Genomic DNA, 144,179 nt, shown 5'->3' with positions numbered 1-144,179 from the left:
AAGTCATTTACTACTAATGCACTTACATCACTTAATTGAGTTTCTTGGAGGAAACATATAAGTTAGTCATGCTTCTTCATCTTTCATTTTGCATGTTTAAATCATTTATATTGAACGTTTCAGATTACAAATGGGATTCAATTCTATTATTATGTTTAGTCTTTTTTCATTATTGTTTTCCTTTTATCACTGTGCTTTTCAATTGTTTAACCATTTATTGGAGATCCAAGATGGTGGACTAGAGGGAGGCTGTGTTCCTTTTCGTTCCATAACTTGGGTTTCAAGCAGAGGGTATCTCTCCATGAGGCAGTTTTTGCTGCTTATCAATCCCCTGCTGTTTACCCCATTTGTCTACTGTGAGCACCTGCAGTCTGCCAGCATATCGACTACTTTTTGAGTGCAGGTTGCTCACTGACTGGCACCTTTCATTTGCCATTTGCCTGCCCATCATCTGCCTTTCACCTACCCATCACCCACCATTTATTAGTACTCTAATTTACAGTATTTTTTACTGTGTCTCTTTTTCTTTCTTCTTTTGGGTGGAACTAGGCATCAGACCAAGGACTTCTTGCATGCTAAGGCAAGTACTCTCTGACTGAGCTAAATTCCTAGTTCCCTCATTGCATATACATATATACATATATATACATATATATATATATATATATATATATATATATTGCAGCTGGACACAGTAACTTTATTTTTATGTGGTGCTGGGAATCAAACCCAGTGCCTCACACATGCAAGGCAAATGTTCTACTACTGAGCCACAACCCCAGCCCTGCTAACTGCATATTTTTTAGTGATTAAAATATACATAACTTATTAGGTTACATGCAGTATTGTACTATTGAAATGAAATACTGACACTTGGCATCAACTTGGCTTACCTCTCATTATTATGTTGTATTTGTCTTATGTACTAGATCTACATAAATTGAGATATCTGTATACCTGTAGGGTGTTTTATTCTTTCAACGATCATTTATAAAGAATTCAAGTGCAGCTAGTTGTGGTGGTGCACGCCTGTAATCCCAGCTACTCAGGAGCCTGAGGCAGGATGGCAAGCTCAAAGTCAGCCTGGGCAATTTAGAGAGACAAAACAAAACAACAACAACAAACAAAGGATGAGGGGCTGGGGTACATCTCAGTGGTAGAGTGCCCCAAGTTCAATCCCCAATACTGCCCCCCAAAGACCTCAATTGTACAATACTATATTTATCCAGGTACCTATTTCTACAGCTTTTCCCTTCATACTTGATATTCCAAGTTGCATTTCTTAGGTGCATTCCTAACTATTTAAAGTAGGTCTTTAAGCAGCAACCTTGTCTTACTTCATCTGAGAATTTATTTCACTTTCATTACTAGGATACTTTTGCTTGATATAGCATTCTAGGTTGGTATTTCCTTTCAGTACTTGAAAAATGTTCTCACATTCTTCTTGGTATTTATAATTTCAGTTCTGAAATTGATGGAATTTTTCTACTGCAAGCATTCATGTTAGTTTTCTCAGTCTTTTTTCAAGGTTTTTTATTTTAGATTTCACTACATTTTTGAGGTTGGTTTTATTTAGATGTTTTGTTCACTGAACATCTTGCACCTATGTTGTTCACCAAATCTGAGAAAATTTTCTTTTTTCTGATATTGGAGATTGAAACCTGGGTGTCCTACCACTAAGTTATGTTCTCAGCACTTTTTTGGGTGATCTCATTTCACAAACATCATAAAGTATACTTACACAAACCTAGATGGCATGACCTATGAGAAACAGCCCAGATAGCATGTAGTCATATGTGATCTATTGTTGCCTATATTTGGTTGCTATGCTGCACAAGACTGTTTTTATTGCATAGCTTTCTATTCTTCTTTTGAGACTCAAAAGTCACTTAATTTGGTCTTTTGTTTGATAATTGTCACACAGCGCTCTGAGACTGTTGCTCATATGGTGAACAAATTGGGATTATACTGTGGATGTTTGGAATGTTATTAAGCTTTTGGTTTTTTAAAAAAAATCCTTTTGGGAATGTAGATATATCTATGACCAGGCAAATGATTCAGGTTAAGCAGGTAAATCTCAATAGGGATCCTGTGAGTTATTTCAATGTGAATTCTTTTGGTGTGGGGGTAGTACTGGGGATTGGGCCCAGGGCCTCACACATACTGGGCAAGTGCTCTTCCATGGAGCTACACTTTGAATTCTTTTCAAAGCTTTCTGTAGTGCAATTCGGGTCTGAAAGGCTGTTCTGCCTCAGTATAGTTCTCAAAGCATTTCCCTGCCACCACAGGATTGCCTGGAGAAAGTAGGCAAGTGAATGATGTTGACTGACACATAACAGGTGACTCCTGGGAGACCAAAATCAAATTCTGACAATGTTCAGAAGTGGAGATAGTAACCTCTCAAAGAGGTAGCAGCAACCTACTACTGTAATCTGAGAGCAAACTATCAGATTTTCCAATATGCACGGTGTACAGAGCTGTATGTTTTGGCTGACTTTATAACATGGGTCACAGGCTAAGCTGACTGCAAGCTTGGGCATACAATCAAACCCCAAATATCAAAGTAAGTAAAGCAAATGTGTGCAATTTGTGCCTGAGGAGCACCAGTGCACAGACATTGCTATAAAGAATGCTCTGGGGAATCTGAACTCATCTCTAGTGCACAGGGAGAAGTCCTCTTCAGTGGCGAGGTCTTCAGTGGGGCGATGTCTTCACCAGCAGCTTCCCAGGCAGGGTGATGTCTGGGCTGTGAATGCTCTACGGTTATTTGTTAATGATACTGTCACTGGGAGTCCAGACCCAAGGATGAGGTCAACCTGCAGGAGTGGCTTCACCCATCACCCACATGTGCAAATGTCAGTGAGATCCAGGGGGACCTACAGGTCTTATTTCAGACAGTTAGGATGGCCAATCCATGGGCCATAACAACCCACACAAGGCAGCCAAGACTGATGTGATCACCTTTAGTGTCACTGCCCACAGGAAATGGCAATAGCAGTTGGGTCTAACAGTTAACACTCATACCCACAAGAGAACCCACTTCTCACAAGAAACACATGGAACACGAGGGTGCATGTCTCTTCCATTCAGGATTACTGTTTAGCATGACTTGATTACCACTACACTGGCTAGATTAAGAGCCACAGAAAGGGCTACAGTCCTGATGGCAGCACATGACAGGACCCAAAGTTGCTCAAGCATAAGTAATATATAAAATTTGGATCACTCAGACTGAAACCTGGTTGAGTTGGTCTGTGAGTCTGTACCGAAAGGCCACATTCAGAGTCAGTGATGGCATCCAGCATAGAACACGATACCAGCCATGTTCAGAGTTTTTGTTGTTTTCATACTATATGAAAGGACAAATCCAGGTGTTATTGCCAGTCCAAGCTGTTGTTTGACTCAGGAATATATGATTGCTTTTCCAAATCATGGAGTGAATCTAGAAAGAAAAAGAAAATCTAGGTCTCTCTATCCCTCCCTAAGTTAAAGGAATTCCCATTCTCAGGTGCAATGGATCTGGCTCTTCTTCCACAGCCATGAAATTGGGGTCTCTCACACTACCAGGCTATTCACGCAACCTTTTCTCCACTCACCCCTTTTTATCTGAAAAAAATCAGGTGAGAGAGGTGCAAGATTATTTTAACAACATTGAGAACTATAGCATGGCCTAAACTTGGCGACTGTGAGTTACGACAGAGCATATTTAAGAGCTTGACAACCACAGAATCTTCAATGCTAAATAGGATTTGTGCTGTGGGTACAGCTCAGTGGTAGAATGTACCCTTAGAATGCATGAGACCCCAGGTTCAATCCCAGGAATGACAGACAAATAGTATGGGATACATTTGTTTCCCAAAGGCTCATTTTTGGCCAGATGCCACCTGGAAGGTGTAGCACCTTGACTGGAATGGTGTTGCTGTACAAGAAACACAGATATATTCCACCAGGAATGATTAAGGTAGACTCACAAATGTCCAAAATAAATGTGAAGAACCACTCAGAAGGCTACCTGTCAGCATACAAGATTTCAGGGGTGTGGATGCAATTTCCATATTCTAAACATCCAGTTTTTCTTGAATGTGAACCACTGTTTTTAAAGGCTAAAGGCTAATAAAAAATTATGACTGCATCCTTCCTTACCTTTATAATAAAGTTTTTCTCCACCGTGAGATCAAATGAACATCAAAGTATTTAACAGAATTACAACTTTTCACATATCATACATCGACAGTGTTTCCTCTCTACTGGAAGAGGCTAAATATTTAATAGGTCCCTGAGAAACAGGATTTTCATGTTTATTACATAATATGTCTCCAGGATGAGTTCTCATAATGCTGCATCGTGATCAGATTCCAATGGCTCTCACACATTCCTTAAATTCCTGGGGAGTCTTGAGAATAGAAAGCTTTCAAGTCTTTGAAATAAACTGGCATAATTGAGGGCTCCTCCACCTTCTTCACATTAATAAGGTTTTTCATCAGTAAAAATTCCAGTGTGATGATTAAGACGTGAAGAATTCCTAAAGGATTTTCGGCATTCCTTCCATTCAAAGGGTTTCTGTTCAGTTTGAGTTATTAAATGTTCTGTTAGCAAATAAAGCCTATTATAGGTGTTCCCACATTCCTGATATTTATAGGGCTTCTCCCTAGTGTGAATTCTTACATGATGATATAGGTTTGAAGATGTAGTGAAGGATTTCCCACATTCCTTACATTCATAGGGCTTCTCCCCTGTGTGAGTTCTTACATGTTCAGCTAGGCTTGAAGAAACAGTGAAGGCTTTCCCACAATACTTACATTTATACGGTTTTATTCCAGTATGAATTCGGACATGCTTATTAAGACATGAGGAATTTCCAAAAAATTTCCCACATACCTTACATTGAAAGGGCTTTTCCCCTGTGTGAGTTTTTACATGTTCAGTCAGTAGGTAACACCTTTTGTAGGCTTTCCCACATTCTTTACATTCGTAAGGTTTCTCTCCAGTGTGGGTTCTTATATGCACAATGAGACATGAGGAAGTTGTGAAGGCTTTCCCGCATTCCTTACATTCATAGGGCCTCTCTCCAGTGTGAGTTCTGACATGTTCAGCTAGGCTTGAGGAAACAGTGAAAGCTTTCCCACAGTATTTACATTTATAGGGTTTTACTCCAGTATGAATTCGAATGTGCTTATTACGGCAGGCAGAACTTCTAAAGGACTTTCCGCATAACTTACATTCAAAGGGCTTCTCCACCGTGTGAGTTTTTAAATGTTCAGTCAGCAAGTAACACCTTTTGTACGCTTTTCCACATTCCCTACACTGATAAGGTCTCTCTCCAGTGTGAGTTCTTACATGTTTCCGTAGGTATGAGGAAGCATGGAAGGCTTTTCCACACTTTTCACATTCATAGGGCTTCTCTCCAGTGTGAGTTCTTATATGTTTACGCAGGTAGGAAGAAGCATGGAAGGCTTTACCGCATTCCTCACATTGATAGGGTTTCTCTCCAGTATGAATTCTTAGGTGTTCGGTTAGGTTTGACGCGGCAGTGAAGGCTTTCCCACATGCCTTACATACATAGGGCTTCTCTCCAGTGTGTGTTTGTACATGTGTGGTAAGGCCTGAGCGTTTAGTGAAGGCTTTTCCACATTCTTTACATTTATAGGGTTTCTCTCCAGTATGAATTCTGAAATGTTCAGTTAGACTTGAAGAAGTAGTGAAGGACTTCCTACATTCCTTACATTCATAGAGTTTCTCCCCTGTGTGGGTTCGCATGTGACTGTTAAGATTTGAAGAATAACCAAATACTTTTCCACAAACCTTACATTCATAGGGTTTCTCCCCAGTGTGGGTTCGCATATGACTATTTAGATTTGAAGAATATCCAAATACTTTCCCACAAACTTTACATTCATAGGCTTTTATGGTATACATTTGAATAGGCACAGTTCCATTTGTGGGAAAAGTAAAATCTCCTGCATACTGCTTCAGTTCAAAGAGTTTTTCTCCATTGTGATTTCTCAAATGAGCCTGAAAGTATGGCTGACTAAGGAAGGCATAGTCATTGCATTCAAAAGATTTGTCTTGTGTGACGTTTCTCTGGTAAATGACATTTGGAGTCAGGCTAAAGGCTCTTTCACACTGACTCAATGCAGATAGTGTCTCTTCAGTAGAGGTTTTGTGAGGAGTAGGAAAATACCTTCCATACTGATTAGAGTCACAAGGGTTTCTTGAATTTTGAATTTTCATGTGTGTCTTGAAATATGAGTGTTCACTGAAGATTTCTCCATATTGCAGATAGTTATAGAGTTCGCCTGCACTGTGGTTTCCCACCTGTTGATAAGGGATGAAATACAGTTAAAGGATTTTTCAGACTTAATGGATTGAAAACAAAAACAAAAACAAACAATTATGATTCTTACTATTTTCATTACATGTATATAGTTCCTGCTCTATGAACTTCTCTCAAATTGAATGAAGGAGTATTGCAAGGATTCTGTACTATCCGTTCTAACCTTAGGATGATCCCTGTATGTTCTCATAAAATTCTTTTAAGAATTCCAGTACCCAACTATATATGTGGGAATGTGTACTTCTTGGAACTCTGAAGGTCCAGGTTTTGAGCTAGGATTAGAGTATCCTAAATTCATCACATTCAGGATCTCAGGACCCCTTCAGAGACATTTCCCCAGCTAGGGTCAATGATACTTCTCTCAAGCATCTCTTGGGCCAGGGATGCAGCTCAGTGGTAGAGTGCTTGACTAGCTCAAGGTCTTGGTTTGATCTCCAGCACCACCAATAAATAAATAAAAAATAAAAAATCTCATTGATACTGATTTTTGCTAAGAGAATTCCCCATCTTTTGCGAGTATGGTAAATGAAGGTTCACCAATACTGCAACCTCCTCACTGTTGACAAATGGTTAAACAATGATTAAAGAATATCTTTAGAGGGTAAATATAATTTTTACCATTTTCACTTTTTCATATAGTTATTGCCATGTGTATTCTATAGAACTCAATGAAGGAACAATAGGACTAAAGTTCTGTGATAGCTGTTCTAATGTTAAAAAAAATTAGGATTTTCATATAATTGCTTTAAAAATTCCATGTCCAGTTGCATATGTGAAACTGTGTATTTGTGGGACTCCTGAAGGAACTGGCTTCACACCAGTCTGGGATACCCCCAAATTCATATTATATTCAAAGTACTTCTCCTGACATATTGCTCCCACTCCCACTTGGGTGAATGTTACTATCTATAGCAGAATTCACATCTTCTCTGAGTGTGGAAAATAACAAACATCTTTTGTTGACCTTACCATTTTTATCCCACTGGAAATTTGTTCCCTCAAAATATTCTGCTGAAATGCTGACTCTTCAGTGCTAACTTGCATTTTCCATTCTAAATATAAACAGAAAGACAAATTTAAGATTTGGAGAAAGAAATGTAGATTGTAGAAGTTAAAAATGATAGACCTTCTGTGTATTTTTTTCCCCTTTCTTTCTTTCTTTCTGGATTGAACCCAGGGGCACTCAACCACTGAGTCACATTTCCAGTCCTTTTTATATTTTATTTAGAGACATGGTCTCACTGAGTTGCTTAGGGCCTCACTAAGTTGCTGAGGCTGGTTTTGAACTTGCAATCCTCCTGCCTATGCCACTACACCCAGCCTGTGTATTTATTTTCAAATTAAACATTGTATTAAAAAAAGTGGGCTGGTTTGTCAATCACCAGTATACTACTTGCCATGCATTCCTGGGTTCAACCTCCAGAGTCAAAAGAACAAAACAGAACAAAAACAAAAGATAAAAGAAAAAACATGGAAAAAAGAAAGCAAAGTTTGAGCATTTTAACTAGATAAAAAAATTTAGCAATGGTAAAGTTGTAGATCACAGTTTTAAACAGTTTATTACAAACTTTCTTTGAAAATTATAACTGATGATGAACAAGAATAATAATATCAGGCATGAAAAGAAGCAAAGATCTAGACAAAGAACAAACAACAAAATGATTATTAAAAAAGAAAAGACAACAGTTCACTTTGAAGATCACAAGAAAGTCTGAGTAGACAGAGTATAAGAAGCTGAGGATTTTCTACCTTCTCAGAGTAATGTCCCAAACCTTCTTAAATCAAGTACATCTTAAAAAGTTTCATTGTCCTTCCAAACTCAATAAACTTCTCTTTGATCAGAGTTGCCCTCCAGACTCACCTTGGAGACCTGTCTGCACATTCTCTTCTTGTTCCAACCATGAGATGAGACTGGGTTTGATGGGTTCACATCCTGTACATGGGGAAAGACATTCATGCAACAGATCATAAAGAGTATAATTCTAATTATACTGTTTCTAATGAAAGCAGGAAAATTATTTCAAAAGAGTAAAGTATACAGGTATCACCTCTTTCCATACCCCAAAATGGTCAGTTACCACTGAATCCTAAAACGCAAATTAATGCTTATTTACATAAAAACAAAACACTAACGCTGAATCAAATAGAAAGTAGAGTGAAACAAAAAGATTCTTGTTCTTCTGGGGAAAAACTACACCAGTGACTCACAAATTATAATGCATCAGATGCACCTGGGTAGCTTGCTTAAACTCACAGGACAGGGATCTATCTGGAGTTTCTGATTCAGTATGTCATAGGAAGAGACTGATAATTTACATTTCTAACAGGATGATGGTGATTTGTTCATCTTGGACCACATTTTGAAAACCACCACATTAGATCACGGTTTTGCTTTCCACACTTTTAGTTACCTACCATAAACTAGGGTCCAAAAATACTAAGTAGTAAATGCCAGAAATAATCCCCAAGTTTTAAATCACATAATGTTCTGAGTAGCTGATAAAAGCTCACAATGTTCTGTTCTGTCCTATTCATGGGATATGAATCATCCTTTTATCCATCACAAACACATGTTGTATGCTATCTGCCTGTAAGTCTTTTTTTTTTTTTTTGGCCATGGGGAGGGGTACCAGGGGTTGAACTCAGGGACACTTGACCACTGAGCCAGATCCCCAGCCCTGCTTTTTGTATTTTATTTAGACACAGGGTCTCACTGAGTTGCTTAGCACCTTGTTTTTTTTTTTTTTTTTCCTTTGTACTAGGGATTGAACTCAGAGATACTCAACCACTGAGCCATATCCCCAGCCCTATTTGGTATTTTATTTAGAGACAGGGTCTCACTGAGTTGCTTATCGCCTCATTCTTGCTGAGACTGGGTTTGAACTCAAGATCCTCCTGCCTCAGACCTCCAAAGTCACTGGGATTACAGGCATGCAACTACCACGCCCAACCTGTTAGTCTTTTAGTAGTCATCTCACTTATCAGGTTGACTGTCACAGTATTGCAAATAACCCTTGTTTTACCTAATAATAATAATGGACCCAAAGTAAACAGTAGTGATGATGACCATTTGAACATGCCAAAGAGAAGCCACAGTGCTCAATTTAAGTGAAAAGTTGAAGTTCTTGACTTAATAAGGAAAAGAAAAAACATCATATGCTAAGGTTGCTAATATCTACTATAAGAAGGAGTCTTCAATCTGTGAAATTGTGAAGTAGGAAAAAGAAATGCATGCTATTTTTGCTATTGCACCTTAAAATATTATTGAATTTGTATGAGGTCAGTTTCAGACCTCCAATGGGGCTCTGGAACATATCCCCCATGGATAAAGGGGAATCACTGTATTAGGGCAGTCTATGCTCCTATTATTCCCCAGTATTCAGAGTTGAGATCACTGATTGTGCAGTACTAAAAGTACAGAACATCCATCTCTTCCCCAAGCTACAAGGAACGATGGCACTCTTACCTAATGAGGCCAGGTTCTGGTAGTTCTCCAGCATCACATCTCTGTATAGGTCTCTCTGAGTTTGATCCAACAAAATCCACTCTTCTTGAGTGAAATCCACAGCCACATCCTCAAAGATCACCAAGTTCTAAATTGTTACACACATGGTAGCCTGAGTAATAAGTAACAATAGTAACATCTCTACCAAAGTTGACTACACATTGAGGAAGTGAGGCCAAGGATCTGAGGGTTTTCACTGTCTACTGAAAAGTTCAGTGGTCCCAGGAACTCTTCTCTCCACCCACATGCACTCACTGCCCATCTTCTGAATCATGGTTTTTATGGCCTACTGAAACATAAATTTATCTCACCACACTAGACTAGAAGCTCTTCTCTGTATACTCCTAAACACATTGCACATGCTTGATGAACATGACAAATGAATAGTCTTTTGTGGAAAAGGACACTTTTTTCTTCCTTAACATCTGGCAGAGTACGTGGCAAAATGCTAATCATACCTCTGTCACCATAAGTGTCATCATTATTTAGCAATTACTGAAATACTGGGATGATTTTCAGGTAGTACCTCATCGATAAGAAGCCATTCCATGGGTAAATTCAGTTGGGGACTCAGTCCTTGACTGAGGCTCTACTGCCTTTAAGTAGTTATGTAGATAAGTCTGTCTAGAAGAAAATGTGCCTACCTGGGGAAGACAAGCATGTTATTTGTCGGACAGTTTCTGCATACCTGATAACAGTTTGTCAGGCAGTCTGCCATCTTTCCTGCCTTTATCTTTTCTTCAAGTAGGCTGAATGCGTCCCTGGAAAGAAGAGCTCCTAGAAAAGAAAGAAGGCATGAAAACCTGGAACTGCCCTAATTCCTACATTTACATGCCTAGGAGCCATTCCACCCTAGCATGAAACTGCCATGTAATTCTGCACATTTGAAACACACACACACACACACTCACACTCACACACACACACACGCTCATATGTGCACTACTGCCATACAATGTCAGAGCAGTCCTGTCTCACCTAGAACTAGAAACAGGAATGGTGAACTGTGCTGCCCATTACAAAAACTATGACAGTCTCATTTTACAGGTAAGCAAACTTAAACTCAGAGAAATAGTCTTAATTTATTCATGGTGAAAAATCTCAAGAATATTGTGCAGCACATACACCAGGGGGCTGATATTATCTAGCCCACTTTGACATCTCCAAAAAGAACAGCTGGGTGGCATGACTGCTCAGGCCTGGTCACTGGGCTCTGTTACACAAGGAGGACGTATAGCGGAATCTCTGAATCTCTGTAAAAGAGCATTAACAGGACTGGTCATGGGTTAATCAATGGCTGTCATTCTGTGAGGCTGAAAGTGAAATTTGCTGGAATGCTCTTTTCTTAGATGCCAAGACCACTTTAGGCAGTTTAGAATCTTGGTGGATAATGGAACTCTCCATTCCTCCTTATACAGCAGTACTTCATCAGTCACCAGACATTGGCTTACTCTCCACAGATGATATAAGTAAAAGCCACTAAATACACTGTAGTCTGTTGACACAAATATTACTAACACCCACTGTCATTTACTGAGGACCAGAAAGTATAAATTTGCACTATAAGATTGGTATATACATAAAGTCACTTAGGTATCCTACCAACCATTCATAGTAGATCTCAGTATCTCTATTTAATGCTGGAAAAGAAAAAAAAAAAAAAAAAAAAACTGGATTCAAACTCTAAAAGGATTTGCTCCCTATCACTCATTTTGGAAGTGGTGAACCAGGGCCTGACTGCAGTTCAGTTGGTTCCTACACTGATCTCCTGAGGTTGATTCACAGTCCAGGATGACTAGAAGTTGGTCTAGACCTGCAATGTCTAAAGCACCACAATGTAGTGACTCACCATGTGTCAGTGATCATTTCATATGAAACCAGGATCATGGAAAATAATTTTTAAAATTTGATTTTTCCTTGCAGTGCTAGAAATGGAACCCAGGGCCTCACACATAGTAGGCAAGCACTCTATTGCCACTGAGCTAATCTCCAGTCCTAGGATTTTAATTTTTTTATTTTTACTTTATGTACTGGGGATTGAACCCAGGGGTGTTTAAACACTGAACCACATCCTCAGCTCTTTTTATTTTTTATTTTGAGACAGGATCTTTCTAAGTTGCTTAGGGTCTTGCTAAGTTGCTGAAGTTGGCCTCAAACTTGCAATCCTCCTGCCTCAGTGTGACTTTTTTTTTTTTTTTTTTTTTGGAAAGGAATAGGATTTATTCAACTGTGAAGATAGAAACAAAACTCTCACAGGGAAAAAGGGGACCCTGAGGAGGCTTACCCTGGGTATGACTTTTAATAGTTAAAGTAGCTAGATGACTAAAATTTGGACACAGTGATGACCTACAGTTAGTGAGGTTGACATGCCAGACCTCCCTGGCATAAGGTGACAGAAGGAATCCTAGAACCAGGAAAGTTCTACTGAATTTTTCATCTGATTTCCACACCCCTCCCATCCTTACCCTAACCTATATCGATGACCCAGAAGATAATACTCTTTTTATGGAGATAACAAAAAACTATGCCAGGTATTCATGTACTGATACCATCATTGAAATGAGTTCTCCAATTCCAGTGGCAAAAGCCAGAACCCAGAGCAGCAGTAATCAAGTGTATAGCACTTAATCTTTATCCACAAGGCCACATCAACCCTCTTCTTGTTACCACCACCCATGGGCTCACAAAATACTTTACCTACAGAGACAGCATTCACATGGCACTGATTCTTATCAAGAGAACCATTCCAGTGCAAATTAGTGCAACAATTAGAGTGTGTCCCTGCAATCAACTAGTCTTAGCACATACCCCATTACCGAGAAGTGGCTGATCTAAATGAGAGGTGGAATGCCTTCCTGAAAACTCAGTTGCAGGGTCAGTTGTGAGACAACTTTAAGAAAGGGTGGAATTCTGTCTCATAAGACACACTGCTTTGAATCAGAGTCTTATGTACTGTTCCCCCAAAACCAGACTACATGGACCCAGAGATGATGGGTAAGGGTAGAAATGGCTCTACTGACAGAAATTTTGCTTCCAATCCCAATAACTTAGATCACTTTGGGATCTCTGCCCCTATTTGGGCACAATTATAGTCCTAATACCTTTAAAGATTAGATAGCAACCTGGCCATTGGGGGCTTCTTATACCATAACACTAAGAGGAAAATTGGGGGTGGTAGTGGATAATCTATTGTCTAGACTGATAGATCTCAATTACCAAAGGGAAACTGGGGTAATGCTATACACTTGAGGCAGAGAATGAAGACTGGAACCTTAATATTTCCATGCTCCACAGACATGTTCATAAAGCTGGGTGTGGTGGCACATAACTGTACTCTCAGCTACTCCAGAGGCTGAGGCAGGAGCAATGTATGAGCCCATGAGTTCAAAGTCAACCTGGGCAACATAGTGAGACTCCATCTCTTTTTTAAAAAAGAAATAAAATGTTGATAAAATAACTTGGAAAAGGGAGGACATTGGAAGATTTATGTTATTTGCAAATAAAGGTTTAGCTCACTAAGCAGTACAGAACCCAGAAGTTTGGGCTGAGGGGCAGGGAAATACGGAACTGGTCACTGAAGAGGTATATTGACAACATACAGGACGTATACACTGATATATATTTGTAAGTTTGTTCATATGAAAGTGTTTATATAAACTAACCACTCACTTCTATTTCCACATTCTTATTTCATATGTAACTTATTAGGGGTTAAATTTACAATTTAGTTCTTAGGTAGCAGAATATTCAGTGAAAATGTTACTAAGATGAGGAGCTATTAATATGGCCTGTGATGGTGGACTGTATACTTTCTTAGTATGGAAAAGGTTGAGAACTTTTCCCTTTATATATTTAGGTAGACATATACAGTTGTTTTATTATTGTAAGTGAATTCACATGTGTGTGTGGGGATGTCTATGAATGTTGACTAGACAAAGCACAGTCTGTGCCTGTTATCCTTTTAGTCATCTCAGCTTCAGATTTAACTTCAATACCTGCTTTACAACAATGCACTGGATTCTTTAAATCTGCATCATTTACACTAAGCGTGTGAAGTTTAGTCAGTACACAGGGCACTCAAGGAACAAACAAAAAGAAAAAAATTTCTACTGCTGAATCCAGTTGTGCATGGTAGATCAGTGCTGCAGGGGTAAGGACATCCTCTGGTGCTCTGCCCATGCCATGTGGTCAGAACAGTTCCCAAAGGATCTCATCCACACATCAGGCACCACATTCCTGTAACTCTCTTAACATGGACACCTAAAATCTCAAAGGGCTCTTGCTAGAAGAGGAAACTCAACATATGTGTTACCTAACTTCATAGTTTACTTCCTGTGTCTGACAAGATATAGGACACTGAATTCCAGGATGTTTGCTGCACATTGGCCCAATCCGAAATAAGCCTGTCCCAGACCTTTGTTTCCCACAGCCCTCCAGATGTGGACACTGAGCATCCAAGGTCTCAAAATGTTTGTGGCACCCACATTCTGAGTACCTGCCCTCTAGATTCAGTTTGCAGGTGCCTTGAAGTTATACTGCCATACCTCTCAAAGAAACACTGCTTCAAAGCTTCCTGCTTCTAGTGGTGCCAACTCTGCCCACCAACTGTAGTACCTGCAGCTCTGAGCATCTGCTTTGAACATTGTGTGGCTGCTGATTATAGGCAAGTTCAGGCCTAGAGAAGCCCACTAAGGCTTTGTGTACTGGGTTACAACTACCATGGATCACATACATAAGACCCAGCGATCTCCACCTTCTGGTAGCCACCCTCTTGGATGATTCCCTTACCTTAAGTAACCTCTGACTTGTTTCTAACAGAAATGTGGTAAATATGTAGGGATTTTGTAAATGTAATTAAAGTCCCAAGTGAGTTAGGTTTATCAATGGGGAAAATGTCCTAGTGTACTTGACCTAATCATAGAGAAGTCTTTTTAATGAGTGTCTAGGCTCTGCAGTCCAGAAATGAAGAGTGGGCCATGTAGATGTGTAGGAAACACCAACCAACCCAAACTCAGTTTTTTCCACAACACTCACAACACAGATAACTTATGAAATCAGATGTGTTGGAATAGTCCTCATACATAGCAAATAATTCCTTCTGCTGCAGTACTCTAATTCTTTAATTCAGTTCTGACACTATCTACTTGGAGATAGTATTAGATCTCACAGGTTGAGGGCTCAGTACCCAAGACTGCTCCCCTTTATCTATTTACTAATTTATTATGGTACTGGGGATTGAACCCAGAGCCCTTTACTTGCCTGTGCTATGAGCCGAGGTTCCCATAAACCCCTCCTCAAGTTCAATTAATTTGCTTGAGCTTCTTACAGAACTCAGGGAAACACATTTACCAGTTTATTATAAAGGATATTTTATAAAGGATACAGAAGAGGTGTATAGGTGAGGTATACAGGAAGGGGTATGGAGTATCATGCCCTCGTAAATGTCCCATCCTTCAGAAAATTCACTTGTTCCGCTATCTGTGAATTCTCCAAACCCAGTCCATTTGGGTTTTTATGCAGCCTTGACTGCATCGACATGACAGGTAACAAACTGTGCAGAAGGGCCTGTCACTATTCTTCTTGGCCTCTCTTTGTGCAGCAGTCCTTCCTCCAGGTTATGGAGCAGAATCTGCATTTGGATTGCTTCTAATTTAGGGCTCTTATAATAATACTGGTATGAAAAGTATTTACTTTCATCCTGACATGTGCATGCACTGCTCTTGTGTTATACACCCTGCAAACACAAACATTTAGTAGATACTGTTAAGTTTTTAAAATTGTTTCTCTGATAAATTCCCAACCAACAATACTAGTGCATCTTCACAACATCTTCAGAACTCTAAAAAATTGTTTCACTATGTCCCAGGACTGCTAAGTGGCAATCAGAAGGTAACTAGGATATTAACAAGACACTTGGCTCCTTCAGAGCCTTCTGGCAGCCTACAGTGACAGAAGAATTATCTGGTCATGTACCTGTAGAGTGACTCTACCCCCAGATGTGTGTCTATGAGGAGACCCACTGAGGGAATTCAATAGTCATTTGTGGACTGCCGGACAAATGCTATTTCCCACAAGAACATTACAGAACAGCTATACACAAACAGAAGACACAAAGAAACATCAAAATTCAAACATTAGAGTCCTATGATGTGTTTGTCCTTAATATAAATCAAATCACTGTACTCCTGAAAATATAGTGGAGTATTCTTATTCAGGATCAAAGCAGACAAGGCACTGACTTTCTTTCTGAAAGTAAGTACCTGAAGTTAAAATCTGTTCCTTATTTTTCTCCAGAATAACTTTAAGGGGTGTGTGTGTATATATATATATATATATATATTTTTTTTGAGTTGGCAATGGACCTTTATTTTATTTATTTATTTATACGTGGTGCTGAGAATCGAACCCAGTGCCTTGCACGTGCTAGGCAAGTGCTCTGCCACTGAGTCGCAACCCCAGTCCAGTTTTTTTTTTTTTTAAGTTCACTTAGAAACTGTCAAATGGTATAAAGATTAAGGGAGGGGAAAATTTAATGTATGGCAAAATTAAATGAACATTTGTCTTTTGACCTAGACTTCAATCCTGAAAGTTTACCTTGAAAATAAACCTCCACAAATGGGAAGAAAAAAGAATTGTATTTGCTGCATTTTATTCATGGATTAGGAAGAAAGGTTGCTAAAGAATTAAAACATTCCTTTTTTTTAATAGACTTTTTAAAAATAGTATACGGACATGATATTTTTATTTATTTATTTATTTTTATGTGATACAGAGGATTGAACCCAGTGCCTCACAGGTGCTAGGCAAGCATTCTACCACTGAGTTACAACTCCAGTCCCAGAATTAAACATTCAGAGTGTCAAAGGTTCAAACCAGGGCTGGGGAGATAGCTCAGTCGGTAGAGTGCTTGCCTTGCAAGCACAAGGCCCTGGGTTTGATCCCCAGCATCGCAAAAAAAAAATTTAAAAAAAAAAAAAAAGGTTCAAACCACAAGTTACTTTCTTATTCAAATGGAAAAATCAATCTTTAAAACAGGTTACTACGATGGCTATTACCTTAAGCAAGTATCAAACTTCCCACCACTAACAGAAGGACAGTATAAATGTATGTGATCCTGATAAAATGCAATTGGAGCACAAAATATTACCTAAAAAATATTTGGCAAATGATTTTTTGAATTCTCTACACCAGGGGTATGGAGTATCATGCCCTCGTAAATGTCCCATCCTTCAAAATATTCTCTACACTTTTAAAGTTAAAGCCTGGTTTTTTGGTTTACTGAACAAAATCATGCTTGTTTACTAACCTATCTGGCTGCTTGACTACAAAACAGACATGGTCTGCAAAGCATCAAGTACTTACTACATGGCTCTTTTCACACACAGTTTTCCAACCTCTACTAGGGATCCAATCATCAATTACAGGAAACTGAAGAAATGGAGGGACCATTTAAACATGCCACGAGAAGACAATAATAAGTAACAGAATGTATGACTTTTTAAAAGGATGACTGGCTCTTCAAAAAGCCAATATAATGGATAAACAACAGGTGATGCTCAAAAGGACTAAAAGACATAAACAAATGTAATAAGAAACCTTGAGTGGATTTTAGATCCAAGAACATCCAAAAACATATTTTGGAACAATGTGAATAAATTAACATTTGCTTGAGTAGACATGAGACAAAACTATGTATATATGTTTTCTTTTTATGGGTTTGTGTGTGCTGGGGATTGAACTCAGGGCCTCCTGCATGCACTATACCAAAGTTCACTATTCATTTTCTTGAATAAAATAGTAGTATTGTGGATTTAATCCCTTTCTTTAGAAGATGCATCACCAAGTATTTAATGTTCAATATCCTGTTTACAATTTATTTTCAACAGGCTTGCTTTCAAATACAATAACGTGTACCTGGGGAAAGAGCAAACATAAAAAAAATGCTAAAAATTAGTGAACCTACTTGTTACGATTTAGATATGAGGTGTTCTCCAAAAGCTCATGTCTGAGACAATACAAGAAAATTTAGAAGTGAAAAGATGAGTTGTGAGAGTCTTGTCTTAATCAGTGCATTAATCCACTTGAATGGTGGTGCTTGGCAGGCAGGTAGGGGAGGCTGGAGGCTATAGGTTATTGGTGGCATATTGGGTCTATATTTTGTCTCTCACGGCAGAGCGCTCTCTCCGCTTTCTGATTGCCATGACCTGAGCTGCTTTCCTCCTCCATACCCTTCTGCTATGGTGCTCTGCCTACCTCATGCCAAAGCAACCAACCACCTATGGACTGAGACCTCTCAAACCATGAACACCAAATAAACTTTTACTCCTCTACATAGTTGCCAGATCTTTTGATCACAGCAGCGAAAAGCCGGCTAACACACTACTACAATGTGTACATGTCATATGTTATGTTCAAATGACCCGTTAGTAGCTTCAAATTTTTCCAAAGAAAAATGTGGGGAAAAAACATACTTCGTCTAACTAGCTTGTCAAAAGATAAACTCGCTTTTTCTACATCTAGTGCAATAACACCTCCATCCTTTACTAGAGGCCCGGCTTTTAAATTCTGTGGGGATGGATGTACAGCCCTAAGAAAGTCAAATGAAGAGAATGCCTGTAAATTCGAGGTTTTGTTTAGAAAAAGACTCGTGGTCTACAAAGGTTCGTTTTCACAATAAAAAATACGCACACCGTCGGCACCTAAGAAAGTACATTTGTCTTTCTAGCAGAAAATAATGTGTGAAAAGTAACTATATGACGCGCAAAGGAACGGCAGAATCTCACACGAAACACCGATTTGCCTAAGAAAAGGAGAAAGAGGTCCTCCTGAACCCTGCTCGCGTCGCCCGCGGAGCGCTGGGCTGGCACTCGGGGCAGGCGCTCCAGCCCAGCCCAGCCCAGCCCCACGCAGTTTCCTCGCAGTGCTCACCCGATCTCGCAGCAGTCGCCAGGTACTAGAGGCGGGAGGACACTGCGGCGTCAACACGACTCCAACGGCGGAAAGTCCTCTTCTTTCCAAAAAGAAAATTTACAAAGGGAGCTTTTGAACAGGGCAGCACAGGGGATGAACCCCCGAGGGTTTCAACGTCACTTCCCGGGCCCACGGTCCGACGGCGCTCTCGGACCCGCGGCCGCAGCCGCGACAGCGGATTGGCCAGTCTTTATACCGAGGTGCCTTCGCGGCCGGGCCAACACCCCTTCCGCCTCAAGGAGGCCCCTCCAGGCGGAACGCACCCGGACCTGGACGGTCCCCACCACTGGAGAAGCCAGGAGGGTCCGGGTCGCGCGGAGATTGCGTCAGGAAAAGTGAGTCGCGTCATGACGTCACCTCCGCCTCCCGCCGCAGACAACTGGATCTGAGAGAGCAGAGAAATCCTGGTTTATTCCCGCGTGGACCGGGAAGGACCCCCGGGGTGGGCTCGCCGTGGGACGTGAGGGCAGAAACACCAGAGCTGTAGGCGGTTAGAACGCGGCCTTGGGCGGGGCTACGGCGGGACCGGGCCTGCGCGGGTGTGGACGGCGGAATAGACCGGAATCCCGCCCCCCATGTTCCTGGAGCCCTTAAAACTATGTCACGTGTTGGTAAATCTGTCAATCAGTGGAATGATTGACATACACTTGGTCTAATCGTTAACTATTTCTTTATTTGGATACCCTACTAAACTCTACATGTCGATTGCTTTACGCTTACAAAGATATATATTTTTAGAAACCTCGAATTGTTTTTCTTCTTCATATATTTCTACTGTTCAGGTCTTAGGAGATGATTCAGGGCCTCCCATTTGGATAGTAAAATAGTGCTGATATCAGGCATTCTTCATTTATTCAGTACATGGAGTGGTATTTCTCCTGCCATACGACTTGGCTGTGGTTTTCTGTAGGTAGCATTTGTAGAGTTAACAAATATTTTTTTTCTTTTTCTTTTGTTTGTTGGTGCTGGGAATAGAACCTGGGACCTATGCATTCTAAGCACTAATTCCACCAATGAGCTATGTCCCCAGCCCCAATAAAGATTTATATTTTAAAATCATAGTTATACATAAATGTGGGGTTCATTTTGGCATGTTCATAAATGTATATGACATAATTTTGCTCCATTTCAGTCTCCAGTACTAAACCCTTCCCTGATCCCCTTCCTTTATTGATCTTCCCTCTGTGGTTTTTTAATTAGTACATTAGAGTTATGTATACATAAAAGTGGAACTCATTGTGATATATTCATACATGTCCATAACATAGTTTGTTCAATGTCATGCCACTCTTTTTCCCTTTTCCATCCCTCCTCTCTTCCTCTGGATAACCTATCTCTCCATTGTTCTCCCTTCTATTTTCTTGAAATTCCTCCCACCCCCTTTTTAAATTGCTTATGTTTCTCTAGTTTCTACATAAGAGAGAACATTCAATCCTTGACTTTCTGAATCTGGCTTATTTCACTCAGCATAATGTTCTCCAGTTTCATCTACTTACCAGCAAATGACATAATTTCATCATCTTTATGACTGAGTAAAATTCCATTGTGTGTGTGTATACCACATTTTTCTTTATTCAATTTCTACTGAGAGACACCTGGGCTGGTTTTATAAAGTGGCTATTGTGAATTGCAATGCTATAAACATTGGTATTAATATATCAATATAGTGTGCTGATTTTAGAGTTTTTTTGCTTTTGTTTTTGGTAAATACCTAGGAGTGGGATAGCTGAATCAAATGGTCTTTTAAAGAATCTCTATACTGTTTTGCAAAGTGGTTGCACTAATTTGCAGTCCCATCAACAATACATGAGTGTACCTTTTCCCCCACATCCTCACCAGCATTTATTGTTATTTATATTCTTTTTTTCTTTTCTTTTCTTTTTTTTGGTGCTGGGGATTGAACCCAGGGCCTTGTGCTTGCAAGGCAAGCACAATACCAACTGAGCTACATCCCCAGCCCTGTTATTTATATTCTTAATGGTGCCGTGCTAACTGGAATGAGATGAAATCCTAGCGTAGTTTTGCTTTGCGTGTCTCTGGTTATGGCAGATGTTGAACATTTTTCATATATTTGTTGTTTTCATATATTTACGTTTCTTCATTTGAGAGATGTTTAATTCATTTGTGCATTTATGGATTTGGTTATTGGGGGATGCTGAATTGTTTGAGTTCTTTATCTTTTCTGAATATTAATCTGCAGTTGGAAGATTACCTGGCAAAGATCTTCTCCCATTCCATGGGCTCTCTCTTTATGCTCGTTTCCTTTGCTGTGCAGAAGCTTTTTAATATGATGCTGTTCTATTTATTGGTTCTTGGTTTTATTTCCCAGCTTTAGGAGTCTTATTAAGGAAATCCACACCTGTCCCAATAGGCTGGAGTGTTGACCCTATGTTTTCTTCTAGCGGTTGCAGTGTTTCTGATCTAATTCCAAGGGCTTTGATCCACTTTCAGTTGATTTTTGTGCGGGATGAGAGATAATTTCATTTTTCTACATATGAATATCCAGTGTTCTCAGCAACATTTGTTAAAAATGCTCTTTTCTCCATTGTACAATTTTTGAGAAGAATCAAATGTATCTATGTGAATTTGTCTTTTTGTCTTCTATTCCATTGGTCTTCATGACTTTTATGCCAAAAACATGTTGTTTTTGTTACTATAACTCTGTAGCATAATTTGAGATCAGGTATTTTGATGCCACTGCATCACTCTTACTGCTCAGTATTGCTTTGGCTATTCTGGGTCCACAATAAAGGTATTTTTAAACACTGGTTTACTACCATTTTTATCAAGAATTCTGTGGCTAGGGCTGGGAATATAGTTCGGCCTTGTTTCACAAGGCCCTGGGTTCAATTCCCAGCACCACAGAAAAAAGAAAAAAAATTCTTGTGCTGGGGATGTGGCTCAGCAGTAAAGGACTTATTTGGCATTCCTGAAGCCCTGGGTTTAATCCCTAGCACCTCTTAAAACAATAAATATCAAGAATTCTTCAAGAATTGATGATTAGGGCTGGGATTGTGGCTCAGTGGTAGAGCACTTGCCTTACATGCGTGAGGCACTGGGTTCAATTCCCAGCACCACATATAAATAAATGAATAAAATAAAGGTCCATCAACAATTAAAAATATATATAAAAAAGGAATTGATGGTTATTTTGCTATGTAATATGCAACATTTGGGGGTGGGTACCAGGGATTGAACCCAGGGGTACATAACCCCTGAACCACGTCCCCAGCCCTTTTTTAGTTTTTATTTTTACAGACACATTTTGATTCATTGTACACAAATGGGGTACAACTTTTCATTTCTGTGGTTGTACACAATGTATATTCATGCCATTCAAGTAATCCATATATATATAGGGTAATACTGTCTGTTTCATTCTACTGTTTTTCCATCCCCACCCCCTCCCACCCCTTTTTCCTCGACACCATCCAAAGTTCCTTCATTCTTCATTCCCCCCCCACATCCTTATATATTGTCATGCACTTATCAGAGAAAACATTCGGCCTTTGGTTTTTTAGGCTTGGCCTATTTCACTTAGCATGATATTTTCCAACTTCATCCATTTACCAGCAAATGCCATAATTTTATTCTTCCTTATGGCAGAGTAATATTCCATTGTGTATATATACCACAGTTTCTTTATCCATTCGTAAATTGAAGGGCACCTAGGTTGGTTCCACAATGTAGCTCTTGTGAATTGAGTTGCTCTGAATGTTAATGTGGCTGCATCACTGTAGTGTGCTGATTTTAAGTCCTTTGGGTATAAACCGAGGAGTGGGATAGCTGGGTCAAATGGTGGGTCCATTCCAAGCTTTCTGAGGAATCTCCATACTGCTTTCCAGAGTGGCTGAACCAATTTGCAACTCCTCCAGCAATGTCTGAGTGTGATTTTCACCCACATCCACGCCAACAATTATTATTGCTTGTGTTCTTGATAATAGCCATTCTAATTGGAGTTAGATGAAATCTTAGGGTAGTTTTAATTTGCATTTCTCTAATTACTAGGGATGATGAGCTCTTTTTCATATATTTGTTGATCACCTGTATATCTTCTTCTGTGAAATGTCTGCCCTTTTTCTTAGCCCATTTATTGATTGGGATCTTTGTATTTTAGGTGTAAAGTTTTTTAAGTTCTTTATAAACTTTGGAGATGAGTGCTGTGTCTGAAGTGTGAGTGGAAAAGATTTTTCTCCCACTCTGTAGGCTCTCTTTTCACATTGTTGATTATTTCCTGTGCTGAGAAAAAACTTTTTAGTTTGAATCTATCCCATTTATTGACTCTTGCTTTTATTTCTCGCACTGTGGGGGTCTTGTTAAGGAAGTCTGGTCCTAAACCAACATGATGGAGATTTGGGCCTACTTTTTCTTCTATTTGGTGAAGGGTCTCAGGTCTAATTCCTACATCCTTGATCCATTTTGAGTTGAGTTTTATATGGGGTGAGAGAGAGGGGTTTAGTTTCATTTTACTGTATATGGATTTCCAGTTTTCCCAGCACCATTTGTTGAAGGAGGCTATCTTTTCTTCATTGTAAGTTTTTGGCACCCTTGTCTAATATGAGGTTACTGAACTTATGTGGGTATGTCTCCGTGTCCTCTATCCTGTACCATTGGTCTACCTGTCTATTTTGGTGTCAGTACCATGTTTTTGTTACTATTGCTGTATAGTAGAGTTTAAGGTCTGGTATAGTGATACCTCCTGCACCACTCTTCCTGCCCAGGATTGCTTTGGCTATTCTGGGTCTTTTATTCATGAATTTCATGATTGCTTTTTCTGTTTCTATGAGAAATGTCATAGGGAATTTAATTGGAATTGTGTTAAATCTGTATAGCACTTTTGGAAATATGACCATTTTGATAATATTAATTCTGCCTATCCAAGAACATGGGAGATCTTTCCATCTTCTAAGGTCATCCTCAATTTCTTTCTTCAATGTTTTGTAGTTTTCATTGTAGAGATCTTTTACCATTTGGTTAGATTGATTCCCAAGTATTTTATTTTTTTTGAGGCTATTGAAAATGGAGTTGTTTTCCTCATTTCCCTTTCAGATGTTGTGTATAAAAATGCTTTAGATTTACACGTGTTGATTTTATAACCTGCTATTTTGCTGAATTCATTTATGAGGTCTAGAAGTTTTCTGGAGAAGTTTTTTGGATCCTCTAAATATAGAATCATGTCATCAGCAAATAGTGACAGCTTACGTTCCTCTTTTCCTATTTGTATCACTTTAATTTCTTTAGTCTGTCTAATTGCTCTGGCTAGTATTTCAAGGACAATGTTGATAGAAGTGGTGAAAGAGGGCATCCCTGTCTTGTTCCCGTTTTTAAAGGGAATGCTTTCAGATTTTCTCCATTAAGAATGATGTTAAACATGGGGCCCCTACTGCAGAAAGATCCAAGAGATCCTCAGTCAAGTGCCCTTCAAACAAGGGCTGCTGGAATTTGTTGATATCACAGCCACCAGTGACATAAATGAGATTCAAGATTATTTGCAACAGCTCACAGGTGCAAGAACTATACCTCGGGTCTTCATTGGTACAGATTTTATAGGTGGATGCAGTGATCTAATAACTATGCAACAGAACGGGGAACTGCTGACGTGGCTGAAGCAGATCGGAGCTCTGCAGTAATTATAGTGGAGCAGACACCACGCAGATGTCCCCCTGGAGAGCTGAATGGAAGCACAGAAGATGACAGCATTTCCTGGTGGATGGGATTTTTGACCACAAATGGATTTTTCTTCTTTTGCCTCGGTATTAAAAAGTGGACCAACTTGTCCCTAACCATAGGGCCAAGAAGATTGATGGATCATCTTGGGTTTCTTCTGGATTGGTCCTTTGGGTTCCAGAAAACCATGACAAGTTTTGGTTTAGTATTCACTGATCCAAGAGATGTTTTTCTCTTTAGCGTGTGCTTCTTATTAACTGTTCTCTGTGTGCCAGCATGCCTCTAGCTCCAAGCCAGTGTTTCTCAACTGTACGTATCCAGATGCCCCAAGGATGAATCTACAGTTGGTTTTCTGCCATTTCCCATCAGCTGAAATTATTTTGCTGAACATGACTTTATGCAATTTGTATTATGAAATCAATGGGTATTTTGAGTGTGTTTTTTCAAACCTACCCCACCCTATCCCACTTTGAGGGTCACTGCTCTGAGCCACTGTTCTCACCTTGCCATTTCACAGATCTCATTGGAAACATTGCACAATTCTGAAAGGGCCTGAGGACCCAATTTGAGAACCTATGAGGAAAAGTTGAGCATCGGGTTGGTCTTCACCAGGGTCACATGAATAGAGGCAGCAGGGCAAAGAGGCAAATGTGGCAGCACTAGATAAGATGGTTCCAGATCATCCTGAATAACTGTGCAATCATTGGATTTAGATTCCAGCAAAATTAAAATATAAAATGTAAAACATTAGCATAGAGAACCTATATCCCAAGTTTGTCCCAAACAATCCCAAAAGCATATCTGAAAGGAGCCAAGTTTTGAAAAACACTGTCCTAAATAACTACCCCCCAACACACACACATTGGAAATTTAAGACTTCCTTAACTGAAGTTTGTCTGTTCTAGAATTGCAAGATTAAGTTAATTTACTTCTGTGGTATCTAGTGGGAATGGTTAATTTCTAATAAAGATGTACATACAAAAAAAAATGATGTTGGACATGGCCTTAGCATAAATAGCCTTTACAATGTTCAGGTATGTTCCTACTATCCTTATTTTTTTCTAGTACTTTGAGCATGAAGGGGTGTTGTATTTTGTTGAACACTTTTTCTGTTTCAATTGAAATAACCATATGATTCTTATTTGTAAGTCTATTGACCTGATGGATTACATTTATTGATTTATGGATGTTAAACCATCCTTGCATTCCTGGGATGAACCCCACTTGATCGTGGTGCACAATTTTCTTAACATGTTTTTGGATACTGTTTGCCAGTATTTTGTTAAGGATCTTTGCATCTATATTCATCAAGGATATTGGTCTAAAATTTTCTTTCCTTGATGTGTCTTTGCCTGGTTTGGGTATGAGGGTGATATTAACTTCATAGAATGAGTTTGGTAGGGTACACTCCTTTTCTATTTCCTGGAATACTTTGAGAAGTATTCCTGGAATACTTTCAGAAGTATTGGAATGAGTTCTTCATTGAAGGTCTTGTAGAACTTGGCTGAGAATCTGTCTGGTCCTGGGCTTTTCTTGGACGGCAGATTTTTAATGGCTTCTTCTATTTCATTGCTTGATATTGATTTGTTAAAATTGTGTATGTCCTCCTGGTTCAGTTTGGGAGGAGCATATGTCTCTAGGAATTCATCAATGTCTTCGGTAGTTTCTATTTTGTTGGAATACAGATTTTCAAAGTAGCTTCTCATTATGTTCTGTATCTCAGTGGTGTCTGTAGTGATGCTTCCTTTTTCATCACGAATTTTAGTAATTTGAGTTTCTCTCTCCTCTTTGTTAGTGTGGCTAAGAGTTTGTCTATTTTGTTTACTTTCTCAAAGAACCAACTTTTTGTTTTGTCAATATTTTGAATTGTTTCTTTTGTTTCAATTTCATTGATTTCAGCTCTGATTTTAATTATTTCCTGTCTTCTATTACTTTTGCTATTATTCTGTTCTTCTTTTTCTAGGGCTTCGAGCTGTAATGTTAGGTCATTTAGTTGTTGACTTTTTATTCTTTTCTGGAATGTGCTCCATGCAATGAATTTTCCTCTTACTACCGCTTTTATAGTGTCCCAGAGATTTTGATATGTTGTATCGTCATTCTCATTGACCTCTAAAAATTTTTTTATCTCCTCCCTGATGTTTTCTGTTATCCACATTTCATTCAATAGCATATTATTTAGTCTCCAGGTTTTGGAGTAATTTCTGTTTTTTATTTTGTCATTGGTTTCTAATTTCATTCCATTATGATCTGATAGAACACAAGGAGTATCTCTATTTTTTTGCATTTCCTAAGGGCTGCTTTGTGGCATAACATATGATTTATTTTTGAGAAGGTTCCATGTGCTGCTGAGAAGAATGTGAATTTGCTCATTGATGGATGGAATATTCTGTATATGTCTGTCAAGTCTAGGTTATTGATTGTGTTATTGAGTTCTGTGGTTTCTTTGTTTAGTTTTTGTTTGGAAGATCTATCCAGTGGTGACAGTGGTGTGTTAAAGTCACCCAGAATTATTGTGTTGTGGTGTATGTGATTCCTGGAATTGAGAAGGATCTGTCTGATGTACATGGATGCACCATTGTTTGGGGCATAAATATTTACGATTGTTATGTCTTCCTGATTTATTGTTCCCTTAAGCAGTATGAAATGTTCTTTTTTATCCCTTCTGACTAACTTTGACTTGAAGTCCACTTTATCTGAAATAAGGATGGAAACCCCTGCTTTTTTACTGAGTCCGTGTGCATGGTAGGCTTTTTCCCATCCTTTCACCTTTAGTCTTTGGATGTCCTTTTCTATGAGATTAGTCTCTTGCAGGCAGCATATTGTTGGGTCTTTCTTTTTAATCCATTCTGCCAGTCTATGTCTTTCGATTGATGAGGTTAGGCCATTAATGTTCAGGGTTATTATTGAGATATGATTTGTATTCCCAGTCATTTGGGCTTATTTTAGTTTCTCCTTTAGTGGATTTTTCTCTAAGGTAGTTCCTCCCTTTGCTGACCTACATTGTTGTTTTTCATTTCCTCCTCCTGGAATATTTTATTGAGAATATTCTGTAGCACAAGCTTTCTATTTGTAAATTCTTTTAACTTTTGTTTATCATGGAAGGATTTAATTTCATCTTCAAATCTGAAGGTTAGTTTTGCTGGGTATAGGATTCTTGGTTGGCAGTCATGTTCTTTCAGAGCTTGAAATATGTTGTTCCAGGCCCTTCTAGCTTTTAGAGTCTGGGCTGAGAAATCTGCTGATATCCATATTGGTTCCCCCCTATATGTAATCTGATGCTTTTCTCTCTTGGCCTTCAAAATCCTATCTTTATTTTGAATGTTAAGCATTTTCATTATAATGTGCCTTGGTGTGGATCTGTTGTGATTTTGTGCATTTGGTGTTCTGTAAGCCTCTTGTATTTGATTTTCCATTTCATTCTTCAGGTTGGGAAATTTTCTGATATTATTTCATTGAATAGGTTGTTCATTCCTTTGGTTTGTATCTCTGTGCCTTCCTCAATCCCAATAATTCTTAAATTTGGTCTTTTCGTGATGTCCCATAGTTCTTGGAGATTCTGTTCATGATTTCTTACCATCTTCTCTGTTTGGGCAACTTTATTTTCAAGATTAAATATTTTGTCTTCATTGTCTGAGGCTCTGTCTTCCAAGTGGTCTAGTCTTTTGGTGATGCTTTCCATTGAGTTTTTTATTTGGTTTATTGTTTCCTTCATTTCAAGGATTTCCGTTTGTCCGTTTGTTTTTTTTGAATCTCTATCTCTTTGTTGAAATGATCTTTTGCTTCCTGCAGTTGCTCTTTCAACTGCTTATTGGTATTTTCATTCATTGCCTGCATTTGCTCTCTTATCTCATCCTTTGCTTCACGAATCATATTAATCATGTATAATCTGAAGTCCTTTTCTGACATTTCTTCTAACATACTGTCATTGGATTCTATTAATATAGAATCTAGATTTGTTTGGATTATTTTCTTCCCTTGTTTTTTCATGTTGTTCATGAAAAAACATTCCCTGTAGCAGTGCGGATCTGGGGTATTTCAGTTCTCCCCCTATAGGCTTATAGTGACCCTATAGGTTACCAAAACCTTTTCTTTAAGGGGGAGATCAATATTAGCAGTGCCCATTTCAGACAGTATGCAATCCTCGACCAAATAGCCCCTATGAGGACATTAACAATATTGTCATAATAAAGAGAATGAATTCAATTATTATCTTTGGTGTAACAAACAGATTTGCAATAAGGTCTGCAGTTTCTAATGGAGGACAAAGAGGATGTGGAGCGGTGTAGGATGTAGCTGTTAATGGGATAAGAAAAGAATATATAGAAGTTCTAGGTAATAGAAAGGTTGAGAGTATAATCAAAAGAAGTTGGTTGTTAGCATGTGTAAAAGGGAGAAAGAGACTCTGAGGGAACAGGTAAACAAAAGGAAAAGAGAGCCAGAAAAGTAAAGAAATAAAAACTTAAAATTTTTCAATAAGGAGAAAAAAGAAAATCTATACTATAACAGTCATATAATATTCAAACCTCCCAGTCTTCAGTAGCCTGATGCATGAGAGGTACCTGACAATGTGCTTCAGTCTCCAGCAGGTGTCTCAGGATGGGATTTGCCCCACCTAAAGATGGGAGCTAGGGCTTCCAGGATTATCCAAGATGGCTGCTCTGGTTTCCAAATGTGTTGGCAAATGGGGAGCTGCAGCTCGGGGTGTGGGTGTGGTTGACTGGAGGACCTGGAGGCAGGGTGGGGTTGGTCAGGCAGGGGTCCTGGAGGTGGGGTGTGGTTGGTCTGGTTGAGGGATCCTGGAGGTGGGGTGCAATCAGTCATCTGGGGGTCCTTGTGATAGGGTTCAGTCACTTGGTCTTGGCGGTCCTAGTGGCAGGGTGCAGTCTATGTGAGGGCCCCAGAGGCAGGGAGTGATCTTTCGGGCTGAGGGATCCTGGAGACGGGGCTCGGTCAGTCCTGCCAGGGGTTCTACAGGTCCTGGCTGTTTTCTCAAAACGGCGGCAGCCACGTGTAACCAAACCTACAGGTACTGTGACAGTGAACTTCCAGGCAACAGAAGGCAGCTGGTGCTCCACTGGTAGTCTGGGGTCAGTTTGCTGACTGCTGTTGGATGATTGGGAGCTGAACCTTGGGTGGTGGATGATAGATAGGTGAAAGGCAGGCGATGGACAGGCAAAAGGCAGGCAAATGGTAGATGGTAGGCACCAGACAGTGAGCAGTCTGCACTCAAAAAGTAGTGGATATGCTGGCAGACTGCAGGTGATTGCACAGACTAATGGGGTAAACAGCAGGGGATCGATAAGCAGCAAAAACTGCCTCACCAAGAAACAGATATCCTCTGCTTGAAACCCAAATTTCTTTGGACCTCACTAGGTTGCTGAGCCTAGTTTTGAATTTACAATCCTGCCTCAGCCTCCTGAGCCACTGGGATTACAGGCTTGTGACACCATGTCCAGCATTATATGCAGCTGTTGATATATAAAATATTTACTTTTTACACAGTCCAAGAGATTGTTTTTCTATAATTTGAAAGTAATAACTTGCCATAAATCTTGTTACTGGGGATAAAATTCAGTGGTCAAGTGCCTGTGTGGTTTTGATCCCCAGCACCACACACACACAAAAATGTCCTATCAAATGGGATTATATACAGATTGCCAAATTTTCTTTTGATTTTTTTTTTTTTTCAGTACTGGAGATTGAACCCAGGGGAACTCTACCACTGAGCTATCTCTGAAACCCTTTTTATTTTGAATCAGGGTCTTGGCTAAGTTGCCCAGGCTGGCCTCAAACTTGTGATCTTCCTGCATCAACCTCCTAAGTAGTTGGAATTGCAGGTATGCACCCCTGCACCTGACCCAAATTTTCTTTTGAAATGTACAACTTTATGAGAGCTTTATATCTTGGGATTGGGGCTGTAGCTCAGTGATAGTGTTTGTCTGGCATACAAGAGGCCGTGGGTTTGATCTCCAACACTGCAAAAAAAAAAAAAAAAAAAAAATTAATATATTTTGGCATGTATCTTGGGATAGTGGGTCCAATATTTCTTCCTCTGAAAGGATGGCCAGTTATTGGAGTACTGCTTATTAAGAAACAGTCCCTGACCTACTGATTTGAAATTCTACCTTGAATGAACAATAATTCCTGTCCTACTTGTGTCAGTTTCTAGACCTATGTTAGTAATGTATTTATTTACTCATGTCAATATCAATATCATATTCTTTTTATTCCTTTTTTAAAAAATATTTTGTTTTAGTTGTAGGTGGACACAATTCCTTTACCACTGAGCCCTATTTTTTTTTTTTTTTTTTTTTTTTTTTTGGTGCTGGATACATGACCTCCTGAATGCTAAGCATGTACTTTACCACTGGCCCCAAAAGTTTTGTATCAAGTTCTAGTACACAGTGCTAAAAATATAATGGTAGCTAATGTTTGTTGCCTACTACTACTATACATGCTTCATAGACGTTAAATTCTTTATGGTCACAATTAGGTTGTGATTTTCCCTTTTATTCAATTTATAGAATATCATAAGTTATAATTTGCATACTATAAACAATGTACTTGAAAACTATATAATTTATTTTTTAGTATATTTGCAGAAATTTGCAGCCATCCCAAGTTTAGAATCGTTTCATCACCCCACATGAACTCTTTCTCTTATAGCCATTTTCTTATTCCATGAACAACCACAGAACTACACACTAATTATCACTTTTGTAGAAATTTCATGTAGTGAAATTTGCCAGTAGTTTCTTTCTCATAGCATTTCTTTCAGGGTTCATCTGGGATATAGCATATCTCATTCCTTTTTTTTTTTTTTTTTTTTTTCTGAATGACAGTCTGTTGTGTGGATATACATTTATTTATCTGTTCATCAGTTCATGGACATTTATTGATTTTTTTTTTTGTTTTTTTTTTTTTTTTTGGTGCTGGGGATTGAACCCAGGGCGTTGTGCTTAAGCACTCTACCAACTGAGCTATCTCCCCAGCCCCCATGGACATTTATTTGTACTTTTGGAACCTCATGAGTAATGCTGTTTTAAAAATTTACCAACATCTTGTGTATACAGAGCTTTTAGGGATATCCCAAGGAGTGGAATTGCTGTCTCAATTGGGAACTGTATGTTTTAAAAATTTGCAGAAGTATCAGGCCGTTTTCCAAAAGGGCTGAAGCATTTCCATCCCTGCAGGAAGTGTATGACGGCTCCAGTGTCTCCACATCCTTTCTAACACTTAGGTTTTCATTTTGGTCATCCTAGTGAAGTGACGTAATTTTAACTTACATTTCCCTCATGATTTCTGAGATTGAGCATCTTTTCATGTCATGGCCATCTGTAGGCATTCCTTGGAAAAATGTCCTTTCAAATCCTTTGTCACTTTGAAAATGAGATTGGTTATTTCTCTTTTTTAAAATTCTTTTTGTAGTTGTAGATGGACAGAATGCCTTTATTTATTTTTATGTGGTGCTAAGGATCGAACCCAGTGCCTCACATGTGCCAAGGCAAGCACTGTGACACTAAGCTACAGCCCCAGCCCAAGATTGTTTCATTCTTAAATTCCAAGTGATCATCATATATTCTCTATGGAAGTCCCTATCACAATTATGATTTGAAAAGAATTTCTTTGTTCCATGGATTATCTTTAACTCTTCTGCAGGGTGTGGTGCTGGGGTTGAACCTAGAGGCACTTTACCACTGAGTCACACCCTCAGCCCTTTTATTTTCCATTTTAAGAGAGGGTCTCACTAAATTGCTTAGGGCCTCACTATGTTGCTGAGGCTGGCCTGGAACTTGCAATCCTCCTGCCTTAGCCTCCTGAGTCACTGGGATTATAGGCATGTGTCACCGAACCTGGTTTCAACTCTTAATAGTATCCTTTGGAATACAAAAGGATTTGCCATTCATGAATGTTCTTTAAATACAAAAGTTTGATTTTTTTGTGTGGTACTGGGGGTTGAACCCATTTTTGTTCTTCCTTCTAATTCTGTGTGATGTTTAGGATTAGTTTGACTCTGCCAAAGCCAGCTGGGAGTATCAAAGTGATTATGCTTAATCTGTAGACCAATTTAGGGGAGTATTGCCATCTTAACAATGTTAAGTGTTCCAACTAATGATCATGATATGTCTTTCCATTTATTTAGGTCTTCATTAATTTTGTGCAAAGTGTAATGTATAAAGCCGCCCGCCTCTCCCCTTACAGGAATTTTCAGCCTCCCAACCACTTGTCAATCTGCGCTCTGCCGGCCTCTTCCATTACAGGAATTTCTGGCCTCCCCATCACCTGTCAATCCGCGTTCTGCCCGCCTCTTAGGTTACAGGAATTTCCAGCTTATGCTGTCACCATTTTCCTGCTTCCCACGTTATGTCCTAACATGCTATTGGTTCATCAGTCAGCTTGCAAGAATTCTCCTCCGCTCTTGGTTCCTTCCAGTCCGCCAGATTCCAATATCTGGGAGAAGCCACACGCCATCTTTCTCTTTTGCCCCTTCTTTTCGCCCTGAGCAGACGTGTTAATCGTCCGAATAAATACTCTTGCGTGAGACCTTGTATCTGCGGAGCATTTTTTTCTGGGAGCTATTGGTGAGCCAAAACTGAGCCAAGCGAGCGTTCAGCGGGATCACGCAGGGGCGGCTGCCTTACATCTCCGGAGTGCTGCAGTGGCGGCTACAATCGCCGCTGCGGATCTCAACCTGAGCTGCATTTTTTCCCCTTACTCAAAGTTTTATAGTTTTCAATATATGTTGCACATCTTTTGTTAAATTTATTCCTAAATATTTTATTGTTTAGTGCCATTGAAAATGGAATTTAGGACTGGGGCGGAAGCTCAGTGGCAAGCACTTGCCTAGCATGTGTGAGGCACTGGGTTTGATCCTTAGCACTGTATAAAAAAAAATAAAGGCATGCTGTCCATACACAACTACAAAAAAAAAAAACCGGAATTTGTTCTTTGTGTATGCATGCATGGTGCTGGGGATTAGAACCCAGGGCCTTGTAGAGGTAGAGGCAAGCACTCTACCAAATGAGATATATCCCCAGCCCTGGAATTTGTTCTTAATTACATTTTTTGATTGTGTAATGCTAGTAAATAGAAATATAATTGATCTTATTTTTCTTTGTTTTTTTTGTGATGTTGGGGATTGAACCCAGGGCTTCATGTATGCTAGGCAAGCATTCTGCCACTGAGCTATATCTCCATCCCCAGAATTAATTTTTATATACATCTTGTCAGACTTGGGAAACCTGATCAGAGGATGGAAACCAGAGAACAGACAGCCCAGATGTGAATCAAAAAGCAACTTTATTGCAGGTCAGCTCTGGGGAGAGGTTCACTGGTCCACCACGGTGCTGGGCCAGGGAAGTCGCACGTGGCCCCTATGAGGTTGAGTGTTTCTAATCCTGGGGTCGGGGAGGGGAAACTTGAGGACTCTGTGTCCTCCTGGAATTGGCTGGGGTCGTTTGTCAGCGCCTGATTGGTTGTTCCTTTGGACATGCGCAGGCTACATGTTTCTCTGTGCATGCCGGGCTGCTTCATGTCCTGCCCCCATCCAGTCACCCTGAACCACCCTAAAACGTGTAACCTTGCAGAATTCCTTTTACTTATAATAGTTTTTTTAGTGCATTTATTAGGATTTTCTCCATAGGAGATAGTGTTACTAACATAGATTTATAATCCCTTAAGTAAATTTTTGTATGAAGTTTGAAGTTTGGGTCTAGTTTTTCATTTTACCATTTACTGTATATACAGTGTAAAGTCTATATATATATATCTGAACTTTCTGTTTTATCCCATGGTAAATCTATTTAAAATTTTTTTTTAGTTGTAGATGGACATAATAACTTTATTTATTTATTTCTTATGTGGTGCTGAGGATGGAACCCAATGCCTAGGCAGCACTCTACCACTGAGCCACAACCCCAGCCGCACATGGTAAATCTTGAATCAGGATATCTAACTCCTCTGATTTAATTATTTTAAAAAATGACTTTGTGTACACATCCTTCACCATTCAAAGTTTTAGAATCAGCGCATCTCTACCTACCGAATTCCTGCTGAGTTTTCACTGAAATGATTTAATTTGTAGATCAAATTGGAGAGAATTAATATATTTACTAGGGTAAATCTTCCAAACCTAAAAATAACACACCCACATAATTGTTTAGGTATTCTAAACAATCATGTTTTAGGTATTTTAAATAATCATTAGGTATTCTAAACATCAATGTTCTCTGTTTTGTTTTTTTTTTTTTTTTTTTTTTTAACCTGGGGATTGAACCCAGGGGCACTTACCCACTGAGCCACATCCCCAGTACTTTTTTTGTATTTTAGAAACAGGGTCTCACAGAGTTGCTTAGGGCCTCACTAAGTTGCTGATACTGGCTTTGAACTTGCAATCCTTCTGCCTCAGCCTCCTGAGCAGCTGGGTTTATGGGTGTGCAACACTGTGCCCAGCAAATTTTTGAATTTCTTTTCAGTACTGGGGATTGAATCCAGGGCCTTGCATGTGCCAGGAAAGTGCTCTACCACTGAGCTCCATCCAACCCTTTTCTGTTTTGTTCTTAATTTCTAGTCTAATTTCATCGTAGTCAAATAATATACTTTGTTTTACAGTTCCTTTAATGTCCCAGGATATGTACAGTATTGGAGAATATTCCATGTACATGTGAAAATAATTACATTTAACTTTTGCGAGATCACATTTTATAAATGTCATTGTGATCCTTTTGGTAAATAATATTTATTCACTTTTTTTAAAACCCTGCTCATTCTGTTTGCTAGTTCTATTTATTACTGATGAAAAAGATTTTATTGTATATGGATTTGTCTACTTTTTTCCCCAGTGTCTCTTTTAGCTTCATGTATTATGAAGTTCTATTGTTAGGTGTCTGTACATTTAAGATACTTTTCAGTGAATTGATATTTTATTATATTATCAGCATTGTTATGTTCTGATCATTTTCTTTGCTCTGAAGTATATTTTGTGTAATGTTAAATGTAGACTCTCTAGCCAGACATGGTAATGTATGCCTATAATCCTACCTACTTGAGAGGCTAAGGCAGTAGAATTACAAATTCGAGGCCAACCTCAGCAACTTAGTGAGATGTTGTCTCAAAATTTTTAAAAGGGCTGGGCTGGGGATATAACTCAGTTGGTAGAGTACTTGCCTTGTAAACACACACCCCTGGGTTTAATTCCCAGCACCGCAAAAGAAAAAAAAAAAAAAGGTTTAGGGATGTAGCTTGATGATAGATCACTTGGCTTCAATTCCAGGATAAAAATAAAAGGCCCAAATGTAATGTCAAATCCAAACGCACAGAGGAAAATGAGTTCAGTTCCCAAGAGAACAGTGAAAGCATAACTATGTGAAACCTTAGAATATATCGGCATTAAATTAGTACTGCTGAAACTACATTGAGGATTTACAGTAAAATCTGAGAATTCCTTCTAATGTACATATGAATGGAATCATGAAAGATCTTTGTATTACCTGGTTTATGACCTTACAGACTTAATGAACTGAATGAAAACTGAATCTCCATTCCACACCCCCCATTCTTTATCTCTAAATATAAAAATCTGTTCTTATTTTCAAGGTAGAATTTTAAGTGTCCATATTTCTTAAGCCGCATTTGAGGAAGTCATGTCTTGGGTTTAGATGTTGTCTGTCCTCATCTTGTACATAAAACTTCAACAGATTTAATATTGTCATTCGTCATCTGTCAAATTCTTTACATTCTTCAAACCAAATTTTATAATTCTCAACATTTTCCTATATCAGAAAATAAGGTTTGGAGTAGTATATTTGATGGAGACCTGTTTCTTCCTTGTCAGACTGGACTTCTAGTTGCCATTTGGATTGGGTTTAGAAGATGGGGAAGCAGAGATGGTTCTTGGCCTGAGTCTCTTTAACAGTAGAGACAACAGAGCAAGACTGTGAAGAGACTGACTGTTGACTGCAGGGTCCTGCCACCTGTCTTGGTGGTGGAATTGGTAGCATTTGGGACAGCAGAGATATACTGAGAGGAGTTACTTGAAATTGTCACAATAGCTGTTTAATTTGAATAAGCCTGCATGGGTAGGAGCAGTGCCAGAAGCAGCAGCCTCAGCCTAGCATGGCCACTGTTGCTCTGCTCCTTCCGTGCTCAGCACTCCTCCCTGGACACCAGGTGTGTGGAAATCTGCTGGGTCTGGGCTGGCACAGGCAAAATGGGGTCCATCCTTTTAATTACATTTGATGTGTTTGAGTATGCTGAGATTCAATTCTGTATTATTATCTCCATGGTCTCCTTTCTCATTATCCAGTTTCCTCTTTATTACTATTCTTTTGGGTGAACTACTTATTTTTTTTTTCATGAGGTTTTGAATTTTTTTTTTTTTTTTACATTTGTTTATTTTTATGTGGTGCTAAGGACTGAACCCAGTGCCTCATGCATGCTAGGCAAGCGCTCTACCCCAGAGCAACAACCACAGCTGCGGGTTAACTATTTCTTAAGGACTGTTTTCATTTACCTTTTTAAAAAAAAAAAACAAAAAAACTCATTGTATCCTTCTTAGTGATTAAAATATACATGGTTTATCTTCTCCAGTCCCCATGGAATATTTTACCATTGAAGTAGAAGATAGAACCCAAGACCATAGAAGTCACATCAGCCTTATATCTTTGTTGTAAGTGTCCTATGGATTATACCTACATAATTCGAAATCCCCATGTTTGTTTTCAACAATATATATTATGAAGGAATAACTCTAGCTTTCACCAGTCTCAATGATATGCTTAGTTTTTTTTTTTTTTTTTTTTTTTTTTTTTTTTTTTTTTTTGCGGTACTGGGGATAGAACTCAGGGCCTTGTGCTTGCAAGGCAAGCACTCTACCAGTTGAGCTATCTCCCCAGCCCTATATGCTTAGTTTTGACTATATATAGATGGTTATAACCAAGTTTTAGTTTCACTGAATTTCTTGAATCTATAAGTTTATATCTTACACCAAATTTGAGAAATTTTTCATTATCTTTCAAATATTTTTACTGAATCACTCCTCTTCCTATACAACTCTGATGGTTGTTTTAAAAATATATTTTAGGTGTAGATGGACATGATATCTTTATTTTTTTACATGGTGCTGAGGATTGAACCCAGTGCCTTACATGGTCAAGGCAAGTGCTCTACCACTGAGCTACAGCCCCAGCTGAGGAACTCTGATGTTGATAGCTTTTTGGTATTTTCACAGTCCCTTGAGACATTGTTGATCATGGAGAATTTTGAATTATGTTCTGACATTTTTAATATTATGACACTCTGGGTCTTTAAATCATATGGAGAATGTAGATATTTGTATCACCAGGCAACTGATAAATTGGGTTCAGTGTGCAAATTTCAGGGTAGGGAGTGCAGCTTAGTGGTAGACTACTTGCTTAGCACGTGTAAGGCCCTTGGTTGAATTCTCAGCACTACCAAAAAAGAAAAATGCAAGTTTCAATAAGCATTCTGTGGTTCTGGTTTCAATGTGAATTTCATTTCTAAAGCCCTTTCCATGCTATTGTCTATCACAAACTGGCCTACATAGTCTTGTTTGTAAACGTCTATGCTATGTCTCATATCCACCACAGGATTGCCCAGATGTTGGAGACATGTAAATGGAGGGGGAAAAATGGCATTAATTTATCTCTTTTCTGTCACCGTGAATCCATCTCTTCCACTACTCTTGACAGAAATAGAGGACCTGTGGTAATCTCTTGTCCATAGGGAGAAAAATGACCAATGGTATAGATTTGGTATATAAATTTTTAACTAGAATTATAAAATGTGGAAGACAAGGTAATGGAATGTATTTAAGGTCTCAAATTTCTGAAACATAAAGGCAGAAATTCGGGCAGGCCAAAATGAAGATATCGATAAGACACCATCAACGAAAGGGAAAACATGAACATGTAAACACCTACAATCTTCTTTTATCCCTCCTGCAAGTGGTAATAAAAAAATTACAAGTCGGGCATGGTGGTGCATGCCTGTATTCCCAGCAGCTCAGGAGGCTGAGGCAAGAGAATTCAAGTTGAAAGCCAGCCTCAGCAATTTAGCAAGGCCCTAAGCAATTCAGCGAGACCCTGTCTTTAAATAAAATACAAAATAGGGCTGGGGATGTGGCTCAGTGGTTGAATGCCCCTGGGTTCAATCCCCAGTACCCCCTCAAAAATTACAAAGGTTGGGGATATAGCTCAATGACATAGACAGCATTGGCCCAGTATATATAGCCCTCATGCAGTGCAAAAATCACCTAAGAAAGCTAACATCTTGTTGTGGGATGTGTACATAACATCTGTGGGAGGTAATAACATCTATGAAGAAAAGCCAAGAAATGGAATCCAAGTATGTGGATTCATAAAGATGACTGAGTAAACAAAGAGGCTCCAGTGACTAAGTTTTTTCCTCCTAGTACTAACAGAAAGGGCACAGCAGAGACCACACAGGACTACAAGGTGGTGAGACAGAGTTGGTCAGGAGACAGATGCATGAGCAAGAAGAAAGCATCAGCCGCAGCATTTATTTGAGTTTCCACCGCAAAGGCAAAGCAGGGCACAAAAAAGTTTAGGATCAAGTTTGAATAATTCTCATGGGTAAGGGCATAGGAAATGTATCTGTCTTCAGCCTTTCCCTGTGTTGATTTTGGGCAGGGGAAATACTGACTTGGTATGTTAGTTAGACAATCAAAAGGCCAGATTCTCACTGACCTCATTGGTGGGCTTGAATATGAAATTCATGTCTCCACATATGTTGTTTACTATCTTGAGGAACAACAGCACTAGGAGGGGCAGTCTCTGCCCAGACCCCCAGGTTTTCAGCACATCCCAAAGTACAGGAAATAGAATATATGAGCAATGCTATTGGCCCTCAGAAACATACCAGACATGATAGTAATCCCAGCAATTCAGGAGGCTGAGACAGGATTTGCAAGTTTGAGGCCAGACTCAGCAATTTAGCAAGGCTGTCTCAAAAAAAAAGGGGAGAGTTGGGGATTGGTGGTGTAGCTTAGTGAGATCACCCCTGAGTTCAATCAGAAAGGAAGGGAAGAGGGAAATATTGCTAGAAGTAAGTACAGTACTTGTGGGCCTGGACACAACAAAGTTCTCAGAAATATGGGATTGATCAAGAAAATAGACCTGAAATGTTGGGAGGTCAATAATAATTCTGCAGATTGTAAAAAGTGTGCTAACAGTATGAATTTGACAGTGATCAAGATGATAGGTCTGGAATTATACTGTGAGTGTATGAATTCAAACATTAGCAAATCATAAGTAGAGATAAACAGTTTTGAAACCAAGGGGAAAAGACTCAGGACAATGTGGAAAGCTGTAGGGCTCACCAGAAGGCACTGGGAAGATAGTGGTCTTCCCCTTTGGTGTCACTGCATTAACTGACATGCAGCAGGTGCCTCCTGGGGAAACAAAAAAAATTCTGTCAACTTTCAGAAGTGCAGGTAGTAACTTCTCTGAGGTAGGAGCAACCTCTATAGATTTTCCTATAGGCATGGGGAATAGACCTGTATGTTTTGACAGACTTTATACCAGGGTCGCAGAATAAACTGATGGCAAGTTTGGGCATACAACCAAACCCCAAATATCAAAGTAAGAAAAGCAAATGTTTTGTGTGCAATTTGTGCCTGAGGAGCACCAGTGCACAGACATTGCTACAAAGAATGCTCTGGTGAATCTGAACTCATCTCTAGTGCACAGGGAAAAGTCCTCTTCAGTGGCGAGGTCTTCAGTGGGGCGATGTCTTCACCAGCAGCTTCCCAGGCAGGGTGATGTCTGGGCTGTGAATGCTCTACAGTTATTTGTTAATGATACTGTCACTGGGAGTCCAGACCCAAGGATGAGGTCAACCTGCAGGAGTGGCTTCACCCATCACCCACATGTGCAAATGTCAATGAGATCCAGGAGGACCTACAGGTCTTATTTCAGACAGTTAGGATGGCCAATCCATGGGCCATAACAACCCACACAAGGCAGCCAAGACTGATGTGATCACCTTTAGTGTCACTGCCAACAGGTAATAGCAATAACCGTCGGGCCTAATAGTTAATTCATACTGTAAGAGAACAATTCTATAACCCACTTCTTGCAGGAAACACATGGAACACGAAAGTGCACAAGTCTCTTCCATTCAGGCTTTATTTCATTATGATTTTGATTACCCATACACTGGCTGGATTAAGAGCCACAGAAAGGGCTGCAGCCCTGATGGTAGCAATCAAGGGGCTGAGCTCTGATGGCTACATGTGACAGAACCCAAAGTTGCTCACGCATTTAAAATTTGGATCACTCAGGCTGAAACCTGATTGTGCTGGTCTGTGAGTTTAGCCAAGGGCCACATTCAGAGCCAGTGATGGTTTCCAGCACAGCAGAACATGATACCAGTCATGTTCAGAGTTTTTCTGTTTCCATAGTGCATCGAAGGACAAATCCAGAAGCAGTTCGTATTGCGAGTCCAAGCTGTTGCTTGACTCAGGCATACATGAGTGCTTTCCAAGCTGTGTAATGGCTGTAGAGATCAAAGACAACACTCAGGTCTCTCCCTGACTCCCTGCACTGCCCAATGTTATAAGAATTTCCATTCTCAGGTGCAAAGGGTCTGGCTCTCTCTCCACAGTCATTAAACTAAAGTTTCTACACCTGGTACACCTATTAACTACTCACCACTCATCCTTTCTCCACTCACCTCTTTTTGCACTCTCACCTTTTATCTGAAAGGATCAGGTGTGAGAGAACAAGGGCATTTTAACAACATTAAATGTGTTAAAGTGATGAAGGCTTTCCCACAGTACTTGCACTTTCAGGATTTTATCCTGGTGTGAATACAAATGTGCTTGGTAAGGTATACACTGTATTACACCCCAAGTTTTTGTGAATCACTATAGGGTTAGCATGTTTAAGAGCATGACAAGCTGGGCACATGGTGCATGCCTGTAATCCCAGCGGCTTGGCAAGCTGAGGCAGGAGGATGACAAGTTCAAAGTCAGCCTCAGCAACTTAGCAAGGCCCTAAGCAACTCAGTGAGACCCTGTCTCTAAATAAAAAAGACTCAAAAATAGGGCTGGGGATGTGGCTCAGTGGTCAAGTGCCCCTGAGTTCAATCCCCAGTACCAAAAAAAAAAAAAAAAAGCATGACAAACCAAGGAGATTCTACACACTAAAATAGTATTAAGTTTGTATTCCAAAGGCCCACTTTTCATCTGGTGGTTATCCAGAAGTTGTAGCAATTGAAATGAAATAGTGTTGCTATGGAGGGAAGGAAAGACATATCACTCCAGAATGATCAAGGTAGAATCACAAATGTTCAAAATAAACCAGAACCATTCAGAGAGTGGTATCTGTTGGGACACCAGATTTCAAGACAAGAGGACACAATTCCCAAACCCCTATATTAAATTTATCTTGGATCTGAATCAGCATGTTTGCTAAAGGTTGACTGATGTCAAATAAAAAATGACTTTCCCATGGTCCTTTCCTTCATAAATTCTCTCCACTGTGACAACACAAGGGAAGACCAATGTATTTGTAGAACTACAACCTTCCCAGATATTTTACGTCAGGAGTTCTTCCTTCTGTGGCAAAGTCTCACATTTAGTAACTTTCTGGGAATTAGTGAAGGATTTTATACTTCCTCCTTAAGATGTGAAGAATTCTTAAGGGATTTCTTTGCATTTCTCCCGTTGAAAGGGTTTCTGTTCAGTATGAGTTATTAAATGTTCAGTTAGTAGGTAGAACTTACTGTAGGCTTTCCCACATTCCTGACACTTAAAGGGTTTCTCTGTTGTGTGAATTTTCACATGATGAATTAGGTTTGAGGATGAACTGAAGGATTTCCCACATTCCTTACATTCATAAGGCCTTTCCCCAGTGTGAGTTCTTACATGCTCAGTTCGGCTTGAGGAAGTGGTGAAGGCTTTCCCACAGTACTTACACTTATAGGGTTTTACTCCGGTGTGAATACGAATGTGCTTAGTAAGATAAGAGAAATACTGAAAGGATTTTCCACACACATTACATTCAAATGGCTTTTCCACCATGTGAGTTTTTAAATGGTCAAGTAACAGATTGCATCTATTATAGGCTTTCCCACATTCCTTACATTCATAGGGTTTCTTTCCAGTGTGGATGATTAAATGTTTACGTAGGTATGAGGAATTGAGGAAGGCTTTCCCACATTCCTTACATATATAGGGTCTCTCTCCACTGTGAGTTCTTACATGTCTACGTAGGTATGAGGAAGCATGAAAGACTTTACCACATTCACCACATATAAAGGGTATCTCTCCACTGTGAGTTTTTCTTACATGATTATGTAGGTATGAGGAATTAAGGAAGGCTTTTCCACACTCTTTACAAATATAGGGTCTCTCTCCACTGTGAGTTCTAACATGTCTACGTAGGTATGAGGATGAATGGAAGGCTTTTCCACATTCCCTACATATATAGGGTTTCTCTCCACTATGAGTTCTTCTTATATGGTTACGTAGATACGAGGAAGTAAGGAAGGCTCTTCCACATTCCTTACATATGTAGGGTCTCTCACCACTGTGAGTTCTTACATGTTGAGTAAGGCGTGAGGATGAAGCAAAGGCTTTCCCACACTCATTACATTCATAGGGTTTCTCTGAAGCATGTGTTGGTTCATGTGTGGTAAGGCCTGAGCGCTTAGTGAAGGCTTTTCCACAATCCTTACATTTATAGGGTTTCTCTCCAGTATGAATTCTGAAATGTTCCATTAGCCTTGAGTAAGTAGTGAAGGGCTTCCTACATTCCTTACATTCAAAGGGTTTCTCCCCAGTATGGGTTCGCATGTGCCTATTGAGGTTTGAAGAACGTCTGAAGACTTTTCCACAAACCTTACATGCATTGTTTTTCACTGTGGGCATTTGAACAGGCACAGAAGGACTTGTAGAGTGAGTAAAATGCCCTGCGTTCCTCGTATTTTGAGTTTTCAAATGAGTCTTGAAATACGAGTGTTCACTGAAGATTTCTCCACACTGCATATAGTCACAGAGTTCCCCTGCACTGTGGTGTCCTGCCTGTTGATGAAGGGATGAAGGGTAGTTAAAAGATTTTTCAGACTTCTTAATGAATTCTTACCTATCTGAAGATAGAAACATTATGGTGATGATTATGATTCTTGCCACTTTGATTACATGCAAAGATTCCATGTTCTGTGAATTTCAAATTGAATGAAGGAACCTAACTGCAAGGATCCTGTGATATCCAGTCTACTCCTGGAATGACTACTCTATGTTTTTATGAAATTCCTTTAAAAACCTCAGTGCATGGGAATGTGTATTAGTGGAACTCTGAAGCTTCATGTTTTGAGCTAAAATTAGGATAAAATCCCAAATTCATCATATTCAGAGTATCCCCCAAGTGGGTGAATGCTACTGCTCTCAAAAATCTCTCATTTATGCTTTCTATAAAGAAATTCTCAATCTTTTGATATTAATCTCTTTCATTAATATCAGAATTCACCAATACTGTTGCCTACTCCCTATAAAAGAATGAATGATGATAAAGTGTATTTATTTAGAGGATACTTATGATTTTTAATATCTTCATGACCTTATAGATCCTGGCATGGTTTCTTTTAAGCTGAACTATGGAACAATAGTGCCAGAACCCTCAGCCATCTGCTCTAATCATAAAACAACTATTGAAATATTTACAAAATTGAGCCAGCACAGTGGTATATACCTGGAATCATAGATACTCAGAATTATAAGTTCAAGGGCAGCCTGGACAATTTAGCAAGACCCTGTCTTACCACTTTAAAAAAAGGCTGGGATGTAGCTCAGGATAGAGTGTTGGCCTAGCATGCATGGGGCCAGGATTCACTCTTTGGCACCATACCCCACTCCCCCAAAAATAATCACTATACTGCCTTAAAAAGTCAACGTCTAGGGTTGGGGTTATAGCTCAGTTGGTACAGTGCTTGCACAATGCCCTGGGTTCAATCCCCAGCACCAAAAAAAAAAAAAAAAAAAGTCAAACGTCTAAGTTGGGCATGGTGGCGCACACCTGTAATTCCAGTGGCTCGGGAGGCTGAGACAGGAGGATCACAAGTTCAAAGCCAGTCCCAGCAACTTAAGTAGGCGCTTAGGAACTCAGGAAGACTCTGTCTCTAATTTAAAAAAAAAAAAAAAAAAGGGCTGGGTATGTAGCTTAGTGGTTAAGCACCCTGGGATTAACTCCCAACATCAAGTTAAAAAAAAAAAGTCAATGTCTAGTTATACATATGGGACTATGTACTTATGAGACCTCTGAAGGAACAAGTTGTTTGGTATATGTTCAAAATTCAAATTCATCACCTTCAGAATATGTTACCCCTGGGTGAATGCTACTTATTTTCTATATGGCAATATTCTCTGAGTGGAAAACAACAAATATCCCGTGTTAATCTTACTGTTTTTATCCCATTGGAAGTTTGTTCCCTCAAAAAATCCTGCTGAAGTGTTGCCTCTTTGGTGTTAAGTAGCATTTTCCATTCTGAAGATAAAAAGAAAAATGAAATTAAGGTTTGAAGAAAGAAACACTAGATTGTAGGAGTTAAGAATAATAGGATTCATTTGTATTTGTTTTCAAATTAAAACTGATTAAAAAGAAAGAAAAGTCTGACCATTTTTAAGTAATTCAAAACTTTGGCAATGGCTAAAGATGTGAATCACAGTTTTAGACAGTTTATTAACAAATAAATTCTTTGAAAATTAAAACTGATGGTTAACAAAAAAATATATTATCAGGCACAAAAAGGAGCAACAACCTGGACATAGAACATGTAACAAAACAATAAAAAGAAACCATGTCATTTTGTGAGATTACAGGAAAGTCTGAATAGACAGAAAGTAAGCATATGAGAAATTCTTTACTTTCTTACATTCTCAGAGAAATAACCTGAACTTTCTCATATCAAGTGCATATTAAAAGGTACCTCATAACACTCCTAAACACACGATGTGTCCTTAACCAGGACTATTCTTCACACTCACCTTGGAGATCTCCACTCTGCACTGTCCACAAATCCTCTTCTTGTTCCAACCAGTAGATGAGATTGGGTTTGATGGGCTCACATCCTGTATATAGGGAAAGATACGTTCATGAGTTTCATACAAAATATCATAACACAATTCAGGCACTATATTTCTAACAGATGCAGGGAATCATAAAAGGCCTAAGTATGCAAACATTATCTCTTTCTGTGCCCCCAAGTGATCTCTGAACCCTGAAAGCCAAACACTAACACCTTGATTCAAATAGAAAATATGGTGAAACAAAATTATACCAGTGATTCTCACATATGACACTGCATCAGATTCATGTAAGTAGCTTGTTAAAACTCACATGACAGGTTTCTACCTGGAGTTTCTGATTCAACAGGTCAAAGGAAAAAACTGGTAATTTACATTTCACTTTTGTGGGATGAGTGCCAGGGATTGAATCTCAGTACCTTGTGCATGCTAGGCAAATAGTCTACTGCTGAGTTGTTCCCATCCTAATAATTTTTATTTCCCAGGGGTTGATGGCAACAATATTCTTCTTGGACCCACATTTTGATAACCACCAAAGTGTATTAAAATGTACAGTAGTCCCCTCTTATCCACAGTTTTACTTTCATGGTTTCTTACAATCCACCCTATCTAAATATACTAAATGTAAAAATTTCCAGAAAAAATTCACTAGTTTTAAATTGCACACCATTTTGAGTAGCTTGATGAAATCTCATGTGATCCTACTTGGTCCTGCATGGGATATGAATCATCCGTTTATTCATCATATCCACACTCTGTATGCTACTTGCCCATTAAGTCATTTAGTAGCTGTCTCACTTATGGTTGACTATCACAATATAACATTGCTTGTGTTTAAGTAATCCTTACTTAAGTAAGAATAATAAGCACCCAAGAAGAACAATACTGATGCTTCTAATTCAAAAATGCCACAGACGACATAAACTGCTATATTTAAGTGAAAGTTGAAAGTTCTCGACTTAAAAAGGAAAAGAATATATATGCTCAGGCTGCTAATATCTATAGTAAGAAAAAAGAAGTTGTCAATCTGTGAAACTACAAAGAAGAAAAAAGAAATTCATGTTACTTTTGTTGTTGCACTCAAAACATGATTGAAACTGTTTAGGGCAGACACTATGCCCCTGTATTTCCCAGCATACTCAGAGTTGACATCACTGATGCTGCAGCACAGCAAGTACAGAACATCCATCTCTTCCCTAAGCTACAAGGAATGATGGCACTCTTACCTACTGATGCCAGGTTCTGGTAGTTCTCCAGCATCACATCTCTGTATAGGTCTCTGTGTGTTTGATCCAATAAAATCCACTCCTCTTGGGTGAAGTCCACAGCCACATCCTCAAAGGTCACCAAGTTCTAAAAAAGTGAAGTCACCAAGTCTAAATCATTACACACATGCCAACCTGAGAAACAAGTACAAGAGCAACTTCTCTGCCAATGTTCACTAGAGAATGAGGAAGTGAGACCAATGCCTACACAGGGATCTGAGGGCTTCCACTGTCAACCAAGGGTTTAGTGATCCTAAATTTAAGGCTGACCTCCCTCAGTCATGTGGCTTTAATGGGATTTCTGGCACATGAACTGATCTCACCACAACCAGACTACAAGCCCTTTTCTTATTTTAGACTATTAAATAAGTCTATTTTAGACTATTAAATAATTGCTGGAGGCTGGAGATGTAGCTCAATGGTAGAGCAGTTGACTAGGATGTGTGAGGCCTTGGTGTCCATCCCCAGTACCACACCAAAAAAAGTACACTCCTGAGCCTGTAATCCCTGCTACTGGGGAGGCTGAGGCAGGAGGACTGCAAGTTCAAGGCCAGCCTCAGCAACTTAGCACCCTGTTCCAAAAATAGAAAGCAAACAACTTAGCATCATAAGTGTGAAGATTAATTCATAATTACTGAAATAATAGGATCATTTTCAGGTAACACTTCACCAATATCAGAGGCTCCACTTTAGAAATTCAGCTCGAGACTCAGTCCTTGAGTTTGTCTCTACTTGATTTAAGAAACTCTGGAGACATGCCTGTCTGGAAATGTGCCTACCTGTAGAGGCAAGCTGGTCATAGTGTGAGACCTGGTGTCTGCATACCTGGTAACAATTTGTCAGGCAGTCTGCCACCATCCTTTCTGTCTTAATCTTTTCTTGAAGAAGGTAGACTGGGCCCCTAGAAAGAAAAATGCCTTTAAAAAAAAAAAAAAAAAGAGAGAGAGAGAGAAAGAGAAAGCATGAGAATCCAGAGCTGATCGTAATTCTTAGTCAAATGCTGGTAAATTAGTCCATTTTAGCATGAAACCCTATATAATCCACACTCTACATACATACAGACTATGTAGGGCATTGTATGCCCTATAATGTCAGAGTAGTCCTTTCTACCTAGAGTCAGTAAAAGGGATGATGAACTATGCTGTGCACCAGAAAAAGATAATAGTCTCATTTAACTAGGAAGACATTTCAGGCCAGGGGAGATATGACACTTTATTTCCCCATTGTGATAAATGTCATGAGGGAGATTATGCAGCATCTCTTTTCAAAACACACACACCAGGGGGCTGATTTACAAAACCGCATTCTCTGGCTACCAAGGTTCCACCTACGTGAATTAAGCCAGGTAGAGTGACTGATCCAGCACTGACCAATGGACTCTACATTGTACAGGGGGGACCTAAATCAGATAGCCCCCAGGCTATATCAAATCCCTGTTCTTTCCAATAACATAGTCCCCAAGGGACTTGACATTTCAAGTGAAAGTTTGCAGGTGTTCAGTGGTCTGGATCTTGTAAACACATCCCTCAAAGATTTCACTCCAAGCGTTTGCACCTCATACAAACCGGCAGCCAAAATAAGGGGGTATGACACTCTACAGACCTTTTGAATTCCGGATGCAACATTTCAAGATTTGAATGCATTTTTACGTAACTTACAGTCACCTGTAAAGCTTCCAGTTTCAAGTAGAGACAAGAACACGTTAAAGATGCAGTGTATGAGCCTCTCAAGCACCTGGTCCATATTATGTAGCAGACCCAATAATACTCGAAGTGTCCGTGATAAATAGTGTGTACTATTGGAAGTCTCTGGCAAGCACCAACAAGAGAAGCACAGCACAGTCCTTTGGTACTTTTAAGCAAATCTATGTGCACTCTCGTTTTTTGTTTTTGTTTTAGTTCTTCTCAATGCTGAGAACATAACAAAGCCTAAAAAATGCTAGGCAAGCATACTACCAGAGTTACAGCCCTCACACCTACGTCTCTTTTGAAGATAATTATTTTGTTTTTGAGACACATATTGTCAGTATGCAGAAGAATAAATATGGACATGAAGTGATTAAAATAGAACTGAGTAATTCAAGAGCACAAGGCCCAAAAAGCATACATTACTGTCAACCTTTATCAGTTTGCAAAACTCTCCTGTGGAGCCAATTACAAGTTTATAGAAAATAGCAGGCAATGGAGGAATATTTAAACATTCCATGAGAATGCAATCAAAATGTGTGACTTTCTCAAATAATGTACAACTCTTCAAAAGTTTATAAAGGACTGGGGTTGTGGCTCGGTGGTAGAGCCCTTCTCTCGCAGATGGGAAGCACTGGGTTCCATTCTCAGAACCGTATATAAATAAATAAAAATAAAGGTCTATTGCCAACTAAAATATATATATATTTAAAAACAGTCAATATAACAGGGGCCCTGGGTGTAGCTAGTGGTAAAGCTCATGCTTAGCATTTGTGAGGCCCTTGGTTTGATCTCTAGATCCTCAGCAGGAAGAAGAAAGGAAACAATAGAAACCAGTCTAAATGATAAGGCACGAAAAGACATGAATAATTGCAACATAGAAGCTTTCAATGTCCCTTAGACTCCAAAATTCCCAACAGTGCATGTTGGAATAATGTGGGGAATTTCAGTCATTACACAAAACAAACTTTTAATGACATTATTATTTTTAACTTTCTAGGTGAAATAGTGTTGTTTTTAAAAAATGTTATTTCTTAAGTATTTTTTTAGTTGTTAATGGATTTTTATTTTATTATTTATATGTGGTGCTGAGGCTCGAACCCAGTGCGGGGGCCCTGGAGGTCCCCGTTTTGAAGCTGTGAGCTTCAAAACAAGCTTTGGAACTTCAGGAGGGGAGCTGAACATTATTGTCTCCAGTAAAAGAACCTCTCTCTACATAGAAACAGTCACACCTAGACCCCTATTCGAATGTCATGTGTAAACTAAATAACGTCAAAGACAATGCCAAACTCTCAGATAAAACATTCTTTTAAAAAAGAAAGAGAAGCAGAGGCTCTTATGAACCAACGTGTACCCGGGTCTCACCTGAACTCGCCAGATTCGCCCATTCGTCAGGAGGGTGGAGGCTGAGTCTGGAGCCGGGGTTACTACACCGCGGAAATGCTCTTCCCCCTGGGGAACAGCTCGGAAAGACTGCTTTGCAGGCTTTTGAAAAGGGGAGCGCCGTGGAAGACAAGCGCCCGGAGGGCGCGCCCCGAGGACACTTCCTGACCCAGCTCCACCCGGGCGCCTCTCGGACTCGCGGGCCGGGAAGGATGCGCGGTTCCGGGCACGCCAGCGACGCCGGCAGTCTCTCTGCCGGGCCCGCTGCCACCACTGGGACCCCCAGCACGCAGAAGCCCCCCAAGGCGGGGAGAGGTGCACCCTGAGGAAGGCAACTTGACATATACCGCGCAGCCGGCGCTGAAAAAGACGCCGGCGCCCCGCTGACGTCACTTCCGCTCGCGGCTTCGGCCTTCAAGACTGTTCCTCAGGCCTCAGCCACGTCGAGCCACGTCGGGCCTGGCCGGGCGCGGACGTTCTAGTGTTCCCTCCCGGGAGGATGGGGCTGAAACACAGGTCGGTTCGTAGCTGGCGTCCGAAGCAGGCGCAGCGGCCGAGGTCGACGTGAGAGCCAGACCTAGGGGCGGGGCCGGAGGCGGGACCAGGCCCGGTGCTGGCTCCGCCCACAGCCGCAGAGCGCAGAGTTGATTCTTCATACTGATGAACCTGCCAGCGCGTGGCATGTTCTCTGTTCTTCATTCTCTTTGTGACCTTTATGGTCCTTTATTTCATTAATTTATCTGAACACCGTGCTAGACTCTAAGTTTATTTCTTTGCGTTTTTCAATGTAATCATATTTTCCGCAAACTTGTTATTTTTTTCCGTTATTTTTAGGGTTTTGCCATAGGGCCTGGGAACCCCTACACGATGATGCAAAATAGCCACTGTTATTACCGAGTATTCTCCAAGAGTTTATTCAGAAATGTGACGTCATCACAACAAGAATGCCAAAATTTTAAAAAAGGAATTAGGCATATTGATACTTAAGTTAATACGGAAGAACAAATATCTGATGATAGCCAAGGAAACAATGAAAAACAAAATTGATGTTAACGTACAGATATTAAAACGTATATATAAAGCCTCTGTAATTAAGTGTGTGATACTTACATATGAACAGGAAACAGATTAATAGAATATCTCCGAATAAACTCAATAACATGAAAGTTTGACTCATGAATATATTTTAGATTAATGGAACAAAAACGCAGTTTGAAATGAAAGGTGCTAAAAACTGATTTACCATCTGGAAAAAGATGAAATTAAATCTGTCTCTTTTACCATATACAACAATGAAATCCAAATGAATCTGGACTCTTAAGTATAAAAAACAAAAACACACGTGTATGGTATTTCTGTGATTTTGATTTTGCCGATTAAGGAAAAAGATGTGACCAGGAGGTGGCAGTAGTACACAAGCTTTATATGGGTAGTGCTTTGGCAGGCGAGAAGTAGCAAGGCAGTTCCGCACACCAGGAGAAAATTTTGACCATCTGCCCAGTGGGTTTCATGACTGATAAATTAGACAAGCCTATAAAGTGAAACTTTCCTTGTTGTATATTAAGCACCTTCTTTTTGCTTATGAGGCAAGCATTCTACCGACTGAGCTACCTCCCTAGCCCCTATTGGGCACCTTTTAAGGATTATAGGGAGCACAATGTTTAAATTTAGTGGGAGGAAAATATATAAATGGTTTATCATATATTTTCTTATATTAAAATATTTTCCATATGTATATATAATCTATTTAATTATCTTGCATCTTTGCTCCCTATACCTAGGGGTTTTAAGTCATTAAGTAATCATACCATTATATTTGCTTTATCTGGCATTAGCTCACTACATAAAGTTTAAAGATCCTCTTGTTTTCCCTGAGCTCCTGGCCACTTAAAGTGGCAGTCTTCCTCCCACCTCTTATTTTTATTTGTTGTAGCCTAGGTCTTTAGTTTCCTCTAGCTGCTAAAAGAGGAGTGGAATAGGAATTTGGTGTCTCTTGGCAACTTTATCCTGAAATGGCCCCTGTCTACAGAACTACAGAATAATTGACCCCCCCATATCCCTTTTTTTTTTTTTTTTTTTGCGGTACTGGGGATCGAACTCAGGGCCTTGTGCTTGCGAGGCAAGCACTCTACCAGCTGAGCTATCTCCCCAGCCCAAATTTTACTTTTTTTTTTTTTTTTTGGCGATGCTGGGGATTGAACCCAGGGCCTTGTGCTTGCAAGACAATCACTCTACCAACTGAGCTATTTCCCCAGCCCCCCATATCCTTTTATATTTTTAAATTATTTTATTTTATTTGCAACCAGGGTCTTGCTCATGCTAGGCAAGTGCTCTCCTACTTAACTGCATCCCCAACCCAGCCCCTCCTTTTAATTTTAAGGGTCTAAGAAATCTTCCTGATGACACTCCCCAAAGATTCAGTGTCTAGGGCTGGGGATATAGCTCAGTTCATAGAGTGCTTGCCTGTCAAGCACAAGGCCCTGGGTTCAATCCCCAGCACTGCAAATTAAAAAAAAAGAAAAAGAGATTCAGTGTCTATTTAGGGTTTGCTCTTTGCTTCCAAGATGGTGCCTACTGCCACATCTTCACATGGCAGACGGGCAAAAATGAACAAATGTCCTGTCTTCACAATGCAGAAGAGATGGCAGGGATGAAAAGGACAAATGTTTTGTCCTCACAAGGCAGAGGAAATGGAAGGTCCAGGTAGCTCTGTAGTCTCTTTTACAATTTACTAATCTCACTTGTGCGGGTAGAACCCTTATGACTTAATCACTTCCCCCAAAACCCCATCTCTTGATGCCACTACAATGGGAATTAAGTTCCAACCTGAATTGTGGAGGGACACAAACATTCAAACCATAACAAGCAGCCAAGGGTTTAGCAGAGAATAGGCCACTGCCCTGGCAGCATCACCCATAGGAAGTTCCACTACAGAGGATTCTCAGAGGAAGGAGGACCCTGGATGCAAAGAGGAGGAGTAGCTCAGTGTATGGCATGTGCTTAGCATGTAAGAGGCTGTGGGTTTGAAAAAAATAAAAATGAAAGAGAGGAGTGTGGATTCTTTTTCCCAAGTACCATTCAAAGAGACACCGAACTGTAAGAAAGGACAACACATATGTGCTGTTGCACATGGGCCACTCAGATTTTCAGGCTACTACTTAGCAATGTGTACTCAATACAACTCTTCTTCCTCAAATTGCAGTCACTCAGATGGGCATTAAGAATTATCCAGTCTATGGCTGGGGAGATAGCTCAGCAGGTAGAGTGCTTGCCTCGCAAGCACAAGACCCTGAGTTTGATCCCCAGTACTGCAAAAAAAAAAAAAATATCCAGCCTAGGGTTGGCAGAGTGCTTGCCTCACATATACAAGGCCCTGGGTTTAGTCCCCAGCACCTCGGGGAAAAAAAAAAAGAAAGAAAAAAATAATTATTCAATCTAGGTGGCACTTGCCTGTAATCCCAGCTACTTGGGAGGCTGAGGCAGCAAGAGGATCAAAAGTTTGAAACCAGCCTCAGCAACATAGCGAGGCCCTAAGCAATTTAGTGAGAGGGTGTCTTCAAACAAACAAAAAACCTAACCCAAGGCTAGGGGCTTAGCTCAGTGGTAGAGTACTTACCTAGCATGCACAAAGTCCTGGGTTCAATCCTGGCACTGCAAAACAAATAAAAAGAATTACCCAGTTCACATGAACCAAGATTTCAGAGCTCTGGGAATAAAAGGATAATCATCCCTTGACTGGGATCATGACTAATAAGTAGTATCATGGAGTGCATTATTGGGATTGGCACAGGGTAAGAATGTGAGGATGAAGAATCTTGGCAGCTCTCAGAAGGGGCAACACAAAGCATTTCATAGCAACAAGCATTCATGCCTTTGCAGTGCGAGCCTTTGCAAATGGTAGAGCCCAAGTGGGGCAGACAGTAAGTCAGGGGTAGTCAAGAGGCAACTCTGAAGAAGGATTTTCCTACTGAGTTTGGAATTTTCCATCCTCATCATCAGCTATTGTAAATGCAGTAGATCCCCCTTGTGGGATCCTTCAGATCACTCCAACAGCTGTCGAGGTAGCACATGTCTGTAACCCCAGTGGCTTGGAAGGCTGAGGTAGGAGGATCTCGATTTCAAAGCCAGACTCAGCAAAAGTGAGGTGCTAAGAAACTCAGTGAGACCCTGTCTCTAAGTAAAATACAAAATAGGACTGGGGATATGGCCCAGTTGTCAAGTGCCCCCAAGTTCAATCCCTGGTACCCCTCCCACTGAAAAAAAAAGACCACTCCAACAGAGTCACAGAAATTACACTCAGAGGCATATGAAATTAAAAGATGTTGAGCCCTTGAGTTCCTAGAGAGGAAGGCACAACATGATATGAAGGAAGCCACATGGCCTATAAAAGGATCAAGGGAATAGACTACCAAGAGGATAGGTAGCTGAGCAAGTAAGGACCTGTGGTCAAGGACCTTACTGGAGATCTGCATGGAGTACACAGCAAAAGGTAGGAGATATCATTGATAGGAAGTTTGAATGTCATCAGTCAGGGGAGCACGAGAAAATAAAAGTGGCATGAATCAGCTTGGTCATACTGATGTACCTGATCATTTGAGCAGGGTCCTCACAGACTATGGGGATGTTTTTTTTGGTACAGAGATTGAACCTAGGGCCTTGAGCATGCTAGGCAAGCACTCAACCACTGAAGTACACCTCAGGCCCTTTCATTTCAAGACAGGGTCTCACAGTGTTGCTCAGACTAGCCTCAAATCCTCCTCCTCGGTCACCTGAATTCACTGGAATTACAGGAATGCAGCATCATCTTGGGCTGTATAAATGTGCTGAAATCAAGAAAATTTTTAAAAAATAAAAAATTTATAACAGCAAAAGGGCAGAAACTTGGAATGAGAGTATATAGTTGAACCCAGAAAAGGAAAGTAGCTTTTCCTTTTGTCTTTGCATTCCTCTGCTTGAAACCCCTGTGGTAAACTCTCACGGAAGGCAACACACATTTCCCTCAAGATGCACCACACCTGCCTGCTGCTGCCACTAGTCATAACCAGTGCAAAACCCAGGGGCATGAGTGTACAACATCAAGCAAGAGAAAAAAGCTCACATAACAAAATGATTCCTATTGTGGTAATATTTGTCAGAAGAAAACCAAAGAACATGTATGAGAAAGGATTCTAAAGATGTTAGATGAAGAATGGTGGAATGCAACACTAGACAGGGCCAACTACTGTCATGAGAAGACAACTGGACTTCATATATAAGCTCATGGACCTGGGTGTGCCTTTAACAGTTAAATTGTTTGGATGAGGGGCTGGGGTTGGGGCTCAGTGGTAGAGCGCTTGCCTAGCATGTGTGAGGCACTGGGTTCAATCCTCAGCACCACATATAAATAAATAAGTAAAAAAAAAAAGTTCATCAACAATCAAAAAAAAATTTAAATAAATAAATGAATCATTTGGATGACTTGAACTTAAACTCATTGGTCACCTACAGTGATTCAGGTAATATGCCAAAGAGATTCCCTGGCATAATAGGAAGGAAGTATCCTAGAGATACAGGAATGTTGTACTAAATTTCTTTTCTTTTTGGTGGTACTGGGAATTGAACCCAGGTGTGCTTTTTCACGGAGCTGCATCTCCAGCCATTTAAATTTATTTTTTAATTTTGAGACAGGGTCTTGTTAAATTGCTAAGGCTGGTCTTGAAGTTGAGATTCTCCTGACTTGGCCTCCCTAGCTGCTGGGATTACAGACATGCACCACAGTGCTGGGCTCCTAAATTTGTTATGTGATCAGCACCGCCCTCCTTCCTTAACCTATAGGGAGGACTCAGAAAGCACTGTCTTCATAAAGGTATTCAGAAACAGTTCAGTGATGGGAGAACTTCTACACTTGAAAAGCTCTGTGCTTACACTCTTTTATATACCAGGTATGATTCTAGGGGAATCATTGAGATGTTTCTCCCAATTTCAGTGGTGATGATGAGAACTCGTATTAGCAGAAATCAAGTGGGTAGCTCTTAACCATCAAAGATCACAAGGCCACATCAATTAGACATCTGGGGAAGGTGGAACATACTAATAAATCAGAATACTTTGGCCTACAGATCGCAATGGTGGTGGCAAAATTATCAGTGTCCGTAGAAATGTCAATCAGTAAGATTGACAATGTTTAAAGAAATAGTAAAATTTCATTTTATAAACATAGGTTTAGGGTCACATGTGAAACTGGGGCTACAAATCAGTCAGTTAGTTAAGTATTCTTACTTAGGATAAAAGTGAAGAGAAGGGTTGGGGATGTGGCTCAGTAGTAGAGCACTTGCCTGGCCTGTGTGAAGCCTTGGGTTTGATTCCCAGCACTGAAACAAAAGTGAAGAGGACATTGACTGTTCTTTTGTAAATGAGTGCCTAGCAATTAAAACTAAAATCTGTTCCTTACTAAAGAATACTCTTTAAACAAAATTTTAAAAATTTGATTCAGAAATTGCTAATGGGATAATACCTGTGGAAAGAAAAACATTCATGTATGGTGAAATTAAAGCTACATTTTATACTTTTACCTAGATAACCCATCTTAAAAACTTGCCTTGAAAATAAACTACCACAAATGTTGAGAAAGTAGAGAATTTTATTCAGTGCAGGTGACTCTTGGTTGCTCAAACAATAAAGAAGGTTGTTGGGGGAATGATATGCTCTCATATCAAAATATCAACCTACAAATCACTTTCTTATTTACAAGGAAAAGTCTATATTTAAAATAGAGTGCTCTAATAGTCAATATTTTAAGCAAATATCAAACATTGTATCCCTAACTGAAGGACAATAAAATGTACATCTTCCTGATGAAATGTAATTGCAAGTACAAAATATTTTGCAAATGAACTCTGAATTCTCAAAACCAGGAGTGGGCTTACTCCTTACATTCATTGGGTTTCTCTACAGTGAGACAACTTTCCTGTACTTGAAAGAAACTGGAGCAACTGAAGGCTTTGTTGCATTGGTTTTTTTATTTGTTTTGTTTTGCTTTTTTATTGTTGTTGTTTTGTTTTGGTACTGGGGCTTGAACCCAGAGGCACTTAACCACTGAGCCACATCCCCAGCCCTTTTTTGTGCTTTATTTAGAGACAGGGTCTCACCAAGTTGCTTAAGCCCTTGCTAAGTTGCTGAGGCTGGCTTTGAACTTTCGAGCTTCCTGCTTCAGCCTCCTGAGCCACTGGGATTACAAGTGTGCACCACCATACCTGGCTTTGTCCCACTGTTTACATTCAGCTTTCCACCAGTGTGGAATAACATGTAACTATTAAGGTATATAGAAAACAAACATTCCCACATTCCTTAAATATCTATAGTTATTGGGCTTTGTGAGTTCGTAAGTGATTATTGCGACTTGAGGAATATGTAAAGACTTTCCCACATATCTTACATTCATAAGGTTTCTCTCCAGTGTGAGTCCTTTGATGTACAGAAAGATTTGAGTAATGAGCAAAGGCTTTCCCACATTCCTTACATTTATACGGATGCTCTCCAGTGTGAATTCTTACATGTCTATTTAGGTCTGAAGAAGCAGTATAGGCTTTCCCACATTCTTCACATTTATAGGGTTTCTCTCCAACATGAGTTCTTATATGTTCAATAAGGCAAAAAGATCTAGCAAAGGCTTTCCCACAGTCTTTACAAACAAAAGGCTTCTCTCCAGTGTGAGTTCTTATATGTGCAATGAGGCAAGTGGACGTAGTGAAGGCCTTCCCACATTCCTTACATTCATAGGGCTTCTCTCCACTGTGAGATCGTGCATGTTTAGTAAGGCCTGAGGACTGAGTAAAGGCTTTTCCACATTCATTACATTTATAGGGTTTTATTCCTGTGTGAATTCGAATGTGCTTTTTAAGGTATGAAGGATTTCCAAAGGATTTTCTACATTCCTTACATTCATAGGGTTTTTCTTCAGTATGAATTCTTACATGTTTAGTTAGGTATGAAGAAACAGTGAAGGACTTTCCACATTCCTTACATTCATAGGGCTTTTCTTCACTGTGAATTCGTACATGTTGAGAAAGGCCCCAGTACTGAGCGAAAGCTTTCCCACATTCTGAACATTTATAGGGTTTTTCTCCAGTGTGTGTTCGCATGTGTTTACTAAGGTAAGCAGGGTATCTAAAACTCTTCCCACATTCCTTACATCTGTAGGGATTTTTTACATTGAGACTTTCTATATGCACAGCAAGGTTTGTGGAGATAATAAAACTGCTCCCATATTCATTCCATTCACAGAGTTTTTCTTCATTGTGAGTGCCCATAAGGGCCTGAAGGTATGACCGATTCATGAAGGCCTTCCCACAGTCTCCACAATCAAAGGGTTTCTCTTGTGTGCATGTTCTCTCACATACAACATTTGGAGTTGAGTTGAGGGTTTTTCCACATTCATTAAACTCAGTAAGTTTCTTTCCAATAGAAGTTTTCATGTGCAGAGTAAGGAAGTCTTTTCCATACTGATCACATTCATAATTGCTCCCTATATTTTGAACTCTCATGTGTTTCTTAAAAAATATATGTTCATGACAGGCTTCTTCAGGTTGTTTATAGTCACAGAGTTCACCAACACTGTTGCTTCTTCCCTGTTGATACGTGGATGAATAACGATTAAAGTATATCATTTTGAGGATGAAAATGATTTTCCCACACTGTGTTACATTTATATAGTCCCTTATTTTTAGTGGGGGCGTGGGGGTTGGAGAAGGAACCCAGGGCCTTGCATATGCTAGGTAAGCACTCTAAAATGGAACTACATCCTCAGTCCAGCCCTTTTTAATTTTATTTTGAAATAGAGTCTTGCTAAGTTGCCCAGGCTGGCCTGGAACTTACAATCTTCCTGCCTTAGTCACTCAAGCATTGGGATTACAGGTGTGCACCACCATACTCACTTTATCATGTTTTCTTCTAATTGAGCAACAGGAGAATACTGCCAGAATCCTGTGCCATGCTCTAATCTTAGACTGTTAAGAAGGATGTATTCTTCTGTAACTATACACCAACAAGTTTCATGAGACATTTGGGGCACTCTTAAATTCATTATATTCAGAGTATCCCTCTGGACATTGCTCCCTTTTGGATGAAAGCTACTTCTCTCATGTCTCTCTCCTTTGGACAGATTTTCTTTTTCTCTCTTTTTTTTGGAGAGGACTCTTGGGGATTGAACTCAGGGGCACTCGACCACTGAGCCACATCGCCAGTTCTATTTTTGTGTTTTATTTAGAGACAGGGTCTCACTGAGTTGCTTGGCACCTTGTTTTTGCTGAGGTTGGCTTTGAACTCGTGATCCTCCTGCCTCAATCTCCCAAGCCACTGGGATTACAGACATGTACCACTGCACCCAGCTCATTTGGACTGATTCATTTTGTAATCTTCTGTGAGTACAGAAAATAAGAGACATCCCCTATTAATCTTACCATGTGTATCCCAGTGAAGGTTTGTCCCCTTGAAAACCCCTGCTTAAGCACAGACTCACTGGGACAAAATCTCATTTCACATTCTGAAAATAGACAGAAAAAACAAAATTAACAATTGGAGAAAGAAATGGCCTACTGAAGGAGTTAAAAATGATATGACTGGGTGTAGTAGTAGTAAAGTGCTCAGTAGTAAAGTGCTCATTAGTAAAGTGCTTTACTAGAATGCATGAGGCCCTGGGTTCCATCCCCAGCAAAACACACACACACACACACACATATACATACAGTTAGGGATGATTTTTTTCTTTTCTTTTCTTTCTTTCTGTGTGTGTGTGTGTGTGTGTGTGTGTGTGTGTGTGTGCATGCACACATTCCTGTTTCAGTACTAGGGATTGAACCCAGGACCTTGTAAGGCCAGGCAAGTACTCTATCACTGAGCTACATCCCCAGGAAGATAGAAATAATTTTTATTTGTTTTCAAATTAAACCTAGCTTAAAAATTGGAAAACTTAAAGTCAGGCCCAATAGCTCATACTTACTCAGGAGATTAATGCAGGAGGATCAAGGTCACCTGGGCAACTCAGTGAGACCTCTCAAAATAAAATAAAAAGGGGTGGGGATATTGCTTAGTGGTAGAGTGTTGCCTAGAATGTGCAAGGTCCTGGGTATGTACCATCCCCAGCACCACAAAGAAAACAAAACAAAAATTTTAAAACTTAAAAAAATCAAAGTTGGGACACCAGATGCAGTAGCGCATGCCTGTAATCCCAGTGGTTCAGGAGGCTAAGGCAGGAGGATTGCAAGTTCAAGGCTAGCCTCAGCAACTTAGCAAGGCCCTAAGCAACTCAGTGCGATCCTACCTCTAAATAAAATTAAAAAAAAAAGAGAGAGAGAGCTGGGAATATGGCTCAGTGGTTGAGTGCTCCTGAGTTCAATCCTTAGTACCAAAACAAAACAAAACAAAACAAAAAAGCAAAGTTGGGAATTTTGACTTGTTCAAAAAATTTTCAAAACTATGGATGCAAATAATTTTAAATGGCTTTTACAAATTGACTTTTTGGAAATTAAAGTGGATGGCAAACAGGATGAATGTTTGTGTATGTGTTTGGTGGTGCTAGGGATTGAACCCAGGGTCTCATAAATACTGAGCTACTCCTCCAGTCCCAGGATGAATATTATCAGGTATAGAAAATATTCAAGATCTGGACAAACAGCATACATCAAAATGATAAACTTCAAGAAGAAATAGAATAGGTTCTTTTGTAAGATTATAAGAAAATCTGAGCAGACAAAAAATAAATGGAGATGGGAAATTGAAGATATTCTAAGTTCTCAGATACATGTCCTCAATCTTCTGAAACCAAATGCATCTTAAACAGTTTCAGTCACACCCACCTTCAAGATCTCCTCTCTGCACTGCCCACAAATCTGCTTCTTCTTCCAACCAAGAGATCAGGCTGGGTTTGATGAGCTGACATCCTGTACATGGGGGAAAATGCACTAATAGAACAGACTTATGCAAGGATCATAAATCTTCACATAATTCAGGAATGTTGCTTCTAATTAAAGCAGTGAAATTATTTCAGATGGGTTAAAAATGCAAATAGCATCTCTGTGCTCCCAAAAGATTGGTTATACCTAACCTCTGAAACTCAAATTAATGATTATGTATACAAAGTGGTAAAAGTTTTAGTCATTTAGGAAATAAAGTGAAATGAAGAGATCTTTATTCTTATGGGTGAAAAACTATCCCAATTATTCTGAAATAATAATGCATCAGATTCATTTGGAGGGATTATTAAAAACATGCATGAAATCCAGGTGTGGTGGCTCATGCCTGTCATTCCCATGACTCAGAAGGTTGAGGCTGGAATATTATGAGCTCAAAGCCAGCCTCAGCAACTTAGCAAGGCCCTAAGCAACTTAGTGAGACCCTGTCTCAAAATAAAAAATAAAAAGGGCTGGGGATGTGGCTCAATGGTTAAGAGCTTCTAGGTTCAATACTTGTGGTTTAAAAAAAAAGTACAAGGATCTACCTGGAGTTTTGACACAATGTAGTATGTCAAAGGGAATTAGTAACTTACATTTCTAACAAGGTCATCATGATATGTTCATCTTGGACCACATTTTGAGAACTATCACATTAGTTTAAAATGTATTAGAACAGACACTATGCCCCTGTATTTCCCAGCATACTCAGAGTTGACATCACTGATGCTGCAGCACAGCAAGTACAGAACATCCATCTCTTCCCTGAGCTACAAGGAATGACGGAACTCTTACCTACTGATGCCAGGTTCTGGTAGTTCTCCAGCATCACATCTCTGTATAGGTCTCTGTGTGTTTGATCCAATAAAATCCACTCCTCTTGGGTGAAGTCCACAGCCACATCCTCAAAGGTCACCAAGTGCTTAAAAAAAAGTCACCAAGTCCTAAATTATTACACACACGCCAACCTGAGTAACAAGTACAATAGCAACATCTCCATATGCTTCATAGGCAGTGTGAATGAATAAGCCTTTAGAAGAAGACATTTCCTTCTTCCTTATCATCTGTCAGAGCAAACAAATGTGTACTCAGAACTAGGATGTCATGATCAATTAGCAATTACTTAATAACTAGGGAGGCTTTCAAGGCAACATCTTGCTAATATGAGAAGCTCCATTCCCTAGGGATAACTAACTGGGGACTCAGTCTTCAGCTCTACTGGTTGGAAGAAGGTGTGGAGAAAAATCTGCCTAAAAGGAAATGTGTCTACGTGTAGAGCAGGTATGTGGGACACTGCTTCTGCATACCTGATAATAATTTGTCAGGCAGTCAGTCAACATCCTTGATGTCTCTATCTTTTCTTCATGAAGGTAGATTGGGGCCCTAGAAAGAGCTCCTGGAAAAGAGAGAGAGCATGATAACCCAGAGCTGACCATAATTTGTATACTTGCATGGGTAGAAGGCACTCCATTCTAGAATGAAATTACCATATAATTGCATATCCAATAAAATTCACACACACACACACACACACACACACACACACACACACACACACATTTCTACCATACTGTGCTAGAGTATCTTGAATCACCTAGAGGCAGAAAAAGGATGGTGAGCCACACTGCCCACCAGAAAAAAAATAAAAGTCTCATTTTATAGTTCAGAAAGACGTGACTTCCTTTCCCCATGGTGATAAATGTCATGAGGGAGATTATGTGGCATCTCTTTTCAAATACACATGCCAGGGGAGCTGAATTACACAATAACATTCTCTGGCTACCTCAACACCTAAAGGAACTAAGCTGACTCGGGTGACTGCTTTGGCCCAAACCGCAGACTCTTTATGTTGTGCGGGGGGAGCCCAAGTCAGAGTCTCTGAAAAAAAGCATCAATGGGACTGGCCAGGGGTCAGATCAATGGCTGCCACTCTGTGAGTCTGAAGGTTGCCTGAATGAGCCTAGATGCTAAGACCACTTTATGGCAGTGTTCTCTGTAGACATGTAAGTGAAAGCCAATGTAAATGGTACACTCAGTAAGTAACAGGAACACTAATTATCATTTACTGAGGACCAACAGACCCGAATGTGCCCTAGGGTTTTTTTATTCATAAGGTTCACTTAATTATAAACTATCAACCCGTCACACTAGATATCACTATTTCTATTTAATGCTGAAGAAACACAGATTCAAACAATACCATTACTTGTTCCAATATCATCTAGTAAGGAAGCAGTGAACCGGACTTCAATGTAGGTAGTTGATCCCTAAGTTGTGATTTCCACAAATTAGTTTAGACTCCCAGTATCCTGTTCAGTGTTTACTTGCTACAGGTGTTTCTGATCATTTCATATGAAGTTAGTATGAAGAAAAGAATTTTATTTAATTTTAATGAATTATATTTTAAAAACTAACATTTCATTCAGTTAATTGAAAACATTTGCAACAACTTGGATATAAATATTTTCTCATGTTAATTTTATGATATAAAGAAAAATAAAGTATATCTCAATAAAATTTAATGTTATCAGTGAATTTTGAAGACTCATTATGGAACACAAATGTAATTAAATCCATTTTGTATAAATCACATACTGAAATATTATTTTTGACACATGGGGTAAAATAATTATTAGTAATCATTTCATTTCTACCTTTTTAGTTGACTGTGGGTACTAAGAAGTTTTTCCCAAGTAGTTTTTTTTCCATGCCCATTGCATTGTACTATACAGCATTAATTTAGTCCACTCCTGGGCATTCTAAGAAGTAGAATAATGATCTCTGTTGTTTGATTGACAACCTTGAGCTTCTCTTATTGGAGCAGCTTGGATCTCTGGGCTCCTGTTTTTTTTATTGTAAACAAATGGGATACATGTTGATTCTCTGTTTGTACATGGCGTAAAGGCATACCATTTGTGTAATCATAAATTTACATAGGGTAATGTTGTTTGATTCATTCTGTTATTTTTTCCCCTTCCCCCCCACCCCTCCCACCCCTCTTTTCCCTCTATACAGTCCTTCCTTCCTCCATTCTTGCCCCCCTCCCTAACCCTAACTCTAATCTCTGGGCTCCTTTAAGATTTTAGCTATAGCCTACTGCTTCATTCTTTCAACAAATAATTAAGAAATTCTGTCCCCAGGCCAGGAACTGTAGAGAGAACAAGGAATTACCCAGAAAATGTCCTAGGCCATAAAATTCAACATCCCTAAGGCAGAAATTAGAAGGGAGCAACCTTACTACAGTGGTGCCAATTGTTCCCCTAAACAGACTGTTGGTGTGAATGCTTGGCATTGAGAAACTGCTAAACTTTAAACATTTGTGATTCAATCAGGTAGAATAAGAGCCTGAAACTTGGAATGGAGACATGTTATTGGACCCTGAAGAAAGTCAATCTTAACCCCCCAAGACAGTCTGGGCCCCAGTAACCAGGAAGTAGGTTGTCCTTGGTATCTAAAGAGGCAACCTACTCTCAAGGAAAATCCTGTGATAATCCCAACTGGGCCTGAGATCTTGGAAAGAAATGTACATTCTCAAGATCTACCATGATCTGCTGTTGTCACTAAAGTAATAACCAATAAAATCCAGGGATGTAGGTATACAATATAATGCAAGAACAAAAGCTCATGCAACAAAATAATTCCCAGTCTGGAAATACGTATCAGAGGAAAACCACAAAACAAGTATGAGAATGGATACTAAGGATGTCAAGACCAGGGACAGTAGAGGGTGAAACTACCTTAGACAGGCATTCTATATATCACATATTAGCTAACAGTTAAACAATATTTAGTTAGATGATAAACCTAGACTCAATGGTGTTCTAACAGTTAGTGAGGCTGATAATGCAAGAGATTTCCTGGCATAATGAAAAGGAAGAAATCCTAGAAATAAAGGAAGATTGTACTGAATTTGTATATGATTTGCACGGCTCCCCTTCTTCAACCTATGTTAAGGACCCAGAAAACATTCTCTTCAATGAAGGTAGTAAAAAAAAATAGGTCAGTGAATGGAGACCCTCCATCCCTGAAAAACTCTGTGGTTATACTGTGCCAGACCATCATTGAGATGAATTCCTTGTTTAGAATAAGAACGACCAGAACCCATAGCAGCGGAAACCAAGTGTCACTTAACCATCTATAAACCTGAGGTCACACCAACTGTCTTTCTGCTTGTTATACTTCTGTTGCCACCACAATCTGCACACTCACAAAATAGTTCATAAGTAGTCACAGCATTCACAGTAGTACTGGGTCTACTCGAGGAAAATGTTTCAATGTAAAGAAGTGCAACAAAAGGAGCATGTTCCTACAATAAACCATCTTACTACGCCCACCACCACTCAGAAATAGCTAGACATCCCTTCAGGAGATCAGAGGTATAGGATGGGTAGGAGGTTGAATCCCAGCTATCCACTCAAAGAGATTCTGACACCGTGTTTGTGAATACAAATAATTGCTGAGATTGATAATTAACATAAGAGAATTTTTATGGAGAATTTATCAGTGTTCAACCTGATTCTGATGAACTCCTTGAATTGGTTTACAATTAGTGAAATGAAAACACTTTCGTGTGTTCTTCTATTTTCTCTTGATTTACAGCATTGGAATAAATATCACTTAGTTTTCCTGTCACTTACATATTGAAGAATAGATTCTTTCTTTGGCTTTCCCCTGCAACAATAGAAAAGAAGTCTTCAAAGGAGAAACCCTTGAAGAATTTTCCTTGGTCTCCCTTAGAAATGAACTCAGTCACCAAGTGTGGTGGCATATGCCTGTAATCCCAGCAGCTCATGAGACTGAGGCAGGAGGGTCATGAGTTCAAAGCCAGACTCAGCAACTTAGTGAGGCCCTAAGGAACTCAATGAGACCCTATCTCTAAATAAAATACAAAAAAAGGGGATGTGGCTCAGTGATTAAGTGCCCCTGAGTTCAATCCCTGGTATTAAAAAAAAAAAAAAAAAAAAAAGAAAAAGAAATGAATTCAGTCAACTCACAGGACACTTTCCCAACCTGGAACTCCCTTCCCTTTCATCATTACCTTTTCTTTTTGGTCTCTGCTTAAAAATTCCTCTCTGTTCTTACCTTTACTTATTGTCTTGTAAAGACAGAGAAAAATCACACTGACCTCTACTGTACTTCCAGAACATTCAATCAATTTGGACTTTATTTATATACTTACTTATTTGCTTAGTTAGATGACAGTCTACTCCACTAGTTTACAAGTTCCCTGAGAATAGCTCTAGGTTGAATTTTTTTCACTATTTTTGATCAAGTACTCAAGAATTCATTAAGCATGCCATAGTCTACAGTAAATGAAGAAAGAGATGAAGAAATGACTAAGTTTTAGCAATCTTAACTGGGTCAAAACTCTTGAATGGGCAGGCCTAGGTGCCTCTATGTGCAGCCTGCTGGAGGCTCAGTGAGCACAAATTTGTCAGTATTCTTAAATCACTTGGCTCTGAGGAAGGCTCTGTCAGAAGAAAGATCCTTCCTTAGGAATCAATAGCTCAGGGTCCTCCATCACATTCAGAATTATCCTGAGACCTATAAATTTCTTTCCCCAAAACAAGGCAGAAGGCCGAAGTGAAAACCCTAAGATGAGGGAGGAAAGAAGGCTAGGAGGGAGCCCTGCCAAGGCCTTAATCTTCAACCCAGATGTTGCTGTGAGCAGAGGTTGTGTGCAAACCTGGACACTCAGTCTCTCTTGCTGAGGACTCTGTGTGGTTCCCAGTATCCAGCAGTCATTTCCCTTTTGAGCTAAATAGCTCTTACCATCTTACCAAGGGCAGAGGCATACGAAAGACCATCTCCCCTGATCTTTGCTACCCTTCCTTCATCACAGGGTTGCCACCCTCATCATATAGCTGAGAAGGAAACTGAGGCATGCAGTATCAAGTGGTTTGTCCAAGGTCCCTAAACCAGTAATTGGGAAGCCAGATTCTAAGCTGCCGTCTTTACTATTACAATAAAAGTGGGTTGCTGGGCATGGTGATGTACGCCTGAAATCCCAGCGACTAGGAAGAATGAGGCAGGAGGATCGCAAGTTCAAGGCCAGCCTCAGAAACTTAGTGAGGTCCTAAGTAATTAAGTGAGATGCTGATGCTATCTCAATATAAAAATTTTTTTTAAAATGGCTGGGGATGTGGCTCAGTGGTTAAGTGCCACGGGTTCAATCACAGGTACTGCTCTCACCTCCCCCTCATGAAAGGAACAACTTCTTGTCTACCTATATCATATATACTTATATTCCTCGACTCTATCCAGAACCATGCCTTGAGAACGCAAGGTTGTTTCTCCAGCCAAAGCAGAAAGCTGGCCAGGATCTCAAGCATAGCTCTCAGAACCCTCTCTAAAGAAAGACCCACATTCTCCTCACCTCCCTCCTCCCCTGCAGATGAAGACCTACCTTGTCTGTGAGCCTGAGGGAGAAGAGCAACCTGAAGCATCTTCCCTGGCAACACATCCTTTGGGCGAGTCTTAGGGATAATAGAGGATTTTTCCTCTCAGAATTTTGGCTTGGCAACAGTAGGCTCCTCATGAGGATAGGCCACCAAGTCTGCTGAGGTTCCAAGGGGAACCCTGAAGAAGTTCACACACATGCAAAGGAAGCTGAGTGGGGAGAGGGAAACACGGCAAGCAGCCCATGGGCCGTCCAGAAAATCTGCTTGCCTTGATCAGATGTTAACAGTGAGATTCAGAGAATGGAAGAAGGGGCAATGGAATATGATAGTATCTTCCAGGTCACTCAGGAAGCCTGAACATGAGGATTTTGCAACAATAGGACATCCTAGCTCTCTGACCTTGAACTGGGAGCAGCAAGGATGGGGTAAATTGACAGATACTCTTTGGAAACTGTCCAGTTCATCCAGGATGTGGGTTTGAGAGGTCCAAACAGCAGGCTGTGAATCCAGGACAGAAAGATGCCACTGCAACACATCATAGCAGAGCTTCAGACCTGGGTTCTAAGACCACAATGAGGGCTTGGGTACTTCCTATTCCTAGAAACCTGGAGTTGCATGGCTTTTGTCTAGAACCCTACATGGAAAAATGAGACAAGGTAGTAGAGGAAGGGAAAGAATAATGACTCATGTGTGCACATTATAAGAATCCTCACTCTTCAATCTGGATACAATTTAATAAAGTTTTTAATTTTAAAAAAGATTTTAATCTAGAAAAATGAATGAAATCATTTTGATCAAAATCACTTTGATCACAACATTGATCAAAGTCTATGTTACCACAATCATATTTTAAAGTTATTCTGGGGCTGGGGAGATAGCTCAGTTGGCAGAGTGCTTGCCTTGCAAGTACAAGGTCCTGAGTTCAATCCCCAGTACTGCAAAAAAAAAAAAAAGTTATTCTGAGAGACACATACAGAGACACACACAGACACTAGATAAAGTCCCTAAGGGCACACCCTCAGTGTCTTACTTAGTCTAATCATGCTCCACCTCCCTTCAGTTACATTCAGTTACCTTTCAAATTATTAATATAGCAAATGGATTAATCCACTGATGAGGATTGTGCCCTCATGATCTAATTGTTTTATAAAAGCCTTACCTCTGAATAAATACTGTATTACCTTCAACACATGAAGTTTTAGGGGACACTCCAGATTCAAACTCTAACAGAAGATTTCCCTACAGGCATGGGAGTATAGGGGTGTACATTTTGACAGAGAGCAAAGAGTTTACTAGAATGACAGACCAAGTAGCAAGCTCAGGAACAAGATAAGAGAATCTAAATGAAAGAAGAGTCAAACACGGTTGTGTGTGCCTGTAATCCCAGCAACTCAGGAGGCTGAGGCAGGAGGACTGCAAGTTCAAGGCCAGTCCAGGTAACTCTGCAGGACCCTGTCTCAAGATTTTAAAAAGGACTGGGGATGTAGCTCAGTGATAAAGTACCTCTGGGTTTAACTCCCAGTATCTAAATAAATAAATAAATAAAAGCAAAAATGTCTCATGTCCAATTTGTGCCTTTGGAGAGACTGCACATTCACAACCCCAAGGTGAAAGTTCTACTAAATTAAGGGAGTATCTCTGATAAAGGGAGTGAAATCATCCTCAACGGCAAGATATTAGGGAATGGAGTAATTCCTCTAAAATGATATTGTCACCAACTGTGAAATTCTGGGCCAGGTTGACATTGTGTGAGATAACAGAGTGTGGGGTTCTTTCCCTGTTTCTACCCACATAGATTGATGTGTGTATCAATTTTCATCATGTTTGGGAGAAACAATGGCTTATGTGGTGAGTATATGAACCTCTACATTGTAAACCAATGGAAGTACTTATACAAATATAATAAGACTGCTGGTGCAGTGGCTTGGGAGGCTGAGACAGGAGGATCTTGAGTTCAAAGTCAGCCTTAGCAAAAGTGAGTTGCTAAGCAACTCAGTGAGACCCTGTCTCTAAATAAAATACAAACTAAGGCTGGGGATGTGGCTCAGTGGTTGAGTGCCCCTGAGTTCCATCCCTGGTAAAAAAAGTACATATAACTATATGAATATAAATAAATGTAATTATATATATTTTTTATATAAAATTTATGTGTGTTTATATATGTATTTATTTATACATATATAAAACCAAAAGACAACGGAACAGTGTGCAGTTGTACCTGACAGGGTTTTTGGATTTTATTTTTGATACTAGGGACCCAGGGGTGCTTAACTACTAAGCCACATCCCCAGCTCTTTTTAAATTTTTTTTGTTGTTGATGGACCTTTTATTTATTTATATGCTATGCTGATGAGACTCAAATCCAGTGCCTCAGGCATGCTAGGAAAGCACTCCACCACTGAGCCGCAACCTCAGCCCTCCCCACTCCTTTTGTATATTTTATTTAGAGACAGGGTCTTGCTGAGTTGCTTAGGTCCTCACTAAGTTATTGAGGTTGGCTTTGAAAATGAGATCCTCCTACCTCAGCTGCTGGGATTACAGGCATGCAAACTGTGCCCAGCTGGGTTTTTGGATTTTAGAAAGCTTAGGCTCCAAAAGGTCCCATATTTGAAAAGCAGCTACCTGGCCCATGGGACAACTTATAGACACAGTTCCCAGGAAAGTATACACCCTTGATCTGGCCTCCAGCCTCTATGGGATGCATAGAAACCTATTTAGAGGTCCATTTGCTGAACTGGAATTTTAAAAGTTGTTTGAAGCGTTTTATGTCTGTCAGTTAAATTGGCTATCTGATCTGGGACTTGTTAGGGATATGAAAATTTTTTTGAGTACCATTTCCAAAAACCTAATATGCATTTTGTTTTTAAATTTAAAAAAATGTTTTAGTTGTAGGTGGACACAATACCTTTGTTTTATTTTTATGTGATGCTGAGGATGGAATCCAGGGCCTCACGCACGCTAGGTGAGCACTCTACCACTGAGCCACAACCCCAGCCCTCATGTATTTTGATAAATGAAATGTGTACTGTGGTTGCTATTAACAACACATGTAACTCCAAAGGCAATAAGTGCCCCAATAAGAGTTTGCATCTTAGCCATCATACAGGTGGAGGTGGAAGTGTGTGTGTGTGTTTGAGTGCTGTGGAATCTAGGGCCTTGCACATGCTAGGAAAGTGCTCTACCACTGAGCTACACCCCCAGTCTCTTGACCATACATAATTTTTATTTATCTTTTGGAATCTGTGAGACAAGATTCTTAGAGTTCTTTATCCTGAAAAGAACAATTTTCTAGGGGGGTGGAGAGGGATCCCAGGGATTGAATCCAGGGGCTCTTTACCACTGAGCCATATCCCTAGCTTGTTTTTACTTTTCATTTAGAGCCAGGGTCTTGCTGAGTTGCTTAGTGCCTCGCTAAGTTGCTAAGGCTGGTGTTAGAACTTGCAATCCTCCTGCCTCAGTCTTTCAACTGCTTGGATTACAGGCATGCACCACTGTACCCAGCCTGAAGAGGACAATTTTTAGGCAATGACCAATATCATAATTGTAAAATGGGTATTTATTGGCCAGAGCCTCCAGAGAAGTGGTTTGTGATTTTTGGGAGGTGGGTGGGGAGGTGTTGTTTTTTCATGGGAACATTCTGGCCAGCTTGTAGGATATTGCTTCCACGAACAAAAGTATAATCAGCAATTGGGGGATTAAGCATGTGGTTCAGTAATAGTGTGTTTATCAAGTATGCATGAAGCCCTATGTTCGATCCCCAGCATTGAAAAAAATTTTTTAAAAATCTGCAGTTGGGTAGGGAGGATAATGGCTCAAGGTCTGTGAGAACCTCAGCTTCTATGGCATTCCATTAAGGAGCCAGCAACTGTGGATATTAAGACACATAGCAAGAGGTCAACAGTGGCAGTTTCTTCCATCATAAATCCCTGAGCAACTAAAGGGCATCATAGGTGATCCAGAGATACCAGGAGGGATGACAAGAAGTTGCCCAGATCTTTATCATGATGGAGTGTCTAAGGGCACTAATGGGAGTATAAGATAATTTTAATCTGAACAAATTTTAGAGACAGTTGAATTTAATTTGACCAGATTTTTTAGGAAGCCCCATTTATGGTGTATATTTAAGTAACACCAAGTGAGATTAAGAACAATTTATAAATGAGGAATGTGTTGCCACCATTAATTCAAAAAAGGATAAAAAGATATACCTGTATGCATTTAATGGGTGTGTCCAATATATGTCCTTGGGAAGAGGATGTCACTAATATAATACCAGACCTGTGTTCCTGGAGAAAGGTGTATATAATTATGATCTTATTTGTAAGACTATGTGTGACAGGGCTATTGAGGTTTCCCATGGCAGTTTGGAAAATGTGTATTATGTTTCCTCAGAGGTGAAGGTAAACTGCAGCTGAGAACTTACTGAAACAGACACTGCTGGGAGCACAGGCACACACCTGTAATTCCAGCAGCTCAGGAGTCTGAGGTAGGATGATAGCGAGTTCAAAGCTAGCCTCAGCAACTTAGCTAGGTCCTAAGCAACTTAACAAGACCCTATCTCTAAATAAAGTATGAAAAAGGGCCAGGATGTTACTCAGTGGTTAAGTAACCCTGGGTTCAATCCCTGGTATCAAAAACAAAAACAAAAACACTGACCAGAATATGTTGGCTAAATCTATAAGAGCAAAACATTTACAGGTTATTGATTAGGATCTGACGTTTAATACTACTACATATTGGGTATAGAGATCATAATGGATGGAACCACAGCACTAAGGTTATAGTAATCTGCTACTAAGAAGCATTTATAAACCTAGTTAACCTATTTTCAGGTTTAAGAACAGACAAGGGCTGGGGAGATAGTTCAGTTGGTAGAGTGCTTGCCTTGCAAGTACAAGGCTCTGGGTTCAATCCCCCAAGAACAGAAAAAATTGAACTGATTTGCAACTTAGTGGTAGAGCACATACTTGCCTAGCATGGGTTCAATCCCTAGCACTGGGGGAAAAACAGGCAAAATGGAGTCTTTATTCTATTATTATTATTATTATTATAGTAGTAGGGAATGAATCCAGGGTTGCTCTACCACTGAGTTATATATACACTTCCTTTTATTTTTTATTTTGAGACAGGGTCTCACTAAATTCCCCAGGGTGGTGTCAAACTTGTGATTCTCCTGCCTTAGTCTTCCATGTTGCTTGGGTTACAGGAATACACCATCTCACAAGCCTTGGTCTCTCCATTTAAAAACTCCATTTTGGCCAGGTACTGTGGTGCACGCCTGTAATCCCAGTGGCTTAAACAGCTGAGGCAGGAGGATTGTGAGTTCAAAGTCAGCCTAAGCAAAAGTGAGGCACTAATCAACTCAGTGAGACCCTGTTTCTAAAAAAAATAGAAAATAGTGCTAGAGATGTGGCTCAGTGATTGAGTCCCCTGAGTTAAATCCCCAGTACTCCCACCAAAATAAATGAATAAATAAATAAATACTCCATTTTGGCTGGGCATGATGGTGCATGCCTGTAATTCCAGAGTCCTGGAAAGCTGAGGCAGGAGGATGGCAAGTTTGAGGCCAGGCAACTTAGTGACACCCTGTCTCAAAATAAATAAAAAAATAAATAATAAAGGGCTGAGAATGTAACTCAGTGGTAGAGTGCCCCTGCATTCAATTTCTAGTACTGAAAAAAACAAAAACAAAAAAGTCACAAAACAAACAAAAGAAACCAACATTCATACTTTCTCCTATTTTCTTTTTGTTGATGTACCATTTTAACATACAGTACTAATTTTTTTCCTGTTAGTTATGAATTGGAAATCAGACTCCTCCTTTAGCTTTTTTCCCAAAAAAATAGCACGAGTGTGAAACCTGCCAATAATACTTGATGTACTCCTTTCACCCTAGAAATCTCAAGAGTCAATTTTTAGTATGCTTCCTTTACCTGTTATTCCATTCCTCTTCAGCATGACTAATTCCCATCATGTGTATAGTTGTTTTGTTCTGTTTACTTAGCACTCTCTCCTTACTTTCACCAACTGCCATACAAAGACAAAACAAAATAATATTGTCCTTTACTTCCAAAACCCTCGTCAATTTGTAATAGTATATTTATTTCCTTGGTTAAATGCTTGCCTCCTCCTCTGGTTTATAATTTCCTAAGAACAGTTCTTGGTTGAATTTTTTCATTTTCCCTTAATTAACCATCCACACACTATGCATGAAAAGTGCATGAAGAGATGAAAGAATAACAAGATTTTGGCAATTTCACCTTCTTTAAAACTTGCAAATAGGCTGGGTGAAGTGGTGCATGCCTGTAATTATAGCGACCTGGAAGGCTGAGGCAAGAGGATGGCAAGCTTGAGGCCAGTCTTAACAACTTCGAGAGGCCCTAAGCAATTTAGTGAAACCCTGTCTCTAAATTAAAAATAAAAAAGGTTGGGATATGGTTCAATGTTAAAGCAGCTCTGGGTTCAATCCTCAGTACAGAAAAGAGAAGAGAAGAGAAGAGAAGAGAAGAGAAGAGAAAAGGAAATGCAAACAGCCAGTTGCAGTGGTGTGCACCAGCATTTATTTGGGAGGCTGAGGTAGGAGTATCACTTGAGCCCAGCCTATGCCACACTATAAGACCCCATCTCAAATAAAAAACAAAACAAAACAAAACAACTTTGCAAATCATTTTATTTATTTTCTGTTCTGTAACAATCACCTAAGTATAGTTACTACAATCATATTTAAAACTTACTCATCTTAAGCTGCTATCTTGACTCTATACCTTAATTCTTACATTTCCTGAACTCCATTCTCAAACTAGGAAGTTCGTGGATTCCATTATAGTCAGATATAAATTCAAATCACTTTCATGCTTAAAACATTTCATAAGGTCCCATGGCCTCACAATATAACCCAGTCATTTTTCTGGTCCTACCTCACTCCTGTCCTCTCCCACCACTCTCCCTCTTTCTGCTCAGCTTTAGCCAACTCCCTTTCCTCAGTTCAGGAAATGTACGAGGCTCTCAACTACTCTGGGACTTTGCTCATGAAGTTTTCATCTCCTGAAATCTTTCTTACTCTACACACTCATTCTAGCTCAATGATCTAACTATCAAATCCTACTCATGTCTTATTCTCAATGTAAGTATCAATCCCACTCAATATGCCTTCCCCTTTTACCAATTCTTGGTGTTCAAATTATCTGTATGCTTAAGAATTTCTGAAAGAAAAAAGGTGGGGAAAATATTTACTTAACAACCCTGTTGAAGGTAAATTCGATTGCGCAGAGTTGTGGGTTGGAGAGGAAATCCAGCGGTAAAGCGCTTGCCAGCATTCACAAGGGCCTGGGTTCCATCCTAAGCACACAAAAGAAAAAACGGGGGGGGGGGGGTTGCAGCGTAATAAAACCTCCATTCTTTCTCCTGTAGGTCTCGGTTTTGAAGCTCTGTGGGAAGGTACAGACCCAGAAACTTCTGATAAAGAGAACGGCTGAGTATTCTTTAGCAGAAAGACTCGCGGTCTACAAATGCTTATGGTAGTCACACAACAGCGCCTAAGAAAGTATCTGTATCTAACTACCTTAACACAGTGTGGCAAAAATAAATACAAGGCTAGCAAAGACAAAGTCAAATTCTCATATGAAACATTTGTTTGCATAAGAAAAGGAAGATCGTCCCCCCAACTCCTTTCACCCAGGGCTCACCAGAACGTGTAGGAATCGCTAGGTCCTTGGGGATGGAGGACGCGGGGCCAGAATCTATGATTCGATAGAAGAAAAATTTTTTTCCTTCTGGAAAAAAAGGGTTCTCTGGAATCTTCGGAAGAGGGCAGCTCAGTGCACGCGGTCACCGACGACGCAGGTCACTCTCCGACCCGGCTCCTCCCGGGACCAGCCACCGGACGGCTCTCGGACCTGGCCGCGCCGGGAGGACTCGCGGCCCCGGCGGCAGGAGAGGAGCGGGCGAGGCCTTTCCACCAAGGCTCCTCCGAGGCCGGGGTCAGACCTGTCTTTTGTCGCCTCACTCCCACACCCGGACACTCCGTTTCACGCGAGTATCTCAAAGAAAGGACAGATCGACGACCACCCAGGCTAAGCAGCTTTGACAAGCGCCGCCGGCGGCGGAAGAGGGGCACGTCTTACGACGTCACTTCCGCTCCAGTCGCAGCGGCCTGGGCCGGGGTCCCGCCGCGGGAAACCCTCTCTTCCGCGAACAGGCCTGTTCGGCCTTACGGCTAGACAGAAACAGGCCCAGGGCCCGCGGGCTAACTGCGAACCAGAGCTCTGGGCCCGTGCGGCCGGGGAGGGTGGGGGACCCGGCCTGGCCAGCGCGGCCGCGGGGTGGATGAAAGGGCAGGGTTGGGGGCGGGACGCTCACCACCGATGCCCCTGGAAGTTCCCGCGTCCTGCAACCTATCCTCTGACCTACACAGCAGCCAAGAGACTTACACGCTGGCATAGAAGCACAGTGGGTCGCACAGTGATTCACAGGTGAAACGGTGACAACTAAACCCACGGAGCTGAGGCCCCAGCCACACTGGAGCAGACGCCGAGAAAGGCACACTTGAACAGGACCGACCTTTTGATACACATAGGAAACCCTCGGATTTTCGTGATAGATTAAGGACAGATGCAAATTATTTTCCTTTGTCTCTTGCTGTTCTTCTAATTTATTTTTTTTTGGGGGGGTATGGGTACTGGGGATTGAACCCAGGTACTCACTCACTCTACCAGTGAGCTACACCCACAGTTTTTTGTCTTTATTGTTATTATTATTGTGGTTATTATATTTGGTACTGGGAATTGTATCCAGTAGTGCTTTACCAATGAGCTGCATCCTCAAACCCTTTCAATTTTTTGAGACAGGATCTCACTAAGTTGCCTAGGTTGGTCTACAACTCGGCCTCAGGAGTAGCTAGGATTACAATCCTGCAACACCATGATCGGCTATGAATTTTTTTTTAAGCAATATGTTTTGGAAAAGAAATTGGCATTTTCCACTGAATTTGGTGGGGTTCTTTTTTTTTTTTTTTTTTTGAACTGGGAATCGAACCCAGGGCGATGCGAATGCGAGGCAAATGCTTTAACCCTAAGCTACATTCCAGTCCTTTCCACTGACTTTGAGTTTGTGTGACCCATATGACAAAACTCATGTTCATCAAGAGAAATGTAAAAGATTATTCATAGGAACTTGATTTGACAATATCTTGAAGTAGAAAAAAATCCAAATTCCCCTTAACAGAAAAAAGGAAAAACTCTATTATCCTCATTTATTGAAATACTCCAAGAAAAGCAATAATTTACAGATTGTAGTAGCTATGGTTGCCACAAATCTAGTGGTTTAAAATAACACCAGGTAGGCTGGGGATGTGGCTGTGGGGTAGAGTAGTTGCTTAGCATACTTGAGGCCTTGAGTGCAATCCCCAGTACTGGTTTAGCCAGGTTCTCTGCCTAGGATGTCATAATGCTAAAATCACATTTGGCCAGGCTGTAGTCCCATCTTTTTAAAATTTTTGTTGTGCCAGTGATCGATTCCAGGACCTCATGCATGCCAGGCTACCACTGAGTTATACCCCCTGTCCTCTATGTTCGTCTTAAGACTGAAAATGGTGAAGGGTGTCCTTCTAATTTCCCTCACATTATTGGCAATTTATTTCTGTGTGGCTGTAGAATTCTTGACTGCTTATTTCATCAAAGCTAACAACAGAAACTGGGCGCAGTAGGGTGTGTCTATAATCCAGCTACCTACTTCTCATAAGGCTGAGGATCTTCACTTGGACACCAGCCTGGGCAATTTAGTGAGACGCAGGCCAAAAAAAAGAAGCAGCAGCAGCTAGCAACAGAGAACAGAGAAAGTGTTTTGTTCCTGAGTCTCTGATTTGCTACATCCTTTAGGTTAGGTCAGGCCATCTCCAGGATAGTCTCCCATTTGATTAATTATTGTCCACTGACTAGGGACGTTAATTTCATCTGAAAAAGTCCTTAGTCATTGCCACAATTTTAGCTGTGATAACCCATCACATTAATATATTTTTTTCTTTTTTGGGAGGGGGACTTTACCAACTAAACTACATCCCCAGACCTTTTTATTTTTTATTTTGAGACAGAGTCTCACTAAGTTGCTGAGGCTGGCCTTGAACTTTCGATCCGCCTACCTCAGCCTCTCAAGGTGCTGGGATTATAGACAAAAGCCACTATGCTGGATTCCAAATCATTCTTTAAAAAAAAAAAAAAAAAAAAAAAAAAGGTGTTGGGGAGAGGTGCTGGGTGCTGTGGTAAATGCCTATAATTCTAGCTACTCAGGAAGTTGAGGGAAGAGAGAAGAGAGTCACAAGTTCCAGGCTGGTCTGGGCAGCTTAGGAAGGCCCTGTCTCAAAATAAAACAAAAAGGGCTGGGCTTTGGCTCAGTGGTATAGTGCTTGTCTAGCATGCACAAGAGCCCTGGGTTTGACCACCAGTACTTGATGAAAGGAAAAGAAAAGGTAAAGACAAAACAGAAGAAAGGGACTAATTATCCGTGTGTGTGTGTGTGTACGTGTACTGGGGAGCAAACCCAGGACCTTGAGCATGCTAGGCAAGGGCTATACCATTAAGCTACATCCACCACTGTCTTTTACTTTATTATTTTGCAGTGCTAGGGATCAAAGCTGGGAAACTCTTGCATGTTAAGCAGGTACCCTACCCACTAAGCCATACCTCCATCCTAGGGACTAATTATCTTGAGGCTACTATCTAGAGGTAATATTCTCTCTCTCTCTCTCTCTCTCTCTCTCTCTCTCTCTCTCTCTTTTAGTTGTAGGTGGACATAATATCTTTATTTTATTTATTTATTTTTATGTGGTGCTGAGGATCCAACCTGGTACCTCACATGTGGTAGGCAAGTGCTCAACCACAGCCCTAGGTAATAGGCTCTTATTTTTTCATCTTTCCCTCTTATAAAAGAGAAAGAGTTGGTCATGGTGGTGCAAATTTGTAATCCCAGTGACTGGGGAGGGTGAGGCAGGAAGATGGCAAATTCAAGGCCAACCTCAGGAATTTAGTGAATGCCTAAGCAATTCAGGGAGAACCTGTCTCAAAATAAAAAATGAAAAGGGCTGGGGATGTAGCTCAGTGGTAATGTGCCCCTGGGTTAAATCCTTAGTACCAAAAATATATAAATAATAAAATAGGCAGATACTAAGAACTGTGGCTTCACCTGGGCGTGGTAGTACATGCTTGTAATCTCAGCAACTCAGGAGACTGAGGCAGGAGGATCTTCAAGTTCAAGGCTGACCTGGGCAATTTAGGGAAACTGTCTCACACACACAAAAAATATTTTGAAAGGGATGAGAATCTAGCTTAGTGGCAGAGTACTAAACTAGCATGCACAGGGCCCTGGGCTCAATCCCCAGTACTACACACACACAACAATAAAACAAGACAAAAACCCCCCATACCAAAACAAATGATCTTGATAAAATGGGATCCCTTAATCCCCCATTTAAGGTAGTTAATATGGACCAATGTAAGTTAAAATAGGGTCTCCAAAAGTAAAATTTATTATGTAGTATATACAAATCCTATTTGATAAATGGGTAGTTATCCCCACTATTCTTCATTCTATAGCCTCATTTTTCTTGCTGTTAAAAAAGAAATAAGAGCTGGTGGTGGTGGTACATGCCTGTAATCCCAGTGGCTCAGGAGGCTGAGGCAGGAGGATAGAGAGTTCAAAGCCAGCATAAGCAAAAAGTGAGGTATTAAGCAATTGAGTGAGACCCTATCTCAAAATAAAAATAAAAAATAGGGCTGGGGGTGTGGCTCAGTGGTGGAGTGTCCTGAGTTCAATCCCTGGTACCCCTCTACCCCCCAAAAAGTCAGAAATGCTGCCTTACAGTTGTTGGGGCTGTCGGGAGTGACTGAACAACCTTAATGCTGTAATCTTGTCCTTGAAGGTCCTATGTGCAATGCCCAGTATTGTTGTTAGTGAGTCTATTCAATCAACAACTGGTAAATTATTTGCACTTATAGATTGGCTTTCTATTGATTTTCTATTCAGTGGCTATTTCAGTAGCCTCTCTGCAACATTTTTTTCCCACTTCTAAAGGACACATACATTTTTCAGGTCACCATGAGGTGCCTCAACAGCTTTGTCATCACAATCTTTGCAGACATGATTGTTTTCATTTCTTTTTGCAATAACTTAGCAACCTCCCAAACCCTTTTTACTTTTAATTTTGAGACAGGATTGCACGAAGTTTCTGAGGCTGGTCTTGAGCTTGCCATCCTCCTGTCTCTGACTCCCGAGTGGCTGGGATTACAGAGGTGGGCCCCGGTGCAGACAAAATCTTGAGGATATCCACCTTGCTACAGGAACATTAAATTAACAACGTCCTCCTCCAAAGAGATCGACACTTATTAAGGACGAATAAATCCAAAATTTGTTTGGGTTCTGGTGGCACCACAGTCCTCATCTATAAATATTACTTATAAATCAAAACCAACAGTCACTCCTGTTAGTGTCTGCAAAAACAGTCCTTCACTGGAATGGCAGAAAAGCTTTTGTGAGCATCCTGAGGGGTGAGTCCCCACCCCCACTCTTGCCCTACCGGTTTCTCCGTCCACACCCGGCGCGCAGGACCTGGTCCCGCCTCCAACCCCGCCCCGGGCGTGGGCCCCGCCCCCGCCCGCCTCCCCGCTTAGAGGCCGGGTTCTAACCTCAGCTTTGGCCTCTGGACTTCTTTCTGCCTCCAGTCCCTTTGATGAGCCCACCCGGTAGCCCCCCGACACGAGAGGAAAGTAATTTCTCCGGCCGAAGAGGTCTTACGTGCTGTCTGCCCGGAAGCGGAAGTGACGTCAGTGGTCCACCGCCTCCTTTCTGGCCCGGTTCGCCCGAGACCTCACGACTTGGTGGTCTTAGGTCTCAGCCTGGCTTTGGTGAGGCGTGACGGAAGGGATGGGCCGGCGGTGGAAGGGGTGGTGGAAACACGAGCGTGGCCCCGGCGGTCCGAAGGACCTCTTCCGAGAGGCCGGGCCCGCCCCGCCCGCCGGGCCGCGCGTCCTCCCGGCGTGGCCTGGTCCGGGAGGCCGCCCGGGCAGTGGGTCCCGTCCAGCGGCGGGCTGAGCTGCGTCCCAGGGCTCGTCCTGGACGTGTTCCCGTGCACCGTGCGCCCCTCCTAAAAGCCTCCGAAGTAACCTTTGTGAATTTTTTTCCAGAGGGAATAGAATTTCCGGCACTGGAGTCACGTTGATCCAGACCCTGCGTGCTCCTCCGGGGACCCGGCGATTCCTGCGTGTCCGGGTGAGCGCTGGGTGAAAAATGCGACGAAGGGCCCTTCTCCTCCCTTTTTATGCAAACTGATATCTCATCCGGAAATTTCGCTTTCTTTGTGCGTCATGTATTTATTCGTGACACGTTGTACTCTGGTAGAAAGAGAAAGGTACTTTCTAGGTGTCTTGTGAACCTACGCAGACCTGTATGTAAAACTAAACGTGCGTAGACCCCAAACGCCACCTTCTCCCGAAGAAGAACAGAAGCGGTTTTTTGTTTCGGATGCTGCAAATGGAACCCAGGGCCTCATGCATGCTAAGCGTGCTCCATCACAGAGCAATACCCCATCCCCAGTAATAATTATTATCTGAACCTTATAGGTCTCTGCCTCCCCACCAACCTTATAAACCGACCTCCAGGAGGAAAGAATGAAGGCTTTGTTTTGTTTTGTTCTAGGTACTGGGGGTTGAACCCAGGGGTCTTGCAAAGTTGCTGAGGCTGGTCTCCAATGTACCTTCCTCCTGAGTCAGCAGGAGGATTACAGGTGTGCCACCCCACCCGCTAAGAAGTCTTTGTTAGACCGGTACCACCAATTGAATTAACCATTTGATTTCTCCACAGAATAATAAAATACATTTTATGGTGAACTGCTTAAGCATATATTGAAATTACAGGCATGATACTTTTATGTAGTGGGTGATATATCACCTAAAGATAAGAATATTGGCCTACTATAACCACGATATTAATATTTCATCCAAGAAAATTAAAAATAATAATGTATTATTAATCTGGAATTTACTTTTTTTGAAATTAATATTCTCCACGTTGTTCCAAAGTAGACTTTTGGGTGTTACTGAATCTAATATCTATCTCTTTAAAGTTGTTTTTTTTTTTTTTTTTAAAGGAAATTAGGTCAATTTGTTTGTTTATTTATTTATTTAATGTCTCTTAGGATCTTTGAACTGAAAACGGTCACTGTTGTTTCTCTGTTGGCTTTTTTTGAAAGGTCACATTTTGGTTTTTCTGTTTAAATTCTGATGGGATGTTTAAATATTTTCTCCCTTTCTTATATATCCTATAAACTGATGAATGTCTGAATGACAGAGGGTAGAGAAAAAAATTCAAGGTAGGTCTATTCTTTTTTTTTCAAATGTACTGATAGAGGTTTAGGAAAGTAGAAGTAGTTATATATTCAGTGTAGGATGGGGACAACCTTGAGAGAGACTGTTGTGGGTAAAGCAAGGAATACACATGAGAGCTATCTTCAGAGGAAGAGAGAGCCCTAGGCCTGTTTTGAGGGAAGTTACACACTAATAAGGAGGGCAGATGTATTTATGTAGTGATCAGAATTTTGGAAGTAAAGTGTAATGTGCTTTGTTAGTATATGAAAGTTGGTGCAGGTTAAAAAAAAAAAAATGAGTTTTATTTAAACTGAGATCAAAAGACCATAGGAATTAGCCTTTTGAACTAGGAAGTATGGAAAGCATTGTATGACTAATTTTATTTCTACAGTGAAAGGGAAGTAAATCAATGGTTACTCCTAGGTTTAACAGTAATTTTCCTTGGGGAAACAAGTGAGGGACAAATCTAATCTTCAATGTATAACTAACAGGAAAAATAAGTGTTAGCAGATCAAATAATGTAAATCAAAAGAAAATAAGATATAGTGTGAATATATTTTATTTTCATAAATAGGGAATTAATTCAAGGAATTATTAAGAATGAGTGATTAAACATTAAAAATGAGTTCTGCATGAAAATTCACACGTTAATTATCAATCGTAGGATATGTTTGTGTTCATAAACAGTTAAAGCCTCTTTGAGTAGTTTTCAGTCCATTTTGGGATTCCCACCAATTTCCCTGAAAGAAAGTTCAGACCAGCCACTCCTTATATAGGCTGACCCATCTAGGAGTTTGATATCACTCCATAGGTGTATAACCAGAAGATTCCCGTGCGAATGTGACCTGACAGAAAGCTCTGCAGGGACCCTTTGGTATAAAAATATTCATGTTACGTTAAGTGTTTGCCACTTGGAGGTCTCAGTGAGCTAGCTGACCATAAAGAAAAAAATTTGATGAGGTTTTGTTTTGTTTGTACCATAGATTGAACCCAGGGCCTTCCACATCTTCCACATGCCAGGCAAGCTCTCTCCCTCTAAACTGTATCTCCAGATTTTTTTTTTTTTTTTTTTTTTTTTTTTTGAGACATGATCTTGCTAAGTTGCCCAGGCTAGTCTAACACTTGTGATTCTCCTGACTCAGCTTCCCTAATAGCTGAGATTACAGGTGTGTGCCACCACACCCAGCTTTGATGAGAGGTTCTAAAGGTAAAGTTGGTGAGGATGTGTATATTCTGCTGGTGGCAGAGTTTATTGAAGAAGCAATTTGAGTTGTTGGCAATATCTACTAAATATGTGCATATGCTGTAACTTTATAGTAGTGGGTGCAATGTCTGTTATAAAACTAAAGACATTTCATCACTATTATTTGAAATAGTCCTTAATTATAAACAACCAAATATGGCTTAACAGAATAAATAATATTATTGGAATTCTTATTGTAAAAAAAGGAATAAATCAGTAGTAGATGCCACAGTATAGATGAATTTTAGTAACATCATTGTTTTTCGTTGTTTTATTTTTTTGTGTGGTACTAGAGATTGAACTCAGGGCCTTGTGTATGCTAGGTAAGTGCTTTACCATGGAGCCATCCCCCCACTTTTAATTTATTGTGAGACAAGATCTTGGTAAGTTACCCAGGCTGCCTTAAATTTGCAATCCATCCTGGCTTAGACTCCTGAGTCACTGGGATTATAGGAGTGTAGTTTCATACCCAGCACTAGCATAATTGTCAGTGAAAGATAATAACCAGGTGTGGTGGCATATGCCTGTAATCCCAGCAACTCAAGAGGCCAAGGCAGGAGGATAGTCAGTTCAAAGCCAGCCTTAGCAACATAGTGAGGCCCTAAGCAACTTAAGGAGACCCTGTCTCCAAAAAAAAAAAGGGTTGGGGATGTGCCTTGGTGGTTAAGTGCCCCTGGGTTCAGTTCCTGGTATCAAAAAAAGTAGATTCCAAACATAGAAGAATGCCTATTGGGCTGGGGATATAACTCAGTTGGTAGAGTGCTTGTCTTGCAAGCACAAGACCCTGGGTTTAATCCCCAGCACCAAAAAAAAAAAAAAAAAAAAGAAGAAGAAGAAGAAAATGCCTACCCCTTCCAAGGCCAACTTCTTTAGAAAACCTGAATATATTTATCTATTGGTGCTTAATGAATTTCAACAAATTCAGTGACTTAGAATAGCACATGCTTATCTCATAGTTTCTTTGGATTGCAAGTCCAGTCATGGGTTATGTAGGTTTTCTGCTCAGGATCTCATCTCTCTGTAGTCAGGGTGTTGGAAGAGTTTATTTTCATCTGGTTTAAGTGAGAATAATCTGTCTCCACACTGAAGTAATTTCCAAAATTCATTTCTTTGCAGCTGTAGGACTTGTCATACACTTGTCAGCTGAATACTTACCTTTGTTTCTAGAGGCTACCTATAATTTTTGCAACATGGCTCCTTCATTAATCCAGCTAGCAGAGTATCTGTACCTCACAAAATGCCTCTTGAAGAGACTTTCACATGATTACATTAGTCCTACCAGGATAATTTTCCTGTTAATGAATACAAAACCAACTTATTTGGGGCCTTAATTACATCCGCAAATTTCTACCTACATTCTCTTGGCTAGAAATAAATCTTGAGTCTTGTGTATCATCTGGAGAGGGGATTATCCAAGGGCATAAATACCCAAAAGTGGAGATCATTAAGGTCCTGTTAGGGTGTATTGGCTGCAGTGTAGGTGTAGTCCACTAGAAGGTAGAGAAATTTCCTGATTTGTTCTGAGCTGGAGTTGCTCTCCAGTCACTAGTCAAGCATGAGTGATGCGTTGAGGCAAAAACTACCTGGAGTTGGGTCAGTGTCAGAGGGAATTATGGAGGCACTGTAGTCATGGGATATGAAATGGGTCCCTGGAGAACTATAGGGAACAGAGGTCTAAGACATAGGTTTCTTACGGGGTGGATGCATAGAGCGAGTTGGGTCAAATGCATCTTGCATCCTGTAATGTACCATGACTTATTATGGAGTACACAGGGAACTCTGTGAAACTGATGAATGTGCTGATGTGCTTCTGCTAATAGGAGTCCTTCTAATGTCTGCTATCCCTGTTAGGAGGGCCGCAGGATGATGATGAGAATCCATATTGCCTAGGAACCGTGTATTCTGGGCACATGGTGGGAACAGCACCAGAGGATGTTTCATTCCCATACTGATGACCCATCATGCATCAGGGGGATCCAGCAGAAGTTTCCATCCTTCTCCAGTGTCCCTGTAATGCCCCTGTACTTGGAAAACTTAACACATTCAGGACAAAAGATAAATGTTTAAAAAAAAAAAAAAAAAACAGTATTGTATTTCATAGCAAGTGTTGAAGGGGAATTTGAAGTTGAGATGAAAATATAGCATACTGGCACATTCTACTTTCTGGCTACTCAACCTCTATTCACCCTCCTACATATATTTTAAGTTTCTTATAGTAATTAAACAAGTTTATATTTCTAGCTAAGAAAATAATGAGGGAAGAAATTCTAACCCAAAAGTGATACCATGCATGTTCCCATTAGACGTGGTATATCACCATCATAAGCCATATTAATTGCTCCTTATATTTTATCACATTCTCAGTGAATATTGTTACCTAGGGACTAAATTACAAAATATAACCTTCAATACTTGTGTGTAAAGTAAAAATTGAAGTGATTCGTTAGCTTATATAAACACATACATATGTACAAACAGATATTGCAAACAAACTTGCAAAATATTACAGCATGTTTCCCTTCCCTTCAGCCAGAACATTGCTCAGATTTTGTACCTGGTAGAGGTAATCCAAACTTCCATTCCCAAAGGGTCTAAGTCTTACATTCTTCATTTTTTCAGTTGAAATTTTCCATTAACCTTTTCTATGCAGCATGGAAGTATATAAGACTTTAAATTCCTTTCTCTTTGCCCCAATCACATAGCTGTACCCTAGTTTCTTTTCTTTTTTTTTGGTACTGGGGATTGGATGTAGCAGCATTACCAAGCCAAATCCCCAGCCCTTTTTATATTTATATTATGAAACAGGATCTTGCCAGTTTGCTTAGGGCCTTGCTAAATTGCTAAGCCTGGCCTTGAACTTGCAAACCTGTCTCAGCCTCCCAGATCACTGGGATTACAGGTGTGTACCATCATGCCCAGCCTGTACCTTTTTCTTTGGTACTTGGCATCAGTCACTATAGCCAGTAGATCAGCCCCTTCCCTTCATTTTGCCTCTTGTTTTAGATATTTGGTGACATAAGAAGCCAAAAGAACCAGGTAGCTGTCTCATTTCCAGTGTATCCTGACAGGCATTCCCCATTAGGGCCTAAGATCTGGGTTCCTGGGACTGAGGTAGAATTTCTGTCTGCAGAGTCAGTTCTGCATTCACGATCAATTATTCTACTCCGGGATTCTCCTGTGGGAAGAAAGTACCATGTAAAGCTCTATGATTGTGTGGCTGTGTGTGTGTGCGTGCATCCAGAGTGGAACTCAGGGCCTCACGTGCTAATGCCAGGCAGGTATTCTTCCACTGAGCTACATCCCCACTCCAAGGTCTGATTTAAGCATACACTCAGCCTTCTGTTTGTTCCACATACAGTGATTTGACCAACTACCAATTGGAAGAAAACCTTCCATTGTTACTGGCATGTACTAGGTAGGTAAGCCTGCAGTGGTTGCATCCATACTGAGTACAGACCTTTTCTTCCATTGCCTATTTCCTAAATAATACAGCATAACAGCTATTTATATGGCATTTATGTTATATTTGGTATTAAATTAATTTAGAGATGCTTTAAAATATTGAGGAGGATGTGCATAGATGATAAGGAGTACTGTGTGATTTTACTTTTATTTTTTCTTTGGTTCTGGAGATTGAACCCAGGGGTGTTCTACCACAGAGCTATATAACCTGCTTTGTAAAACTGTTTATTTTGAGACAGGGTCTTGCCATGTTTTCCAAGCTGGCCTTTAACTTGTGATCCTCCTGCTTCAGCTTCCTGAGTAGCTGGGATTATAGGCATTTGTCACTGCACCTGGTGATACTGTGCAATGTTATATAAGGCACTTATGCATCTGGGGATTTTGGTGTCCACAGGGGGTTCTGGAGCCAATTACAGAACAGCTATCCTATATCCTGTGAGACAGAATCTCTTCCATTCTGGGATTTATCTACCACTTGGTCTTGTGAGTTTTGTGTTATTTTTCCTGAAGTTAGAGGTATCAAACCCAGGGCCTTTTGCAAGTTGGATTCTACTGCTGTGCTGTACCCCGAGGCCTATAGGTGAGTTTCTTATAGTATTCCACCTTTCATGGAGATAGGTACTTCTGAAAGATAACATAGCTAATAAGACTAGTTGATTGTATGGTTGTATTCCTATTGTCGAAAGTCCTTTGCGGAGAAGTAATTTTCTTTTTTTTGGTACCAGAATTTGAACCCAGGGGTGCTTTACCTCTGAGCCACAACCCCAGCCCATTTTTTTTTTTCTTTCTTTTTTACTTTTTATTTTGAGACAGGGTCTTACCCAGTTGCTTAGAGCCTCACAAAGTTGCTGAGGCTGGCTTTGTTTGACCTTGCAATCCTCCTGCCTTAGCCTCCTAAGCTACTGGGATTACAGGCATGTACCACCATGCCTGTTGTGAATTTCTTAATAACATAAGTGTATTACAGTGACGGTACATATTTGTTACCTCCATGCTAGTCCAGGTCAGTGTGATCAACTTGTAATCAAGACACCTAGTGAAGTGCCTGTGTGGTCCCCTGTAGGGAATGGTGTCATAGTGGACACTTATTGTTGGTTTCTACTTTTAGCAGATCAGGCCCACAGCAGTCATGTCAATCATGTTAGATGGTTCAGGCTTGGTAAGGGAGAGTCCATATTGTTGAACCATGAATGGCCTTATCGCTGCTCTTATGACTTTTTTTTTTTTTTTTTTTTTTTTGGCAGTGCTGGGGATCGAACCCAGGGCCTTGTGCATGTAAGGCAAGCACTGTACCACCTGAGCTATCTCCTCAGCCCCTCTTATGGCAGTTTTGTTCATGGCCCATTAAGCAAGCACCCATTGGGGTGTCTGGGAAAAGTAACGACATCTGAAGAGTGTATCATGTTGTTCATGTAATTATTAATCTTTTTTTTTTTTTTTCCTTTACTGTGCTAGCAGTGGAACCCAGGGCCTTGGACCTTGTGTGTGCTAGGCATGTGTTGTCACACCCCCAGCCCAATTATCTTAGTTCTAGTGAATCACCTTTGGGGGGTATTCATTTAGGTCACAAATACCTTGATAGCCTGTATCATTTCTGAGAAGGCCATCCATGATACATTTTTTTCTGACTTGCTTGTCACCAGTCTTGGTTTTCTACATCCTTGAACATCCAGCTAAATCATTGGCAGCTATTGATGAATCATTATGTATACATACCTCTGGCCAAGTGAATAGTCAATTGTACTGCTTGAAGTTCTGCCACTGGGAAGTGAGTTTTTATTACAGTATTCCACCAATTTGTGGCATATCTAATAAGACTAGTTTATTACATGGACATATTCTTATTGGTATACTTCCTTTACAGTGAAGTGAGTTTCTTTAATTAGAAATAATGCTATGTGAATTTCATGATGAAAGATAAATTATTTTGTGAAGGTACAGATGGTGATGCTGACAGCAGTATTACTAATGGCACTATTACTACAGTCCTTGACAGTCATTGTTCAGTGGTACACCATGCTTCTTTCAGGTGGTACTAGCATGTCACACAGACACATCTGTAAAGGAGGTTTGGGTTTTGTGTTAGTACACTGGGTGGAAGGAAGCCATAGACATAGGTTGAGGGAAAGGGACAGTACAGTTGAAGATGGTGTTGAAATAGCTTTTGTCATCTGCTTGTGCAATTTTGTGCTCACTGGACTTGCTGGAGCTCAGTGTCTTATATGCCATTTCCATTTGGTGTAAATTGTTGCTACATATGCCCAAACATATGGCAGGATGGGTCAAAAAAGTCCCAGTTTATTTAAGGAAGCTCAGGCTATTTGGTCACTTGATGTCCCACAATTTTTCATTCTCTACCATGTGTCAGAGCTAAGCTGTTTCTCAAAAGGAGAATAATTTTCTGCATAAAATTGCAGAGATTGGCTCCCTGCTACTGGAAGGCTATACTGTGAGTCTCCTATTGGTGCTTGCAGAGGATGCTAACACATCCAATTTTCCTTGGAGAAATTGAGTATGATTGGATGTCCTAGATCATCAGGACTAAGTGCTTGAGGAGCTTATAGTATAGCCTGAACTTGCTGCTGACCGTGCTCTTGTTCTGGTTTCTTTTGGGACACAGAATCTTATAGGTGACTCTGTAGATTGGTCAAAGCAGGTTCAAAGGTGGTATTTGTTTAAAAAGAATGAAATTCTGTTGTTTGCAACAATGTGGATGAACCTAGAGAATGTTAAGGGAAATAAGCCAGGCACAGAAATGCGTATACCTCATAATCTCCTTTATATACCTAAGCTAATAAAGTTGAGCTCATAAAAGTAGCAAATAGTTATCAGGAATGAAGAGGGGGCTGTTGTTAAGAGGATATAAAATTTCAGTTGGGGTTAGAAAGATCAGAAGATCTCTTGTATTCTTGGTGACTATTAGTTAATAATGTGTTAGATCCTCAAAAATTGCTGAAGATTTTAAGTGTTCTCATTACAAAATGAATATTTATTTCAAAACAACATACTGTACACTATATATAGTTTGTCAATTATAAGTAAGCAAATTATGAAAAGTAAAATAAACTGCAGGTAAACTGTATAAGACTATTCTGTGATTTCAGAGTAGGTTATGGACTTACTTACATAGTTTTGGGTACATGTGTAATTATTACAGGGCTTTCAGAGAGACAAAGGTTAGTCTACTGAGAAAATAAAGGGGAAAATACTTCCCTGGGAAAGAAGGCTTATGGAGTTAAGAGTCTGACTATCCTCTGGATCCAACTAGATGCCCCCATTCTACATTTCACACCCAAATACTTCCCTGATTGTTTTGTAAATCTTAAAAACTTCATGTTTTCCTGATGCTTCAATATTTCTCATCCAAGGCAACCAGGTGTGCCAGTGTGATAAGGCTGGTTTCTGCTTCAAATTCTTATTATCCTCCTCTGACTGTGAACTACTGACATTCGAAGGCACCAATGGAATCCCTTCACTACTTTTGCTTAATTACTCCACTCAGTCTTCTAGTAAAAACCCCCATAGGTTGTCACCCTCTTTCAACTGCCCACCTGCTTGGTTCAACCTGCTTTCCCTGCTTGACTTGCTATACTTTCGTCTTTAATAAATCTTTAATGTCATAGGCTTCTCTGAGTGTAATTTCCTTGGCCATGCTGGAGTGATCTCCCATTTATAACACACTGATAATGACCTAATTTTCAAATAAGAAACTAGGTCAGACCGATATTGACCAGGGTTGTAACTTTTTTCCCCCCCCTTGAACTAGGGATTGAACCTAGGGGCGCTTTACCATTGAGCCACATCCCCAGCTCTTTTTATTTTTTGAGACAGGATCTCACTAAATTTGAGACTGGCTTTGAACTTGTGATCCTCCTGCCTCAGCCTCTGTAGTTGCTGGAGATTACTAGCCTGTGCCACCACACCCAGCACCAGTGTTGTAACTTAATCCATTCACATAAATTTTATGTTTAATTTTTGACAATAAGAGCCCCTGTGGTGACCAAAAAAAATTTTTTTTTCCATGAGGACTATCATAGAAGCACTTTGGTTCTCAGATCTTAAATTGAGCTGCACATTAGCGTTCTGAGCTTTTTACTTTCTGCACAAGCACACTTGGAAGACACAGTCCTTGTAATAATGATGATTACTGCTCTACTAGTTAAAGTACACTATTCGTTTGGCCTTCTGAGGCAAGTGTTAAGAGTTGGTACTTTATCAAACACATGTAACAACTTGTTCAATGTGATTCTGCTGAATGTCTTTCCCATTGGTAAGGAACTCAGTTCTTTCTGTGACTCAAAGGCTCAGGGAGTACGGGTGAGTGAATGGACTGGAAGGGAATGATTGTAAGCATATTATAGTAGGCACTATACTTGGATCTAGACCCCCCTTTTCCCCATATGGGGGATTGAACCCAAGGGTACTCTGCCACTGAGCTGGATCCTCACCTCTTTTTTATTTTTATTTTTTTTTATTTTGAGGCAGGGTCTTACTAAGTTGTAAGAGGTTAGTTAGCCTTGAACTTTGGGTCCTCCTGCCTCAGCCTCCTAAGTAGGTGGTATTAAGGTGCAAGCCACCCCACTGATCTAGATATGTGACTTTTATGATATTATGTCACTTTAGCATTGGAGACATCCCTTCTGTAGAGTAAGATCTGTAGGGTTTTTGTTAGGGTGAATGAAGTTCATGGATGATGAACTGTGAATCCTTCAGGGGGTGGTCATTTAAATTCCATTCTGCAGATCCCTATTAGGCTGCTGTTCTATTTGATTTATTGAAGATTGTCTTTTATTGTTGTTTGTTTGGGGTACTGGGAATAAACCCAGGGGCACTTTACCACCAAGCTACATCCCCACCCCTTTAATTTTTTATTTTGAGACAGGGCCTTGCTAAATTGCTGAAGCTGACCTCAAACATGCAACCCTCAGCCTCCCGAGTTACTGGGATTATAGACTCGCATCATCACATCTGGCTTTTTTTTTTTTTTTTTTAAAGAGCTAATCTTTTAGCTAGGCACAGTGGTGTATACCTTTCTAATCCTAGCTACTCAGGAGACTGAGATAGGAGAATCACATGTTCAAGGCAATCCTGCCTCAAATTTTAAAAAATCAAAAGATCTGGGGATATAGCTCAGTGGGAGTACATTTAATCCTTAGTACTGCCAAAAAGAAAAATAAAAAAGAGGAACTCTTTAAAATGGATGTTACAAGGTAGTACAAGAAACATGTAGGAAGTGTGAGGAAGAAATGAATAAAAATGACAGCAAAACTTGATGTATAAAAAAATTGTTCTGTCTTTTCTCAAGTGATAAATACTAGGAAAGGTATTACTTGAGAAGATCCATAAAGTAGACAAGTGTTAGGCAATCTGATTTGGCATTCATCTTTTACTGATGTCGGGGAAGAGGACAGATTTCTTCATTTTGAAAATTTTTTCAACCAAGATGCTGGTGAGACTGATCAGTACTGGAAATGTGTTCTGAATTTCTTATAAAATTCTTGGTAATCTTGTTGGGTCAAAGGTGAAGTACCCAATGTTTATTTCACTTTTTTACCATCATCTTGCCCCAGAACCAGTTCACAGTATCTGTGTTTTCTAGTTGGACACAGTGGTGCACACCTGTAATCCAGCAGCTGGGGGAGCTGAGGCAGGAGGATCACAAGTGTGAGGCCAGCCTCAGCACTCAGCGAGAACCTGTCACAAATAAAAAATAAAAAGGGCTGGGGATATGGTCAGTGGTAAATTGTCCCTGGATTAAATCCCTACAGAAAAAAAGTATTTGTACTTTCTGTGTGTATACATGTATAGGACACTTGTTTTTCTCAGCTGCTTGTTTTTTTTTCCCCCATAGCACTTACAAAGTAATATGTTAGTTATTTTGTTATTGTTTATATTATCCTATAGAACTTCGGATCTTTAAGGACAGGACATTTTCTGTGTACTCCTGCTCTGGTTATGCCTACTACAGAAACAGGACTTCCTAATTATTTGGTGAAAGAATGAAAGAGTAAGCCAGACCTGAGATAAACTTCCAGTAGCCACAGTAAACAAAGTAGAACAGGTAAGGTTTTTTTGTAATAATATATTTTATTTTGTCCCATGTATTGAAAATTATTTTAGTATGTCATCAATTTAAAAAATTGAGATAATTACATTCCTTTTCTCATACTAAGACTTCATTATTCACTGGACACCAAAGTTTGGTTGATGTATGGTTTTGTGTTTATATATCTCATAAAATTTAATACAGAAGGGAAGCAGTGGGAGGAAGGGAAAGAGAAGGTACCTACTTGGCTTTCCTGTGCACATCCACACTTTTTTGCTGTGCTTCTTGCCATTAACCTGGGCATGCTGCCCTCAGTCCCCCATAGTCTATGCTGTCCCCAGTACTGGATGCACAGAATAGACATCCCCTGTCATCGCAGCTTTTTGAAGTGGCTGTGGATGGTGATCCCTTGCTCTCCAGTTCTTGCAGGTGTCTACTGTCTTCTAGCCAGCTTCAGGGCTTCCTCTGGTTTCCTGGATACCCTCTCCCTCTGTCTACCCCTACCCAGAGTGAGAGATATGGCCTCCATTCTCCCATCTTCCCTCCCCAATTCCTCCCTCCTCTCTGTTCTTGGTCTCATGCCCATCCTAGAGGAAGGCCATTCCTTGTTCTCAAGGTAGTGTTTCTTTTTTTTTTTTTTTTTTTTTGTGGTGCTGGGAATTGAACCCACGGCCTTGTGCTTGCAAGGCAAGCACTTTACCGACTGAGCTATCTCCCCAACCCTCAAGGTAGTGTTTCTAAAATGAGAATAAACTTGCTTCATTTTTTAAAAAGGGGGAAAAAAAGCTATGCCTGTAATTGCAACAATTTAGGAGGCTAAGGCAGGAGGTTTGCCATATTAGGCCAGCATAGCAACTTATCAAGGCCGTAATTCGTGAGATCTTGTCTCAAAAAATAAAAAGACCTGAGGTTATGATTCAGTGCTTAAGCACCCTGGGTTCAATTTCTGATACCACGAAAAAGTAATCTCAGGAATGGGATGTAGCTTACTGGTAGAGTACATGCTTAGTATGTGCAAGACACATATATACACAAATAGATTCAGATATCCAAGTTATTCCAAACATATTTAAGAGTTTTCAGATAGCTAAATTATGTTCATTTTTTATTCTGATTTTAATTTAATTAAGCAAAGTTATTTAGTCATATTATATCCATATGAAGTGATCAGTAACACTTGGGGTTAGTGACTACTGAATTACACTGTATAGTTGTAGACTACCTTCTGGTTGTGTGGGTAGTAGTAATAATCACAGGAGATCAGGTTTTTAGGACAAGCAGCAGCATCCAAGTCCTGGTTCTCCACTTCCAAACAAGATAATACTAGTCTGATTATAAGTGTTGTCTGAGTTGTAGGTTTCTTTTAGTATTAAGTATGGTAATGGTAGGATGGTTATGATAATTGTCTGAGCTTATATATGGAAAGGTATTAGAGCAATCTCTGTATTTGTATAATAGTACTTATTATTGAATACTCAGTTTTTGTCAGTTTGTATAATAGTATTTGTTATTGAATACTCAGTTTTTAGTGGCTTTCACATGTTAACTGCAGAGAGAACACTAATGTATGATGTTTAATGACTGATATTTGATGTTAATTAATGATTGATATGAACGGGACTCCATGTAACCCTGTATGAAAAGGAATGGAGATTGCTTCTGTCCACTTAGATTCATACGCTGCCCTAAAGTGGTCTTGGCATCAGGGAAGGGAGCATTCAGGCACATTTCACCATCAGCATCCCAGGATGGCAGCCATTGATTTGCCCCATGGTAAGTCCTTGTTGATGCTCTTTTTCACACTCCGTTTTAGGTCTCCCTTGCAGAATATAGAATCTAATGGACTGTACTTCAGCAGTCCAGCTGCTGGTTCATTTCGGAAGAGCTGAAGTGGGACATAGAATGCTGTTTTATAATTCAGCTCCCTGGTGTCTGTGCTTTGGGAAGAGGTGCTGCATAATTTTCATGAGTTCTACCACCACGGGCAAATAGAGTTATATGTTTTCAGGGCTCAAGTTTTTTTTTTTAACCTGTAAGATGAGATCGTTACCCTTTTCCCAGTGGGCAGCATGGCTCACAATTGGCTTCTTAGGCTGTAGGTAAGACATGTCATGATTACTGTGGCATTTCATGGTAGTGTTGTATATTTATGTGTTTTATGAGTATGTAAGATTGTAAGGGAATTTCCATCTAGGATGGAATGACTTCATAGCATGTGAATGTAGGACTTATGGGCAACTCTGGGTTCTGATGCCATTTTTCTTTTCCATTAGGCCTTCTTTCCAGGGAACCCATCTACTTTTATGAAGAAAAGACAAAAGTAGAAAGGATGGTGACTGACTACCAGGCAAATTATTACCAGGTAAAAAGAAAGGGTATCTTTCCACAAAGTGGAATATTTCTATGCATTAGAGACATTGCCTTTCAGACAGACTTGTCTCCAGATAATCTTAATGGAAATAAAGCCCCATTTAAGGACTGAGTCCCCATTTGAATTTCCCCAGGGAGTAGAAGCTTCAGATTGGTGAGGTGTTACTTTGAAAATAATCCCAGAATTTCAGTAATTACTTTGATCCTTAATGGTGCCCACTGCATGTTTCTCATTTTGCTGAGTGCTCTGACACATGGTAAGGCAGATTAGTGTCCTTTTTGCAAATAAGTTATTCTTTAGCATTATCTGCAGTGTGCTCACAAGTGTGTTACAGTAGAGACAGGTAGGACAAAAGCTCCTAACCTGGTTGTGCTGAGATAAATTTGTTTGTGAAGTGCTGTTCAAGGCATATAATGGTAGGTGGTCAACAGTGAGTGAGTTTAGATAAAGGGAGGCATTCCAAGGGCCATTGAACACTGGGGATGGAATATGGGAGACCTCAGAACCATATATAGGTATTAAGCCCCCTTTCCTAATTCTCCAGTGAACATTGGTGGAAGTGTTAATTGGCTCAAACCAGCATGTGTGTAATGGTTTAGGATTCAGTGACCTTTGATGATGTGGCTGTGGAGTTCACCCTAGAGGAGTGGACTTTACTGGACACAACTCAGAGAAACCTATACAAAGATGTGATGCTGGAGAACTTTGAGAACCTGACCTCAGTAGGTAAGGCTGCTGTCATTCCTTGTAACTTGTAGAACAGATATATCTCATGCTTATTATTGTCTTGCAGAATTGATTATGTTAATTCTGAATATAGTGGGAAATAACACATAGTTCCTGATGTAAGACATTTTAATCTGTGACCATTCTTCTAATGTCATCAACACCATGACCCTCACTCAACCTGTTAGGAATGTACACGTTCCTCCTCCAACTTTGAAATAATTAAACTGGAAACTTGGTTTGAGGCTTGGTCGTTGGATTTGAGAAGCACTCCGGATTAATCTAATGGACAGTAATGTTTGAGAACTAGTAGGAAGAGTTGCTGTCCCATCAGAACAAATATCATTTTGTTGGATTTGCCTTATTTTCTACTTGAAGAATACTTGTAACTGTGTATGTCAGCCTCCATTTGACTTTCAAAAATTAGAGAAAACCAGTCTTTTGGGGGCTCAGAAATGGAGATACATGTTTTTTTCTTTTTCTTTTCTTTTCTTTTCTTTTTTCTTTTTCTTTTTTTTTTTTTCCTTTTTTTTTTTTTTTTTTTTCCTTTTTTTTTTTTTTCTTTTTTGGTGCTGGGGATGAAACCAAGGGCCTTGCACATGCTAAGCACATGCTTTATCAATAAGCTATACCCTCAAGCCATGTTATTTTCCATTTTACCCATTTTGAAATAATTGCATTACTTTCATTAGAACTATAATTCCTTAGTCATAGGAAGCATTGTCATCTCTTGCATGAGTCTCTTCCATTCATGCATCTTTCCACCTGCACAGGATTTCAGTTCTTCATACCTAGTTTGATCTCCTGGTTAAAAGAAGAAGAGTTGAGGACAATGGAAAGTGAAGTTCTTCAACGTGAGTAAGAAGAACTCAGTTTAATGAGTCCAATATGGGAATTTTTTCCCCTAGTTCTGAGGATTGAACCCAGGGGCACTTTACCCTTTAGCTACATCCCACCCCTTTTTAAATTTTATTTTGAGACAGGTGATCCTCCTGCCTCAGTGTCCCATGTATTTGGGATGATAGGCGTGTGCTACCTCACCCAGCAATGTGGGAAGTTTTTTGTGTGTGTGTGTCTGTGGTTTTTTTGTTTTGTTTTGTTTTTTTGGTTTTTTTTTTTGTTTTTTGTTTTTTGTTTTTTGTTTTTTGTTTTGTTTTGTTTTTGGAACTGGGGATTGAACCCAGGGGCACTATACCACTGAGCTGTATCCCCAGTCCTTTTTATTTTTTATTTTGAGATAGGATCTCACTAAATTGACCAGATTTGTCCCAAACTTGTGATCTTCCTGCCTCCACCTTCAAGTGGCAGAGGTTCTGGCATGTGCCATACATATGAGAAAAAAGTTAGTTAGTTGCTTTTTGTGTTTGGGATTGAACCCAGAGGTGCTTTAACACTGGTAAGGTAAACAAGGAATATTTGTTATTTCCCACCCGAAGAAAAGATTGGGAATTCCATTATAGAGAACCAGTACAAATGAGAGATATTGAGAGAAATAGTTTATACTCAAGAAATAGTTTACACTCAAGACTATCTTTGGAGAGATAGTCTAAATATCATGAAGCTTTTTACCTTTGAGATCTCACAAAAACATTTCTAAATATGTAACTGGATAACTTGACATGGAGAGTTTAAACAACAAACAATTTTAGGGAAATATTATATTCCCAGCCCTTTTTATCTTGTAAGACGGGGTCTTATCTTGTTATGTTGCTTATGGTCTTGCTAAGTTTCCGAGGCTGGCCTTGAACCTGTGATCCTCCTGCCTCAGCCTCCTGGTTGCTGGGATTACAGGTATGCACTACCATGCCTGGCTAATATAGGAAAACATTTAAAAATGTACTTTGTCTCTGAAGCTTGAAGCCATTTTCCTAAGAATCTGAGATATCTTCAACTTCCTACAACCTATTACTTTGAATCTATCCAAATATTCCCATAATCTCACAAAACTACCTGTCTGTTCCCTCTTTAAGTTTATTGTTTCTGTATATGCTTTTACCAGGTCTTTCTTACTTTCCTTTTCTGATAATCTTCACTTTAATTTTCACACAGTCAATATGAAATAAGTCATTTAAAATGTGACCCTGTGTCCTTATTACTGCTTTTTTTTTTTTTTCTTTGTTTTTTTGGCAGTGCTTGGGGTGGAACCCAGGGCATGTGCATGCTAGCAAGCACTCCACCATTGAGCCATACCCCAGCTGTATTGTCAAATTTTTAACATACTGAAATCCTAAATATGTGGTTTTATTTTATTACCATGTTTAATTTGAAAACAAGGATATTGTTCTCATCACTTTTAATTTCTATCTATCACTTATTTCTTCAAATCCTTATATTTCTCTTTCTGTTTAGCTTCGGAATTGGAACTCCAACCTAGCACTCAAGGGTCAGAGCTTCAGAATGACTTTTTGACACAAACTTCCATTGGGATACAAACGGTAAGATTAATAAGGGGTATTTGTTATTTCCCACTCTCAGAAAAGATTGGGAATTTTTTATAGAGAACCCAGTACAAAGGAAAGATACTCAAGAGTAGTATGTACCCATGAAGCTTGTTGCCTCAGAGTTCTCTCTCAAACACATTCCCCAATATGTAACTAGACAATTTGAGACATGTAGGTTTAACCAATTTTATGGGAATATTATGTAGTCTTTTTACAATTAGAGTCAGTCGAACAGGATTTTGATGAAAAGAGCCATCATCCAATTTGTAGGAAATAAAGAAGCCAGGAAGTCAATCTGTGCATGTAATGGAAATTGTAAAAATTATAATGACCATGGACCTGTTCCTGTCTTCTGATGGGTAAAATCTATTTCATCTATCTGAAATCCCTTAATCCTCATTCATACATTCATCAGCAGGCAAGCCTCAATGATGGAGGGAAACTGTGTGACTATAAGCCATGTGGAGAAGTACCCTTTGAACAGTCATGCCTTATGACAGATGTGAGAATGCCAAATCAAGGATACATTTCTGAGGGTAATGGGTATGGAGAAAACATCCTTACTCTACATAAGCAAACCTCTACTGAACAGAACCTTTCTGAGTTGAATCAGTGTGAACAAGTCTTCAGCCTGACTCCAGATATGATGTACCAGGGAACCAGCATGACAGAGAAACCTTTTGAATACAGAGACAGTGGGGAAGCCTTCTTTAATCAGTCATACCTTCAGGCAAATATGAGAACTCACAATGGAGGAAATCCGTATGAATGGGAGAAATATGGGAATGAACCTATTCATGCCACAGACCTTGATGTACATCTTCAAATTCTCAATGCAACAAAACCCTACAAATGGGAGGAATGTGGAAATGGCTTTCAGTGTTTTGTATGCCTTAATAATCCCATGGGAACTCACACTGGAAATAAACTCTGTGAATGCAAGGAATGTTGGAGAGCCTTTGCAGTTTCCTCACACCTAACTCAGTATGTAACAATTCATACAGGAGAGAAATCCAAAAAATGTGAGCAATGTGGGAAGTGCTTCAATACTTTTTCTCAACTTTCTGCACATATAAAAACCCATAATGGAGAAAAGGCCTTCCAATGTAGGGAGTGTGGCAAGTGCTTTAAAAATAATGCATACCTTAATGATCACAGTAGAATTCACACTGGAAGAAAATCATATAAATGTGTGGAATGTGGGAAAGCCTTTCTTCGGTGGTCAGGCCTGACTGAACACATACGAGTTCACACTGGAGAGAAACCTTATGAATGTAAGGAATGTGGGAAAACCTTCTCTAGATCTACTCAGCTTACTGAACATATAAGAACACACACTGGAATCAAACCCTATGTATGTAAGGAATGTGGGAAAGCCTTCACTCAGTATTCAGCCCTTGCTACGCATGTACGAATTCACAGTGGAGAGAAGCCCTATGCATGTAAGGAATGTGGGAAAGCCTTCACTAGGACTTCAGGCTTGATTCATCACGTAAGAACTCACACTGGAGAGAAGCCTTTTGAATGTGTTCAGTGTGGGAAATCCTTCATTACTTCCTCTCATCGTACTAAACATTTGAAAATTCACAGTGGAGAAAAGCCCTTTGTGTGTGACATATGCGAGAAAGCTTTTATATATTCTACATCCCTTAACATTCACATGCGAACCCATACTGGAGAGAAACCCTACATATGTAAGCAATGTGGGAAAGCATTTGCTGTTTCCTCACGCCTAAACAAACATGCAAAAATTCACACTGGGAAGAAGGCCTATGAATGTAAAGGTATGGGTGTTACTATTTAGCCCATCTGTTGCGACCTTTAAAGTTGACAGTGACACCAAAGATCATCAGATTAGTCTTAATTGCCTTGTATGGGTTGTAATGGCTCAGATTATCCTTAGATGCCATCGTGATTGAAATAAGATATGTTGATCCCTGGAACTTTTTTCTATTTTAGTAATGTTTGGGATCAACCACAGGGTTGATGTACCACTGAGCTACATCCCTGGCCCCTTCCCTGTTGCCCATTCACAGATACCCAAGTCTGAGCACTTGTGGATCTTAGGTGAGGTCAGTATTGCAGGTTGGCCTCATTCTGGTGCTTGGACTCAGTGATTGTAGCATTAATACATGCTATATGAGATAAATGAAGATTTGGTTCTATCCCTTGTTGGTTAGTGACTGCCAGTGTGGCTTATTCATGTGATAATTCACCAGAAGCCAAGATGATATAGGACACAAGTGGATTGTTAAAAGACACTCCTCCAGGCATCTCCTCTGACCCCAGTGATCTCACTGAGCATGCCAAGAAGGAAACCATCTTTACCTGTTTTTAATGGCTAGTCCATATTTGTAACTGATTATTCCTATGTCCCCTTATAAAATCTAAGAAATTCGCTATCTTGCCTGCTGGGGTCTTTATAGATCTAAACAGCAGTGTCTTTGCTAGTATAATCTTTAATTTCTATTCCTTAGTTTGTTTTTTTGTGTGTTTGTTTGTGTGTTTCTCCAGTACTGGGGATAAATCTAGGGCCTTGCCATGCTAGGCAAGCACTCTCACTGAATTACATCCTCAGTCCTTAAAAAAAAAAAAAAAAAAAAAAAAAAAAATTCCTTTTAAGACAGGGTCTCACTAAATTGCCCAGATTGGCCTAGAACTTATGATCCTCCTGCCTCAGCATCCAGAGAGGTTGAAACTGCAGGCATGGCCACCATGTCCGGCCAACCCACGATCTCCTTATTGAATAGTTACTCAACCACATTTTTAGTATAAGCTTTCTCAGTTTTTGTAGTATTTTTAGGCTTAAAGTTTTCCAAATCTCCCAAGCTGTGGTTCCTTTTTGCTTAATATTTTTTCTTTAATTCAGTTATCATTTTTTGTTTGTTTTGTTTTTGGTTTTGTACTGGGAATTGGACCCAGAGGGGCTTTACCACTGTGCCACATCCCCAGCCCTTTTTATTTTTTTGAAACAGGGTCTTGCTGAGTTGCTTAGGGCCTCACTAAGTTGCTGAGGCTGGCCTTGAACTTGGCAATTCTTGTCTCAACCTCCTGCATTGCTGGAATTACAGACATGCACCACACTGCCCAGCTCAGCTCTTGCATTTAATAAGAGGAGTCAGGAGGAACCAAGTTGCTCCTTCAACATTTTAATTACAGTTCTGACTTTCAGTTGTATTACTAGAATTCAGTTCTGCCAAGTTCTTTACCTCTGCCTTTCAAGGATTGCATTTTCTCCATTTTCTAATAATATGCTCTTCATTGCCAAGTGACACCTCACCAGAATATCCTTTCATGTCCTTTTTTTCTAGCATGTACTTTAAAAATTTTTCAGCCTCTACACATTACTCAGTTTCAAAGCTGCTTGCACATTTTTAGGTACTTTTTACTGCAAACTCCACTTCTTAGTTCCAAAATCTATCATATTCAGCTTAGGCCACCATCACAAAATACCTTCGACCAAGTGGCTTAAACAGTGGTTCTGTTTTGAATCTATAAACTGAAAAGATACAGAAATTTATTGTCTCACATTTCTGAAGGCTGAAAGTCAGATCAAGAGTACCAGCATAGTCAACTTCCGGTGAGGCCTGTGTTCCTGGCATGCATTTGCCAAGCTCTTCATTGTGTCTTCACATGATGGAGACTAAGAACAAGGTCTCCTCTTTCTCCTCTGATGAAATCATAGCCCTATCGGATTTGTTCTCCACTCTTGACCTCACTTAATCATTCAGTGAATACCTAAAGGCCCCACTTTAAAAGTCACATTGGGGTTTAAAATCAACATGAATTTTGGGAATCACCACTTTAGGGCACTTAAACACATAAATTCTTTTGGTTTTCCATCAAGCAGTCATATCTGTAGAGAATGACTATTATTTTTCTACTTCAATTGTTATAATAATTTTTTTTTAAGGAGTATGATTGACGGCACAATATTTACCAAAAGTAGTAAAAGCAGCGTGTTTTTCTTCAAAGTTCTAATGAGATGCTCTCCATTTTATTGACTTGTTTGCTGTAGGTTTTTACTTATTACCCAGTCCATGTGTAAAGATTTCCCAATATTCCATAGTTTGTGAGGCTGCATTCCTCTTGGAATTGCCTTCCCTGCATCCTGTGATCATGTTCGTTCACTGGTAAGACTCAAGTACTTAGAACTCCAATTGGCCCGTGATGACTAATAAATACTTGAATGAGTGAATGAATGAAAGGACTCGCAAATGTGGTCATTTATTGATTTTTATAATTTATTGATTTAATTTTTTTTTTTCATGTCTGACCAAGTTGCTCAAGGCCTCTCTGAATTACTAGGTTGAGCCTCGACTTATAATCCTCCTGCCTCAGCCTCCCAAGTCTCTGGGATTATAGGCGTGAGGCGCCATGCCTGGCTATTGATTTTTTTAATCTTAAAATTTAAAAAATGTTTTGGTGATCAAACCCAGGGCCTCACACATGCTAGGGAAGCAGTCTACCACTGATATACCTCTAGTCCAGCTAGTGTTAACCTTGTGTTCTTAGATTCACTCAACTTGGACATAATGGATCATCTTTAAGGTAACTTGCATTTACTAATGTTATAAAATCTCACAAATATATGTTTAAATAACAGTGGCATGTAATTGTTCTGTAATAAAAAGTGGGGCATGTGCTTAGCATGTGCAAGGCCCTGGTTCAATCCCAAGTGCTACCAAAATAATAATTCAAGAAAGACTTGAATGATATTTATATGTAGATTATGACGGTATCATACATTGCATTGGGGAATATTGCCATGTTTTCTAAATTCTTAACCTGTTGACTTATTCAGATCTAGAGTAGTTCTCACTGTTTTAGGTACCCATTTTTTACAATGATTTTAAGGTATTTGCTCAATTTCTTTTGTGGTTATAGGACAACTAGGGTTTCCAATTCCGTCTTATACATTGTGAGTTAAAATCTTCTAGGCATGTTTTCATTTTTACTTGTGCAGCAAAAATTTTCTTTTTTTCCTTATATTTTTAATGTTTGGTTGGATAATTAAATTTACTTTAGGTCTCTTGCATTCTGGAATGATTTCTTTGGCATTTTTAATCTTGGCAAAAATATTTAGTTTTGTGATTTTCAGATATTTGTTTTGAAAAATCTAAATTTTCTCATGTTTTCTATTCTTTTAGATATTTATATGGATATATCAGCTTGATTTTCTTTTCTTTCTTAGTCTCTCTGACTCTTTGTATATATTTTGTTGTTTTTTGGTGCTGGGAATCAAACCTAGGGCCTCATGCATGCTAATCACGTGCTCTACCTCTGAGCTACAGCCCAGCCCCAGAGGTGTCTTTTTATACATACTTTAGTAGCTGGAGTTTAAAAAAAATTGAATACTTGAAAAATCCCTACTAACAATACTTTTCTTTTTTCTCAAACATTTAGTCCATTATGTATGATATAATTAGTAATAAATTTGGAGTAATTTCTAGCTTCTTGTTTTTTCTGTTTGTCCTTGTGCTCATCTGTATTTGTATTGGTATTTTTCATTGAGATGATTCTACTCTTGGTGTTTTAAATTTGGGTACTCCATTACTTTTTAGTTGCTATCTAAACCATTAAATTCATTAAAAATGCTTAATTCTTTGTTAATACTGTTTCTTTCTAACGAAGTGGACCAGCCATTTGCATACGTTGATTCCCATAATACACCTCCAGAGCTTCACACTGCAGAGACCCAGGAGTGAGTGCATCCTTACGCAAGCCATTACAGATCTAACTGAAAAACAAAAACAAAAACAAAAACAAAAACAATAGTTCCCTTGACCAAGACCCAGCACATCCTGTGACAGATTACAAACCACCCCAAATTCTTTTTTGAAGTTATTCCCATCAGAAGGTGGAGTGTTTGGTTTCCCCTTTCATATGCACTGATCTTGTGACTGAATTTGACTTTTACAAGTAGAAATCTGAACTGAACTGTGCAAGTTCGTCCTCAAGAGGCGTCTATTAATAATGGATTGTTATTTCCAGCTACTAAGTTTTGGGGATATTTGTAAATGCCAAGTAATAACATCCTCCCTGGCAGATAGCTGATAAATTGGTTCATATCAGGAGAGCCTCAGAACCTGGCCCAGCCTCGTTAAGAACTGTCAATAGTGATGGAGGAACTGGGCATCCCCCTGTAACCTCAGATGAGAAAAGTCAAGATTTGAGCTCAACTTCGTAAGCTTAGGGACCCAGGGCCCTCGCAATTAATGGGAAAGATGAAAAGTGGGTTTGTTATGAGTTAGGAGAATCCTAAGTTATTTCAGTGATTTCCAAAAGCACTGTCAGAACCCTTTAGCCTCTTGGCCATTCTTGCCATTGGCCCTGAACCTGACTGGATGGACTGGGGGCGGAAGACTGTGTTGGAAGCACCCAGAATGGCTGTAATCAACTTAAAATAGTGATTCTAACACCATCCAGAGGCCCTGAGTTGTCAGAGCTCGACTGCCATTCCATACTGAATTCCCTACCAAGCACCGGCTCCCTAAGAACGTGGGCTGAGGCAGGAGGAAAAGTCTGGCGGGAGCTGAGCACCCCCACCCCGACTGGTCCCGCCTCCGCCCGCGCCCCGCCCGCGCCCCGCCCGCAGGCCTGGCTCTAACCTCGATCTGGGGCCTTGCGCTGCTCGGGCCCCAGGGCCCATGCGCGCGCACTCAGGAAATCAAGAGTCATGCGCCGGTGGCGTCTGAGCCGCCGAGCGCCGCTGATCGGGCGGAAGTGACGGCAGGGGCCTCGCCGCTTCTGCCGGACTGAGGCTTTGTGAGCGTGCGGCGGGTCCTCGGCTCTGCGGTTGGGGTGAATTCCAGGTCGGGTTTCCCCAGGAGCCTCCTGTAGAGTCCTGGCGCGCCCTGCTCGCGTGCGCTGGGCCCTGGCGGCGCGGGCCCGAGCTCCCCCCCCCCCTTTTTTTTTCCTGGAAGGAAACGATTTTTCCCTGGAATTCCCAGTATCAGACCCAGCGCTTCCCGCGGCTTCTGGGGAGAACTTGTGAAAGGTGGTTGGACAAGAACCTCTTTTTACATTTTTTTTTTTTTTTTTTTTTTTTTTAAGTAGGAACGAATGTTTCAACTAAGAATTTGGTTGTGGTTGGACAATGTCTTACTAAAAGCAGTATTACTTAAGGGCTGGGGTTGTGGCTCAGGGGTAGACTGGGTTCGAGTCTTAGCACCACATAAAAAAATAAAGATCGTGTCCAAAAAAACTAAAAATATTTTTTAAAAAATATTACTTCAGTTCAAGGAATTTAAAAACACGTCATGAGATATCAAGTCTGTAAAAAAAGACACACAAGAAAACTCCATTAGGACACCCTTAGGAGAAAATATGTGTAGTTGTTATCACTTCCTTTTGAACAGATTTTATTGGCTTTAAAACAGCACACTTTTTTATTGTTAACACTGGGGCTTTAACTCAAGGCCATGTGCATATTAAGCACACACAAGTGTATCATTGATGTACACTCCCAGCCCCCCAAAAGCCCTCTTATCTCCCTCTTTGAGTGCAGAATCCATATATGGCTGGGAAGGTGGCACGTGCCTGTAATGCCAGCTACTCAGGAGGCTGAAGTAGGAAGATCTCAAATTCAAGGCCAGCCTGAGCAACACAACAAGACCTGATCTCAAAACAAAAAATTAAAAGGACTGGGGATATACTTCAGTGGCAGAACACTCATCTAACATGCGTAAGGCCCTGGATTCAATTCCCAGTACTATGACCGGGTGCTGTGGGGTGGGGGAGCATCCAGGTAGGGTCTCTGCTGTGTCTCACTAGGCTGCAGTTGCATTGATCCAGCTACATTCTTATTCAGCTTTCTAGGGACACTTAACTAGGTAAGAACCTATCTTCACATTAATGTAGTTGGGAAAATTCATTGCCATGCAGCTGTAGGACATGCTTCCACGGCTCCTAGAGGCTGTCTGCAGTTCTTGCCACATGGCATGTTCATTCCAGCTAGAGGAGTATAAGGGAAGGCCTACATTCTCTTTAAAGAGACATCCATTTGATCAAGTTAGGCCTGCCAGGAAAATTCCTTTTTGATGAACTCAAAACCAGCTGATTTGAGGCATTATTCATATTTGCCATCTTCTGTTGTCTCAAAGCAAATCAGGGGTCTTGCATACACTGAAGGGAAGGGAATTATCGAAGTACATGAATATCGGTGGAGAACTTTGGGGTCATATTAGGGTTTGTTGGGCATATAGAGTGGAGAAATTTGCTGGGTCTCTTGGCCTGAGCTGGATGAGTCAAGTGTGAAGGGATGCTCCAAGATGTAGGGCAGCTGCAGTCGATAGGCAGTATGCAGAAGGAGTTGGCACAGCTATCAGCATGAAGCCTTGAATGCATGTGTTTGCCTCAGGAGGGCTTTGACAAACACACCTTTGGGGCACGCAGTCGCTGACGCTGGTTGAGGGGTTCACATTCAGTTTGGGTGCCTTTGGGGTAACAACACCTGGGATGCTCAGTGTCCCCATTAGGGTGCCTGTGAGGAACCAAACCCTAGAGCACAGACTTGCTGTGGGCGAGTACACAGAGGAGGCTGGCGAACGTGCAGCATGCATTGTAGAATGCAGTGTCTGTGTCATGAAGCAAAAGAGAAAGAAGCCATCAACCTGGTTGGTGTGTGTGCAGAAGATGCCTCTTCTAGTGGAAGTCCTTTGAATATCCAGTGTCCAATTAGGAGATCAGAACTTTGAAATTGTTCAGGGACGGTGCATTGTGAGTCCCTGACATGAGCCCAGCAACACAAGACGTATTCACACTCACAGCACTTACCAGTTGTACAGTGCTCCCTCTACTGACAGAACTTAAAGATGTTTTATGTAAGAGATAAATGCTTGAAGAATCCAGACCTTTATTTTATTGCAGATCATGAAGGTAAACTTGGAGCTGAAATAAATTATATGGCACAGGCCATGCTTTGACTGCCCATCATCCTTGTGTACCCTTACACACACATTTGAATTCCCTTACAATAATTAAGCAGCTCTATATTTCTACCTAAGAAGATTGAAGGAATGATGTTCTCATCCCTCTCCTAAGTGAGAAGGAACACATCCTCCATCACAGGCCGTATTAATTTTTACTTGAATGTAGTTGTGTTACCGTATAATATCCTGTTACCTACAGACCAAATTGTGAATTTATCTTCCAATACTGCTATACAAAATAAAAATGGAAAGAAAATAGAGGTGAATGATTATAAAAATAAACACTGAAATAAAAACATGCATATAGAACTCAAAAGTGAGAACACATGCAAAATTACTACAATTCTTGTTTCTGTCATTGTTTTTTAGAGTGTGGTTTTTATGCATGGCTTAGTTCAAAGACCAGTTCTATAGTTACCTTGCACTCTGAACCCAGCTGTTTTGTGTTCTCTACCCCGTAGAATGACTCAGACCTTCATTTCCCACTCATTCATTCTAGGGCCTTCACTGTCTTGCCCTTTTACAGTTGTAATTTTCCATTGATCTTTACAGTGTGGATATTCCAGGTGATCCTATTCTTTTTTTTTATTATGTATTTTTTATATTTTTAGTTGTAGATGGACGCAATACCTTAATTTTGTTATTTTCATGTGGTGCCGGGGATCAAACCCAGTGCCTCACATGTGGTAGGCAAGCGCTGTACCACTAAGCTACAAGTAAGACCCAACCCCATGGTCCTACTCTTGCTCTTCCTTGACTAGTGTAGTGGTACCCCAATTTCTCCCCCCACCCTTTTTTCTTTATTGAATTACTCTGTTCTTTTCTCAATTCAGTGGTGTTCTACCACTGAACTACATACCCAACTCTTTTTTGAGTCAGGGTATTATTAAGTTGCTCAGGGTAACCTCAAACTTGTAATCCTCCTGTCTCAGCCTCCTGAATTGATGAGATTTTAGAGATGTGCCACTGCACCCAGCCCCTGGTTTCCCTATCATAGTTATGATCTATCATTCTATTTAGAATAACAGTTCCCCAATACCCCCTTAGTTTAGCAGTATAAGGATCCCAAAATGTCCAGGTAGCAGCCTTACTTTCTAATGTGTTGGAACCATAATAGTAACCCCTGGGGAAAGCACTGCCCATTAGAGATTAAGATTTTCAAATATGTGCTGCTTTTCATTGGGGATGTAGCTTAGTGCTAAGTGCCCCTGGGTTTCATCCCCAGTACCAAACAAACAAGCAAACAAATGCAGGAATGCTGCTTCTTGCAATGTAGCCTGTTCTTAAGCAGAAAGTTAATATGTGGATAAATAGATTTGATACATTGATAGATCAGAAATATACAAGGTAGGCAGATACATGTATAGATAGCCCCTCATAATGAATTACTGCAGCTTTAATGCTGTGGTTCTATCAGTTGAGGTCCCCATGCCCAATATTCAGTTTTATTAAAAATTACAGATTCTATTCAGTTAACAACTGATTAGTATTTTTGCTGTTATATATCGGCGAACATGTACCTTTCAGTGCCTCTTTCAACAGCCTCTTAGCTGCAGTGTGCCTGCACTTCAGAAGGGACACAGTGTACTTTTTCCAGGCTACCCCTGGGGTACCTTAGCAACTTTGCCATCACACACAATTTGTAGGTCACATCTGAACAGTATCTGCCTTTCTCCATGACCATAGATGTGACATGACACTCATAACATTCCCTTTGAGAGCATCCATTTTTTGCTCTTTCTAATGATACGTAAGTCCAACATCTTTTAGTCCTCCTTCAGTTCTTGTGGGAATATATCCATCATTTACAAATTTTACTTAGGAACTAAAGCCAATATACACTCCTTCACTATAGAGGTTTTGGAAACCTCATGCCTCCTGGAGTTTCTAGACCAGTTAGGATGGACTTTAGTTGTCCCGAGCTTCTGATTGAAAAAATTGCCCCTCTCGGCCTTGTGCCATACATCATTAAAACAACAAATGACAAGCCTTGTATTGGACTGTCCATGAAACAGGCTTTCACAGGTGCTGAGCCTGTGACCCTCCACACCCAGCTGCACTCTGGGCAATTGTACTCCGGGCAATGGATACCCCACAAACGTGGCTTAGGTGTTAAGACCTCCCAGTGATTCAAGGCTGAAGCAGGAGGTCACAAGTTTGAGGCCAGCCTGGGCAATTTAGCAAGGCTGTCTCAAAAAGGTCTGGGGATCTAGCTCAATGGTAGAGTACCCCTGAGTTCAATCTCCAGTACCACCACTGGAAAAAAAATTTTTAAAATAAAATTTATATGAATTTGGTCTCTTTCTCTCAAAATATCTTATTGTATTATAGTCACCATGCTGCTTTTTTCAGATGAATTGACCATGAGTAACAGAAACTGAATATGGGGTGACTTACTGTATTTAGTCCTGTTAACACGACTTGCTGTGGACACAGGAGCCACCAGCATTGGCCCCAGTTCAGCAACCTTTGTCAAACAGAATCACAGTATAACTGCCAACCAACACCTTTCCATGGCCCATAGAAACTGTTTAATGGCTGCAGGAAATGTCTGTTATGCAACAAGCCTGTGCATCTCTAAAACAAATAGACTAATAATAGGTGGGCTCTTAACCAGTTACTCACCAGGGAAGGAAAGATTGTGCCATTCAGGACACCTCCTGTTGCCTGTGCTTTCTTTTGTTTTTTTAATTTAATTTTTTAAATTGTCAATGAACCTTTAATTAATTAATTAATTAATTAATTAATATATGGTGCTGAGGATCAAACCCAGAGCTTCACACATGCCAGGCAAGTGCTCTACCACTGAGCTACAACCCCAGTCCTGCCTGTGCTTTCTTAACTTTACATAATCACAGGTTAAGGAATAGGCAAGAGGGAAAGATGCATCATAAGAGAGCCAAAATCTTTTACCAGGTTTCCTTAAATTCAGAGATGCTTGTCCTGTTTTCCTTTGTATTGATGATAAAGCAGAATGCTTGGGTTAAGGACTGCGTTTCAAACCTATCATATGCCTAATAGGACTCTTTCTAGTGATTGTGCTTAAAGTTTGTTTGTGGGGGCTAAGTTTTTCGGTCCTGCTCACTAATGTCTCTATAACCCAGATGACAAGTGCTAGCAGTCCCAGTTAGTATTGTTAAAAATGTTAAGTTGCAGAATGGTGTGGTACTGGTGATTGAGCCCAGGGCCTTACATGTGGCTGGGCCACAGAGCAACATAAATCTCCAACACTTTTTATTTTGAGACAGAGTTTTGCTAAATTGCCCAGGCTGGCCTTGAACTTGCAAACCTCTTGTCTCAGCCTTCTTGGTAGCTGGGATTGCAGGTGTGCACCACCACACTTGACTTGGATTGAAATTTTTTTATAATTTATATTTTCCTTATGTCTCAACACAAGAATACTGGAAATGCTGGGCATGGTGTCAAATATCTGTAATTCCAGCAACTTGGGAAGCTAAGGCAAGAGGATCACAAGTTCAAAGCCAGCCTCAACAATTTAGAAACCCTAAGCAACTCAGTGAGACTCTAACTCTAAATAAAATACAAAAAAGAGCAGGGATATGGCTCAGTGGTTGAGTGCCTCTGGGTTAAGTCCCCAATTTAAAAAAATGCTGAAAGCACCCTACTCATATGATCAGATATACAGTGTGATGACACTGGTCCCTGTCCCAAGTTCTTGTGTGTCCCCTCCCACATGTGTGACCTAGTAATATTCAAATGCACCACTGAAACCTACTTTTGGCTTTGAAGCCAAAATTGAGGACAGTGAGTGAGTGTAGAACAGGGAATCAGGTCCAATTGAGAAAATGGAGGCCATCTGAGTCTAGGAAGTTGGAGATGCCCCTAGGAGAATGGAATGTCAATGTCTCCAAAGCCCTTTGATCACCAAGTTTACCTGCCTATACTGCCTATCCCAAAATGCTGCAGGCAAGGAATTGCTAATTAATGCCCCCAGGGCCCCTACCTGCGGAATCACTCCATTTGGCTCTCCCTCCTGCCCATCTGCTTCTCACCTTTTTGCCATCTCACTGGCATCTCCTGGGCCTAGTCACGTAGGCAGGAAAGAGAGAGATAAGGGAGGAGAGAGCAGGAGAACAAAGGAAACTGTAGTCTATAAAAAGGTCAGGGCACTTTCGCTTCTTGGAATACCAGAACACCAGCCAAGGCCCTCTTCTCTCTCCCGGAGAAGTCTATGTTACTACTTTTAAATAAGACTTGCTTTATATGTGTAAGGGAAACCCCACTGAACCACGCCGGACACGGGAAATCACATAAGGGAGTTTATTAAGCAAACAGAGTGTCTCCCTGCAGGGTAAGAGAAAATGAGAGGAAAAGAGAAAGGAAAGAGAAAGGGTGCGTGCTAGAGAGAGTGGAAAGCCAGGAGGATAGAGAAAAGTGAGGAGGACGGACAGAAGGATGGGAAAAGATGGTGGGGAAGCTATAGTAAACAATTGAATTCCACAGGGCTAACAGGGGACCAATATTGGAGAAGGATACTTGCAAACTGACAGATGAACCAATAGCTAGCCAGGATGTTCACAGATTGACAAGTGGTTGGGAGGCGGGGAAAATGACTGCATCGGAATGGGTGGGGGAGCAGCTTTATACATTACAATATGCTTGCTTTGGCATGCTTCTCCGTGTTATACTTCAATGTCTGAGGAAGAAGAACTCATCACCAATAACGAGTGGTACCAGCTTTTGCTTGTGTCCTGCACCCTGACCCCCAATAAGGGCCACAACAAGTCCTTTTCTCTCGATTCCCTGTCTCCATGGTACAGTTCAAAAGGGAGCTGAACTGTGGCCATGACAGGCTGTGTTTAGAGCATGAAAGATTTGAGGCCTAGGATTCTATCTAATCAGCTCAGACAGCCGATTCCAAGAAGGCCATTAGAAGAAAGAGCATAGGCCTTTGGCAAACAACCAATCAAGAGCTAACAAGCCAATGCCTAACATTCCAAACCATGTATGTCCATATGTTAAGACCTGGGTGCCCTAAGCCAATGGAAACATGCCAAGCCACACATGCTGAAAGATCAGCCAATTGTGTACTTTGCTTTGTTCAAATTTCCCGCTCTATTGTGGAGCTCATAAAAATCCCGCTGCATCGAGACTTGGGGCTCTCAGCCAGTACCTGCAGCATCAGTGAACACTGTGAGTCTGAGCTCCAGCTTGCAATAAAGGCCCTCTTGCTTTTGCATCAAAGACGGCTCTCTGGTGGTCTTTGGGGATTCTTGATCTGGGCACAATGCAGTCTGCTCTGTTGTTCCTCCACCATGACCCTTTGCATGGTACACCCTCTTCCCTTGCTAGTGCTTATGAATACAATACATTCTTTATTTATTGTGGTGCTGGGGATTGAACCCAGGGCCTTGTACATGCTAGGCAAGCTCTCTAACACTGAACTTCACCCCAACCCTAATAAATCCTTTAAATCTTATGCCTCTTGGAATATAATTTCTGCAGCCACATTGGAATGATCCTTAAAAAGTGACAGAGTGGACTGGGGTTGTGACTCAGTGGTAGAGCACTTTCCTAGCACATTTGAGGCACTGGGTTCAATCCCCATCACCACACACACACACACACACACACTAAACAAAATAAAGGTGTCCATCTAAAACTAAAAATATTTTTAAAAATGATACTGAGTTATTATTTCCCCATTTACAACACACTGACTGCTACCCTAATTTTCACCCAAAAAACTAGGTGAGGCTGTGACTTTGTGGTTGTAGGTCGTTTTGCTTCCCAGTACTAGAGATTAAACCCAGGGCCTATGGCAGGCTGCACAAATGCTTTGTCATTAAGCATCAGACAGATTATAGTTTAATCTGTTAGCATTTGTATTTGACTTTCAACAATAGTTGCTACGAGAAAATACATGTCTTGCCTGATGCACACCTGTAATCCCAGTGACTCGGGAGGCTGAAGCAGGAAGATTGCAAGTTCAAAGCCAGCCTCAGCAATTTGGTGAGACCCTGACTCAAAAATAAAAAGGAGTGGGGATGTGGCTCAGTGGTTAAGCTCCCCTGGGTTCAATCCCTGGTACCAAATAAAGTCTTTAAGGGCTATCACAGAAGTTCTTTCCCAGACATTGAGTTGCCCTGCAAGGGAGAAGATCTGAGTGTGTTGATTTCAGTACAAGTACACTCAAAAGAATCCATTCATCATTGGTCTTTGTAGTTGTTATTATTACTGTGAATGGTTAAGTGTAGCACTCAGTTGGAGTTCCAAGACAAGTTCTTTAGTGGCCACTTCCTCCCAGTAAACCATAAATGATACTTTGATTAAAGTGAGGTTGAATGTTTTTCCCATTGGTGAGGTCAGCTCTTTGCTTAATCCTAAAGTCTTGACCAAAAACAACCCCAAATTCTCTTTATGAACATAACTGGGGTTGTGGCTCGTGGTAGAGCACTTGTCTAGCACATAAGAGGCACTGGGTTCGATCCTCAGCACCACATATAAATAAATAAAATAAAAGTATTGTGTCCATCTACAACTAAAAAACAAACAACACAACAACAAAAACCCAAAAAACAAGAAACTATAACTCCTGAGATCTCTGTCTCAGTACTGTGTAACTCTGGGTCTAGTCAGAAAACAAGTCACACATTGACTTAAACAGAAGAAGTCTAATTTAAAGAGAACTGCAACTTTTATGCTGTGATTGACAGTACTGAGGGAAAATAAACTAGTGTGCATGGGAGGGGGATCTTTCTCCCCAAGAAGCTTCAGATGTTGAGTGGTGTTACAGCAGCCCATCAGATGGTGACATTTACTTGGTTACCAACCAGAGCTAGTCAGCAGTCACTGGTAAACAGGAAGTAGCCCTCTGGAAAGCAAACAATCCCTGGCTATTCACCTGATAAGCAGAGGGAATTAGGGTGAAAGTCCGTGTACAAGACCAGGAGCCCTAAGAATCCATGTTAGGAAGCCACAGGACACTGGTCTCCATTGTGTACTCAAGCTGTGGCTGGTGAGTGAGTACACAAAAGAACCACTGTTCTTGCCAGGCACAGTGGTGCACACCTGTAATGCCAGCTGCTTGGGAAGCTGAGGCAGGAGGATCCCATGTTTTAGATCAGTCTGATCAACTTAGTGAGACCCTAAAATAAAAAGGGCTGAGGATGTAACCTGGTGGGAGAGCACTTACCTCGCATATATCTGGTCCTAAGTTTAATCTTCAGTAGCCTGGGAGATGAGAGCAAACTTTAGTGAAAAAAATGAAACCAGTAAATGCTATGAGTAGGTGGTTCTCAGAAGACAACCCATAAAACAGTGAAGCACTGGGCACAGTCTGATTTTACATCAGTCTCCCAATGCCAGGGGGAGAAGGCAGGTTTTGAGTTGAGTTTTCTAACCAAGACCCTGCTGAGGCTGCCTACTATTTAAAATGTATTCAAAAAGGGTTTTTTTGTTGTTGTTGTTTTTTACTTTTGTTGTTGTTGTTGTTGTTGTTGTTGTTTTGCATAAAAATTTTGCCTGCCTTTATGTCCTGGTTCACCACTTCTGAACTGAATGATATTGACCAGTTACTAATATCATCTGAACATAGATCTTTTCAGGATTACATAGGGGCAATGATATCTACTATGCAGGGTGGTTATGCTAATTAATTGAGCAGATAGCTACTGGTGCAATTTCTAACACACAGTATTACCCAATAAATGGCAGTTGGTGTTATTAACATTCATGTTTTAGAAAACAATTGATGTAAACAAGAATGCTAATAACCCTGTATAATGAGTGTTAGGTCACAATTTGGGTGACAGTAGGAGCCAGAGTTGAGCAACTGAGACAAAGGGCAGCCAAATGGTGACCAATCAAGTGGGCTGGAAAACTCCACTGACCCTTAACATCCACCTGTCACTCAGGAGGACCCTCTCCCATTCTGGCCTATAAAGACCCTGGGCAGCCGGGGCCATGTGCGATTTTCCCCAGCTCCCTACCCTGACCTGTACCCTGGGGATCTGGGAGTTTCATCCGAGAGCCAAATTCCAATAAAGCTTGCTTCGCCACTTTCTGTCCGGTTTTATTTGGCCACTAACTGTGCCCCCAAGCTTACATTTGGTGTCGAAACCCAGGAGGGTTTTTGGGCTTCCTCCTCGGGGTTGAGGCTCACTCCCTCCCTCAGAAGAACCAGGAGATTCTGTTCCATTCTGGTCAGCTCTGCTCCATTCTGCTCCATCCCATTTCTCTTTATCCAGCATCAGATTGGGATTAAGTTCCCTAGGGGTTTTTTTCCATTTGCTGTTCCAATTTTTACCCTCCGTTCCGCAAAGGGTCTATCTGTTCGTGCATGCCGTAGACACCCCCCCCCCCCCCCGCCATTCCGTTTGGGCTCTGGTCGCTGCGAAGACATTCCGGTCTCCAGTTAGCCCCCCGTTTATTCCATTCTGGACCCCCAAAAGTTGAAAGACGTTTTGGCTTTTGGTCCACCCGCCGTTTTTCCAGTGTGAACGAGCCGAAATTGGGACGCCTTTTCTGGCTTCCACATACCTATCTGGATAAAGTTGGACAGCTAATGGGAAATACCAGGAGCTCTTTGGACCCCAAAACTCCTTTGGGCTGTCTCCGCCGTAATTTAACTAAACTGGGACTTCCCCAAGACTTAAGCCATAAGCGGCTAGTTTTTTTTTTTTTTTTTTTTTTTTTTTTGACCATGGCCTGGCCTCAGTATATTCTAGATAATAGCTCAAAATGGCCACCAGAGGGCACTCTTGACTTTCAAATTCTCACCGATTTGAGCAACCATTTGCAAGCTTTTCATTTTCATTCTATCTGTTCCTCCACCCAAGTTCTCCTCCCCAGGGAGGTCCCAAACCCCGCCCCCCTCCATGCTCTGGTCAGAATTCTGCCTCCTCTTCCTGTCCTCCTCCTGCAAACTCTCCTCCTCCTCCCGAGGATGCAGCTCCTCCTCTGCTTCCACTTCAGAGCCCTCCCACTTCCCCTCCTTCTCCTCCTTCAGAACGTCCCTCCACCTAGCCTGTTCCCTCCTCCCCTGTTAGTGCTGATGCAGAATCTCATCAGGCCCTTTCACCATCTGACCCAAAGCTTCTTTGTCCTCTGGGAAGTAGCTGGTACAGAGAGCATTGTGCGAGTTCACACTCCATTTTCACTCCAGGATCTTTCCCAGATTGAGAAACATTTAGGGTCTTTCTCTGCTGATTCCTGTACTTATATTAAGGAATTTAAATATCTTTCCCAAACTTATAATCTCACCTGGCATGATGTTCATGTTATTCCTTCTTCTGCTGTCACTCCCAACAAACGAGCCCGTATCCAACAGGCAGCACAGGACCATGCTGACCAGGCCCATTTAACGGACAACTTTACCCACAGGAGCAGCAGCAATTCCAATAACCGAACCAAACTGGAACTATCAGGAAGGCCAGCAAGGCCACCGTTACTGTGCTTGCATGGTCCAATATCTCATAGCAGGCATGCAAGCAGTCTCCAACAAGGTGGTAAACTTTGATAAACTGAGGGAAATTACCCAGAATCCAGATGAGAATCCAGCTGTTTCTTGACTGCCTTACAGAGGCCCTTACTAGATATACTAAACTGGACTCTGAATCTCCCTCTGGGGCTACAGTGTTAGTAACCTACTTCATTTTTCAATCAGCTCCTGATGTAAGAAAAAAGCTCAAACGAGCTGAGGTGGGCCCTCAAACCCCTATCCGAGATCTGGTGAAAATGGCCTTTCAAGTCTATAATGCCTGAGAAGAATCAGCCGAATTGGCCAGGCAAGTTCCTTTACAGAAAAAGGTGACACTCCCATCCCAAGCCTTGGTAGCTGCCCTGCCCTGCGGTCTGTGGCTCCAGCGAGAGCTTCAAAGGGGGACCAGCAATCCTCTCCACCAGGGGCTTGCTTCAAGTGCGGACACGAAGGTCACTGAGCTCGTCAATGTCCAAACCCACGGCCCCCCACCAGGCCGTGTCCTGCCTGCAAACAAGCAGGACACTAGAAGAGTGACTGACCTATGGCCAGTCCCTCCCTGGCACCTCTACGCAGGGGTGTGGCTAGCCAGGTGGTCCCTTCCCATGAGCTTTTGGGATTCATGGAAGACTGAAGGAGCCCAGACTTGAGGATCCCCATCACCCTTTGCCAAGCCCAGGGTTATGCTCCAGATAGCAGGTAAGTCCATAACTTTCCTTGTGGACACGGGGGCCACCTATTCTGTCTTGCCTACCCACTCTGGCCCTTTATTTTCTTCCCAGGTTTTGGTTATGGGAATTGATGGGAAACCCTCCTTCCCAAACAGAATAGCTAAATTAGCCTGTGCCCTAGAGGAACATCCTTTTACACACTCATTCCTACTTATTCCCTCCTGTCCAATCCCCCTCCTAGGAAGATATGTTCTCCAACCCCTAGGATCCACCCTACAGCTTCTTCCCAGGCGCACTGCTAGTGCTCACCTTCTTCTATCTGTGTTTTGTACATTCTCTAGTGCCCCCACCACCTACCCTACCATTGCCCCAGACCTGGTCGACCCCAAGTCTGGGACACTTCCAAGCTAGTCATAGCTTCACACCACAAACCGGTCCTTATCCAATTGAAACCTCAAGCTAAGTTTTCTTCACACCCCCCATTTCCAATTTCCTGTACTCACAGGGAAGGACTTAAACCCATTATAGACCAGTTGCTTACTCAGGGATCCTTATCCCTACTGACTCCCCTTGTAACACCCCATAATGCCAGTACGTAAACCACCAGAAATGGCAGATTACATTCTCTCCTTCCTGGGTTTGGCTGGTTTTTTCAGACACTGGGTCCCTAATTTTGCACTTCTTGCCAAACCCCTATATCAGGCAGCAAAGGAGACTCCACATGGGCCCCTTACCTCCAAGATGAGAACTAACTCTTTTTACAAGCTCAGGGATGCTCTCACATCCTCCCCTGCTCTCTCTCTCTCCCCAACCCTAACTGTCATTTCCACCTCTTCATGGATGAAAAACAGGGTGTTGCAACTGGCCTCCTGGTGCAACCAACTGGATCTTCTTACAGACCGGTGGCATATCTCTCCAAGCAGCTTGATTCCACAGTTCATGGGTGGCTACCATGTCTCCGAGCACTGGCGGCAGCAGCTGAATTAACTAAGGAAGCCCAAAGCTCACCCTACTTCAACCAATAACTGTGTTTTCCACCCATCAACTGCAGGATCTCTTAAGCCATAAATCCCTTCCACTCCCACAGGTGCTAGAAGCACTACATTCACCTCGTGAAGACCTCTTTGATTACCCACTCCCCTCACCCAACCTAACCATTTTTGTAGATGGCAGTTCCTTGCTGGGTCCCGATAGACACCATAGAGCCACTTACCCAGCGATCACCACTACCTCAGTTCTAGAGGCCAATTGCCTTCAGAAAGGGACCAGTTCCCAAAAGGCCAAACTCTTTGCTCTGATTAGGGCTCTAATTCCATCCAAAGGTAAACAGGTTAACATCTACACAGATTCCAAATATGCCTTCTTGATTGCTCACTCACATTGGGCTATATGGAAGGAGTGTGGGTCTTTCACCACAAAGTCCTCACCAGATAAGAAAGAAAAACAGAAGATTCTAAGTATGGGGATGTATTCAGTAGAAGGGAAAAGAATGTTTCTAGGTAAGAAAGTTCTTGTGTGATGAAATATATGAGGGTCAAAGTAATTGCTAAGAAAGTCTGTGTAAGTAAAGGGCAAATTTCAACAAGTTTGCATATAACTAAGTTGGTTATATGTACGTGAGACAATGAGTTAAAACTAAGGTTTTTCCTAAGGTCAAATACTAATGTACTGATAATCTATATGTTAGAATGGCATTGTGTCTGTTAGGTTGTATTCTTTATAAACTTCTTAAAATGACATTTAAGAAAGAGCATAATGCACGATAGCAAAAAAATGGGACAACAGTGACTGAGATTTTGGTGTCTGATGACCTCATGGCTGTGGCATGCCTGGTGCCTGGGAATGTTTCTGTACAGGGGCACAAGATGCCTGGCTGCTGTGGCAGTGCCCTCGCTGGGGAGGCTCTGTGTGGAGTCCTATCAGCTCTGACATTGATCTCAGGCACACAGCTCTTGGGCAGGAAGGAATTCTTTTGCTAGATAACCAGTGTTTCCTCAGTTCCCTTCTCTGGTTCCTGCATGCCTTACAGTAACTATTGGACAGTGGACTTTCTTGAAAGCTACATAGAGCTCCTAACATTGCACTTTGCAGCTGTGAAAAGTTACATAGATGTCCTAGTCTCTGTAACTTTCCTGAAAACAAAGAATAATGCTTACATCATCTTTAACCTGATAATAAGACATATATGAAGACTGCTGATGTAACTCTTTAGAACTGCACTTCCATCAGAGAACAGAGCTCCATCTGACCTGATCTCAACTTAATCTTCAAAATCTGTGTTTTGTGAAGAGCCCAGCCTTACCTGAAATAAGGCTCTGCCTCACCCTGCTGCATGTTAGAATGGCTCCAAAGTAAGCCAGACTTTAACTCATTTAAAGTTGTGTTCAAAGTTTGATGTTTATTATAAAGATTACTGTGATCTCAAATTGGGGCTATAATGAATAACTCAGTCAAAATTCAAGATAGCTCTTGTACAAACTGAATGTTTTACTGTTGGTGATTCCATTATGTATTTTCCTTGTAAACTCTATTAACTGTTGCTTGATTAATTTTTGCAGAAGTACTGCTTTAAGAGCAAACACTGTAAATTAGCTTAAAATAGTAAGCCATCACCTATAGGACAGATAATGTAGACCCCAATTAGATATAAAGGGGTAAATAACTGTAAAGTCATAGACATTTAAGTTAAAGCCCAGCACTCTTACTTTATGACTGGTGAGACTAGCTTGCTGGATGGTTAAGATCAAATTTAGAGATTGAGATTAAATACAGAGGTCAAGAAAAGCCAGTATTTGGTTCTAGCCCTAAGTCACAGAACTATAGAGATCTCTACTAAACAGGCTATACCAACAAGAGGACTTGGTTATGCAGTCAGCGCCAACCAAAAGCTAGAACAGCAACTCCAAGAGGCAGGAGAGGCATCTGCTGCCTCCCTGGCATCCTTACAAAGAAAAATAGCATCTGTTGCTCAAGTCTCTACAGAACCATAGAGCACTAGATCTTCTGACAGTAGACAAAGGGGGAACATGTCTATTATTAAGGGAAGAATGCTGCTATTACATCAATGAAACTGGACTGGTTGAAAAGAACGTCAAAACACTCAGACATCTGAGTGAAAGGCTGAAACAACTTCAATCAAATGACCCCTGGCCAGGATGGCTGAAATCCACTTTTGTCACCTGGCTGACCCCTATCCTTACTCCCCTATTTGTGATAGGATTTCTGCTAATGATTGCTCCCTGTCTTCTCAGGTTTGCCTGGAACTGCGTGAGTGAGGTTGCCAGGGTGACATACAACCAGATGCTCCTACACTCTTATAGCCGCCTCCCCACTGACCTAAAACCCAAACATTTTTTTCCCCATGATGCCCCCTAACATGCAGGAAGTAGCCAGATGGACTCTGGCACCCTATATCACCAAAAATGCCAGGATGTTAGGTCAGAATTTGGGTGAGGCTGGAGATATAGCTCAGTTGGTAAAGTGCTTGCCTCAAAAGCACAAGGCCCTGGGTTTGATCCCCAGCACTGCAAAAAAAAAAAAAAAAAAAAAAAAAAAAAAAGAATTTGGGTGACTGTAGGAGGCAGAGCAGAGCAACTGAGACAAAGGGCAGCGCGCCGAACGGTGACCAATCAAGTGGGCTGGAAAATTCCACTGACCCTTAACATTCACCTGTCACTCAGCAGGACCCCCTCCCATTTTGGCCAATAAAGACCCTGGGTAGCTGGGACCACGTGTGATTTTCTCCAGCTCCTTAACTGACCTGTATGCCGGTGGGGGCCGGGGGGGGGGGGGCTGGGAATTTCGCCTGAAAGTCAAATTCCAATAAAGCTTGCTTTGGCTGCTTTCTGTCCGATTTTATTTGGCCACTAACCATGCCCCCGAGCTTTCAATGAGGAATGGAAGTTGCTGCTGTCTAGTGAGACTCTTATGCTTCCTTGATGTCATCTTGGCATCAATGAAAGGAGTGTGCAGGCACATCCTTGCCTTACATCCTTACTCAGTGAGGTCCTGTCTCTAAATAAAATACAAAAAAAAAGTGCTAAGGATGTGGCTCAGTGATTAAGTTCACTGGGTTCAATCCCCAGTGCAAAAAATGAAACAAAAGTTTATTGCTTTGATGTATACTCATCCCAGAAATTTCCTGCTTTTTCCCCCCTTGTATTCTTTTTTGTTCACTGTCAGCTTTAATTTTCATAGAATCAATTCATAATTCTAAAATGTTAACTCCATGTCTTTATCATTGTCAGATTTTTTAAAAATTTATTTTTATTGTAAACAAATGGGATACATGTTGTTTCTGTTTGTACATGGAGTAACAGCATACCATTTGCTTAATCATACATTTACATAGGGTAATGAGGTTTGATTCATTCTGTTATTTTTTCCTTCCCCCACCCCTCCCACCCCTATTTTCCCTCTATATAGTCCCTGCTTCCTCCATTCTTGCCCCCCTCCGACCCCCCATTATGTGTCATCATCCGCTTATCAGTGAGATCATTCGTCTTTTGGATTTTTGAGATTGGCTTATCTCCCTTAGCATGATATTCTCCAATTTCATCCATTTGCCTGCAAATGCCATAATTTTATTATTCTTTATAGCTGAGTAATATTCCATTGTATATATATATACCACAGTTTCTTTATCCAGTCATCAATTGAAGGACATCTAGGTTGGTTCCACAGTCTAGTTATTGTGAATTGACCAGCTATGAACATTGATGTGGCTGTATCTCTGTAGTAGGCTGATTTTAAGTCCTATGGGTATAGGACAATGAGTGGGATAGCTGGGTCAAATGGTGGGTCCATTCCAAGTTTTCTAAGGAATCTCCGTACTGCTTTCCAGAGTGGCTGCACTAATTTGCAGCCCCACCAGCAATGTATGAGTGTACCTTTTTCCCCACATCCTCTCCAATGCCTATTGTTGCTTGTATTCTTGATAATCGCCATTCTGATTGGGGTGAGATGGAATCTTAGTGTAGTTTTGATTTGCATTTCTCTTATTACTAAAGATGGTGAACATTTTTTCATATGTTTGTTGATTGCTTGTAGATCTTCTGTGAAGTGTCTGTTCATATCCTTAGCCCATTTGTTGATTGGGTTATTTGTATTCTTGGTGTAGAGTTTTTTGAGTTCTTTATATATTCTGGAAATTAGTGCTCTATCTGAAGTATGAGTGACAAAGATATTCTCCCACTCTGTAGGCTCTCTCTTCGCATTGCTGACAGTTTCCTTTACTGAGAGAAAGCTATTTAGTTTGAATCTATCCCAGTTATTGATTCTTGCTTTTATTTCTTGTGCTATGGGAGTCCTGTTAAAGAAGTCTGATCCTAAGCCAACAAGTTGAAGATTTGGACCTACTTTTTCTTCTATAAGATACAGGGTCTCTGGTCTGATTTCAAAGTGCTTGATCCATTGTGAGTTGATTTTTGTGCAGGGTGAGAGATAGGGGTTTAGTTTCATTCTGTTGCATATGAATTTCCAGTTTTCCCAGCACCATTTGTTGAAGAGGCTATCTTTTCTCCATTGCATATTTTTGGCACCTTTGTGTAGTATGAGAAAATTGTATTTATTTGGGTTTGTGTTCATGTCCTCTATTCTGTACCATTGATCTACCTGTCTATTTTGGTGCCAATACCATGCTGTTTTTGTTACTATTGCTTTGTAGTATAGTTGAAGTTCTGGTATTGCAATACCCCCTGTTTCATTCTTCCTGCTAAGGATTACTTTAGCTATTCTGGGTTTCTTATTCTTCCAGATGAATTTCATGATTGCTTGCTCTATTTCTGTAAGGTACATCATTGGGATTTTAATTGGAATTGCATTGAATCTGTATAACACTTTTGGTAGTATGGCCATTTTGACAATATTAATTCTGCCTATCCAAGAACATGGGAGATCTTTCCATCTTCTAAGATCTTCCTCAATTTCTTTCTTCAATGTTTTGTAGTTTTCTTTGTAGAGATCTTTTACCTCTTTGGTTAGATTGATTCCCAAGTATTTTATTATTTTTTTTTGAGGCTATTGCAAATGGAGTTGTTTGTCTCATTTTCCTTTCAACTGTTTTGTCGCTTGCGTATAAAAATGCTTTAGATTTATGTGTGTTGATTTTATAGCCTGCTATTTTGCTGAATTCATTGATGAGGTCTAGAAGTTTTCTGGAGGAGGTTTTTGGATCCTCTAAATATAGAATCATGTCATCAGCAAATAATGACAGCTTAAGTTCCTCTTTTCCTATTCATATCCCTTTAATTTCTTTGGTCTGCCTAATTGCTCTGACTAATATTTCAAGGACAATGTTGAATAGAAGTGGTGAAAGAGGACATCCCTGTCTTGTTCCCATTTTTAAAGGGAATGGTTTCAGTTTTTCTCCATTAAGAATGATGTTAAGCAACAACAGGTGTTGGCGAGGATGTGGGGAGAAAGGTACACTCTTACATTGCTGGTGGGGCTGCAAATTAGTGCAGCCACTCTGGAAAGCAGTGTGGAGATTCCTTAGAAAACTTGGAATGGAAACACCATTTGACCCAGCTATCCCACTCCTTGGCCTATACCCAAAGGACTTAAAATCAGCATATTACAGAGATACAGCCACATCAATGTTCATAGCTGCTCAGTTCACAATAGCCAGATTGTGGAACCAACCTAGATGTCCTTCAATTGATGAATGGATAAAGAAAATGTGGTATATATATAGAATGGAATATTACTCAGCCATAAAGAACGATAAAATTATGGCATTTGTAGGCAAATGGATGAAATTGGAGAATATCATGCTAAGTGAGATAAGCCAATCTCAAAAAACCAAAGGAAGAATGATATCGCTAATAAGTGGATGATGACACATAATGGGGGGTGGGAAGGGTTAGTGTTGGGGTTGGAGTTGGGTTTAGGGAGGGGGGCAGGAATGGAGGAAGGAAGGACTGTATAGATGGAGGGGAAGGGTGGGAGGGGAGGGGGGGAAGGGAAAAAATGGCAGAATGAATCAAACAACATTACCCTATGTAAATTTATGATTACACAAATGGTATGCCTTTACGCCATGTACAGACAGAGAAACAACATGTATCCCATTTGTTTACAATAAAAAAAAAAAAAAAGAATGATGTTGACCATGGGCTTAGCATAAATAGCCTTTACAATGTTCAGGTATGTTCCTACTATCCCTATTTTTTTCTAGTGTTTTGAGCATGAAGGAGTGTTGTATTTTGTCAAACGCTTTTTCTGCATCAATTGAAATAACCATATCATTCTTATCCTTAAGTCTATTGACATGATGGATTACGTTTATTGATTTATGGATGTTAAACCATTCTTGCATTCCAGGGATAAACCCCACTTGATCGTGGTGCACGATTTTCTTAATATGTTTTTGGGTACTGTTTGCCAGTATTTTGTTAAGGATTTTGCATCTATATTCATCAAGGATATTGGTCTAAAATTTTCTTTCCTTGATGTGTCTTTGCCTGGTTTGGGTATGAGGGTGATATTAGCTTCATAGAATGAGTTTGGTAGGGTACCCTCCTTTTCTATTTCCTGGAATACTTTGAGAAGTATTGGAATGAGTTCTTCTTTGAAGGTCTCGTAGAACTCGGCTGAGAATCCATCTGGTCCTGGGCTTTTCTTGGATGGTAGATTTTTAATGTTTTCTTGTATTTTATTGCTTGATATTGATCTGTTAAAATTGTGTATGTCCTCCTGGTTCAGTTTGGGAGGAACATATGTCTATAGAAATTTGTCAATGTCTTCGGTAGTTTCTATTGTGTTGGAATACAGATTTTCAAAGTAGCTTCTCATTATGTTCTGTATCTCAGTGGTGTCTGTTGTGATGTTTCCTTTTTCATCACGAATTTTAGTAATTTGAGTTTTCTCTCTCCTTCTCTTTGTTAGTGTGGCTAAGGGTTTATCTATTTTGTTTAGTTTTTCAAAGAACCAACTTTTTGTTTTGTTGATTTTTTTGAATTGTTTCTTTTGTTTCAATTTCATTGATTTCAGCTCTGATTTTAATTATTTCCTGTCTTCTACTACTTTTGCTATTATTCTGTTCTTCTTTTTCTAGGGCTTTGAGCTGTAATGTTAGGTCATTTAGTTGTTGACTTTTCATTCTTTTCTGGAATGTGTTCCATGCAATGAATTTTCCTCTTAGTACCACTTTCATAGTGTCCCAGAGATTTTGATATGTTGTATCGTCGTTCTCATTGACCTCTAAGAATTTTTTTCATCTCCTCCCTGATGTTTTTTGTTATCCATGTTTCATTCAATAGCATATTATTTAGTCTCCAGGTTTTGGAGTAATTTCTGTTTTTTATTTTGTCATTGGTTTCTAATTTCATTCCATTATGATCTGATAGAACACAAGGCAGTATCTCTATTTTTTTGCATTTCCTAAGGGCTGCTTTGTGGCATAACATATGGTCTATTTTTGAGAAGGTTCCATGTGCTGCTGAGAAGAAAGTGAATCTGCTCATTGATGGATGGAATATTCTATATATGTCTATTAAGTCTAGGTTATTGATTGTGTTATTGAGTTCTATGGTTTCTTTGGTTGGTTTTTGTTTGGAAGATCTATCTAGTGGTGACAGTGGTGCATTGAAGTCACCCATAATTATTGTGTTGTGGTCTATGTGATTCCTGAAATTGAGAAGAATTTGTTTGATATACAGGGATGCACCATTGTTTGGGTCATAAATATTTACTATCGTTATGTCTTCCTGATTTATGGTTCCCTTAAGCAGTATGAAATGTCTTTCTTTATCCCTTCTGACTAACTTTGACTTGATGTCCACTTTATCTGATATAAGGATGGAAACCCCCGCTTTTTACTGAGTCCATGTGTGTGGTAGGTTTTTTCCCATTCTTTCACCTTTAGTCTGTGGATATCTTTTTCTATGAGATGAGTCTCTTGCAGGCAGCATATTGTTGGGTCTTTCTTTTTAATCCATTCTGCCAGTCTATGTCTTTTGATTGATGAATTTAGGCCATTAATGTTCATGGTTATTATTGAGATATGATTTGTATTCCCAGTCATTTGGCTTATTTTTGGTTTTTAAGTTGGCTTGGTTTCTCCTTTGAGTGGTTTTTCTCTAAGGTAGTTCCTCCCTTTGCTGACACATTGTTGTTTTTCATTTCCTCCTCATGGAATATTTTGTTGAGAACATTCTGTAGTGCAGGCTTTCTATTTGTAAATTCTTTTAACTTTTGTTTATCATGGAAGGATTTAATTTCATCTTCAAATCTGAAGGTTAGTTTTGCTGGGTATAGGATTCTTGGTTGGCAGTCATGTTTTTTCAGAGCTTGAAATATGTTGCTCCAGGCCCTTCTAGCTTTTAGAGTCTGGGCTGAGAAATCTGCTGATATCTGTATTGGTCTCCCCCTATATGTAATCTGATGCTTTTCTCTCTTGGCCTTCAAAATCCTATCTTTATTTTGAATGTTAAGCATTTTCATTATAATGTGCCTTGGTGTGGATCTGTTGTGATTTTGTGCATTTGGTGTTCTGTAAGCCTCTTGTATTTGATTTTCCATTTCATTCTTCAGGTTTGGGAAATTTTCTGATATTATTTAATTGAATAGGTTGCTCATTCCTTTGGTTTGTATCTCTGTGCCTTCCTCAATCCCAATAATTCTTAAATTTGGTCTTTTCATCATGTACCATAGTTCTTGGAGATTCTGTTAAATGATTTCTTACCATCTTCTCTGTTTGGGCAACTTTATTTTCAAGATTAAATATTTTGTCTTCATTGTCTGAAGTTCTATCTTCCAAGTGGTCTAGTCTTTTGGTGATGCTTTCCATTGATTTTTTAATTTGGTTTATTGTTTCCTTCATTTCAAGGATTTCTGTTTTTGTTTTTGTTTTTTTTTTTGCGAATTTTAATCTCTTTGTTGAAATGATCTTTTGCTTCCTGCACTTGCTCTTTCAGCTTATTGGTATTATCATTCATTGCCTGTATTTGCTCTCTTATCTCATCCTTTGCTTCACGAATTATCTTTATCATGTATAATTTGAAGTTCTTTTCTGACATTTCTTCTAACATACTGTCACTGGATTCTACTAATAGAGAATCTAGATTTGTTTGGATCATTTTCTTCCCTTGTTTTTTCATGTTGTTCATGTATCTTCCCCTCTAGCAGTGCAGATCTGGGGTATTTCAGATTTCCCCCTATAGGCTTATAGTGGCCCTAGAGGTTTCCAAAACCCTTTCTTTAAGGGGAGATCAATATTATCAGTGCCCAATTCAGACACTATGCAATCGTAGACCAAATAGCCCCTATGAGGACAATAACAAAATTGTCATAATAAACAGAATGAGTTCAAATATTATCTTCAGTAAAACAAACAGATTTGCAATAAGGTCTGAAGTTTCTAATGGAGGACATAGAGGATGCAGAGGGATGTAGAATGTGGCTGTTAATGGGATAAGAAAAGAATATACGGAAGTTCTAGATAATAGAAAGTTTGAGAGTGTAATCAAAAGAAATTGGATTTAGCATGCAAAAAAGGGAGAAAGAGACTCTGAGGGAACAGATAAACAAAAGGAAAAGAGAGCAAGAAAAGTAAAGAAATAAAAACTTAAACTTTTTCAATAAGGAGAAAAAAAGAAAATCTACAGTGTAACCATCATATATTAATGAAATCTCCCAGAGTTCTGTAGCCTGATGCATGAGAGGTACCTGACAATGAGCTTCAAGCCTCCAGCAGGTGTCTCAGGATGGGTTTTGCCCCACTTAAAGATCGGAACTCAGCTTCCAGGATTATCCAAGATGGCCACTCTGGCTTTGAAATGTGTTGGCAAATGGGGAGCTGCAGCTCAGGGTGTGGCCGTGGTCAGCAGAAGGTCCTGGAGGCGGGATATGGTTGGTCAGGCAGGGGTCCTGGAGGTTGTGTGTGTTTGGTGTGGTTGTGGGATTCTGGAGGCCGGTTGCAATCAATCAGTCTGGGGTCCTGGTAATAGGGCGCAGTCAGTTGGCCTGGGGGTCCTGGTGGCAGGGAGCAGTCAGTCGATGTGAGGGCCCCAGAGGCAGGGAGTGATCAGTCAGGCTGAGGGATCCTGGAGATGGGGCTCAGTCAGTCTGGCCAGGGGTCCTACAGGGCCTGGCTGTTGTCTCAAAATGGCGGCAGCCACATGTATTCTAACCTGCAAGTACTGTAACAGTGAACTTCCAGGTAACAGCAGGCAGCTGGTGCTCCACCCGGGGTCAGCGATCAGTTTACTGATTGTTGTCGGACGATCGGGAGGTGAATCTCGTTCGTTGGGTGATGGATAGGTGTAAGGCTGGTGATGGACAGGCGAGAGGCAGGCAAATGGCGGATGATAGGCGCCTGACAGTGAGCAATCTGCATTCAAAAAATGCGTGAATTTGCTGGCAGACTGCAGGTAATCACCGCAGACAAATGGGGTAAACAGCAGGGGATCAATAAGCAGCAAAAACTGCCTTACCAAGAAACAGATATCCTGTGCTTGAAACCAGAGTTACGGAGCGACAAGGAACACAGCCTCCCTCTAGTCAGCCATCTTGGATCTCCCCATTGTCAGATTTTTAAAAAAATATTTTTATTAGTTGTTGATGAACCTTTGTTTACTTATTTGTATGCAGTGCTGAGAATCAAACCCAGTGCCTCACAGATGCTAGGCAAGTGCTGTACCACTGAGTCACAACCCCAGCCCCTTCATTGCCAGATTTTTAACATAGCCAAAATCTTCAGATCTCTTTCTGCTCTTCTCTTATATTGCTTAATTTGAAAACAAATATAAATGAGCTTCAATTAAAAAAAAAAAAAAACTCCTTTAACCTTCCGTTTCTTTCTCCCTTACATTTGTTTTTATGTTTTACTTCAGAATGGGAAATGCAACTTGGAACCAAATGGTCTACACTTCAGCAGTAAATTTTGAAGGATACAAATGGTAAGAATAATAAGAGGCATATCTTATTGTCCTCCCTCAAATAAAATTGGAAATTCCTTTGTGGAAAGTCAGCAAACCTAAGAGAAACCTGAGAGAAGTAGATATACATAAGAAGGAGTGATGTCTCTGAAGAGATTGAATCTAATTAATTTTCAGGCAACCCAAATCTATACTGAAACTTATTGCTTCAGAGTTCACAAAGTATATATTCCCACATATTTAAGTAGACATTTAGATTGTATCTATGTGTATTTACTGGGGATGGAACCCAGGGTCTCATGCATGTAAGACAAGTACTCTACCACTGGGCGACATTCCCAGCCCTTTTAATTTTTATTATTATTATGGTATCTGGGATTGAACCCAGGGGTGGTTAACACTGAGTCATATCCTCAGCCTCTCTTTTACCTTTTTTTTTTAGAAATGGTCTTACTAAGTTGCTTAGTGCCTTACTGGGTTGCTGAGGCTGACCTTAAACTTGGGATCTTCCTGCTTTAGACTCCCAAATTGCCAGGATTAGAGGCATGTGCCACCATGCTGGCCTTTTTAAATTTCATTTTAGGACAGGGTCTCACTAAATTGCCCAGGCTAGCCTTGAATTTGCAATCTTCCTTCCTCAGCCTCTCAACTAGCTGGGATTACAGATATGTATATATCACCATGCCCAGCTAGACATTTAGTTTTTCTTTGGGAGGGGGCAGGTGAAGGGTTATGGAAAATAATATTCCTACAAGAAACTCCCCAAGAAAAATGGAGGGACAGTGTGGCTCAGGAGGAGGGAGGGGAAACTTGCCAAGCATTAACCTCCAAGTAAATTCTTTCCTAATAACAATGGGTCCTGAAGGAAAGGGGCAAATACTGAATGCTGGACTCTGGACTTTGACCTTCCCCCATTGCAAATTAGTCCTAAATGGAGGCACAGCAAATATTGAAACTCTGAACACACACTGTTGAGAAACCCTATCTACATAAGCAATGTGGAGAACTGTGCCTTCACTCAGTACCTAGGCCTTAGTGTACACATAAGATCTCACAGTGGAGACAAGCTGTATGAATGCAAAGAATGTGAGAAAGCCTTTCTTACATCCTCATGCCTTATTCAGTTGGGGTCCTCTCTGCCATATCCTGTGTGGAGGAGGAAGGGGTTGACTGGCTTTCTCTATTACCCAAAAAACTCATCTATTCAATAAACACCCAAGAACCAATACTCTTTTTATGAGAGAGGGGGTATGATGGGTCTGGCCATACCAACTCTGGCCTCTTTACAACAACTGAGTCACCCAACTCTCTTTTATTTACAATATGCAGGTAAAAGGGGGCAAGGACCAGGAGGAGCTTCTTCTGTGATGGGAAGGATAGGGTGGAGTCAGGGGAACCATCCTCTTAGGGGGAAAATTCCAGAAGGAGACAGGGAGCCACTCCCGCACAGCACCACATACTTCCCAGCAGTTCCTAGAAGCCAGGCCTCTGTGTCACATGGCTCAACCTAGTCTGATTATGCTAAATAAGGATGGTTTCCCACATTATTCAACATATAAGGACTTATGGGAGAGAAACCTTTTGTGTGTGTTGAATGGGGGGAAGCCTTCACTGGTTCCTCAAGTCTTTGTGGGCATTTGAGGACTCACACTGAAGAAAAGGCCTGTGAGTATAAGATATGTGGGAAATTATTTGGGTTCCCCTCATGTCTTAATATTCATATGCAAACTCACTGTGCCTATAAATCTTACACATGTAAGGAATATGGAAAAGCTTTTAACTATTCCATCCACCTTAAAATTCACATGCAAATTCACACTGGAGAAAACTCCTATGAATGTGAACAATGTGAAAAAACCTTCAGTCATTGCAGTTCATTTCAAGTACATGAAAGAATGCACTGGAGAGAATCCCTATGAATGTAAGGCATATGGTAAAGCCTTAAGATGTTTCTGTTCCTGTAGAATTCATGAAAGAACTCACACTGAAGAGAAGCCCTATAAATGTCAGCAATGTGGGAAAACCTACAATCATCCTCATTCACTCTGAAGACATGAAAGTGTTGAGAACAGGGTGATATCTGTGCTGCTAACTGTCTCAATCACCCAGATGCAGGCAATACAGGACAAACAGGACTGCTGCGCCCCTGTGCTTACCAAGGTTGTTAAGAGATATTTGTCTGAGGAATGTGCGGTTGCCTGGAAACCTTATCTATCAAGGACAGGGGGGCTTAGCCCCGACTCATCTCCTGCATAGTTCACCCCTTCCCTCCTCCCTTCTTCCACTAGGACCATTCAGTTCTGGCGGGACCCAATGAGAATCAAATAGATTGGCAGGACCCAACCAGAGGAGGACTAATGTTTAGCTGTTCAAACCAATTAAAAGAATACTGTAAAACTGCTTGCCTTTCATTATAAAAACCCTGCTAAACGAGGGCTCAGGGCCTCTTAGCATCACCGGTCACCGAGGGCGCGGAGGACCAGGCTTGAGCTTGCTAATAAATGACTCTTTGTTGCTTGCATTGATCGTGGTCTCTGGTGGTCTTTGTGGGATCTCGAGCCTTTGGGCACAACAAAAGAACTCACTAGTGAGAAACCATATCAGTGTAATCAACCTGAGGAAGCCTTCATTTGCCCCAATTTACCTTGAAGACATTATTGAACTCACACTGGAGAGAAATTCTCATAATCTAAGTAGACAAGTGTGGTGGTGTGTTCCTGGAATGACTGAAGAAGTCCCATAGCCCCAGCTACTAAGGAGGCCAAGGCATGAGAATTACAAATTTAAGGTTAGCCTGGGCAACATACAGCCCATCTTTAAAAAAAAAAAGTTATATAGGTAAAATGAGTCTGTTAGTGTAGAACCCTAAAGCAATATGATTAGTGTCCTTGTAAGAGAAAGATGTGGCAGGGATACACATAGAGGCAATGTGAAGTCTTGAGAAGATGGCTATTTGTAAACAGAGGGCTGGAACAGATTCTCCTTAAGGCATCCAGAGGAAACCAACTGAGTAGGCTCATTGATCTTTAACTTCCAACCTCCAGAATTGTGAGAAAATGAATTCTATTGTTTGAGTCACTTGATCTGTGGTATTTTGTTATATCAGTTCTAGCAAATGAATACTATAAGTAATGTGGTAAAACCTTTAGATTGTTCAAATTGTTACATGATAGCCACAGTGACACAAATAAACAAAAATCTGGGAAGCTAAAGTGTAGGTTGCAAACTTTAGGTATTTCACATGCTGTAAAATTCACATCAAATCTGAAGTTAGTGAAAGATCCCATGAATGTAAGAAATATGGTAAAGCCTTCACATATTTCACAAGGTTTGATATCCAAAGGGAACCAGGCATGGTGGCACATGCCTATATTCCCAGCTACTCAAAGCCAAGGCAGGAGGATTGCAAGTTTGAGGTCAGCCTCAGCAACTGAGACCCTGCCTTGAAAAAAAAAAAATGTAAATGGATTGGCTGGGTGTAGCTCAGTGGTGAAGTGCCCCTGAGTTCAATTTCCTAGAACCAGAAAAACTATTAAAAATCCAAATGAGAAATCACACTGGACTAAAACACTATGAATATAAAGAATGAAGACCTTCACTTCACTCATACTTTACTCTCAAATAAGAACTCTTAGAAGGATGCCAGGTAGATTTAAGGAACATGGTAAAGACATAAGGGTATACACAAAGTGCCCTCCTGGTGCCTGTACATATAGTAACGGGGAGTTCATGGGCAAGGTTGGTGCTGCAAGTTGGTCTCTTCTCACTTTTGGACTCCTATTTGAAAGCACCCAGAAAGCTACTCCAGACATGGGAACACACACCAGAGATTTTAATAAGCAGACGAACAGAGTGTCTGCCCTTAAGGGTGAGGGAAAGAGAAAGAGTACTAATAGCAGGGAAGTAGTGGAAGCCCATGGGCTAATTGAACCAATGACTAACAAGGAAGTTAACAATCTAGATTGAAAAATAATGTGTGTGGAGGGGGCAGAATCAGGGGAAAAATGGCTACAGCCTTGTTCCTTTTATTCCCCATTTTTGTTTTTATAAGAAGATCCCTTTTAGGTGTAAGGGTAAAGATCCATCTTCAATGACTGCTTCCTGCTGGACATGGGCATAGAACTGGTTCAGGGGAGGGAGATGTCATCGCAGTAGATGGGGGTTGGGGACTGGATAGTTCCCCTAGGAAGTGCACTTGTAGCCAGACTCTGATTTATCCTTTATAAGGTCCTGATATTCCTGTAATACAAACTGGAAAGATCTATTGGGGAAAAATTCCAATAGTTAGGAAAATGGTAGACAGGGTGAATACCAGGAAAGGCAAGGATGTAGCTGGCAGTCCAGTCCTCATGGCTGGGTGTGGTTGTCTGGTGCCCTGGTGTTCTGGTCCTCAGTCTCTGGAAAGGGAAGGAGGGTGGAGGTTGATGGCTTCAGCCTGAGGCAGAGAGGTCCCACTGGGGTGACTGAGTTTTGGTTGGAAGAAGCCTGAGGGTTAGAAACTGGAGAGGAATTTGTGGATTGAGAGTAAAACTTAACCCAAGAAATGTGTAGCCATCCTAGTAAACCTTGCACCTTAACAGCCATTGGTGTAGCTAGGATCACCATATGGGGTCCCTGATATTTGGGAGATAGAGGGGTTGTAGCCTCCTGAGGAGGAGAGATAAGAACTTGGTCTCTGATTGAGCCAGGGGACCAGACAAGGGTCTGGGCAGGGAGGAGTCAGTGTAACCCCATAGGAATGCCCGAATGTGGAATGAATGTACGAGAAGGAAGAGGGGAAGGATGGGACAACCATATATCAGCTCAAAGGGGAGATATTGGCAGGTTTCTTTGGGAGCGAATGAAGATGCAGAAGAACAAGAGGCAGGAGTCTAACCCAGTCAAGGTGAAGTTCTAAAGTTTGGTTAAGACATTTTTAAGCGTTCAGTTTGTTCGTTCTACTTTACCCAATGAATTTGGGTAAAAAGGAATGTGGAAGTGCCAAGGGACCCCAAGGGCCTTGGCAAGTTGTTGGGAAACTCGGGAGATGAATTCAGACCCATTATCTGCCTGGAAGGAGGGAGGCCTCCAAAGCCAGGAATGACCTCATGCAGGATGAAGGGGGAGACGGGTGGTGCCCTTTTGTCGGAGGTGGGACAGCTTCAGCCCATCCCGAGAAGGTGCCTACCGTGACCAAAAGGCATTTAGACTGTGGCCTGTGAGCGAAGTCACATGGCCAGTCCACCCCTGGAAAGGCGCCACGGGCCTGGTGAGTCGGAAAAGTGGGGTCCAACGGCTGTGGGGTTGGGTCGTGGGCAAACTCCCCCTGTGGAGGGGAGACCCTCAGAAGTGGGACGTCAGAGGAGGAGAGCTGCAGATGGGTCTCGGCGAATCGTGAGAGCGAGGAAAGGTCGGGCGGAACAGACAGAGGGGGCAGGAAAATCTCTCCCTGCTGGGGGCGATGAGGTGTGGGATCGCGGAGAGCCATGATGGGGGCTGGCGTGGACAGCAGGCTGCCCTTCTAGCCTCCTCATCTGCGCTGCTGCCTGAAGGGATGACCCATCGGTCTGTCTGAGGGCTCGGCAGTTACACGGCCTATGGTTGCTGGGAGGTGAAGAGCCTCAAGGAGGGTCAGGGTGCAACTGGGGTTGGAGATGGAGGCCCTTTCGTGGTAAGAAGGCCCCTCTCTCCGAACAGCGGCCTGGGCGAGGATGATGTGGAAAGTGTATTTGGAGTGAGTTTATTGTGAGGGGCTCTCCCTTTGCGAGGATGAATGCACAGGTGAGGGCGATTTGTTCCGCCTGTTGGTTGGCGGTGTTGTTAGGCAGTGGTCCTGACTCTACAACCTGTTCCAGAGAGACAATGGCATATCCAGCCTGTCGGATCCCTTCATGGAGAAAAGAGCTCCCATCTTTGAACCATATGGAAGTAGAGTTGTGTAAAGCCCACTCCTGAACATTGGAGGGGCAGGGAGTAACTCTTCCAGAGTCTCAAGGCAGCGATGGGTTGCTGAAGCATGTATGTTGGAAGGTGGGGGTAAGAGGGTGACTGGATTTAAAGAAAGCCTTGTCTTAAAGGAAATGGAAGAGTCTTCAATAAGAGTAGTTTGCAAAACTAACACCCAACAGGGCAGTAGAGTTTGCAGACCTTTATAAGTAAGAAGTTCAGACAGATGATGAGGTGAGAGCACTTCCGTGGGAGACCCAAAGGAAAGTTTTTTGTTTTTTTTTTTTGTTTTTTTGTTTTTTTGATTCCAGGGTTAAGACAAATGCTATGGCCAATACCCTAAGACATGGTGCCCAGCCTCTTACAGTGGGGTCTAGCCATTTTGATAGGTATGCCACTGGGCCAAGGCCCAGTGTGCCCTAAGGCCCCCTAGAGGGAACCCACTTTTCTCAGAGACAAATAGGTAGAAGGGTCTGGTGATGTCAGGGAGCTGTAAGGCTGGGGCTTGAAGAAGGGCTTTCCTTAGAGTCTGGAAAGGGGCTTCCACTGGGTTAAGAAGAGGTTCAGTGGGAATGCCCTTTGAAGCCTCATACAAGGGGGCAACCATGATGGAACAATTTGGGATCCAGGATCGTAAATATCCTGCTAACCCTAAAAAAGAAAGGACTTCTTCCTTGGTAGATGGAGTGGGCATGTTCTGCAACAATGCGTTTCTCTCTACAGTGATGACCTTAAATCCAGGTGGGAGGCTGACTCCTAAGTAAATAACCTGAGGTTGGGGAAGCTGCGCCTTTGCTGGAGAGACCTTATAAACTCTGTCAGTCAGAAAATTTAGAAACTTGGAATGGGACCACCATTTGACCCAGCTATCCCACTCCTTGGCCTATACCTAAAGGACTTAAAAGCAGAATACTACAAAGATGCAGTCACATCAATGTTCATAGCTGCTCAATTCACAATAGCCAGATTGTGGAACTAACCTAGATGTCCTTCAATTGATGAATGGATAAAGAAACTGTGATATATATATATATATATATAGATATATATATATCTATATATATATACACAATGGAATATTACTCAGCCATAAAGAATAATAAAATTATGGCATTTGCAGGCAAATTGATGAAACTGGAGAATATCATGCTAAGTGAGATAAGCCAATCTCAAAAAACCAAAGGAAGAATGATCTTGCTGATATGTGGATGATGACACATAATGGGGGGGTGCAAGAATGGAGGAAGGAGGGACCGTATAGAGGGAAAAGAGGGGTGGGAGGGGTGGGAGGATAGGGGGAAAAATAACAGAATGAATCAAACAACATTACCCTACGTAAATGTATGATTACACAAATGGTATGCCTTTACTCCATGTACAGAGAATCAACATGTATCCCATTTGTTTACAATAAAAATAAATATAAAAAATAAAAAAAAAGAGAAAGAAAGAAGCTTAATAGTGTCCCCTTGGGAGTCCTTGAGAGAGGGACTACGTAGAAGATCATCAACACACTGTAAGACAGAGGAGGAAAGAAAAGTAAGAGAGGTGAGATCATGGGACAGTGTTTGGCCAAACAGGTGAGGGGTCCCGAAATCCCTGTGGGAGGACTGTCCAGGTCAGCTGAGAAGAAACTCGAGGGAGAGGGTCCGTCCAGGTGAAGGCAAAGAGACCCTGTGAGTCAGGATGAAGAGGGACAGTGAAAAAGGCGTCCTTCAAGTCCAACACAGAGCAGCAGGTGGAGGAGGGGCTGGAGGAAAGCAAGGCGCAGGGACTGGGCACCATGGGGAAGGTGGGGACACTGCCCAGCTGATGACGCGGAGGTCTCGCACCAAATGGTTAGATCCATTAAGCTTCTAACAGCTGGGATGGGAGGTGAGTTATGAGGTGAGTTGGTGGGCGCAGGAAGCCTTTCTGCCTTAAATCCTGGATGACTGGTCAAAGTCTTAAGAGGCTCCTTTGGGGAAGGGGATGTTGGGCCTGGGCTGGGTAGGATGTGGGTCCTTCAGGCCAATGAGTTCAGGTGAGCATGTGGCTACAGAGGGTGTGTGGGTGTCCCAGACCTTGGGGTCTGCAAGGGAGGGAAGAAGAGGATATGAAGACTCAGGTTGGGTTGTATATTCCTGCAAGGTCGGGAGGAGAGGAACAGCAGCAGTCTTGGTGGAGGCATATGGTATATGAGAAGGAAATAGAGGCCCCAATTCAGTTAGGATGTTCCCTCCCAGGAGGGAAATGGGACACACAGGAATTATGAAAAAGGAATGAGTGAAGCAGATTTGTCAATATGGCAACTTACTGGAGGGGTTTGCAGGGGGTGGTGTGGTTTCCCTCTACCCCGACTATAGAGGATCTGGCAGGGGAAGTGGGTCCCCAAAGCTCCCACACAACTGAAAAGGTAGCTCTATAAGGAAAGTGAGCTGCCCGCCTGCCACTGTCAGGGTCAGCCAGGGCTCCTGAGTGGTGATGGTTGTTGGGTGTAGGAGTCCTGGGCCCCTGTAGTCGTCCATTGACAATCCCAGTAAGTCACTGGGGGAAGCGAGTGAGGGTAACCTGGCATGTTTCTGAGCATGAGGCAATTCACTGCCCAATGTCCCAGTTGGTGGCATTTTGGTCAAGGAGCTTGGGGTAGGCTCATGCCCGGTGGCCCTCTTTTCCGCACTTGAAGCAGGGCCTGGGGGTCTTTTGGGAGCTAGGGTGCTCCTAACAGTGGCCAGCTGGCAGGTCTAGCTGGCTGAAAGGCTTTGGCTAGCATTAGGTATTTTAACTTTTGTTTTTTCTTCCCTTCCGTTATACACCCTGAATACCACTACCAGAACCTCTGGCTGTGGGGTAAGGGACCCCCTGTCCAATCACCTCAGTTTATCCTTTATATCTGGGTAACTTTGAGAAAAAAAAAATAAGTCATGAGTAGCTGTCATCCCTCTGGTGTTTCAGGGTCCTGGCTAGCATATGTGAGCATGGCCTCTGTGAGGTGACTCAGAAAGGCAGATGGGTTTTCAGTTTTGTCCTGTATTACTTCCTGAATTTTATCATAATTAATAGGTTTAATGGTGGTCTTTCGAAGACCTCCAAGGACACAAGTTTGGAACTTGTCCCACTGCAGACAGTCCCCATGTTATAGCCCCACTGGGGCTCCCTATCTGGTACTGCTTCAGCCCCAATGGGATGGGGTGGGGTTGATTGGTGAACCTCATCTGCATAATTGCCCGCCTGTTCCCAGACTCTCCTGTGCTCCTAAGGGGCCAAGCTGTTGGACATGATCTTATAAATATCATGTCAAGTAAGATCATAAGATGGAGTAAGATACTGAAATTCCTTGATAAAGTTCACAGAGTTGGAAGTGAAGGAGCCTAGTCACTTCTTTATCTGGGAAAGAGTGAGAAAGGAAGATGGAGTCTGATCACTCCCTCCCCACCAGCCACCTCCTGTAGGGGGACTAGAACATGTGCACGGGACTGCATGATGGGAGGGCTGGGTACACTGGGCAGAAACAGAGCAGGGCAAAGGAGACGTAGGAGTAGGGGCTGCAAAGACCTCTGCCGCAGGAGACCAGTATGGGGATGGTTCATTAGCCAGGTCAAAGTCGGAGAAGGAGGAGGGATTAAGAGGGGGAGAAGAAGTCAATAGGAGGTGTTCGGGCTTTCAGGAAGAGCAAAGATCAGGTTTAGTGCACAAGAAAGAGAAAGCTTGAAAATAAAGAATTTCTTTCCACTTGCCCACTCACTCACTGAAGTTGTATAAGTCCCATAAAACATTAGTATCCAAAGTGCCATTAATTGGTCATCTAGATTGATTATCCAAAGGATACTGTGGCCAAATATCATTACACAAGCAAATCAGTTTTGCTGACTCCAGGTCAGGGATTTAAGATTTTCTAGTAGACATCCAAGGGTGAATCTGCCAGAATGGAGGACCTAGATCCCATGGTGGAGCTGATACAGCCAAGCCAGTGTCCAACACGTCCCGAGGTCACAGACTAGTAGACTGGAGATGAGAAGGCAGCACAATGATAGGAGCCGTCACCCCTGTCAATGTGCGCCGGGCAAAAGCTGAGGGGGTTGAAGACCTGGTGCCAGGATTTTTGAGAGGGAAAATGAAGAGGACCCTCAACCCAGAGAGAGAATCTCCACCACAAAGATCAGGGACCCACCCATCAGATAAGGTCAACTAAGGGGGTCAGCTGTAACTGTAAAAGTCATGGCTGGGGGAACCCCCACTCCTCAACCACTTTGAGGGTGCCAGGTGATCAACAGTCACATCTCATGTCAACAGAGGACTGTTTAAGTTGACCTAGGGGAAAACTCACCAATCTGAAGGCTGATGGTAGATGTGCAACCGATCTTCCAGGCAAATGGAAAGTGAGACCAGTGTCCAGGGGTCTGGGGAGTCATGTGGGATTCCGCTTCCCTAAGTGGTGGTAGAAGAGCCCATCCAAGTCACAGCACCAATGAAAGCAACCAGAAAACCACTCCAGATGCGGGAACTCACACAAGAGGTTTTAATAAGCAGAGTAACAGAATATCTGCCCCTAAGGACAAGAGAAAAAGAAAGAGGGCTAATAGTTGGGGAGCCACCCTTAAATAGCGGAAGCCCACAGGCTAGTTGGACCAATGACTAACGAGGAAGTTAACAACCTAGATTGAAAAATGGTGTGTGGGCAGGGGGCGGAATCAGGGGAGAAATGGCCACAGCCTTGTTTCCTTCACTATTGGTGGTAGCATTAAGAGATGATCTGTCATCCCAGCAACTTGAGGCTGAGGCAGGAGTGCAAGTTTGAAGTCAGTGTTATCAGTTTAGTGACAGCTTGTTTCAAAAAATAAAAAGGGTTAGGGATGTAGCTCATTGGTACATCAGTGTCCCTGGGTTCAACCCCAGGACTCCCTCCCCCCAAGAAAGTTGATAAATTGAACAGATTTGTTTGCAACCTCTGTTGGTCAGTGATTGACAAGAGTGGCATATTCTTATAAAATTCACACGATGATATAAGAGCCCAGGGCGGATTCTTGAGAAACTCCCATCTATGTTACTGAACATGCCAAGAATGTAAGGTCTTTTCTGGTCTTTACTAGAACTGTTTTTTTCAGTTTTAATGAACAGCTCTAAGGATGAAGTCTCTCATCCCAAACCAGACAGAGCAGAGTCATTTATTACTACTTGCTATAAAATAGTGGGTTTCTTAACCTCAGCATTCCTTTTCTCTACCACAATCCACTATGTAAAGAGACATCACAAGGCTGGGATGTGGCTCAGTGGTAGTGTTTGCCTCACATGCACAAAAAACAACAACAGAATATGGACCATTTGTGTTACCCCTGAAGGATTTAGTAACTAAGGGAATTATGTTAACTTTCTGTTACTGTAGCAAAATATAGGAATCAATCAACTTTACACAGGAAAGGTTTATTGTGGCTTAGAGTTTTGGAGATTTCAGTTCACAGTTGATTGCTTTGGGGCCTGTGGTAAGGCACTACATCATGGTGGAGCAAGCATCTCACCTCAGGCAGTTGTTAAGCAAAAGAGGTTGGGGTCCCAATATCCCTTACTAGGAGACACTCCCAATGACCTAAAGCTTCCCACTAGCCCCACCTCTTAAAGGTTCCACCACTTCCCAAGAGCACTAACCTGGAACTAAGGAGCTTTCAACACATAGGATTTGAGGAAACATTCCAGGTCCAAACTTAAGTAGGAACCAACACAAATGTGCTAATGCTCATGTTTCTTGCTATGCACTGAGTAATAATCTCTTATGTCTCTGGCTCCAAAGGCTCAGGTCCCCTACCAACATTCATAAAGTAGTAAGACACTAATTTCTTTTAAGTTAAAAAAAAATCTTTATTTTGCAACATGCCAACTTTTGCCTGGGAAGATTGGGCTAATCGAATCACAGGTTGTGCCAGGCATGGTGTGTACACCTGTAAACCCAGCCATTCCAGAGGCTGAGGCAGGAGGTCTCAAGTTCGAGGACAGCCTCAGCCACTTAGTAAGAACCTGTCTCAAGGGCTGGGGTTGTAGCTCAGTGGTAGAGCCCTTGCCTAGCATGTGTGAGGCACTGGGTTTGATCCTTGGCACCACATAAGAATAAATAAAAGTGTCATGTCCATCTACAAGTAGAAATGAAAAATAAATAAAGAACCTGTCTCAAAAAATAAAATGGGCTGAGGCGGTAGCTCAGTGGTAAAGAACCCCTAGGTTCAATCCCCAGGACAAAAAAGAAAAATACAGGTTTTACGTTCTGGCAGAGGATGACATGGTCACAGAAACGAGTTTCTGACAGAAGGACAAGGATGCTCTGGTTGGATTTGGAGATGTTAGACAATCTGGAACCTAGTAAAGAAACATCTTTTTCCTAAGATGTTTTGCCTTGTTGTAGATAAGGGGAGGGGACTGAGGCCCCCTTTTGTCCCACATATTCAGGCAATTGAGTGACTAGAGGTAGTATTGGAACCCAGTGGTGCCTTAGTAGTTGTTCACTCGGAATACGCCAAAGAAGGAGTGAGAGCCGGACGCAGTGGCGCATGCCTGTAATCCCAGTGGCCTGGGAGGCTGAGGCAGGAGGGTCGTGAGTTCAACAACTTAGCCAGTCTCAGCAACTTAGCGAGGACCTAAGTAACTCAGCAAGACCCCATCTCTAAATAAAATATACAAAAGGGCTGGGGATGTGGCTTGGTGGTTAAGTGCCCTCGGGTTTAATCCCTGGTACCAAAAGGAAAAAAAGAAAGAAAAGAAAAAAGAAGAAGGAAGGAGGAATGGGTAAAGGGATGATAATGGATTAGTAAATTCTCCTGAGCAGCCAAGGTACAATGTGACTCTGGCTACTGAGTAAACAAATCATGGTTGACATAGATGATGTCAACAGTAAAGGCCTGTTTGAATTGTAACTTTCTGTGTCCTGAAAAGAAGTTTCTTTGGTTGAGGTTGGTGTGAGCAGTCACAGGATGCAGAGAAGGAATGCAATGTCTTGCTCATTCCTGTGGCTCTGCTCTTCATGTATGTGGGATGGGCGTTAACATCATATTGAGTCAGAATGTCAACCCAGTTCAGCACCTTCAGTATGGCATACGAATTTCTGAAAAGAGAAAGGAGAGCCGGCCTGTAATTTTGGTAGAGGTGAGAATCTTCGTAATAATCACTCTTTGGACTCAGTGAGTCCAGGGTGTGGAGGGTGGCCTTAGGGTTAGAAATGGTTTAGGGGTCATCAGCATCATGATCAAACATGCCGGGCACAGTGGCACATGCAGAGAGCCTCTCAAAAGGCTGAAGTGGAATGCTCTCTTGAACCCAGGTTGTTCAGGCCAGACTGGGCAACATAATGAGACCCTCAAAATAAAAAGAAGAAAAGCTGTGCAACGTGGCACAGACCTGTAATCTCAGTTACTTGGAAGGCCGAGGCAGGAAGACTGCTTGTTTGAGGCCAGCCTGGGCAAATTAGTGAGATCCTGTCTCAAAATAAAAATTGAAAAATGGTCTGGAGATCTAGCTGAATAGTAGAACCCTTGTCAAGCATGTGTGAAGCCCTGGGTTAAACTCCCAATAGGACACACACACACACACACACACACACACACACACACACACACACACACATTCTGCATAATCTCTTGTATACAGGAAATCAAAAGAGGTGAACTCAGAGCCAGGTGCAGTGGTCCCAGTGGCTCAGGAGACTGAGATGTGAGGATCACAAGTTCAAACCCAGTCTTAGCAATTTAACGAGACCCTAAACAACTTAGTGACACCCTATCTCAAAATAATAAAAAGGATTGAGAGCCAGGTGCAGTGGCTCACACCTGTAATCTCAGTGACTTGGGGGGCTGAGGCAGGAGGATTGAGATTTCGAAGTCAGCCTTAGCGAAAGCGAGGTGCTAAGCAACTCAGTGAGATCCTGTCTAAAATAAAATATAAAATAGGGTTGGGGTTGTGGCCCAGTGGCCGAGTGCCTGAGTTCAGTCCCCAGTACACTCCCCCCCCCCCCGAAAAAAAAGGATTGGGGATGTGGCTTAGTGGTTAAGTGTCCCTGGTTCAATCCCTGACACCAAAATTAAATAAAGTTGAACACAAAGAAACAGTGACTAGAATGTGGATTGCAAGTGAATGGTGGTTGAGAGAGGGCATTGGAAGATGTAGATCAAAGGGAACAAACTTTGAGTTATGAGATTAATAAATTCTGGCTATTTAATTTACAGCATGATGACTTTATGTAATAATGTTGTATTACATGCTTGGAGTTTATTAAAACAGTAAATGTTAAGTATTTTCACCTATACTCAAAAAGAAGTATCTATGTGAGGTGCTAGATGTATAAATTAGCTTGATTATCATCGTTATTTCACAATGTATACAAATATCAAAACTTCACATTGCACACCTTTTAAAAAAAAATCAATGATACCATTATAAAATTGGGGGCCCAGAAAGATGGTGCTGGAAAAAGTAGATATCTACATGCAAAAGAATGGAGTTGGAACCTTACTTTGTACCACATGTAAATACTAACTCAAAATGGATCAAAAAACTAAATGTAAAAGCTAAAGGTACAAAACTCTGAAGAAAATGTGTGTGGGGGGGCATGGAACTTAATGATTTGGAAATCATTAAGTTCCATGGATTTGGAAATTATTTCTTGAATATGACACAAATGTACAAGCACCAAAAGCCAAGTTTATACTGGGCATGGTGGCTTATGCCTATCATGCCAGCTGCTCAGGACGCTGAGGCAGGAGGATCACGAGTTTAAGACTAGCCAGTCTGAAAATAAAAAATAAAAGAGTTGGGCATGTAGTTCAGTGCCCCTGCATTCAATCCCCAGTAAAACACACACACACACACACACACACACACACACACTCGCACACAATGAATTGGACCTTATCAATATTACAAGAGTGAAAGGCAACACACATGATGAGAGGAAATATTTATGAATCATATATTTGATTAAGGATAATATCGAGAGTTTATAATAAAGAACTATAAAATTCCAGAATAACAGCTGGGAATGGTAGTGCACACCTGTAATCTCAGTGATTTAGGAGCTGAGTCAGGTAGACTGCAAGTTGGAGGCCAGCCTCAGCAACTTAGTGAGGCCCCATCTCAAAATTTAAAAATATTGAAAAAGGCTGGGGCTGGGGATGTGACTCTGGTTAAGCACCCTTGGATTCAATTCCTGGTACCAAAAAAAAAAAAAAAAAAAAAAAATCAAGAATAACCAAAAAATCAAATTCAAGTATGGAAAAGAACTAGAAGAATTTCACCAAAGAAGATCTAGAGATGACCAGCAAGTACATGAAAAGATGCTCAACTCACTAAACATTAGAGAAATTAAAATCAAAATTAAAATCACAATGAAGGATTGGAGGTGTGGTTCAGTGGTGGCGTGTGTGCTTAGTATGCAGAAGGCTATAGGTTCAATCCCCAACCCTCCAAAAAAAATCACGATGAGATATCACTTTATTCCAATGATAGCTATTTTTTAAAAAGGGAGTCACAGCAG

The 144,179-nt window shown here is 40.9% G+C and overlaps 4 protein-coding genes across 21 annotated transcripts; 1 reads left to right on the top strand and 3 right to left on the bottom strand.

Annotated features, from left to right (window-relative positions):
* Positions 1–4,229: 4,229 nt before the first annotated feature.
* LOC124968518 (zinc finger protein 121-like) lies at positions 4,230–19,033 on the bottom strand. Of its 2 annotated transcripts, XM_047531048.1 has the most exons (6): positions 18,768–19,033; positions 10,528–10,616; positions 9,801–9,927; positions 8,196–8,267; positions 7,304–7,386; positions 4,230–6,315 (listed from the first exon to the last, which is right to left on the bottom strand). In XM_047531048.1, exons 2-6 carry the CDS (start codon positions 10,555–10,557, stop codon positions 4,465–4,467), a joined length of 2,163 nt encoding a protein of 720 aa, XP_047387004.1. In that variant the 5' UTR covers positions 10,558–10,616; positions 18,768–19,033; the 3' UTR covers positions 4,230–4,464. The 2 variants fall into 2 exon arrangements, with proteins under 2 accessions (XP_047387004.1, XP_047387005.1); XM_047531049.1 differs by lacking the exon at positions 18,768–19,033 and having other exon boundaries at positions 9,801–9,951; positions 10,528–10,617.
* Positions 19,034–41,598: 22,565 nt separating this feature from the next.
* On the bottom strand, positions 41,599–50,651 carry LOC124968519 (zinc finger protein 883-like). 2 transcript variants are annotated; one of them, XM_047531051.1, is made up of 6 exons: positions 49,856–50,024; positions 47,631–47,706; positions 46,767–46,893; positions 45,502–45,585; positions 44,919–45,001; positions 41,599–43,542 (listed from the first exon to the last, which is right to left on the bottom strand). In XM_047531051.1, exons 1-6 carry the CDS (start codon positions 49,876–49,878, stop codon positions 42,157–42,159), a joined length of 1,779 nt encoding a protein of 592 aa, XP_047387007.1. In that variant the 5' UTR covers positions 49,879–50,024; the 3' UTR covers positions 41,599–42,156. The 2 variants fall into 2 exon arrangements, with proteins under 2 accessions (XP_047387007.1, XP_047387006.1); XM_047531050.1 differs by having other exon boundaries at positions 41,600–43,542; positions 47,631–47,722; positions 49,856–50,651.
* A 6,335-nt stretch (positions 50,652–56,986) lies between these two features.
* On the bottom strand, positions 56,987–80,462 carry LOC124968523 (zinc finger protein 266-like). Of its 5 annotated transcripts, none has more exons than XM_047531066.1 (6): positions 79,983–80,462; positions 62,106–62,194; positions 61,594–61,720; positions 60,706–60,789; positions 59,311–59,393; positions 56,987–58,479 (listed from the first exon to the last, which is right to left on the bottom strand). In XM_047531066.1, the coding sequence occupies exons 2-6, from the start codon at positions 62,136–62,138 to the stop codon at positions 57,214–57,216; spliced, it is 1,593 nt and encodes a 530-aa protein (XP_047387022.1). In that variant the 5' UTR covers positions 62,139–62,194; positions 79,983–80,462; the 3' UTR covers positions 56,987–57,213. The 5 variants fall into 5 exon arrangements, with proteins under 5 accessions (XP_047387022.1, XP_047387020.1, XP_047387023.1 ...); XM_047531064.1 differs by lacking the exon at positions 79,983–80,462 and adding an exon at positions 74,885–75,925; XM_047531067.1 differs by lacking the exon at positions 79,983–80,462 and adding an exon at positions 67,205–67,239.
* Positions 79,863–103,435, top strand: LOC124968521 (zinc finger protein 501-like). Of its 12 annotated transcripts, XM_047531054.1 has the most exons (10): positions 79,863–80,092; positions 80,372–80,456; positions 80,883–80,970; positions 92,160–92,316; positions 93,946–94,074; positions 94,575–94,663; positions 95,272–95,398; positions 96,172–96,252; positions 97,748–97,833; positions 98,255–103,435. In XM_047531054.1, the coding sequence occupies exons 5-10, from the start codon at positions 93,948–93,950 to the stop codon at positions 99,641–99,643; spliced, it is 1,899 nt and encodes a 632-aa protein (XP_047387010.1). In that variant the 5' UTR covers positions 79,863–80,092; positions 80,372–80,456; positions 80,883–80,970; positions 92,160–92,316; positions 93,946–93,947; the 3' UTR covers positions 99,644–103,435. The 12 variants fall into 12 exon arrangements, with proteins under 12 accessions (XP_047387010.1, XP_047387015.1, XP_047387008.1 ...); XM_047531059.1 differs by lacking the exon at positions 80,883–80,970 and having other exon boundaries at positions 93,973–94,074; XM_047531052.1 differs by lacking the exon at positions 80,883–80,970.
* The last annotated feature ends 40,744 nt before the right edge of the window (positions 103,436–144,179 follow it).

The sequence above is a fragment of the Sciurus carolinensis genome, chromosome 17, assembly GCF_902686445.1.
Source record: "Sciurus carolinensis chromosome 17, mSciCar1.2, whole genome shotgun sequence".
NCBI lineage: Eukaryota > Metazoa > Chordata > Mammalia > Rodentia > Sciuridae > Sciurus > Sciurus carolinensis.
The sequence above is the reverse complement of the archived record's forward strand: the minus strand, read 5'-3'. Positions and strand labels throughout refer to the sequence as shown.

Excerpts from the sequence above, each read along its gene's own strand:
- LOC124968518 (XM_047531048.1), bottom strand. The coding sequence starts at position 10,557 with ATGGCAGACTGCCTGACAAACTGTTATCAG. Across the intron at positions 9,928-10,527 it reads GCCTGACAAACTGTTATCAG|AACTTGGTGATCTTTGAGGA; the intron begins GTATGCAGAAAC and ends GTAACAATTTAG. Across the intron at positions 7,387-8,195 it reads TGTGCAGACAGGTCTCCAAG|AATGGAAAATGCAAGTTAGC; the intron begins GTGAGTCTGGAG and ends GTTTATATTTAG.
- LOC124968519 (XM_047531050.1), bottom strand. The coding sequence starts at position 50,216 with ATGTCAAGTTGCCTTCCTCAGGGTGCACCTCTCCCCGCCTTGGGGGGC. Across the intron at positions 45,002-45,501 it reads GCAGAGTGGAGATCTCCAAG|AATGGAAAATGCTACTTAAC; the intron begins GTGAGTGTGAAG and ends TTTTATCTTCAG. Across the intron at positions 43,543-44,918 it reads CTTCCAATGGGATAAAAACA|GCAGGACACCACAGTGCAGG; the intron begins GTAAGATTAACA and ends CTTCATCAACAG.
- LOC124968523 (XM_047531066.1), bottom strand. The coding sequence starts at position 62,138 with ATGTTGACTGACTGCCTGACAAATTATTATCAG. Across the intron at positions 60,790-61,593 it reads CCAGAACCTGGCATCAGTAG|GATGTCAGCTCATCAAACCC; the intron begins GTAAGAGTTCCG and ends CCCCATGTACAG. Across the intron at positions 59,394-60,705 it reads GCAGAGAGGAGATCTTGAAG|AATGTGAAATGAGATTTTGT; the intron begins GTGGGTGTGACT and ends GTCTATTTTCAG.
- LOC124968521 (XM_047531052.1), top strand. The coding sequence starts at position 93,948 with ATGGAGATTGCTTCTGTCCACTTAGATTCATACGCTGCCCTAAAGTGG. Across the intron at positions 94,075-94,574 it reads AGCCATTGATTTGCCCCATG|GCCTTCTTTCCAGGGAACCC; the intron begins GTAAGTCCTTGT and ends CTTTTCCATTAG. Across the intron at positions 95,399-96,171 it reads TGAGAACCTGACCTCAGTAG|GATTTCAGTTCTTCATACCT; the intron begins GTAAGGCTGCTG and ends CCACCTGCACAG.